We start from the raw sequence: 144179 nt of genomic DNA on the forward strand, positions 1-144179 counted from the left end.
ATCCCCAGTGATATAGTATATCAGCATACATGGCTATTGTTGAAATCAACTTAGGAATGCACAGGAGGTAAAAAGTTATCTTTGTTCTTGTTCAGATGGAAAAAAATGCTGTTGTTAAGAAAGCAGGTTGAAACGGGGTGGGAGGGGAGCACTAATGTGCGAATAGTAATCTCCTGCATTCTTTCATAGGGATATCAAAAAAGGCAGATTCAGATCTGATATTAAGTGGTTGATTAAAAATATTCTGGTTTCTTGATTGTAAAAACTTCCTGTAATTCAGTCTCTAGCTATTTGTAAATAAACATATAAATAAACACTGGTCACCATACATTCTTTTGCAGATTTATTTATTTTTTTAATTGTAGACATATTATCCTCCTTCTTTTGCATAGTGATTATCACATTTCCAGTATTGAACAGTGATATCTGTTCCAAAAATGGCTTTGAATCTCATTAATGAGAATGGTCCTTGGTACCATGTGGCAGTGCAAGTGCCGTGACAGTAGAGAACATATTATTGTTGTTTGATGCTGCCGGCAACATCATCTACTGCAGTGCAAATTGGTGTGCGTGTAAATTCCTTCAGCTGACATCCAAAAACTTTTGGAGATATTCCTGTAGGTTATTCCACTAAAGCTATCAAATTCTACCCACTCTGTTCCAAATCAATTCATGGACAGATGTACACTGAGAAATGTAGGACTGCTTTGGGTTTATTTTACTTGTTTGGAGGGTTTTTGTTTTTGCTTTTATTTGTTTGTTTTTTAGAGGTAAGGGTACCCAAGGGGAAGGGAATGTGAGTGTGGAAGAGGGTGGTTTGACATATGTCTGGCATTCTGCTTTCTGAAGTTCTTTCCAAGAACTGTACGTAAGCTTTGTATCAAATTTATTTTTAAGTTGCTCGGTGTTCAATCTTTGGTATAACATAAAATTAAATATTACTGAATATGATCTGCTTTCAAAACATGTAATCAACTACTGACACTGAGTGGTTAAAGTCAAACACTTAACACAGAAAAAAGGATAGTTGGGTGCCATTCTTAATGCATTTATTATATTATTATTTTAGCTGATCATAGCTAATGTTCTCAGTATGTTGATAACCAATGAAAAGAAAAAAAATGGCAGCTGAAGGAGATGGGTAAACCGAAAAGTCAGTCATTTATCATTAAAAAAGTTACAGTAAAGTTTCCCCTGGCCTCTGAAATACAGTAAACAATTGTTTTATTTTTCATATTTCTGTGGCCGAGTATTTAGTGTATTTTAAAAATCAGAGGAAAAAATACTGTACATAATTTCTTATTCACCATCTTATTCATACCTCTACCTGTGATTCTGATGGTTAGACATTATTATCAAAGGTTTCAGAATCACCAAGACCTTCCAAACTTCATTTTTTTAAATTAACTTTTTAATTTGTTTATTGTCTTTCCACTGTTTTCCAGATTGTAAACAGTGTTGTGGAAAAAGAGTGCTATACCACTGAAAGTAGAAAAAGGAAAATATAGTTAAGATATAGGAAATAAATAAAGATGTAGGTATTAAAAATAAGGAGATTACACTGTTTTTTAAGGATGTTCAATTAACAATCAAATGTGCTTAATCCTCTTTTACAATTCTGAACTTTAATACTAGAAACGCTTTTGAAATTTTCCATATGACTAGTTTGATAACAGTGTATTTGCATGTGGTTTACATATGAATTAAATAAATATAGGATTTACACAGAGAAACATTAAATAGGGATCAAGCTTACTGAACATTCTAGAGGCAAATTTTAGGGGCCTAAATGTTGTTACACTTTTAAAACCAGAAATGCAAACATACTAACTCAAGTCTCAATATAAATAAATGAAATGACTGTGCCAATATTGCTAAACCTGGAAAACGTCATTAGCACAAGACAAATTTCAAATGATAAACAAATATGCTTAATCAGTTGTCATGGTTTTGTAATTTTGCTATCAGTATTCCACATCATAACATCACGTAAAGCATGGATACTTCTATTGAATGTGCATCCACAGAAGAAGACTACATATCCCAGAGAACAACATGGTTAGTGATAAGTCACGGGACCAGGACGCTATATAATCTTGTTCCCAGGCTGGAGTGCCCTCCTTCTTCTCTCGAACTTCTCGGAGAGTGGGAAGCGTTCCATCCGTGTCGCCTAGAGTTCACAGTAGGCCTCTCGGTTTTCAGGGACTCTCTCTCTTTCTGTTTGTTCGATTTGTTAGCCTCAATTATATTATATTGTGTTCTCTTGTATTTCGATATCATATTTAGTAAAATAAGTTTTTCCTCCTTAGATTGCCGCTGTTTTTATCCCATTGCCCTTTTCCCCCTCCTTACCGGGCCCAAGGGGGGGTCCCTACGGGGTGGCTTCCCCTGTCACGGGCATAGGTAAATCTAAGTAACCCGTGACATCAGTCTTTGAATACTAAAATTTACGTCTTGACTAATAATTGGTAATGGCTCAGGAAGGTACTCATTTGCCTCTGCAAAAGTTACATGATACCACAAGGTCTGATTTTTATACCACTCATACTACAGTAAAATGCTTGTTCTAGTGAAATCTAAGGAACAGCATTGATACTAAGCCAGCACTGGTAATGTCTATCAGGTGTACAAGTTGAACAAAGCCTTTATTACAATTTCAGTTTAAGGAGGAATCAGAAAAGATTAATAAAGACCAGATTTATATTGTTTGAGTCTATGATTCTGTATTGAGTGGCATGGTTTAGTGGAATGGTGATGATGGCTTGATGATAGTACTAGATGATCTTAGTGGTTTTTCCTACTGTAATGATTCTATGATTCTATGTCTGTTATGTTAGATGATTAGTAATCATCTATGTTTTCTTTTGGCCAAAAGATCAGGGATCTCATTTTAACTACTGATACACTGAGGTTTTGATGAGGAACTAACATCTATGCTCAAAACAATATTAACTATTTGGAAAATATTTTTATTGTATATCTATATGTTACAATGGAAAATATCAGCAGTAAATACAATCTACAAAATAACTTTTGGATCCATCTTCATTTGATCTGTGCAGTTCCATACCATAAACCAAAATCCAGACATGGAAAAATATCTATTCCAACACTATATGGCACTGAGATATAGCTGCAATCTGGATGATATTTGAGAAGTGTTCCTTTGCTCTTTTGTCTCACTAAACACAATTGACACAAGCTGTTGATCTTACTCTCCTCATTCTAGGATATGGAAAGTAACAAAAAAATGTGGCTAGAATGAACCTACAAGTGTCATCCATCCTTGTGCTAAAGAGAAGTCATAACAATTTTTATTAATCCTGAAAGGTTTATCTGGCATGTATTTAAAAAAAAAAAAATAAAAAAATGAGAGTGTGGTCAACATTGGAACTTCTTTCCATTTCAGCATTTAATTATCTGCATCATTAGAAAGTTTTTCTTCAAGCTCTCTTTAGGTCTTTCTTGTTACTTTTCAAAGCAACTGCTTCTTTTACCATCATCCATTAGCAAAGAAAGCATACCATTTTCTTTCCTTTTTTTACAGCAGTCTTTTAGGTATTTGAAGATGGCTGTGACAGAACAGCTATCTCCTTTCTCCTCAAAACTTCCTATCCTTTGTTGGCCATATCTTTTGCAACCTTGGTCATTTGTGCTTTTCTTCTCCAGAGGTTCTTCAGTTTGTCCATCTATGTTCCTTTAAGTTAGAAACTAAAAATCAGTACTCTGGACTGAAAGATTACTTTGTAAGTACACAGACAACACTCGTTTTCATATATCCCAGAAGACAGTCTTTTTGTGAACATTAACAGTTATCTTATTAAATGTATTATCTTCTACAACATTGCGTTTTTCCTTTTTTTTTCCCCTGTCTGTAAATTATCACTGTTATTTAAAACTTTGTGTCTTCTAGAGTATTTGTAATCCCACTTGACTTTGAGTCATTTACAGAACTGATAAGTGGCTTCTGAAAATACAAAGTAAAATCAGCCTGAGTATGTGTTTCTGAGAAATTTAGTACTTTCTTCTGTAATGAGTTACTGATACCTTCTCTCTAACTTAAGATTTTCTTACTCATTTTGCCATGGTAGTTTCATCTATTTCCATTCCTCAGTGATGAAGGTATAATTTCAAATATTAAAAAATAAATTCTCACTACTGCAAAGATACTTGACAGCTACTATTTCTGTCTTAAATAGACCAGTCCTTATCCAGTCAGAAAGGAAACTTGAATATATCAGTCGCTTTCTATGTGATTGTTAAAAATCTTCTGATCACCTTTGAAGTACATATAATTACCTCATTTCCAAGAATTTTGAGAGGGGATAGAATTTTCCCGGTAACTTAAGGGCAAACTAAATATCATCCACTCCCATTTTAAAGACACAAATTATATTCTCAATTTTTCCTTTTTTCAGCTCGCTCTCATTTGTCTGGAGTGTCATGTTAATAGCTGTTCCAGACCTCTTCAATCAGTTCATTTAGTAACTTAGGATGAAGTTTTCTAGACCCAGCCAGCCTGAAAACATTTCATTTCTGTATACCTATCACCTCATATTCTATCATTTCTGGGTAAGATTTTGACTCTTTTCTGCAAGAATTCAGTGATTTTTATTTATCTATTTATTTATAGAAGAACTGATCCAAAAGGTATGAGACATTTTTAGAGCTTCCAGCATCAACTTTCTCTTATAGGTAAGCAGCAAAGCAGCTCCTTAACCCTCATCTTGGTGTTACCATAAACATTTCTTGACTTGCTTGATATCTTTTATTAATTAAATTTCAGTTTGAGCCTTCAGATTTTGTTTCTACTTTTTTTATTCTTTTATTCTTTACAGAATCACAGAATCACATAATTGTAGGGGTTGGAAGGGACCTCTAGAGATCATCGAGTCCAACCCCCCTGCCAAAGCAGGCTCCCTACACCATGTCACACAGGTAGGTGTCCAGGCGGGTCTTAAATATATCCAGAGAAGGAGACTCCACCACCTCCCTGGGCAGCCTGTTCCAGTGCTCTGTCACCCTCACTGTAAAGAAGTTCTTCCGCACATTCGTGCGGAACTTCCTATGCTGTACTTTCATCCCATTACCCCTAGTCCTATCCCCATGCACTACTGAAAAGAGACCAGCCTCACCACATGGCTCCCATACCTCAGGTACTTATAAACCTGGATCAAGTACCCTCTCAGCCTTCTTTTTTCAAGGCTAAACAGACCCAGTTCCCTAAGTCTCTCCTCATAGGGATTTTTACTTACATTCATCATTTGTCATCTGACCTGATTTCTTTTCTCTAATTGTTTCTTCCTACATCTGAACTTGTTACAGAGCTGTTCGTCTATTGAAATTAATTTCTTATTCACTTAATTCATATTCTCTCCTTACTCTGCACTAAAATAATTTGTGATTACGTTCTTGCTGTCATTTCTTTGAGGAACTCTTGGGTCTACATAATTAATCATCCCTATAATTGAGCTTGTTTTCCTTTCTTCTTTGACTTTACTCGGATTTTATAGCTTTTAATCCTTTTCATGGCTTTAAATTAAGAAGAGAGCAAAATCTATATTCATATAACACCAGAAAAAAAAAAAAAAACAAAAAAAACCCTGCTTATTCTTGTTTAAACTTAGATTCAGCTCTAAAAGCCAGTCTCCCCCATAGTTCAAACATAAGGGTCTTTCACAAAATCACATTATGAGCCCTTCAGATTCTGCAGGTTTTGGGTTTGTTTGTTTTTTTCCTCAGGATAAATGCTCTTTTGTATACCACAGTTCCTATTTCCTTCCCATTCACAGCATAAATATTATTTTCGTAGATTCAACTTAGAGAATTTCAGCATTTGATATCTTTGTTCTGAAAACCTTCATTCTATTATTATCAGCAAATCTTACAACATAGGTGAAAATGATCTTCATTCAGATCCACTTTCTTTGTGCCTAAGAAGCTAAAATAAAGTTAGACTTCTAACATTTTAAGCTAAATAAACTTAAACTGATTTGAAGGGAACTCCATTAGTTGTGACTGACAGATGAACCAATTTCTATTCACTATCACAAATTCATAATGTTTTATAATTACTTTGCAGTGGTTTTATCAGCTTGAATTTCAGATGTGCTGTATTTCCCTTAAATGCAATTTATGAAAATTTACTGGAAAGAAGTAATTAAGTTTTAGTGTTATTCAAGCACAGTAGCGAGAAAGTACAAATTTTATTATAGTTTATTTACATATTATGGAGGAAAGATTGTGGCATGCAAATTATTTATGACATTCAAGTACCATGGGCAAGACCAAATCATTGTGAAGGAGAAGGAGAGAGAAAAATAATGTACTATTTATTTATTCTTATAAGTCCAGATCCAAACAGCGCTTCTATCATGTACAGTGGGCTCCAGCATGGATGTGCTTAAATGTCGTTTCTTAAGTGGAGGCAATTTCTTCAACTGAGATAAAAGTGAATACTGAAAATCATGATGCTATGCAGTTAAATTCTTGATAAATGTTTGGTGACTTTTTTAGGGTCCCTGAGGACCAGTATGCTTTGTAGTAAGTAACACTAAAATAATAATTGTCAGAAAGCCCAAATGCTACTTAAGAAACAAGAAAACAAGTAAATAGAGAAGTTGATGAAGAAATTATTCTTCCCACAATACCAACATATCCACTTAAAGGTCATCAGTAACTCAGTAAAATAACATCTACCCACATCCATACCACTTGATTTCCTTTGTACATTATGTGGTTACTGATTTCTGTGATGACATTTATCTTCAATCCTGAGAAAAAACAAAACAGAATAACTCCTGGGTAATGTTTACACCAGTGTTATTTCTTTTTTTCTTCCGAAAAGATAAATCATGAAGATAAGATAATATTTATACCTTTGGGGCCATGGAAACATACTTTTGCCCTTTGCATTTCAGAGAGAAGCCACTTTAAAACTTTATTTTAGTGCATAAATTTTCTTTTAACTGTGGGTTGGCAGGTCTTCTTCAAAGGTAAAAGAAGAACATTGAATAACAATATACTCAGATTCTTCTTGCTGTCTAGAATCCTGCCTTTCTTTAATTCCTATACTGAAACTTGGTTCTGCTGATTAGAGAATTAGTACACATCACCTCTGAAGGACTTGGAAGCATCTTCATAGAATCAGAGTATAGTTTGGACTGAAAGAGATCTTAAAGATCTTCAAGTTCAACCCCCCTCACTGTGGACATGGACACCTCCCACTAAATCAGGTTCCTGAAAGCCTCATCCAGTCTTGCCTTGAACACTTCCAGAAATAGGGTATCCACAACTGCTCTGGGCAACAGCTTCCAGTGTCTCACCATACACATAGTAAAGAATTTCTTCCTACCATCTAACTAAAAACTACCCTCTTTTAGGTTAAAACCTGACACTACATTGTCTGATAAGAGTCCCTCCACATCATCTCTGTAGGTCTCATCTGGACCCACTTTAACAGGTCTGTGTCCCTCTTTTGCTGATGGCCCCACAGCTGAACACAATACTACAGGCAGGATCTCACAAAAGTAGAAGGAGAGCAGAGCAAAAGAAGCTGTTTCACAATTCTTTTAATATAGCTGAGGATACAGTTGGTTTTCTATTCTGCAGACACACACTGCTGGTTCATATTTAGGCTTTTCTCACCAGTACCCCCAAGTTCTTCTCCAAACAGCTGCTTTCTATCCACTCATCACAAAACCTGTAATCATGTTTGGGATCTTCCTAACTCAGCTGCAGGTCCTTGCACTTGTCATTATTGAAATTCATGGGCTCATCTTAAGCCTGTCAGAGTCTCTCTGGATGGCATTCCTTTCTCCACTGTGTCAGCTGCACACACATTTTGGTGTCAACAACAAACTTGTTGAGGGTGCATTCAATTCCACTCTCCATATCACTGACAAGAATGATAAATGGTGCCAGTCCCAGTACTGAACCTCTCATTGTGAGTTTTCACCTGGACATAGAGCTATTCTTTGAATGCTTTGTTTTACTCCATCTTCCTAAACAGTAAGACAAAAACTGAATGTTAACAGCAAACCTCCCTACTAGAGCATGTACGCTATCACATTTCATTTTGCCTTCTTAACAAAAAGCCCCATTTCTATGATTTTTGCAACATAAAAACAGAAAAAATTTGTTGTTATAGTTTCAAACATTCAAAAAATAGTCTGAAAGGTCGAGGTGAATGGTAAAATGGTCTTTTTTTTCAGTTTTCTGCAGAAGAGCCCAGCCCTATCAGACTGCTAGAAGGGATTTCCAGGCACCACTACAGTCAGGAGGCTTTGGTTTGCCTCATGCTGTGGTCATATTTTTAACTAGGACAAGATAAATGAGTCTTCTGTAGCTTTTTCCCATTGCCTGGATATTTCTGTTTGTCTGACATACTCATACCACATTATCAAATAAAAGCCATCCCTGTCATTCAGGCTGTTCTTTTAACTGACTTCTTCTGGAAAGGCATAGGTGTGTTTTCCAGTGATTACTCATTTTCAGCTTTCCCTTTTATAAACAACTGTATTTTTTTTAATTATAATCCTGAATTAGCAACGATTTTTGTACCCTTCTCCTTGAATAGTTTCATGAAGCCCTAATATGATACTGTCAGCTGGTTCTGTAGTTTGTAGACAAGAACAAAGAGAGCTAGTATCACCAGTCAGCATTTTTATAGGAAAGATTTTACTGAAATACTGACAGACAAATCATTCTGCTGTAAATAGCCCATCATCTCATCATCTTAGCTGGGATAATATGCCAGAGTTAACATACCATCATCTGTGATTTTCATTTCTAACTGTTAAAAAACCTGAACACTCTTAAATTATTGACCTTACTTCCATTTCAGCTGGTAGAACACTCCTGAAAATAAACGAAGACTGAAAAGCTGATGTATTAAAATACAAAATCAGTAAAGAACAGTGTGTGAAAGAGATCAATTCATACATTATCCGAAAGAAAGAGAGACCAGAGCGATGGTACAGTCTTGGGAACTGCTGTAGAAAGATTCAAGTTAGACAGTGCAGTCCTTTAGACTTTGTAAGGGAGAAGCTCATAGAGGAGGAAATAAAACAGTGATTTAATGATATTTCTGGCTTTCTTGTCCCATGTCTAAAAATCTTCAAGGTCAACCACCACATTATCTGATGTAGAGGATCAGTAGCCTGCTTAAGGGTTCTTTAGACACAAAGCAAAACCCCAGAGTTTCGAACATATTATTGCAATGGGGTTAAACTGTGCTATATTCTGTGAGCACTGCAGATTCACTTACATCATTGAAGTTGAATGAGGGATGAGTTATAGAGATAATTTGCAATTCAATGTACCATGTAATTCACAATTTTCAAGATGGTTTTAGTGAGTTCATGTGATCCTGTTAAGGGTTCCAATATATCTAAAATTTCTTATTATTCACTTGAATTCTAAAAATAAACCTAAATAATGTACAGATCTATCCAATTAGATATTGGGCCATTCATTTACTATGAGAGATCAATCCCAAATGCCAATTGTGCAATGATTAGTGTAACCATTAAAAAGAGTGAAGACCTGAGTGTTCTTTTTTAACATTAAAGAATAACTTCAGGAAGTCTTTCAACTCTCCAGGAACACAGAATCTTTTCATTCTTCATTTTCCATAGAAGCTATTTATTTTTGGTTTACAACAAGATTTCATAACGTGGGTAAACTGAAAGTGTAAGCATTACATAATTTTCTTAAATATTCATTTCTCTTAAATCCCTTAGAGTCCTGCACAACCTCTTTCACAAACTTTGAGTGATACTCAGAATTTTATTCTTTGAGGTCTACAGGTTCCAATCCATATGATTTCCCATAAGTGAAAGATAATTCAGAGAGGGAGAAAGGAATATAAAGGGTGTCTGCTGTGGAAATTTCACCTGCATTTTTTTTATAGCAACAGAAGTTATTTTTCTTACAAGCAAAAGTTTGCATGGTATAACTAATCTATAGTTTTCTTAGGATTTGCCAAATACAAATGAGAAATGACTGTATGTTACTCAACTGAAGTCAGTAGAGGTACACAGTATGTGCTCTGCATCAAGAACAGATTGCAATGAGGTTTTTGGGGGGTCTGAACCTGCAGTGATTCATATCTGCTTCTCAAAAATGTAGTAGGATGGCATAAACTCAGACCTTCTTAGCGCAGTATTTTGTTTCAGATCTTCTATCTGATCTAGCTTCTATGTGAGTCCCTTCATTTCTGATAAGACACTAAGAAGCCCACTCTTACAGTGTTTTCCTTCTCTTTTATGGGTTCATGTTCGGTTGCTTCATGGATTATTAAAAAAAGGGGGGTCAAACATATGTGTATATATATCTTTCCTCACAAAAAGAGATTAAAAAAAAAAATCCTTTTTTTTTCTAAAGCAAATTAGTGAAAATACAATCCATGTGCTAATTTTTCATAATCAAAACTACTCATAAGTAGTCCCACCAATAACACACAGAACTTTTATTATAATTCTGACTACAAATTGCAGATATGATTTTTAAGGATGACATGTAAAACAGATTTTCAAAGCCAATGCAATTATTTTTCTTCTAATAAAATATTTGCAAAAACATCTAAGGTTACATTAAAATTCCCAAATTCTGAAATTATCATAAACTGGGGGAAAAAATACTACCTGGGTTGGCTGGGGGAAGTGTCGTCACATAAAGCTTTATCCAGAAAGAGGCTTTTTTCTTTCTTTCTTTCTTTTTTTTTTGTAAAGTCTCAACTGGTGACAGTTAGTTTACTTAGACTGTTACCTAGTTCTATGCCAAATTAACTCAAAAGATACTCTGCAGGAACTATGAGATTCACAGTTAATTTTTTGCTTATAAATCTACTACTTGCAATTTCTATTCTTTTCTATTTCAGGATTTTTAAACAAATGATACAGTAAACAAATTTTTAGTAAATCATGTCTGGAGAAAGAGTTTCTAGCTAAGAAAGTCAAGATAACAAAATGGCATTTTGAACATTAACATTTTACTTTATCTTTGGCTAGCACTTCAGGGAAGTTTCTCTGTTGCTTCAAAACAGTTTCGTGAAGATGCTGTTATTCCTACCCTGTGACAGGACCTCAAGGCTGAATCCCTTAGAGTCACAGACGTGGTTATGCAAACAGGCATTCCCTCTAATCTTCAAACTGAATATCTTTCAAATAGAGAATTCACTTACATTCTATGAACCTGACAGCAACTTCATATAACAATTATCTGTGTCACAGATCACAAGTGAATCAAAACTATTGTCTACTGCTGTGCTTCCATTGATGGCTGAAATAAATCAGTAATTGTTTAAATTCAAAAGATGTCTATTAGCCCAAGGCTAAGGATTTCATAGTACCAGCTTTTATTTTCCCTGAATTTCTAAAATTGTTTTTACGTCTGCCATCAGAATATCTTCTGCTTTAATTTATATGGAAATCATTTGACCCTTTGTAAATACCCTGTTAGCTAGTAATTAAACGATGCAGGAAATGTTTTAGGGTCCAATGAAAAAAATGTTCTAGTTGCTCTTGATAGGCTTTTTGGGGGGGCTTTCAAAAATTGTATGGGGATGACGTCCTTTAAAATCACTTTTTAATGTGCAGTTTATTCTTACACCTTTATTCTACAATGGAGAGGGAAGCAAAAAGTCAGTTAGAGGCAGAGTGCTCCAAATGGGAAATGGAGAACCTTGGGTGCAGAGGTGGCTCAACATTCATGCAGTAGGAGTAAAATTAACAAAACAACCACAGATAAATAGAAATTAAGCTGGCAGGAGAGAGGTGAGTTTACCTTAGCCTATTGTTTCTGTCAAGAATTTGGTAACACTAAGCCACAGCAGGCTTTAATGGTGTTAATGAGTAGACTTGCGCAGAGACAGATGAGAAAAACAAAGGAAATGTGGTTGTAACTTATCTTCATTCCCATGTAAATGACAAGACAGCACTAGAGAAATTCTTTGTATTCTGGGAACCTCATCTGTGTATGGAAACATCTTTGATTTAGCCAGTATCAAAGTTTTATGCTTCTCTCCCTGCCCCAGGTCAAATTTTTACAGAATCAAAAGAAATTAGATTTGCATGTTCATTGCTTTCTAATGACCTTTTGAGATTATAATATTGCCTCCCCATTCCTGCATAATACATTTTAGGAAGAAAAATCTGATTTATTTGCTTTAAAATGTATAATCTGAGTGTCCATAAAGATAATAAAAAAACTCCACCAAAAAGAGCATATCATAAGCAGTGACTTCTAAATGGACCATTTTAATATATTTAGAGATGTTTCTTTTGAAAATATTGTCTCAAAGTTGATATTGCAGTTAAAAAAAAAAAAAATTACAATGACTTATAGTTGACCTCAAATGAGTACAGATTATTTTGTAGAATTTCAGGTGTTCAAGAGTTACAAAAGGCTGATGAAGCATGATGCAGAAAAAATGAATGTGAATACAGATTATGGAATTTCTTTTTGAGGGAAGAAATGAGTAGGAATATGGGAGGGAAAAGTGCAAAAGGGATGCTTCTGAACATAAACTTTTTAGAGATAGAATCTAGGCATGTATCATAATTAATCTGAAAATGCACTCAGGGCTAGCAGAACTGAAACACAAACTAAACAGAACCTTATATCATAGTAGATATAATTAAATTTAAAAGTGGAATTTAGCTAGAATACATATACAACATAGTAAAGAAATTGTATTTTTACAAAAGAATTAAAGATTTTATTTAATGGTACATGAAACTCGCTAGTAATCAAAAGAATGACATCAGCAAATTTTTAGTCACTTATTTCATCTGAGCATTTGCTTTTGTTGTTTCAGTTCTTTTCTGCTGCCTGAGCAGTTGACAGTTGAATTTTCTTTATTCCTGAACTGAAGGCAAACAGTCATAGAGAAAGTGATGAAAGTACTCTGTACTTTAAAAAACATATTATCATAAGTCACAATCTCTCCTTTTGCTGAGAGATACCTAAGACAGAGTAGTCATTTTAAAAATAAAGAAAAAAAATTAAGAAAAAAACACTGGTCAGAAAAAATAAAAACCACAACCTCCTAGATGTGTTATATACTCCCAAACATGCTGTGCAGCTATATTTACTATACTTAGAATATTAAGACTAAGTCATCATGGGAAATGACGAAAGAACTAGTCTGGGGACATCAATGGAAATATTCTCAGGCTGAAGGACTGTGGCATCTCTCACCATAACTTTTTTCCAGTCAGCTGCTCAACAGCTGAATCTAACAAGCAGCAGAAAGGGTGAATAGCCTGGATTATGGGAAAGAGTGAATGGATAGATAATTTTGTGCATTCACATAAAATAAAATAAAATAAAATAAAATAAAATAAAATAAAATAAAATAAAATAAAATAAAATAAAATAAAATAAAATAAAATAAATGGAACCAGTAGCATTAGGTGAAGTGAAATCAGGAATTTAATGGGATGAATTAATGTCCTGATCTAAAATTTATTATATATTTATAAGCTTTGGGTCAGAATATTTCCCAAGAAGGATAAGTCTTCAGTTGGTAAATAATGTATTTCAACAAACCAGCACTTCTCAACTACTCTTCAAAGCTTTAAACAACAGATTTTTCACTATGCTGTGTTGAGAAATCGGAAGAGAGGCTGTACAAAAAGATGAAGACTACTACTGTTTAATATTTAAAAACCAAGATAAAAATCACTTGCAGTGACCTTATGCTGGGAAAAGATGATCCATGATTTATTTGCACAAGACTGGAAGATGAAATATCATGAAAAAGAAATGAATCTATGCAAGTCTAATTCTTAAATATAATATAGATGGCAGCAATAACTCAACTCTGTTCTCTAGCAGTGGGATGATCAGATGTATATGTGACAAACTGCAAAGCATGAACAAGAACACATGTTCCATCTTAAGCGTATAACTTGTCCTTGGTCTAGAAGTGTAACATGACATTTATTCATGTTTCAAAATGATAATGGCAACTGTAGTGTATGCAATCACTTTTACAGATGACAAAATTTTTGAAAACAAAACAAGCAAATATTTTTTTGTGATAATAGGAATAGTTGTTTTCACTAAGTCTTTTCATTTTGTAGTCAAATGTCTTGAACTCTTTCAAAATTATAAATATATAAAGTCAGGTGCCCTCAAACATTTTTCAGATTTAAAAATAAATTAAGATCTGCAGATAAACTGAAAGATGCCTATTTTTGCCATCTCTTAAGTTTTCACTCTGTTCTGGCTTTAAAATAAATCTGTCTTTTGAAGGTCAGTAAACAACAGGATTTTCTTTCCCTTGACACTGACAGATAAATATTAGCTTCAGTTGTGTTTCAATGACAAGATATGACCTGAAGTACATTCTTAACAAGACTGTGATTTCCTCATGTAGGTATAACTTATAGATAGTAGTTTCAGCTATAAATTCTTCTTGTGAGAAAACATCAAGCAACAAAGTTTTATTTCAATGCTGTGTAACCACCACATAGAAAATCTCTTCTAAAAATAACTAGAACAAATAAGAATACATATATTGTTTTTATACTAGATTCAGGACAAATTGCTAATCACTTTGAAAAAAAAAAAATATTCTCTGAAAACCATTTGTCAAATGCTTTCCAACTATTGTGTAGTGCCAATAAAAAAAAGAAAACAACAGGAATTAGTCTTCTGAGAACTATGCTTTATATAAACCACAGAACAAATGTAGTTCTCCATAACCTTATACATCCGAGAGCTTACAAGTGCTGAATCCTTCTGATGTTCTCTGCGTAGGCATCTCATCAGAAAGGCTTTGCTTCTAAGAAGACTGACTGGGAGTGAGACTCACAGGAGAGGTATTATGCAGCATTTGCTTAAAAAAAAAAAAAAAAAAAAAAGTTTTAGATGCACTTGTGATCAACAAGGTCTCATTTATGCCATAAGATCAGCAAAAACTTTTCAGAGGAAAAGCTTTTCAGTATGTATTTATTGATTTCTGTGGCAAGGTCTTTTTTCTTGTTACTAGATGTCAATTTCATAAGCCAAGAATGTATCGATTGCCCAGATTTACAATATTTCCAAAAGATTTACAATGCTGACAATGTTGTAGGCCCTATGAAACATTACTGACATGTTAGAGCAACTTCAGTAAAATATATATATATTTTTTAAAAAATTTGTAGATATAGAAAGGCAGATATAAATAAGAATGTGAACATACACCTGGAATTTTATATACATTACTTCCAGAGAAAGTGTTTTCCCTAAAAAGAAAACTTTTATTTTGTTAATCTTTTCTTTCTAATTCAATACAACCCCTAACTTTACCCATAAAATCTCTATATTTTAGACTAAAAAAAAAAAAAAAAAAAAAAGAGTTGTAGGAAAAGAGGGTAGAAAAATTGCAATTATCATCAATTAAGTCAAGTAGTATTTTTCTACCCCAGCATATACAAAAGAGAAGAGAGGTGAAACAGCACAGCTGAGGAAGAGTCAAAATTATGTGTTTTTTCCTACCTCATAAAGATAATATTTTTTAATATAGCAGATAGCATTTTTTCTTGCTGTTGAAATTCATTAAAGATTCTGGCAGGTTTAAAATTCATGAAGCAGAACAAAAGCTTGGTGAGAGATGGAGAACTGTGACAAACTATGTTTATTGTGTGTTCGACTCCTACTGCTATAAGCAGTAATGAAATCAGAAGCCTTATGCAAATTTGCAACAATACGTACCCTGGAAACCTCAGAATGCAAACTGATCTTTCCTGTATCAATCTGTTACAATATTTTAAAGTTAACAAGCAAAAAAGGCTTCAAATGCAGAACTCTGTTTGCACAAATTAATTGTATTAAATAATAATAATAAAAAAAAAGTTTTCCAGCACATCCTCCACTTTCATAATTACTATCTTTCTATGCTACCCTTCAAACAAAGAAGAAATAGTGTGGAAGCCAATTGAAATCTTTGTCCTTACATAATTCAAACCCGATTTATATTTCAAGTAGTTTTCTTTCTTCTTCAGAGCCTTCCTTAAATCACACCTGCCCCTTCAATTCTGCTGTGCATTAACTGCAGAACTTCACAGTCACCCCAGTTAGCCCATATTAAGGGTACCCTACAGAGACCCTCTGATGGCAGAACATATTGAGTTCTCTATTACGTGGTCCCTAACATTTAAAAAAAAAAAAAAAAAAAAAAGAAAGAAAGAAAAAAAGAAAAAGAACAAAACAAACAAACAACAAAAACAACAACAAAAAAAACCAACAACACTCCAACAGTGTCCAGGTAACAAAAGAAGAACAGCAGAACACTATCCCTGTCTAAGTGTTGGCTCAGGAAACATTGCCCTGTGTGTAGCCACAGCCTCTTTCTTACTTGGCATTATAATCTTGCATATATATGCCCAGTATCTTAAATACACATCTGGTTCAATTTGATTGCACAGACATAGACAGTAGAATTTCCCCAATTATGAAATTCAAGTTTTGAAACCAAAGTTTTGAATAAAAATTTTATATATATGGCTTCAAGCTGCAGCAAGGGAGATTCAGGATGGATGTTAGGTAATGTTACTTCTCAGAATGCATGGTCAGGCACTGGAATGGACTGCCCAGGACGGTGGTGGAGTCAGCAGCACTGGGGGTGTTCAAGGAACGTTTGGATGTTGTGTTGAGGGACATGGTTTAGTTGGAGCTATTAGTAATAGGTGAATGGTTGGACTGGATGATCTTTTAGGTCTTTTCCAACCCTGGTCATTCTGTGATTCTGTGATATATATATATATTGTTATATAGTATATATATATGTATATATATATAGTTTCCCCATGTTACTGTCCTCTACTGAGGATAGCACGGAGTCCCTCATAATGAAATCTGTAGCCTGGTAGACTGGTAGACTGATCCTGAAAGCAACCCTGTGTATCAAACACACAGAATCAGAATACTGTTCATTATTTTATTTCCTTATACACACCTGAAACAATAGTTTAGAGATAATCCTTTCTTACAGAAAATTTAGTCAAACAGATGCTCATTAGAATAAATAAAATAAAATAAATAAAAATCTTTAGCATACATTGTCACCAAAGTAAAGAACAAGATCTCTAACAGCCCCCATCTGCTAAATCCTCCTTTGCAGTAAAGCTTACCTTGCTGAAAACCAATATCACAAAGAGAATTATTATTGAAGAGAAGATTTACTCTCAGAGAAGCAAACAATATCTAGCAAGTAACCCTGTGACATTTAGCATAATAGAATTTCTGTTACAGTGTGATATTTTAGTTCTTCTCAAATGATTGTTGATGGTATTCAGCATCTCAAATAAACCAAACTAGTTCAGAAAGATGAGAGAAGCTGGGGGTTTTTTTGTTGTTTTTTTGTTTGTTTGTTTTTGTTTTTTAATAATTCATAGACTAGAAAGAATGATCAAAATTTAGAAACTACATAAAAATCTCCACTTTAAACCTAATCAATAGAAATAATAAAAAAACAAGACTAAAAAAAAAAAGATATATGCATTGAAAAAGTCTTCCTTTTCTTTCTTTAGATTATGTATTATCTTTACAAAAAAAAAAAAAAAACCAAAAAAAAAAAAAAACAACAGCTTTTCAAAACAAGTCAGTAAGAAAAAATGTCAGATATTTCATTGGGACTACATTTGAAGTGATTTTCAATTGTTCAGGAAAAATAAATAAATAAATAAATAATAATCTCAAAATGCATCAACTGCAGTGATAAAATTTCCACCAGTTGTGGGAATAGAGGGCGAGGAATATGGTGGGGAAAAAACGATTCAGTGATAAATCACCATTTGGTACAATCAAATTCAGAATTCTTTCCCTCTATTATATTTGCTCATTAACACAACATTTCACTTTCATCCTAAATTGAACTCCATATTGTTTACATTACTCCAGTAAGCAATAAATAGGATAAGCTGAATTGATATAGAAAAGCATAACTACTTGATAAAGCATGTAAGTGTGCCAGCTTAAGCTAATTAGTACATTTTTTTTAAGTAATCTGACTTAAAATAATTATTGTTTATTTCTGAAGCTTCAAAATCAGTTGCTGTATTCAAAAGATATTCTGCCCTTAGCTAACTTACCTAATGAAGAAAGACATCCTGTCAGATACTACAGAAATTCATTGTCCATGGTTTTATTTCAACTGAAAATCTGCAGGATGAGAAAGAGAAATGGGGATTTAGTTGTGCCATTAATAAAACTGATTTCTATTGTAAAGTTTAAATGTGGAACCACCTGTCTTCAGCCAGTGTGCGCAGAGCTTTATATAAACCTTAAAATCACAGAATCATAGAATCACAAAATCACAGAATGAGCCAGGATGGAAGAGACCTCCAGGATCATGAAGCTCCAACCCCCCTGCCTGGCAGGGCCACCAAACTTCCACATTTACTAGATCAGGTTGCCCAGGGCCCTATCCAACCTGGTCTAGAACACCTCCAGGGATGGGGCATCCACAACATCCCTGGGCAGCCAGTTCCAGGACCTCACCACTCTCCTACTAAAGAACTTAGCATTCATTGCTTAAAAATAAGAAATCAAAATAAAGTTTAAGCAAGTTATCCAATTCCTGGATATATTACAGATGAACAAGACCATAGCAGTCTGTGAGTTTTAGTCTTTTGTGTTTTATAATTAAAACACTCTTTTTTCATGGCATTCCTGCAGCATGAAAGTATGTAAAAAAAAATTAAGATATCTCAAGAACTTTCTAAATCAAAAGTGACCCACAGCAACCTAATAAAAAGAGATCCTGAAAAAGACAGACTGATTTTGTGCCGGAGTATCTCTCTGTAATGTACACATCTACAGTTCCAATACTGCAATTTTAGAATATTACTCTATCTGTGCAAATTCCTTCTGACTTTTCTTGATAAATTGAAGGCATTTGGAAGTACTGCAATCAATTTATTAAGCTGTTTTTTCAAAGAAATGTCTCAGTAGGCAAGTGATTGATTAAAGAATAAACAGGTCTTAAACCACAGCACTATTTTCTGTTCCAAGCTATGGAAAGTAGGAATAGACTGATGATTCAAACATGAGCAAAGGAAGAAAAATCTTTTCTAAGACCAGTAGTAACACAAAATTTTCCTTCTTTCAGTGAAATCACATGTTCAAAATAGGATATCTTTCAGCATACCTCAACCAAGCTAACAAAAATAACTTAGTGCAGCAGGTGATCTGAAGAACTACAGTAGCCATATAGTAGAAATATTCCTACTTATCTGCCAACGTAGAGTTGTAGATCCCCACTTCTTCAAACACACAGCCTACAAAAAGTCTTATCTATCTCTAGTGGAGTTGTACTGAAGCTTTCACAAAACTTAAAAGTTGAAAACAAGCCACAAAAAACACTAGATGACAAAGGAACTGCAGAATTATTACCTAATTGATACAAGTGATTCTGCTACTCTGGCTGCCAACACTGTCCAAATTCTTAAAAATAAGCTTGCATCATTTTGCCAGAGCAAAACTATTTTTAAAGGCAGTCTTTGTGGATTAGCAGCTTGAATCAGCTCTCTTATCTATTTGACGTTTTTTATTCACAGTAGATGCCTTTGTTTTAGTTCTGGCATTTGGTCTTCACTGACCTACAGCTGATGTTTGAATGGCTGAAGTTTGCAGAAACAGACTAACTATAAAAGGACAATTTACCCAACATATAATTTACCCATATCACAACAGACGTAAATTTCAACAACTTTTTCCCATTATTTTATCTGTTTCCTATTAGAAGAGCAATAATCTTGAGAAGTGATGGACCACTGCATTTATATGGTGTATAACAGGGAAGCACACATTCTGAACTTGCCAGCAGATATACAGCTCAGTATCACCTTTCTCTAAATCTCAAGAAAAAATCCCTTGCAAAGTGGCTGAAAAACTGCATTCTTGCCTTCTCAGTCTCCACTAAGCTAATTTTCTCAGATAAGTGATCATAAAATAGGTGAACTCATCATTTCTGAGTTTATTCTACAATTATAAAATCATTGTAATGCCTAGAAGACCCACTCAGAAGATACAGATAGTAATGGTCTTTGATAGTTAAATCCACAATAGCAGCTTTGTGCAACATTAAATTAAATCTGTACCATGTAATGTGGATCTTGTGGTTGTTAAATAGGCCCTGAAACATGGAGGACATCAAAGATGAATCATGCTAGGGAGCATTTTTTTCACTTTTCTACCAGAATTTTTTCCAGTTAAATATAATAGGATTTTATTTTATTTTATTTTATTTTATTTTATTTTATTTTATTTTATTTTATTTTATTTTATTTTATTGTCTTTTAAGGAATAGTAATGATTCTTTTAATTTGAAAGTATCAAAATGAATAATTTTAAAATTTACTTTCAAAAATACTTCAGCTGCATATTCAAGTAATGGTCATATAAGATATATCTCATTACAAAATGTTTACTGAAAATAATATTATTTTAAAATGCAATTCCCTACAGGTTAATTTTTTACCCAAATGTGATTTTATAGAATAAATAGATATAGATAATAGAATTAAATACTTTTTATATCCAGATGGACAAAAAAAATAAAAGCATGCATAGCAGCATCTATGTATTGGCGTAGATGTAGATGTGCATCAAAATTAGTCACTATCTTACAAAATGGCCCGTATGCTGGAAACCACTCTCTGCTCAAACACAGATGAGCATTTATAGTTTCACTTCATTCTGTTTGAATTCTGAATGAAAAATAGAAAACTTCCTGGTTTCCATAATGGATAGAAAAAGCTGGAACTTGTTGCTACACTTGGTACACAAGAAGCATGGGACAGACACCTCTATCAAAGCAATTATTTCTTTAAAGATGTGAAAGCCCATATCAGTGATCCTCTCAGCTCATCGTGCAGATATCAGACCCTACTGCTTACTGATTATCAGACTTCATTACTGCTGAACTGGGATCTCACAAAGAGGTAGAAGGAGATAAACTTTTCCTTTAGGTTTGACCTTGTTATAGGCTCATGGAAATAGGGATTTTATTGTAATGAATGTTTCTTCCAATTTAAGTTAAACACAGAGAATAAATATCTCATAGATCACTGCTTAGTTTTTATTTAAAATGCATTCATCTTTCATAAACAACTCAAGAAGAAAGGTCTGTTTAACCTGACAATGAAGGGTGAAGAAAAAGATAAAAACAGTGAAAACTACAAATCTGCACACTTTCTTACTAAGAGTTGGGAACTGTCGATTTCAAATGTTGATATACCAAAATATTTTGCTGAACCAGTTTAACAGCAGAACTACTACATTTGCATGTATTATGTAAATTAGATTTTGAAACACTTGTTTTGTTCTTTATTTCTGTACTGAAAATTGGTGTTTTACAGACATTATGTAAATGATATGTGGTGGAAATTGTACTATTTTTTTTTTCTCCAGACAAACTTATAAAACTTTGAAAAAACTGAATAAGCTCCTGATTATATATGTTTTAGCACATTGTAGCAAGAAAATAATTAAGACACTACTCTTTTTCTTTCTGTGTTAGAAAAGAAATACTGCCATTGTTAATAAACATTCCTCACCAACATTTTTATCAAGGCCAAAGGCTGAATCCAGAGTAATAAAGAGCAATTGTGCTTATAAGGTAATTTCTTCTTGAATGAATAGTTATAAAATTCTCTTAAATGGATGCATGCCTTTAGAATCCAAACATTGTCTTACAGATTTACATAGTTTAGAATGAAGTCACAGCCACTTTAGCTTCTCTGTAATTGCTACTCATATGAACTAAAGTAAATGGGAAACGCTCACTTCTCATAATACATTAAAGATCTGTTGATATCCTGAATTATTGATATGTATGACTCCATGTACATATTTTGTTACCAACTCAAATGACTGCTTTGGCAAGCATAAGGAGTTCAGAGTCTTGATTTCAAAAAAAACTATTCCCTGGAATTACTTATATCCCTCGAATAGTGGTTAAGATGCAGCCTAGATGAATAGTATGTATTTAAAGCGTGAATGACCAAGGGTAGATAGATAAAATAAGTCTACAATCTTGACCTGTAGATACATCTTGAATTCAAGGAGAAGTTCTTTAAACAACCATTTTTGTAACAAGATGAGTGTGATAGATATATTCTGTAGTCAGCAGATAAATTGTGAATACATGAGGCTTTCAAGAGAGATGTATGTGGGAAAATTAAATGAACCAAAATTTCAGTGTCTTATCTGATTTAGTCCAGATCCTGTCTGCCTATGTCTGTAGCGATGTCTGGTATATCTATTACAAAATCTTCCATGTTTTACAGTGCATCTTTATAGCAATGATAAAGCTGTCAAATCTGCAAACGTATAACTAGGTTTGAGTGGTTAGTAGATGGTTCTTCAGATATTTTGAGACTTTGTTTAATGTATTCATTTGAAAGAGAACATAAAGACTGATGAACACTAACCTGAAATTTTAGTTGATTTTAAAACATTCTATGCGTAAGACTGTAACAATAATAGAATTTTTTTTAAATGATAACTATTTCTATAAGAAAATAGGTAAAGAGAGATCACAAAATAACCTAACAAGGTTATTATAATTATAATAAGGTCTAACTCCCTTGAATTTTCACTGCTAAAAAAGTTTAGAAGTTAATTTTTTGAGAACAACCACATAAAATATGATGGTCAGGAATAATACACTGACAGTTACCATGTAAAAACATATTTCTTGCTTTTAAGAAATTAATGCAACAAGGCAAGCCATTATAATAAAATAACTTTAATTGCAATAGTGGGTGATAATTCATAGCCTAAGTACATTTCACTATGTAATTATTGTTGTTATTAAATTTTGAAGGAAAGAGTAAATGCTGAGGTATTTTCATATACCTTTAACAGAGTTCAAGTCCCAGTATAAAATAACCAACTAATCATCCAAATGATTCACATTCACCTAAACACTCCTAGTAGAAAGTTCAGAGATTTAAACATGAGAGGAAAAGAACTATAACTTTAAACCTCACAAATTAAAATAAATACCCATTAGCAAAGCTCAAAACCTTTCCTCCAAAAGAATGGTCTGAGAAGTACTGCAGAGCCCAGTTTGTCCTACAATTTTAATATTAGACAGAGGCAGATGTTCCAATTTGTGGTTTAATCTAATATGTCCAAGGCTGAGCCAGTAAGTTAAGTGCTAAATGACAATTCATTATTTTTGTACTGTGACAGAATTTGACAGCTTCAGGCCTGAATCAAGACTGTAGTGAACTATAAAAAGCAGAAATGTCACTTGATCCAAACAATTCAATCTCATGCACTCATTCAACTTCTCATTACACATACTACCTAGGAATACTGTAACTCATTACATTAGTGGTTACATTCACTGACTGAAACTGAGAACAACTAAAGCATCCCTTAAGCTATCAGTACCTGACAGCTTTAGGAATTATTTTGATCAGTATGATTACATCTCTGATAATCCATTCTTTGTGGTTCAAACTCTTTATTATCATGACATTAGTGAGTCTTTTTCAATGTCCTTCAGGGGTTCCTCTGAACAATGAAAGTAAGGTCAGAACTTGACTTTATATTTATTATCTGAAAAATAAACCCCTCTGGAAAGAATCAATAATTTCTTCAAAACTTAAGTATATGTGATGGAAACTGAAGACACTGAAGTTCTGATGGACCATTAGTCCATCCTGAGAGAGTTCAACAGTAAAAGTTGAGAAAAAAAAGTAAAAAAATCACAAAAAAAAAAAAAAACAGTCAGGAAGTATACTTATAGCACACATTTTGCCAGTAAAATAATTACATTCCCACATTAATTCTTCTTCATATTATATTTATAGTTTTCTGTTGTTATTGTAATGAGTCTTTCTGAAAACACAGAGTTCACAGTCTTAGTTCAGACACGCAAGAAGTGAGGAAGATGAGTATCTAGATTCAATCATCCTTTGAAGAAAGCAGTTCTCTTCATCTTTCTCTCACTTCTCTGTCATAGCCTAGATATGAAGCTGACATGAGCAGGCTGTCAGGGAAGTTAGCAGCCTTTGTGTTTCAAGCTCTGTTAACAATATACCAAACACACAGCCCACACTCTTCTCTGTGGTGCACAAAAGACTGTGCTCCTCAGTATTAAAAGACACACATGGACTTCAATTTCTGTAGCAAACTTTTTTAGTGCTGAACATGCATGGCTTTCCTTATAAAAACAGATAGGATACTATGATGTTTTCCTTCACTTCTGTCTTCTCATACTCCTCATACATTTAGCTTCAATTAGTTAAAATTCATGAGCTTGCTTGCAAGTTTTAGTACATAACATTGTCTGCCTTTTAGGTTTCCTCCAGGTTAATGAATCATCTACATATATCATGGATTATTTTTTCTGCCCAAGAATCTCATAAAGCCACATTTTGAAACAGACTGAGATTTGAAATATTTAGGGTCCCTTCCTTTGAGCAATAAAGCCCCAGGTATTTTAACCTCAGATGAGGAAAGGATCTTAGCAGCATGTAAACCAAAGGAAACATCAGGGTGCTGAGATGATAAATGTGTATCAGAATGGAATTTTGAGTGTTTTGACATAGCTACTGAAAAACAGCTCTCAAATGGTATGTAAAGGTCAAAATGATCTTGTTAATTGAATCTTTAAGGATGTGTTGCCTCCTCAAACCAAAGATGTTTTTTTTCTCCCTCCCCATCCTGTGATTAAGTGTATGCATATATGGATTTTGTTATTTAGAAATGTTTGTTCAGTTCAAATGTTTCCATAAGTGCTTGGTGCAACTGTGTTTCAACCTGTTAATATCTGTTTGGTAGTGCTTAGAATAACTTCCTAGGGTGTGAACAAGACAGTCCAGACTACTATTTGCTGCTTACTCAATACTTTATCTGTTCAATTCTTCTGTTCATCTGTTCTTAACCAAATCAAACCGTTTATCGGATTCAGAGAAGTTACACTTTTTATGCTCATCTCCGCAGTCAGCTCTTGCATTCACATACATTCCTCATAATATGTTTCCTTTGTGCTGTATTTTCTCCTGAAACTCACATATGTATACTTATATTTTCACCCACAGCACTTTACCATCATGCAGCAGTTGAATATCTTAGCATTTGCTGATAATGACACGGCTTCTTCCATCTTCCTCTTATGAGACCTCCTTAACGACCACACTGAACACGTCTATCTATCTCATCTCCGCTACTATTTAATTCTTCACTGAAGGTCAGTTCCAGCACTGTATTTCCTCACTTATCCCCCTTCTCACCAGGGATATTCCCACACTTGCCTGATTCAGTTTAGCTATACCATAACATGACTGTCCAAGCAAGTCTAAGGTAAAATACAAGGCTCTACACACAATCATTTAATTCCCTCCTGAATACAGACTTCTTTCATGCTGTTTATGAATCATACTGACCTGTATAAAAACCAAGCCAAACAAACAAACAAAAAGCCTGCTTTTTTACTTCTGTCCTTAGTCAACTCCAAGGTCAGGATCTATTCCTTTACAAGTGCATACCTGCCACAGTTTGAAACCTGCTGAAAACAAACTGTCAAAAAATACAGCTCTTAAGAACTTATAAGCAGATATCCATATGTGAAATTTTGCAGATATACTATTATACAAGTACAGACAACTGACTGATGTTCAGTTACCTAATTGATTGATGTAGCAATAAGGATCATAGAATCATAGAATGCCTTGGGTTGGAAGGGAGCTGAAAGCCCACCCAGCCCCAAACCCTGCCATGGGAAGGACTGCCCCCACCAGCTCAGGCTGCCCAGGGCCTCATCTAGCCTGGCCTTGAGTGCTTCCAGGGTTGGGACCACAGCTTCTCTGCGCCAATGCCTCACTGCCCTCTGAGGAAAGAATTTCCTCTTAACATCTAACTTAAATCTCCCCGCTTCAATTTTAAAGCCTTTCTCCCTTTTCTTACTATTACACTAAAGAAAAAGTCTGTCTCCCTCTGGCTCATAAGCTCTCTTTAGCAACTGAAAGGCCACAGTGAGGTCTCCAGTGAGATCTTCCTGGAGCTTTCCTTTCTCCAAGTTGAACAAGCACAGCTCTCTTAGCCTGTCTTCATATGACAGGTACTCTAGTCCTCTGATCATCTTCACAGCCTCCTCTGGACCATCTCCACAATTCCAACAGCTCCACAACTTTCTTATGCTGGGGGCCCCAGACCTGGACTCCAGATGAGGCCTCATGAGTGCAGAATAGAGAAGGGATTCCCTCTCCCTGCTGATCGTCCTTCTTTTAATGTAGTCCCTGACTTAGTTGGCCTTCTTAGCTTATATATATATATTTTTTTTTCATTAAGTAAAACTACTGCTAGTTTAGACAAATAAAATAATATCATCTTATCTTCTATAGCTATCAAAAATCATCAATTAAGAGTAAATTAAGTGCCAGCCAGTTCACTGATCTTGGGGCTGTTCTCAACTTTATTTCATAATCTTCATCAAACAAGCAAAATTATCATTTTCCTTCTACACTGACATATAAATGTTCTGAACTGATCACATTAAGTGTTCAAGTCTTCTTGTTTCTTAATATCAAGAATAAATTAAAATAGATTATTTATATAGAGGGTTGGATTTTGAACAGACAATTCACACTGCCCTTGAACCAATATAAGGAATTGAATGGTAAACTAGATTTGAACATGAAATACTGAATATTAATTGTAACACATAAGGAAAGATATAAAAATGTATCAGAGACAGTCAGAGATAATAGACTGTAAAAAGTTTCAAAATCAGTTCGTGTATTTCTTTCCCATGTTGCAAACATAGTTATTCAACTACGTGAAATTTGTCCAGTGCAGATGTGGTCAAGTTGCTTCATTTAATCAGAGACATTTCTCTTCAAGAGGTCTTTCAAAATCATCAATAACAAAGTGTCTTTCAATAGTCCAACATCTTATATATTTAATTCACAGCTTTGCTACTATGTAAGTAAATTTTTAGGGTGCAGCTTAATGTCATACAAGTTTTCTTCCTGAAGTTGGTATTTACTCTGCAAATTTCATGTTTTATTGAAATAATGGCAAAATGCCCACTTGTTTCAGTCAGTACATGATCTTCACACTTCTGTGCATCTTTCATGCATACAGACTTGCTTATATCTTTCTGAGACAGAGACAGTCTTCGTCAATACTAATAACTTCTAGGAACAGAACGGAGACAAAAAAATACCTAAAAAGTTTAATGAGAGTTCCCTAAATCAGAAGAGCTGAAAAATATCCTAGAGTTTCATATGTTTTTACCACATACTGGCAGCATTCCTCCTGGCATCTGTAATTCTGGGGCTGGACATTTTCATTTAAGGTGTTGCCTCTTCTGGGAATTTTTCTTATTGTAGAATTTTCCTCAATTTCTGATATATTTTTCTATCTATACAGAAGTCAGTGTCCCATTTTTAGACATAAATAAGGGATGGGCTCTTAAGTACCAATCTCTATGAAATGGAGAATAGCCTTTCTACAAAGATATACTGTTCATGCAAGAATGCATAGTGCCAAGGATTTTCTCTCAGCGTCAATGTCCACCAACAGAAATTTGGACAAGACAATAAATCAATCTGATGATATCCATCCATTGAATCAGACACCTACTTAGAAAAGCTCAAAGGCTTTGCAGACTGTAAAATGCTGTTTGTCTACAAATGTTCTCTCCAGCTAATAAGTAAACAGTGACATCTTAAAAGTGGCATTAATGGCAAAATGACAAGGTGAAAAGCTAACAGGAAAAGTCATTGGGGTTTTTTTTATGGTGAAATTAGGAGGTAACAAGATGCTGCATTGAGCAAGCATTTCCATAAGTCACGGGATAATGTAAATACCTAAAACATCAAATACACAAAACATTTTGGATAGGCTTGTAGTGGGATTTACAGTGTTCTAGTTCCCCTGAGTATCCTTTTAACATGTACTGCAAAGGTTTTTTTGTCAACAGTCATTCAAGGGAGCTTCACAAATGTCAACAACAGTTAAGCATCACTGATACTTGGCAGTACAAGATAGAAAACCACTCCTGGTGTGTGAAAAGAATATAATAAAATTTCTGCCAAACTGAATATAAAAAGTATAGGAAAGATTAAGTATACCATCATTCATTTCTATTAACTAATTGTGAAACAACTCAGTTTCTTTAGCTTATAGAATTTATTTAAAAGAGTCGTTTTCCTACAGACAGGTCCTTTTTCACACCTACAGTTCCTCAGCAGTGAGCTGGTGTGAATTAAATTTTTGACAGAAAGAACAGGAAGTATTTAGAACTAATTTTTCTCTGCAGTAATGATACCTTTTAACATTTTATTCTTTTAACCTATTTCCCATTTCACTAAATTATAATTTTGTCATCATCTTGATATGTTATTATTTCCAAATAAAATATATTGCTAAAATACAAGAAGGAAGTAAATGCTTGCAAAGTGTTAATATTCCAAAGGTGTAGAACCCTGACCTTCATTTGATATTGATGTCCACATATATTTATCAGAAAATTAATTGGTGAAATGAAAACCTGCCCCACCATTTAATCTGAAGCTGTTATTTTAACCCCCCTAATTATTCTAAAATGCTTACAATATACAACAATAAAATTGGAGACAACACCATTGAGAAAAACATCCTTTTCCAGTTCAGAGATAATACAATAATAAAATAAGAAGGCAATCTGTTTTTCTCAAGCATAAAATAAGAAACAGACTGATAGAGATGACAGAAAGCAATAAAATAAATGATAGAACAGTATTGGTCATGTAGTTAGGAAGGATTTGTGAGTAACGAGTTACAGACACAAAAGACCCAAAGATTAAACTCAAAGACAACTGTAGTTGTGGTTTCACAGACCATTTTGGAAGCTCTTTTCAAACATCAGGGATAAAAGTAACAGGCAAGAGGATAATAAAGAAATGTTTGTCTGAAAATTAAAAAGGTAATGATAAGCAGTCCAGAAAATGAAGAAAGGTGAATAAATTATTACTTGAAAACAAAGTGAAGTAGTTGAGATGTGGTATTGAAAGGGGTGAAAGACAGCAAAATGTTATACAGTCAAGTCCAGCAGTGGGAAACCATCCATGCTGTGTTCTGAATGATTGGCACAGTAGTATCCTTTAACTCCCAGATACAGCCAGTGTATCAGTAAAGGAAGAAAAGTAGTTGTGGTGTCCCTGTTCATTGTAGGGCAGTTGGAATAGATGGCCTCCAGAGGTCATTTCCAACTCTATAAATTCTATGATTACTTATCTTCTACCTGACAAGAACCAGTATCAGCAGAATTACTGATAACTTATCTACTACAGAAAAAAAAAAATTCTTCCTCCCACCATTTTTTCTCAGATATTACAGCCACTCAGATTTCTTACTTGTCTATAAGCAACAATGTAGCTAAATGAATTTAATTATTGAAAGTAGGCCATAATTTCATAAAAAGAAATGAATTTGACTGAATAATCTTAACTTCCAAAATCCAAAATGCTGTTTACTGGAATTTTAAGAACATTAAAATTGAAGAGAGAGAACACCTTTCACTGTGTCAGACAAAAGGAAATGTAAGTTACTACTCTTGCTATTGGCATTAATAGGAAGAAGTCTAGGGATGCTTGTAAAAATAGCAGATGATCTAATCTTACAATGTTACAAATAAAAATTGTCCATGAGAAAAAGGGTGATGTGATGAGCCAATAGCATCACTGTTTTGTATATATTTATGCTGTTGGAAAATGATATCTGGAATGTCATGCAGTTTCTTTATTTGCAGGAAGAACAGCAGAACAGAAGAGACTGGGAACTACTGAATTGCAATGAAAACTGCTAATTATTCCAGCAGATCAGGGAATTTAGGCATCTAAATGTGACGGTCTCTCAGCTCAGACAAGGTTGCCAGATACTGCACTTCCTTTTACTGCTTTGTGTAACTCAGTGTCCTTCATAACACTGATTATGAACTTGGCAAATGGACTTCTTCTGATATCTCAGAGAAAATGACACATTCATCAAAATAAAATTACAACATTCATGAACAATCAGCCAAGCGTATCTCTTCCTTGACTGAACATGCTCTACCTGTATAGTTTTCTCACAGTAAAGCCAATTAGTTTTGCAGTGATATGTTTATAGTACTCTCGCATATTGAAGCTCAGGAATTGCCAGGCTGATACTAAGGCACTACACAGCTTTTTAGCATGGCAAAATAAAAATGCCACTGTTCTGCTTCTAGACTCATGCTTTCTTTGAGTCAGAGTCTCTTCACATGGCATTTTCTGTTCAATGGTCATCTGTGTAGCACTCTGTTAGAGCATCACCATTTGCAGAGTAAAGCCTTAGTAAAGGATAGCAGACCAAAATGCAAAACTGAGTATGAAATGAGATGGTGTTTTCTGAGAATGGGGGAATTACTATTGCAAAACATTTCCTAAATTTCTGAGATTTTGATCTTCCAAATCTCAGTAGTCGTACTTGTCAAAGTAATTACAACAGCCTGTATCCTGAAGTTTCCTGCAAGGACTAGGAAGCTGTGGTGTTTCCAACCCCTTCAGTGTTGAGAGTATAAATTCAAGAGCGATGGAATCCCTGCTGAGAAGATATAAATCTAATGCAGCCTCGGCCCTTTCTAAAATCTGAGCTGAGAGTCAAATTCTGCAATTCAGTTACTATAAAAAAAATGTTTTCATTAATTTTTCTTTCTTGCAATTCTCCACATCAGATTTGAAGCTGACCTTTCATTTTCTGGGTGCTACATAATCCTACTGATGAGAGTTTAAAAACTATTATTTGTTGAGTGCAATCATGTAAAGCAACAGGGTTTCAACCAGAGCTTTTCTCTGAGAGCTCAACAGGAAGAAAGTGTAATATATTGGAGAGTTTACACTATAAAAAGAAAAAAAATAAAAAAAAAATTAAAAAAGAAAAGAAAAGAGAGATAGAGATAAAAGACTAGGCTGGGGGAAAAAAGGAAAAATCACCACCAGAATTCCTTACAAGGAATGCAGGATTATCTTTTTTGATACAGCTATATAGCTACTTTTAATCATACTGGCATTTTTTAAGAAACACTCTTGAAGAAACATGCAACAAAAGAAAGAAGGAAGACAGAAAGTTTTGGTGAGGAAACACCACTGCCTTAATAGAAGTAGACCTCTCCCCAGCTCCTCTGTATTACTGAGACCCCATTCTCTCAATCTCTAATGAAATAAAAGGAAAAAATTTTATAAAAGGGGGGGGGGGGGGGGAATTCTCCAGTTTAGCTCTCAGTAAAAATTCTGTTACAAAAATAAAAGAATAAATAAATAAATAAATATAATCATGCTGGTTAAAATTTGGTTGTCAGAGACAAAAAGATCAATCCCCAGGACATTTAGAATTATTTCAGTTTGTCATTGTAGTACTATCAAATTCCACCTATCTCAAACTTCGTGGCATCTTATAGACTCTTGGAATTTTGTTTTGGAAGTCTATCTGCATAAGCTAATACTTTTTTGATTTAGATACCCCCAAAGTCTATCATATAATTCCAACTTTTGTAATCAAATATATATATATATATATATATATATATTATATATATATTTATAAATATGTTTAAGAATGAATAACAGATCTGACAACAGATGTGAAAAAATTTTCAGGGAAAAAATTGCCACAGAGGGCTTGGGGAAGATACATCTGACATTTCAAAACTGAATGTCAAATGACCTCACTGGGCACTTGGAAACTGACCAAACTCATTCAAAATGGGACTTCAGTGAACATTAATGTTTACAATAGTTGAAAATAAGTGCATAATCATTTATGACTACTGGCTGGCACAAAAACTGTAAAGTAACTTTTTAAAGACAGACAAAGAGACAGAAGTACAGAAGACAAGTGATGGATCTTGTATCTGTATCCATCTGAGCCCTAATCTACCATAGATTCTGTTTATTGCACAGGAATTAAATACAGGAAACTTTTTCTGGTCATACTCAGAACTATTTGAAAAATGAGAGAATAAGGCGGCCTATCTTTGGAGGCAAAATCGTTTATCCAGTGAAACATAATTTCTTTCTGTAGCTGCATTAATGTTAAAAAATTTACTTTAATTAGGATTATGACCAATACAGTTCAAATATTAGAAGACAGACTGAAGGAGCACAGAGAGGAATTTGTGTTTGATGAGTGTCTATCGTTAGTTCTAGAAAAAAAATAGTGGAAAATACTACGAACAATAATCCTCCAAGCATTTGGTCCAGCCATAAGATTGAGTTAGGTCTTCAACTTTTAGATGTATTTGAATTGCATGGAAAATATATCTGGAGCCGTTCATGTTCATTTATTTTCTGTTTGGGAAGAAAATGTCATAATTTGATATTTTAATCATCCAGCTGTACACATGCAAAAAATACCACACCATCAGGAGCTTTCCACATGTTTGAACTGGAAGGACTACCAACAACCTTTTTAACCTCTAAATAATTTTTTGTTAACAATTATATATGTATACATATATGGCACAAAACATAAGATAACCTAGTTCAGTGATGCAGTCATTAGCGCTGCATAATCTCATTCATTTGTGTTTTAATAATGCAAAACATGGCTTCTGTTTTATTGCATAGCTGTTAATTCAGAAACTATGTGCTTACAAAAAATTACTATATTACTATTTGCAAGCAGGTTTCCTTAATACATAATACTTACTACACCTTAATATAAAAATACTTAGTCAAGCTGTTTTATGCTGAATAAAGACTGCCATCTTCTGCTGTGACTGCAGTAGACAAAGATGCACAAGTTCACATCTTAAGGGTTAAGTGTGTTATACTGGACTTATCTTAGTATAAGTATTAAATAATAAGTCCTCTCCCTTCCACTAATTTATGAGGTGTCACTAGAGACATTTTTTCCAACAGCATACTTTTTAAAGCTACATATCTTTATGCTTTTGATCTCTTTGTGAAGAAAAGAGATGTACCAACTTGAAAATAAATATCTTATGGATTACAAAATATGTTGACCAGTCTAATCAAGAACTACAATGTATTACGGCAGCAACTTTACTGCAAGAAATCTCTCCTAGTCTGATATCATAGTTTGCTGACTTCCATTAAGAAAACAAAGGTTTTGTAATTTACCAGGAGATAGGTTGCATGTAGTTCAAAAACACACTGTTGAGTTTTCTTAAATTTCAGATACTCCTCCAGTACCTACGGAAGAGTAGCTTGAGCAGACTCAAAGAGAGAATTTAGAGTTCTCTTGAAAACTCTTTCTGTTTAAGCTCATAACTAATAATCATAGTTGGTTATTTCAAGAAATTTGAAACCCCAGATAATTAGCAAAAAGACCAAATAAATATTATTTACTCAAAAATAAGCAGGATTGGACTCTTAAACTTGAGAAATCATAACATTCTTTTGGCATCTGACACAACAGATTTCCACATTAATAGAAATTTCAGTGTTGATGACACAAGCTTTGAATGAATATCATACTCGAATAAAATTAGCACTGGCCATTCCAAATACTTACATATGTATACAATGCAAACAAGTCTATATTTTCTAAGAAAAAAGAAAAAAGAAAAAAAAAATCTGACAAAATATTTTCTAATGAAGTAACGACAATTGGTCAAATTATAGATTCCACATATATTTGTAAATTTGAACCACTATATTTTAGGCTCTTCAGACTTACTGTCATATTGTGAGCACACTGAATCACTGCTGAGTGGTACATTCCTACAACAAAACTGGCAAAGCAGTGCTTCTGTCTTGTGGGTTTGGGGCTATTTCTGTGAAAAGAAATGGTATCTTGGCAATCACTAGAGGAACTTAGATATTTAAGATACATTAGATTTTGGGCCTCCTGGTGGTACTGTTTGATGAACATTTGTGCCTTGTTAGTATGGGAGGTTCAGTTTTGTCAGTTGCTCAATCTAGATGAAAAAGACCTTTCTCTTATGTGTTTTTCATTTACAGTTTTCAGTTTTAAAGATAACGCACAAGAGTACCAAGCATTGCAAGATATATTCATAGAATCATCATGGAATCATAGAATGGTTTGGATTGGAAGGGACTACAGGAAGGGCCATCAACATTCATCTCTAACACTACACCAGGGACGTTAAGAACAATTTTAAAGGTTAACTTCAGTTAGAGTGTGACAGGCTGATATATGCTTTCTCATAGATTTATAATGCAAATTTAAAAGCGCAGTGAAGTTAACAGATAGTAATGTGTTTCTGATATATTAAGAATTTCAGCTGATGAACTGTGCTGATTAAGTCTTTTATTAGGAAATACTAGTTTGTTCACGTATAGAATTCTAAGGAATGTATGAACTAATTTCAGAAAGATACATTGCTCTTATTAAAACCAGATATCAGTGGTAGATTTATACAGTGATAGTCCTGGGACAAACAGGCTAGGAGAGAAAATAGGCACAGTGCATGTTGCATGGTGCAGAAATTCACAATGTGCAGCTGTAGGTAGCATTCCCTTCACACTACTGATAAGACATTAACCAAATATTTATGAGGGACACTGAGATTTTCCCCACACAAATGGGTGTGAAGAATTCCAAAATCAGATCCAAAACTTTTTTTTTCCACTTTTTTCATTCAAGAAATTATGTTTATGAAGTAGAACAGCTCTCTGTAAGATAGGAGAGCCATTCATTTTGGAATGGCTGTTTACTTAGGGCATGAATTCAGAACGTTATACTAAGTGCTTCAAATTCCCTGTTACACTTTGTGGAGAAGAAATCTGAAGCAGACTCTGGATTTGTAGGTCACACATAGGTCCCTGATGTCAGTACAGAGTGCCTTGATAACAAAGCCTACTAGATATTCTGGGAGTGGGGAAGGGTAATGAACATTGCTCTTCACCTTCTCATTTCTTTTTTTCATCATTTTAAATGGAAAGGAAGGAGAAGCATTCAGAAAACTCAAAGCTTCTACAGACAAACTTCTATGTGTAGAGATCTAACACTAGTGACCTCTGCGAGCTGTGGATCAGCAATACAAGGAGCACTAGAAGTGGCATCAGAATAACAGAGAAAGAAAAGAATAACAGTAACATGAAGAAAAATGGGCACAAAGAAGGAAAATTTCATTGACATTAGAAAGGCTGAGATGGAGCAAGACACAGGAAACAAAGGAAAAAAGTAATAAAAAAATCACCATTTCTTATCTGAAGGCAGTGAAGCTTCCACATCAAAGACATTCATAACTGCAATGAATGAATATACTTTTTTTTTTTTTCACCTTAACATGCATATAAGTACAAACTGAGGGTCAGCAGGAGGGAATGGAAGACAAATCACAAGCTACAGACTAAACAAATAGCTCGCTTTATCTTACTGAAAGATCACTGATAAGATCTAAACATTTCACCATATTGGTTTGCTAGGCTCCTTTTACTCCCCATTAAATACGATTCCTCTTCACTATAAAACCACATTCTTGCAACAAATAAATTCTTAGTAACTAGTTCAAGATGAAGGCATCTGAGTCTTAAAAAATGAGCAAAGGAAATGACTATCCAATGATCATAGCACTGTCAGATAAAACTTCAGTTTTGTTTGCTGGTTAACATGTAAGACACTTGGTAATGTCATACAGTGTTTTCACCCAGCATTCCTACTTCAATGAGGCAAGAAGCTAAAGAAGCTGGGACTTTTATTTGGGTTTCTTTTTCTTTAAATCTTACTCTTTGAAACTAATTGCATGGAAGATGATCCCTATAAATATAACCACACTAAGCATTCCTGATGCTGTGTCATGTCGATTACCTGATAGCATGAACAATTTTTACTATTTTAACTATGCTTTTTATAATCATCTTATTGTTGCCTGAGATTCCCTCTCACCCCCTTCTCCTCCTCAAAAGAAGACCAAAATCTAAAGAATCTTGTTCTAATTCTTTATAACGTTTGATATAGTAGGATTTTCAATCTTGCAGAGTACTTTTTCCCACTTTCAAACAAAATTATTCCTTCATCTCTAACAGTAAGTTTCTCTGCATATAATACAATAATATACTGTGGGACCGACTCATCTTTGCTGACATTGTCTCATTAACAAACAAGGCCTACAGAATGATATGAATAGCAGGCACAACTTCTTGAATAATAAATGATTATTGTGAGACAAAAATTAACTAAGAGTTTTAGCTGATTTCAACACTGCAAAATATGTGAAAGTATGTAATTATCAAACATACTTATATTCATCCTGAATCAATGTGAATTTCCTATGAGAAAAATTCTGTGTTTTGCTAATCTCAGCTTTAGTCTGGCTTCATATAATGAAATCAAATGAGTGCGATCTGCATATTCACTTTCTTACTCAGCTACACTATTGAATCACCCTCCCACTCAAAAAAAAAAAAAAAAAACATATATATATATATATATATATATATTAAAAAAGGGGGGGGATGGGTGTCCATATAAAGGGTTCCATATCTGGTAATCCAGCAATCTTTTGGATAAACATATCTCCTACATTTTTCAAAAAATACATAAGCACTTCATTAAGCACTCTTACTTCCTCAGGAAATAAAAATAGACAATTATCAAAAGTGCTAACTATTTTCTGTGTTTCAAGGCTAATACTCTAGAAGTTAAGCAAACTGTGTAGTTTTTATATGCAGCAGTAGTAGATCTATTTTTTTCCAGCTGTATTGACTATACTTGCTCTTAGCTTTCAATCTTGCATTGACTAAAAATCTGTTGTTGAAGTCAAATGTGATTCAGCACAGAACTGTGGTAATTCAAGATTCAGTTAATAAATATTCTAGGGAGTTTGCTTGTATGACATAATCAACACAGTTTTTTTACTAAGTAATATCAATTTTGCCTTTGGAGAACTGTGGTAAATTGTCTATAATAGTGCAAGTGTATAGGATTTAGAAACACACTGAAGTAAACAAACCAAAAACAAAAGCTGACTTTTTCATTCATACTTGGTTGAATAACAACATACTTACCATATTAATAAAGCAGTATAGAACTCTAAAGCAGAGTTCTCATGTCACAATCTGATGTTTATCACTAACTTCAGCAAGCTGAGGCCTCAATCCCAACCTTTGAATTCAATGGTAACTTTGGTGACTTACAGGCAGAAACTTCAATACAAAAGAAATTTGTCCTTCATCATTCAAAAATCATAATTGGAAAAGATTGTTTTAAAACAAGTAAATGAATATCATTATACAAGCAAATACTCCACTAAGCACATCTTATTGCTTGAGGTTTCCTTCTAAAAAATTATTACTTCAAAAAGCACCAATGATGTAAAGAACCACTGTAAAAATCAATTAGTTATTTTTAACACCTATAATGTGGCTCAGAGTTCTGTGAAAAACTGATGTAATACATTTTCCCTCTAAAAAAAAAAACCAAAATACAAAATACAAGAAGTTTGTAATATGAATTCCCTTAGTGAGGTGAAATCTCATAGAAATTCTTTTATTTTTGTAAGGAGTTATTGCATTACAAACCTTAGTATGGATTATCATCAGAAAATTTCACAGTATCACAGCATCACAGTCTCGTGAGGGTTGGAAGGGACCTTAGAGATCATCGAGTCCAAACCCCAGGATTCGAGCATCCTGTGTGGCAGAGCAGCACTTCTACCACTTGTGCCACAGAGGATTTGAACCCGGGCTCCAGTGTTGCAAAGCGGCATTCCTACCACTGCACCACCGGGGTAGTTTTTAAAGAAAACTCAGAAGAATGAAAAAAGGAATGAAATTAGACTAACGAGCCTGTGTTTATATATATATATATAAATATATATATTAAATATATATATATATTAAAAAAAATCTAAATTACAAGATAAGGCAGAGAGATCATGGAAGATTACATAACTCAAAGGGAGTGGAAAAGTCTCAATCTTCTCTCTCAAAGACATACACAAAAGAATTGCCATGTTTATAAGGGAGTTAAAAGTAAATGGAAACCTGGCCTACTTTGGCCACTGTCCACATTGTTGGCAATAAACAGATTTTCACAGAGACAAATTACTAAGGAAAAGTTTTGTCCAGCCTTTTTGTAAGACAAAACTATAACAATTTACACCATCAGATCATAAAGGGAACTTATAAATATAAAATAAATATATTATTAATATATAATAAATATATTATTATAAATATAATTCAACATTTTACAGTCTGATATTGATAAGAGAAGTAGTTTTAAACTAAAAGAGGGGAGATATAGGTTTTACGTTAAGAGGACACTGTTTCCTCAGAGGCCAGTGAGGCGCTGGCACAGCTGCCCAGTGAAGCTGTGATACCTGATCCCTGGACGCACTCAAGGCCAGGCTGGATGGGGCCCTGGGCAGCCTGAACTGGTGAGGGTAGCCCTACTGGAGGAAGCAGGTTAGGAACTAGATGATTCCTTCCAACCCAAGCTATTCTATGGTTCTAAGATTCTATTTAACTTTATGTCCAAAAAAAAAAAAAATAATAAATAAAGCAGTGATTTTTTTTGTTTTATTTATTTATTTATTTATTTATTATTAAAATTTACAAAATGACAATTTATTTGAAAAGAAAGAAACCCAGTCCATAAAGGAAATAAAAATAATTCAGCAGTGCTTTTTTTCATTTGGGTAAATATCTCCCTATGCTACTAAGAAACATTCAGGGACATTTTTAGACAATATGATACGATTCAATTATGTAGCACAGAAAATAGATGGTTGTATTATATTTTACACAAGATTATAAATATAGTTTCACAAAGCTCTCAGTTCTCATTGCCTGTAGCTTACAGTTTCCACAAAACCAGATTGGATACTTTAAAAAGAAAATAAAGTTGCAATCTCTGAGTAAGTCTGAAATTTTCTTACTACTACAAGTTACCTATGTGCTATCTCAGTAAATCCTATTCTCTCAGAATTGCGTGTTTATTTCCTCATTTGAACTCACTCTATTCTCTCACCACACAACATATATTTCTGTTTAAGTAACTGAACAACAATCACTGCTAAGAAGTTTAATAATAACACACACACACACAAGTGTTAACAAAAAGGGACTTGAGTGTTATTTCCTAGTATCACATTCTAAATGTGCCATTTGTTCTAATTTAGAACAAACACAAAACTGCTACTGAGTTCAACAGATTTACACTATACAGATGTAAGGATTTAAAATGTAGAACAGATTATTTTAGGTGAACCACATATCTTAAAATTCATGTTTCTAATTCCTTCGGAATCAAGAACATAATCTTCCCAGATCTGTAGTGTATTCATAATTCTATCTTCCCCATATTAATTGCTGCTATAAAAAAAATGTACAGGAAACTCTACTTATGAAGGGGGAAAAAATAAAAAAATAAAAAAGATATCTTCTCTATATATTAAAAGCTAACTTAACATTCTACAATGAGTTATCGGGTTGAAGCAGATGAATTGGAACTGTATTTCTTTTTAAATGTGTCATTATTTGTTAATAAACTCAGTATCATTTTTTTTTCAACAAAATTTCTAAAAAACTTTGAGTAGTTTGTGTCTTCTTGTAGAAAATGCTATTGGGAACAAACTTAACAATTTAAGTAATTGGTATTTTACTAAAATGTAGACAAAAAATTCTCCAGTTACAGATGTTTTGGTTTTTGTTTGTTTATTTGTTTTATTTTGTAATTAGGAAAAAAAAAAAAAAAAATAAGGCCAGAATTATGCCAGACAGAAAACAAACTGTATTTACAATAGCTATGGGCCATGTATAATTAAGGTTAAAGAACTTACCTGCAATATGGAGCAGTGGACAGGACATCAGTGACAGGGTCACCTCCACTGATACAGATTTTTATAAGCACAGCATGTAGGCTTTTGTTTATCACTGGTAAAAAAGCACAGCTGATGGTGGTGACTGTGGAAAAACTGAGAAGCAGTGTTATTGTGCTCTTTGCATCTGTTGTAGTTTCCATGAAAATAAATAGGAGGCATTTCTTCCAGAGGCACCTATGTAAATCAGCTTAGTTCTAATCTGAACATTTAAATAAAGATTTTGTCTCATTCCATGATGATACAAAGCATTAGCTAGTAGCTAAAGACAATTTTCAGACCTTTTTATTTCAGCGACTAACAAGATGATTCATCTGGCAAATGAAAAAGAAAAAATTTTTTTGAATGCCGCCAGATTTGCCTATAGCTTCCTATCCCTCAGCAGGAGACACTGTGCTTCCTTCCTTTGGTCAGACATTTTATAATGCATACTTACAAATACTCTTTGAAACACACTTTTAATAAAACTTCAAAGCAGCTACCCAGTGCCTAGGGATAGACAGAGAGCTGAAATAAAAACAATGTATCTCATTAAGGATATTTATTCTGTCACAATAAAGGGGGGTACCCTGAGCATTTTCCTAACTTTCTAAGTACTTACTATTCCAGTAAAACGTTCATCAGAAAAAATAAAAGACTGAATAGGACCACAGTGTTTTATTTTATGACTCCTCTTTTTCTGGAATGTCTTAAGTTTTCAGACTAAATTTCTTTGCTGAAAATAATAGTAATACTAATAATGGGGAAAATAAAGATACATTTGACATTGACTAGACTGAAAAAAAAGTCATATTTGTCATACCACAATCTTAGAATATAAATATTTCTGTGCAAAGCAGTATTCCAAAGCTTATGTATAAATTAATAAGGATAATGGACTTCAAAAAGCCACAAGCCTTAGTATATTCAGAGAAGCAGCAGGTAGCACTTCTTGAGAAGAATATCAAAAAGATGAAAAAATACAAAAGAATTGGTGGTGACTGGAAAACACGGTACTAAATGAAAAGCTACTCCAACATGGATGGAAAATATAAAACAGTAAGAGAACAGATGGACTGCACAAAAGGTGTTAAATAACCTGAAAGATCAAAGGCAGCAAAATCAGGAACAGGGACATGATTTAACATCAGATTAAAGAGATGGTGCAAACACAGGATGAAATCAGCAAGGCAAACACACAAAACCAATTACAATTGTCAAGGGATATAAAGTAGAAAGAAAACATTTGACACATGCTCAAAGAAGACAGCTGAAGAAAATAAAAGTATACTGCTTAAATATCAAGGAAAAATAAGCTGACGTGTTCTCATATCACTCTTAACAAGTGTTAGGGAACATTTTTATGCATCTAAGTAACATTCAATCTATTTCCTCCGTATTTCTAGAGAATTAATTGTGATCTTGAAGAGAATAAAGGAGAATTAAAAATATATACTTTACTTCATCTTCTGCTGTAAAGGACAAAAAAATAGTAAAAAAGAAAAAAAAAAAAAAAAAGCAAATAAAGAAATTTCAAAGAAAAACAGATGAGCTTATAAAATTGTTACATTATCTGGGTATTAAAGGTGGTTTGCAACAGATGTCCACTCTGGAATCTATTGGCTTTGAATAAGGAGATAATCATATGGGAAAACAGAAACTGCATATCACAAAATTGATACACAATAACGATGTAGATGAGACTGTAAATATTTTGATGAAAATGTTCAGAATGATCTTCACAAACTGAAAAATAAATTTGATCAAGAAACAATATGAAAATCCAAGTAGAAATCGTGGATTTCAGAGGGGAAAATAAAATAAGCAAAGAAAATTTTTGGCTAAGCAGAAGCTTGTCACTAAAAGGACCTCAGAGAATTGTGGATCACAAGTACAAGCTGCAAAATGCCAAAGCAATTGTATTATGTATTATCAAGACCAACATGTTTAAGAGGTACAAGAAAACTACTTCTGTCAATTCTGTTCTAATGAAGACTCAGAAGATGTACAGCATACTAGTTTAAATGCCAAAAAAGAGAGAAGGCATTTAGCTTCTAAGAGAACACTGAATAAGCATGCTTTGTTTTATTTAGTAAAAAGAAAGCTTATGAAGAAAGAAACAAATACAGAGTTAAGAAGGAAAAACCTACAATTTAAAAAAATTTTTAAGTCCTCTGTTTAATTATGCACAGCAAAAACATAAAAGCTTAATTTTTAGAAAAGAATATTTAAATCAGATGTAAGGGAAAATGTCTAATTTTCAAACTCATATAAAGTTTTTTTTGAGATGTCCTTTGCCATGGGTGCCCAGCACAAATAATGAAGATATTTCCAATTGCTTTTAAATGTGTTTTTTCTTAATGTCTTTATTTTAATATTGACAACATTGATCTGCTATTCATGATCATGGTTTTTTTCAGACCACGAGGCCAAAAAATAAGTTTTGCATAGAAGTGCTTATGAAGCCCTCCAATGCAATTTATAGTGTATCATCTTGTCAGAGTCTATAGATGGTATACAGTATCTGACAATCTGCTAATATTTTTCTTCAGTCTCCATCAAATCAAGCTATTTTTAAGACCAAAACATTAAAATACAGAACTTTTATGCTGAAATTGATATATTTATAACACAAGTAAGCAATTATTGGGAAAAAAATGCTTTAGACTTGCTTAAATATTATTTAGTTGATTTTGAAATTAGTATCTGTTCAGGAGGGTGGTCTATACTGTCAATAACATATAAAGTAATTGCTATGCAGTTAAGCATTTCAAGAAATCCATAATTTATTCTGCCTGGAGAGTACTGTAACTGACAGACCTGCTCAGGAAACTATTTGAAGAAGAATATGCATTGAAATTCCTTAGATTTTAGAACATTTTCTAATAATATACCTAGAAACATTCAGATAAGTTGATGTGGGGCAATTTTCAATTGCTGGAAATAATTTACATTAGAAGAGAAATATATATATATATATTTCAAAAGCTTTTTTTGTTTTCATTCAAGGGAAAGTCATTCAATTTTTTTTACTTGCAAATATCTATATATTTAATTTACTCATTTGAATGAATAAGATAGTAGTATGTCAAGCACAGAGAAAATGAAGTCCTTTCCTACTTAAATATGTATGTCAGTCTTATGGGAAATTCTCAGCCAATGCCAATTCTTCCCAACATTTAAAATTCTGTATACACCAAAAATTAAACAAACATCTAATTCATAACATCTTGAAGAGGGGGAGAAATTGATATAGCCATAAAACAAAAGAAAAGTACACCAATTTGTATATCTTCTAAGGTATGAGAGATGATCAAGTCCTTATGATTTTCTTTTAAGTATAACCTTCCCTTACCAACAGCAATATCTTTCTTCAGAGCTTACATTTTTATTGAGTGTAATGGACATGAGACTGATATCAGCCAGTAAGTAATTTGTTTTACATAAACTGTGGTTTGGTCTCTGTGGTGCAGTTACTTATCTCTCCTACCTGATGAAAGCCTGAAGAAAAAGGACGACTCAACATGAGGGAAAGAGTTAACAAAATTTCCTTATTAATAGAGAATATTCTATAATCTACCAGGTGGCGGGATATTTCTGTTGACTAATAAAAAATTTTCTTACTGAGTTCTACTAAACTCTTAATTCTGATACTCTAACTAGACATGAAAAATCCTTTTATTGACTAAACATAGATTTTGATAAAAGTAACAATAATTTTAGTTTGGGAAAATTCTGTTTTTCTCTAACAATCTACCTCCTGTAATATTTTGTGTATATAGAAGGTATCAAACCCAAGTCCTCCAGCAAGAATTACCAATTCAACATACAATTCTATCAGTCATCAGATTCTCCTCAATTCTCTGCTGGATCCCTTCCTGTGCCTGTTGCTGCTCTTCTGCTGCTGTGGCTGCCGGGGAAAGCCTGATCCCATCTTCTCTACCTTTCATTATGTAGCTGTTGATAGTAATAAGATCTCCCCTTAGCCTTCTCTCCTCATGTAGTGTAATTTAATAAAAGTTTGTATCATCTTCAGTCTTTTGTGCTCTTCTTACATCTACCTCCAGACTCTGCTACCTTTACTCATGCTGAATATTTTCACTTGTTTGGCAGTGGTGTCCTGCAGCAGTGCTAATTTAAGGGAGTGTCATGCTACTCATGTTGGTTAGACAGTAAAATGTTTATTTATTTTGAACATAAATGGTCTTATACATGTATGCAGTAAAGCGTATTCAACCTATTTCAGGTGAAATAATTAGAATATGCAGGGAACAGAATTCAGGGATCTCCTGCAGTGCTTGCTTTATGCTAAGGTGTTGCAAGAGGGCATCAAGCTCCTTTGCGGGTGTGGCAAAAGAGGTGCGGACTCCTTCGCTGGTGCAGAACAAAAGACCTTTATTGTAGGTGCTTAAAGCCTTTGATATCCGTGCAACACAACAGTTTTTCCGTCCAACCAAGACTTGTAAGGGCTGGGTACCTTGTGGGTGTTTACATCTGACTCAAGTTATTGTTGAGCTTCACCACTCATTAGTAATGCAACAACCTTCTTTACTCCACAATAAAGAACCTCTGGTCAAAGGTCGGTAATGCTGTTGAAGACAACCTCTGTTTTTACTAAAATTCCACTAAATTAAATAAGTCTCATCAGCAAACATTGTTGGACAGATTTTTTTTCAAAGAAATAAGTCTTTGATTCTACAAAACACGAGTGTTTTATCAAATGCATCAAATTAATGAGCATTCTTAAATCTATTTCTCTGGCACACTGAGAGGAGGGGGCAAATCTGCTAGGATGCCAGAAGGCAGAGAGTGAGGCAGATAGCAAGGGAAAGATGCAGGCATTGAGAGCAGTGGTCTGCCAGATGTGGCTGTCCAAGGGGAGGAACAGCTTTGCTATGCTAGAGCAGCAACAAATTTCATGGATACAGCACTCCTGCAAGTGAGTATCCATCTTTCATCCAGTTCCATCACATTTCCTCTTGCTCTCTCTGGCAGGAGAAGTTGTGTGAAAAGCAGAGATTTTGTACCCTTGGGTAAAAGAAATAGTAAATAGCAACATAAAAATATTTTTATTAAGGCTATCTTTGCTTGCATCTAGATTAAATAAAAGGTTTTATTGAAAACCACCATTAGTGTTGCTTTGTTGGTTTTTTTTTGTTGGTTTTTTTTTTGTTGGTTTTTTTTTTTTTTGGTGGACTTTTATTCATTATTGAATAAGAAAACAATACGCAGAAGCATGCAGTGATTTTCCTGCCTCTTCTTTCTCTAATCTTTTAATCTTCTCTAGGTTATTATTTCTTATAATAATTACATAATAATTAATAACTGTAAAACTATTTTTTATACTGCTTTTAGATTCCAGTTTGTGCATTGCTGGAACACTGTTTAGCACTGACAGGTAAAACAAAAGATGATTGATGTATTGTCTTCCTGAATAAAAAGGAATCTGGCTTTCCTGAGGTAGTACACTTGTAAAATAATGGCAGTGATATTTCTTTCAGCATACTTGCCTCTGAGGTGAACTAGATTATATGGACAGGCAGATTCCTAAGTAACCATTGCTCCTACCTCTTCTCTTAGCTCAAGGAGGAAGTTCTATCCTTCTAGCAACAAGTGTAAAAATTATCCACCCAACACATTCGCTAATAGACACTCCAGCTGATATGTGTTTGTTTTATCCATTTATGCAGAGTAATTAGCATTCCAAACAGCAAAGGCTGTTATCCGTGCCAGAGTATTTCCCTTCTCTAAGTGAATGAGATAGAAACATAACCTGTAATTTTAACTAATGGGAGATTTTAATGGCATGAAGGCTTGGGTGAGCTAATTTGTTTATAAAAGTAAGCTCACTTCCTCTTCAGTGCTAACATAGCAATCTGTTACTCTTTTTCCCTGGGACTGGAATGCATGCCCTATATTGCATGCATCATTATGAGTTACAGTACCTCCCGTGTAAAGGTTTAGTCTTACAGCATGTGTATCTATAAATTAACATAAATTGCCACATGGAAAGTCACTAAAGCAGTTGTTCTGCTTAGTTAAGATTGATAATTGAACTCTGAGCTATTCAAAAATTCATGGGATGAAGTATATCAAGCTACACCCCAAACACTGTCAATAGATTGAAAATCAAAATTTGACTTTTATGTGTTAACTACTTACCATATTTTTGAATTAAACTGTCATCTTATTTAAAAATGTCTATTACTGTGCTGAAGGAAGTGTTAAGCCTCATTAGCCTTTCTGGAAACCACATTTTTGCAATAGAAAAAGAGGAAAAAGAAAACAAACAACAAACTAATATACTGCTTTAGAAGTCTTTTCCAGTCTTGAAAAATAAGCACTGTTAACTTCATCAACTATATTTTTTCATTCACGGAAGGCTCATCTGTTCACATAGGAAAAATATAACACTGGCAAATGGGGAATCATATCTCCAAAAAAAAAAAAAAAATAATTGTCCATACAAAAGTATCAATGTTTTGAGACAGGAAAAGGTCTTCAAAGACCGATATCCTGTTTTTCTATAGCACTGCACTGAAGTATTCCACAGAGTTCTCTCATTGGAAAGAATATCATTTTTATTCATTCATATCACAGTCTTCTAGTCTTATCTTAAGCTCAGGATTAATCAGGATCACACAGAGAGCAAAGGTGCATAAAATGGGAATGCTGTCAATATAACATATTTCTAGGTGGTTAGTCAGGATATAATCTCCATGCCACTTGCAAAAAATTGCTGCTACATTAGCCTATCTCTGCTTCCTTAGACATTCCATGCACAAATATTTTTGAGCTCTGCTCTTCTTTCCCACTTGGGAAAAAATGTGGATCTTCTCTTTGCTCTTTGCTCATCATCAAATACATTGAGTATAAGTACATAGACACTTCTGAGTGTCACATGTCCTAGGGACCCAGAGAGTACAAACGGTTAGTTGAAGGGCACGCAGATCTGGACTGAAAAAAGTGGTGTGATAAACGAACAAAACATAATTTGCTGGATTCAAAGATGGACAAATACTATAACCAATAAGGATAATGACTACATTAAATTTTTCAAGAATCAGGAGAAACTGCAGTGTTGAACAACCATAGATAATGATCTACAAGTGGGAAGAGACAGAAGAAACTGAAGAAACTCAAACACAAAGTATTGTCAGTATTGCTTTTCTGAGACAGGAGGCATCAGGAGATAATGCACATATAAGGAAAGAGACCCAAATCTAGTTTTCTTATATTTTAATCTGATCATTTGTGAGTTTCTATCAAGAATTTTAAGCTACAAATTTTGAGATTATCAACACTGAGTGTTCAGACCTGTCTCAGATCAGCTGTCTAAGTGTGGCTTTCAGATATCTTGCTGGCATCCCCCTCATTCTCTGCAAGAGAGGAAAAAAGGCACCATCCAGAGATGTCTGGATGAGGAGTTCCGAGATATGGTTTAGTGGTTTGCTGTAGGTACCGTAATAGGAGGACGGTTGGACTAGATGATCTTGTAGGTCCCTTCCAACCTCGTGATTCTATGATTCTATGAAATCTCATTAAAAAAAAAAAAAAAAAAAAAAAGATATAGGAAGAAATGAAACCTTCACTTATCTCCCCTCTCTTATGTAGTCAGGCGTGGAAGAAGTCATGAAAATGGCATTCACCAACAACTCAGGACTTGAGGAAAGAAAACAGAACATGTACTTCTTCTTTGTTTGCTTTATTTTATCACTGTATGCCGGTTTGAGTAATAATGTGGCAGGACATTACGGTATAATGCTTAGTGCTGCTCTGCAGCTTTATGATTGCTCTGCTATCATAGGCAGAGTAGGAGGTTTTACTAGGTTTCACACTACTTGGAGGGGAAAACCAATATAAAATAGATACATAAGCAGAACTGCCAGTTAGTCAGATTGTTGTTCTCTCTCTCTTTTACTCTGTGACTTGGGAATCAGGGAGAAGTAATAAAGGAAATAAAGGAATCTATCTACTGTCTTTCATAGAAGCACAATTTTATAATTCTATAGTGCCAGAATAGTTTTTAGAGTGCAACTGTAACTCTGAGTGAGGTATTTGCTTCCAAATGTCTTTCTGGGACTTAACTGCCCTCAACCCAGGATCCTCCTCACAGTATTATTCATAAGGATGAATCTGCCTCAAAAATAGGGTTGACTACTGGGAATAGTATATTGAGAAAACAGGGCTGCTGTAGCTTTAGTCACTCAAATTTTGAAATAAAGATTTGAGTTACAATGCTGAGCCTTTTAAGATTTTTTACTTCAAAATGTGACCCTGTCTGCTCTGACAATATGCCAGATGCAGAGCTGAAATAGGTGGCAATACATTTAAAAATGAAAGGTTTAAAGATCCTCAGGGAAGTCAAGACAACCTCAGATTTCAGCAAGGAGAGAAACTATGCACAGTAGCAGTATTACAAAGTGGAAAATTCAGCCAACAAAGCAGACTAAAATTTGCAATTTTTAGAAACTGTTCATTAATTTATCCCAAAATTATAACAGTCTCTTTATAAAGAAAAAGGGACAGTAAGACCAATGTAGAGGGAGTATATACAGACAGAAGCCCCTTTATATAGCAGATGTGTATCAAAGCCACTTTTCTCAAAGGAAATAATTTAATCATATAATTCAGCTGTATCGTTTCTCATTATTGGCATGTAACGAGATGAGATCAAGAAAAATCAAATCCAATTCTTTGGGACACAGAATGACATATTCTCATGTACCAATTTTGATTCTCTTCTGTCATGTTTCAGCAAAAACCTTTAGAAATAACAGCCTCATAAATATTAACTTAGTAAGCATTCATCACCATTATTCCTAATGCTTTATGTAAAATAAACAATGCTATTACCTCTGAAACTGTGAATTTACACATTTGCAAATAAATCTGTTGAGTCATGGAATGTGCAAAGTAATTTTGTGTATGTATGAGTAATTTTTGAGTATTACTCATTTTTGAGTAAATGAGTAATACAAATACTAAAATATCACAATATTACAGTGACCTGCTCAAAGAGGAGACCAAAAGAACCTTACCTTATTTAATCTAACAAAATCTAGTTTTGGAATAGATAGCAAGATTTTCCATAATGTACGAGGGAGGAAAGATCTGGAAGTAAATTATTTAAGTTGAAGTGGAAGATCAGGAAGACATTCACTTTGATGGTAAATTATTTCAGCACTCAAACTGCATTTGGCCCACCAAGGGAACTACCTAGAACTCCCTTTTCACTAAAATTTACAGAGAGTGCATTTGATGACAGTGTTGACTACGAAAAGACAGAACTGTATGATCCAAGAGAACCTTTGCCACTTGTTTTTAAGTGCCTACTTTTGTAGTTCCAAGACACTTCCTCTTGGGAGTGTAATCCACTTATTTGCTCATTCAAAAAGATCTACTATCTCCAAAAAAAGTACATTTTAACGTGCTTACAGGCACTTGGTCTTTCTTCTTATTTGCCTAACTTATTGAAAGAGATAAAATATTGAGAAAACTTGAAGTGGAAGTGGAGAAGGAAGAGGCAGATAGACAACAATCTTTAAATACCCCAAAATAAAACTCACTTTGGATGAGGTGCAAGACAGATTTTCCACTTGTTTTCCCATAAAATTCTAACTGTTTCTTCAACTCTTTATTAATTTTTAACTCTTTATAAAAATAAAGTAAAACAATAAAATCAAAGTAATCCCTTCTCTTACTTCGTCATAACAGTGATCAAAAATTACTGTTTCTTTTTTCCCCATATGAAAAAAAAAAAGAGAGAGAGAAAAAGAAAAAGGGCCTTCGTCAACAGCTTCTGTCCCAGCAAAAAAATGTATAAATTTTGTGCTACATAATTAAAATTTCTGGCAAGGAAATTTGCCAACATGGGACCCAACATAACTATAAATAAAAATTTCAGAGAAAATAACCTTGGGCAAGCTATAGATAAGGTCTCAAGTGTTCCATAAATATGTTGTCTGATTTGTTTTTATCTTTCTTTTAATCATTGTTTGTAAAAATGTTCTGGTATTTTGTGCAGCTGATAAAAAGCTTTGGAGGCTAATGCTGCTAAGGATTTTCTCATATTCTTTTAGGATATCCATTAAAATGATCAAACCTTTTTAGAAAGGGGGATATAGGTGCCCAAAGTCTATTGATTTCTGCATTTAAGAGCCTTACATTTTCATAAAAAGTGGATAGAATACTGAATCATTAGCCAGTTGGACAGATTTGACACTGCTGGCACATTATCAGCAGCCTAGTGTGCCAAGAGTAAAGAAAAGACTAAATTACATCTATGTACCTTATGTCATTTTTCATCTAAACTGCAGAAAACTTGATATCAAGATTAGCACTACCTAAGTTCTGATATATATTCTACTAAAAAAAAAAAAAAAAAAAAAAAAAAAAGATTTTTTTTTTAATTACCAGGATCTTCAACAGTACTTTTTGTACTTGGAAACAGAAACTTACACAGAGACAAGATGGGGAAAAAAAAAAAAAACTAAAAAAAAAAAAAAAAAAAAAAGGAGAAAAAGGAAAAAAAAACCCAAATTGTTGTTCTCACAGGCGATAATTTAATTCTTTCCACAGAATATAACTTCGCATGCATATGCTAAACACTGACTGGAACTCTGAAAAATTTATATCTTCTGCAAAAATATGTATATATATGTAATTGGGATACTGGCACATGAACTTCTTACACTGCAATGAAACAGAAGAGATGTGTGAACAAGCACATAATGAGTTTTCCATACTTCTAGTTTAATTCCAACGTTATCATCTGTTCAGAAGGAGAAATGCACTGTCCTAATGAGCATTCATGCAAATGAGCGATCCTTCTCTTAGTTATATTTCTTCAGAAAGAGCTGTGGTATTTTTAGACAACATTGAACTGCATAATACAGACTTAGACATTGCCTGGTAGACAAATTTGGGAAGTTTAAGGAAATCTGAAAAGTGAAAAAACAAGCAAGCAAACTTGTCTAAGGACTTTTCAAATAAATTCATCTGGAAGAAAGAAAGTAATTTAAAAAAAAAAAAAAAAAAGAGGAAGAAAAAAAAAAGAATGAAGAATTAAAAGTAATATTCACATGCTTTTCATAATTGAATGAACAGAAATAGCTTTTCCTATCTTGCTTACTTGCTTGGTTAGTTATGTAAAAGACACTATCTTACATTCTGGAGACCACAGGAATTTAACTGACTTTCCCTAAATTATCACACAGTCTTAGAGAACAGCTTCAAAATTTGATGCAAACTGGGAATATTTGGGATCAAGTCTGAAAGAGTCATGACTGAAAACCACAGGGAGGAACTGATGAAGATATTCCTATGTTACCAAAACTTCTGCTATCTTTTTGAGAGAGACCGAACAAGAGATGAACTTATCTCCAAGCTCCAAGCACCCGGACTGTAAAAGCCCAGAAGAGAGACAGATCAAATTCTTCCTGTGCTTTTGTGCTCTTATTAATTTTTTCAACTGTTCAAAGTATCAAATGTAATAATTTATGTAACTGGCAGTTATATCACAATGACACTTCAAGCTCAGCCTCGTCAAGGACAAGCAGACCTTCCTTCACTCAAGCCCAAAGTACAGTCCAGAAACAGGGGCTTGCTGACAGCACTTGTCACAGCAAAAATCTCTTGTAGATCAAAATAATGAACACATCTTGGGAAAGAATAGTCAGCCCATTTATCCATCTATCTTTGGATAAATGACTTGAGGAAACAGCCATATAGTCAAAGCATCACCCAGTACCAGTTTGCTGACATTGAGCCAACTCTTGTTGAGCACTTTATAAACTTTTCTTCAAACACGAAGAGATTTGGATGAATTCAAGGCACCTTAGCATGGCCTTCAGTTCCTCTTCCTTTACAAGCATCTAGTTCACAGACATTTGAGCTGGTACCAATCATACAGAAGTGACATTCAGTTGAAAGAAAAAGATTCAGATCCTTCAATTTTACATTTGCCTGAAGCAGATATTACTAAATCTGAAGAAAGCAGCAAGGGAATTTTCACCAAATCACAAAAACGGGCACCCTAAGAGCAAGTAGTTTTAGAACTAATGGATTATCTAAATACAAAACTCACAGGCATATTCACACAAAATCCAAAAGAAACACTTTGGCTTTATTGTGACATTTTCTTCCCAGTGTGTAGCTGGAATGTGGAGAGAAAGAGCAATTAAAGACAAAAAATTTCACTGCATTATTGTAAAAGTTGTATCCAGAAATTTCCAGCCTTAAAACAGCAGCAGAAAAGAACATTTTAATACTATTTCAGTGGAGGAATGAGTGATAACACAGAACTTTCAACAGACAGTGGTACAAATTTGCATGCCAAATTTGCCATAACATCTCCCCATCTTGTTCCTTGTTTAATTCCATTTCTGAGTATACACTCTTAAACCCCTCTCCTCCTCCTCTGCTTTAATACTGGTACTATTTGCTTTAGTAGTAAATTATCACAGTTTGCTTTAAAAGACTGGGAATAAAGCTTTCATTTAACTTTTATTTTCATGTGTCACTCAGTGGACATACATCGGTGACATGAAACCTGTATGGCAACATGAACATTACGACACTTGTTACTATAAGACAATAAGACAATGTCTTCTCTGTTGAAACTCACTTTTCACATCACTGGTATTACCACCAGGCGTGTCCTTTTTAGATGGATGTTATTCACATTCATTTTTAACCCAAAAATGTATAAAGTCTGAGGGAAAAGCTGGAACTTGAATGTCGCACTTTTTTCATTCTTTCTTCAACTCTGAGGAAAAAAATCTAACTTTTTTGTTATTATTTGTGCATCTAGATTATTTCTTTTGTTTTTCAGTAGATCATGGCAGTAGCTGAAAATACTTCAAATATAGCTTCATTTATGGATGTCCTCATAGTATGAAAATGAAAAAGCATGTATGATCTGCATATTTGCTTTGTTTACATGCATATTCACAGGGAAATCTAGAACAGAGAAACATAGCTCTTTTACATACTTGAATTCTATATCAGCACCTGTCAAAATGTAAATTACAGTCAGCATAAACCACCTTTATTTTGCAAGGCACATTATATCCTCAGTTCAACTGTTCTTTGATGATTTTGTTCTGTTATGCTTTTGATACATAATACATCCCATTCTGGTTTCACAATAAATAGACAATATGTAACAGCTCAACTAAGTGATTAGCTCTTGTAAAAGAAATCATAAATGACACCTGTCTTCACAGATCTTATTATATTAGTAAAAATGCACATTTAAAACATTAAACCTCATACATTTCCATTGTACTGAAATAATTACATATCCTACCAGATAAATTGAGTACTCAGAGTTCTTTGTACCTAAACTGCTTCAATATTTGTATAAATATCGTGTAATTTTAGCAACATTCTGGATGTAGTCTGTTCTGCCTTCTGTGTAACTGCTAATGTAAAAAGATCAAAAATACATTTGTTACTGCTACACTGAATTAGACTTCAAGAAGCTTTAAAAATGAGTCATTAATTGAATAAGCTTCAATACTAATTTACATTTATTGAGACAGAATTGATGACTAGACATCATGCTAACTGGATTTCCAAAAACACTAGCTGTATAATCCCATCTAAATACCTGCTCAAATAATACACTGATGTACACCACAAACATTCATCGAAAAGTGATGTGAGTTGAAACCTTGGCTGCAGCTTACTCCATTTTTATTTTCTTTCCTTTGAGGTGTGTGACAGAGCCTATAAAACTAGATAAAAGCATGAAGAAGGAAGAATGGCTGAAGCAGCTGAAATATTGTTATAGAGTAAGATGTGTACACACAAAAGTCTCATAGCAAAACACATTCCCATATAGGTACCTTGAACTTACTAGCCCCTGATTATTGTTTTCCTGGGAGGAGGGGAGTGTAGGAGTGAGATTTGTGGAATGATTTCTTCCACAAAAAGATGTTGCTTGACTTGATGATATGCCACGTGCATGCAAGATCCCCATTTTAAAATCATATTGACTCTCCATCATTTGATGGAGATCGTAAACTTCCCATAGTGCTGCAGATCTATAAATACAAGGAAGAAATTTTGTACAGCTTCAGTAAGGCACCTCTTTTAAAATCCACCCATTTTATTGGGCTCCTGTTTTTCTACAGTGCAAAGACTCTCAAGCTACCTGTCCCTGTCACCTTCTCCCTCCACCACTCTAAATGCCTGTTAAGCAGTGGATTATACAGATTATTATTTTTTTTAGTTTAATCCACCTGAGGAAGTCTTAACAGAATGTTGCTTATGCTCTATACTTCTAGACTAAAATCTCCACAAGGTTAGGTAATTAGTGTGAAAACAGAAGTTATTTATCTTTTCAATGTAATTAACAAGTTTTCAAATAACTAAATGATGCAAACCACAATAACAACAATATTTTTTTAAGCACTGAATTAGCTTTCCAGTGACTGGATGTAATCTTCAGCTGGTATTTCTCCAGCTTAAAGATAATTCCATGAAAATTTCTGTGAAAGATACTGATGTGAAGAAATGAGCCATCCAAGCTACATTCAATACCTCTGTGTATAACTACTTTCCTGAAAAATTCTCCTCTACTTGTTTCATTGTCTTTGTAGACTAATTTATGAGACGACAATAAATTTGATGCAATTTTTATTCATAGTCATGTCAGTGACTCTTTCTTATCGAGGCATTAAACCATCCTCAAAATGATAAGAAGCCAAATTTTCCCTCTCTCTGTAACTGTGCATACATTGTTCTTACCATTTAATAGTGTATCCTGAAATAGGGGAAATTTATTTATTTTCAAACCAAAGAACACTACCCTGAAGAAAAGCCCCGTGAGCAACTAATATTGAATGTTCTACACACATCACAAGTGATTGTCTTGACCTTCCACAGGCAAGAGAAGCTCAAGAGTAAAAACAAGAGCGAGTCAGACTGTATTTGCTGTCCTCTGAACAACTGAACCAACTATTCTTAATAAATTGGCTAGGTTTTTAATCAAATAAAGTTCAGTAAGACAAAGTGCCAGATTCTGCACTTCTACCACAATAACCCCAGGCAGCTCTACAGGATATGGGTAGAGTGGTAGGAAAACTGTGAGGAAGAAATTGTCTTAGTGGTGTTTGTTGATGCTTGACTGAACTTGAGCCAGCAGTGTGCCCAGGTGGACAACAAGGCCAATGGCATCCTATCTTGTGCCAGAAATTCTGTGGCCACCAGGAGTAGGGAGTTCATTGTCCCCCTGTACTCAGATCTGGTAAGGCCATACATCAAGTACTGTTGTTTAGTTTTGGGCCCCTCCCTACAAGAAAGACACGAAGGCCCACGAGTGTGCTCAGAGAAGGGCAACAAAGCTGGTGAAGGATCTGGAGCACAAGTCTTATGAGGGAGCTATGGTTTTTTAGTCTGGAGAAGAGGACACTCAGGAGAGACCTTTGTTCTCTACAACTAAATGAAAGGAGGTTGTGGTGCGGTGGGTCCACTTCCTCTGCTTAACTAGCAATAGTACTAGAGGGAATGGTCTCAAGTTGTGTCAGGGGAGGTTTAAGTTGGATGTTAGGAAAAATTTCTTATCTGACAGCATGGTAAGGCATTGGAACAGTCTTTCCTGTGAGATGGGAGAATCACCATCCATGAAAGTGTTCAAGAACTGTCTAGATGTTGAACTGAGACATGATTTAGTGGGGAAATATTGGTGATAGGTGGACAGCTGGACTAGACTGTCTTGTAGGCCTTTTCCAACCTTGGTGATTCTATGATTATGTAACATTTTTACTCAGAAAAAATTTCACTGGCACTATTGTTACCTAAGCCTAAAAAAGGATTTAAGAAGCAGTATTAGACAACCAGCATTCTCAAAACAATTATAATTCATTTAAGAAAATAAGTCCATGTACTAATAATGCCATTAAGAACAATGATTTACAAATATGTATAATCTGTAAACTATTCTCTGTAAATGTCTGTGAAATTCTGATCTGAATCATCTGGCTGATAAGTACAACAGTTTACCTCTTCATGTCATCACTAGCACCTCCTGCTGTCCAAATAATAGCTCTTACACTTCATGTTTCCAAAACCACTATGGGCATTTGCACTGACCTGAGCCCTCACAGTTATCCAGATTAGCACCGTGAACAATAGAGCAGAGAGCAGATCATCAGAATATAGCTCACCTATTTTTATGAGCACTTAAGGCTACTGTTTTCTTAGATGTGCAAGAGAAAAACATTCACTGACACATCATCTACAGCTTAACTCCTCTGTAAATGACTCCTCGATTTTGAACAAGGTTGTCATTAATCTTCGACATATCAGTCTGAAAATAGAAACTCAACTGTAGTAAAACACTGACATGACAGAGTGCAAAGATAGTTACATCAGGATTTACCTAGAAAATCAATATATTATATAAACATCCCAGAATTAAAGGAAAAAAAAAAAAAAAAAAAGACTTTTTATTCTATTTATTAATGTCTTTATCTGCCATCACTGCGTATGTAAGAGGTGACTCTTGTCTGCAGAGCCCATATCCCTGATTCTCTTGAATCAAATACTTTGCAAGGTTCCCTTGTTCATCACAGGACTGCAAATAAATTCTTCAGTATTCAGACACAATCTCATGCTCTAGCAGGCAACCAAGCCATGTAACTCTGTTTAGAAATGTATCAAGCTTAAAATCAATTATGTTGCTTTCCCCAGTGCTTTAATGGAAAAGTAGTTTCAGCATATAACTTTGTATTTAAAAGCTTCAAGATGATTTGCTGCAAGAGCCTAGGAAAACACAAGGGAGTCACCCCTGTGATAGAAGTAATGATAAAAGTAAGAATACACACATATTCCTTCTTTCAAGTACTCGTCTGTACTCCTCATGCTACCTCTTGAAAAAATGGTATTCGTCAGATGATAGTAACAAAAAAATATTCTGAAGTACTGAATGGATATAAATAGTCATATGATACAGTAGGAAAAGCTAGCCAAAAATAAAAGCAACCCACATTGCAACCTGAATGTAAACTTCCTTAGTTTATGACTGACACATATCCATTGTATACAACTGGTAGGACATAACCATTCTTATAGAATCATAGAATGGTCTGGGTTGACAAGGATCACAATGACCACCTAATTTCAACCCCCTCCTGCTATGTGCAGGGTTGCCAACCACCAGACCAGGCTGCCCAAAGCTACATCCAGTCTGGCCTTGAGTGCATCCAGGGATGGGGCATCCACAGCCTCCTTGGGCAACTTGTTCCAACACGTCACCACCCTCTGTGTGAAGAACTTCCTCCTAACATCGAACCTAAACCTCCCCCGCCTCAGTTTAAAACCATTACTCCTTGTCCTATCACTGTCCACCCTCATAAACAGTCATTCTCTCTCCTGTTTATATGCTCCCATCAAGTACTGGAAGGGCATCATGAGGTCCCGCCCTGGAGCCTTCTTTTTTCCAAGTTCCTTCAATCTTATTCAAGTATAATACCTCAAAGGTCATTTATACCAGGTGCAAGTGCTTACATATCTGGTACTACTTACATTCCTTTGATAAAACAACAAAGTGTGTTTTAAGTGTGCTAGTAAACAACAGTGAAATAATAGAAGAAATTATTAATAAAATTTATTCATAAAACATATGTGAGGGAAAAATATCACAGGTTATTCTCAAAGTGGTATTCAACATCAGCATGTTACACATTTGAGGCACTACCATGCTCCACATCCATTCCTCTGACAACTTCTGTGTCACAGTACACTATCCCACTGGTGCAGAAAACTGAAGATCACTAGCAGTTTCTTTGTCAGATCAGGAACTGATCCAACTAAAAGGAAAATAAATAAATAAATAAAAATAAAAATTTAGGAAAAAGAAAGAAAAAAAAAAAAGAAGGGAAAAAAGAAAGAAAGAAAGAAAGAAAGAAAGAAAGAAAGAAAGAAAGAAAGAAAGAAAGAAAGAAAGAAAGAAANAAAGAAAGAAAGAAAGAAAGAAAGAAAGAAAGAAAGAAAGAAAGAAAGAAAGAAAGAAAGAAAGAAAGAAAGAAAAAAAAAAAGAAAGAAAGAAAGAAAGAAAGAAAGAAAAAAAAAAAGCAAAGAAAGCCACTGTTTCCTTATTTATTTCTATCAAGATCTGTCCCATAATCTGATTCACACCACATGCAATTGTATCAGCACAATGGTTCTGACAAAGGGATGCACATGCAGGAAACTGAGCTGGTGTGTCAGCCAGGTACAAGCCACAGATTAAGTGTAGAAACAGTGATCATTATATAGGTGAAGTAGTTTTCTAGACTGATGATTTCTTACCTGCTTCAAGTATCGTGTTTCTTAAAGATATTTACAGCATGCTAGCATCTGGGCCTGATCCTTACATGATATAAATCCACCAAAATCAGAAGCATGTGCCACTTCACATCATGTCATGAATACTTTCACCATACCATAGTAAAGTATTTCAGATTAGACATACATCATCAGAAACCCTTACATACTGCAATATGTCCAACGTGTTTATTTCATCACACCTAAATATATTTCAGACAGCTTCATTTTCTCCAGAGAATAGTTTTCTTCTGGGCTTGGAAGGCAAATTTAAATGTTCTAAATGCTTTGCCTTCAGCAATGATGCTTTCAGAACAGAAATAATCATCATTCAAATAAACGATAATGTTTTTTTCCATCAACCTGTTCATTTATCCACGCCACTATTTTTATTGATGCATTTTTCCTTCTAAGCAATGTTGAGTAGAAATCTACATTCTAATTAACATTTTTGATATGACTATGCTCTGATTAAAACTAAATGGCAACATGAAGAAATTTGCATTGATCATTCAAAACCTAGGAGTAATTGCTCTACAGTGACTCGGAATGGCTTTTCATCTGGGTTTCTTTGAAAATTATTACACTGACTGAATTAATGGTTACTTCATTGTGGAAAGGGGATTCCTTTTTAAATATTTTAATCTGATAAGATCTTCCAAATTGTGTGTGGTATTATGTGTCATTCACTGCACCAAAGATATTATCTGCTTTTGGTACCAGAAATATTTGCTATTTGACCTTAACTGCTATCTACATTGCACCAATAGGAATGATGGACACTTTCCACTTAACTGAATAAATGCTAGTTAACAACGTAATTCCTTATTGTCTGAAGGAATTTAACTTCAAGTAGTAAAGGCAATTCATTGAGGACATCTGTCCCACCGGATTTGAATCATAGTTGGCACTAAGGCCTAGGCTGGCAGAAGCCAGTGTAAATCCTATGAGCTCTAATTTTGTGGGTTATGCTAGAATTCCAGAACAGAGATACAACAAATCTATTTGTGTTTCATACTAACTACTGGATTGCATTCCTTTAAGAAGATTGCTGTACCTCTTAAGACCACTGTACCTCTTAAGCACTAATGTAATCTGCTAGGACATGCCAACTATTGCATATTAACATTCCAAGTACCAAATAACATTACTTGATTGGTTTTTACTTGAAATGCTGGCTTCTGAGAAATAATTCCTGAAATAGAATCAGTCTATATTACTAGCTACTGAAATGAGCAATCAAAACATCTCTCACATCTATCTTCTGTGGTGCAGGTGGTTAAAAAACTATGTTTAATTACATATTAGCACTTTTAGCACTGATCAGGAGGATACCTTTGAAAGAAACTTGTTCATTGTTCTCACAAGTGTTTTGTCCACACTACAGTCTAATTGCTAGTCACTTTAACTTGATTTCTTTCAGATGAAACTGAACCAAAACCTCATCTAGCATGCCAAAAGCACTGAAGGACATCATTTTTATGGTTTATCATTAAATCTGGTAGAACAAGAAATATTTACCCACACTGAAACATTGAAATAGCTAGACATTTATGTTAAAATTGCAATAACTACCAAAAAGTACTGCATACAACTCACCAGAACTGAAAGAGAAAGAGGTTTATTTATTCATGAAATGTTTTACTGAATTGGATCACAGTGTAATTCAGATTTGAAAAGACCACAGGTCTCTAGTTCAACCTTCAGACCAAAGTAAAGTCAGTTCTGAGCTCAGACCCAGTTTCTCAATCTTTATTTTTTCTAGTCCTGAAATCCTACAAGGATAGACACTGTCAAAGCTTTCTGGTCAATTGACTCATGGATAGGATTTTCTTGTTCCTAGTCTGAAATTGGAAATTACTGGTCTGTATAGCTGCCAGTGCACACTGAAGGCTCCTTCTAGGCATCCCAGAGCCCAATGACTTTTTGCATAAAGCTATTCCTCTAGCTAGTCAGACCACAGCATGTCTTTGTTGAATTCCATACTTGCATTAAATATTGCAAGCAGTGGAATTGGAATTGATTCTTCTGCACATACTGAAGAAATTAGGAATGGGTTCTGAAGCAGTTATTACCACAGTGCCTTTATCTCTGGGAAACTTTCCATCATTTAAAAGAAAAGGCACTAAACACATCTCTTGCATAGTCTGCAACTCAGAATGCTAGTCTGTCTGCACTAACAAGCCCAGTAATAAAGAAGATCATGCTTATATATACTTCCACAGAGATAAGAGGTAACATAAAATCCTGAAAATATATCTACATGAAAAGGTCTATGCACAGAGACTGAAACTCATCCACCCAGGGTCGTTATTGGTGTTATTTTTGTATACTTCCAGACAGTAGGTGTTTTGATTCCCCATTAACACAAATTACAATTCCAGAATGAAGATGGATCAATCAGACTTGATAGATGGGATGAATACCTAGGAAGATATATGATAAACACCTCTTGATGCAAAATGTAAAGCACTATGCAGTGTGTGAGTTAAGTTGCAATAGTTGTAGACCACTTAGTCTCAGACAATGCTTCTTCTTGAGTGCTTTCTACTTCTCTTCATCTTGGCATTATGTTGCTTCCTCTTTACCATTTGAAAGTCAAAAGAGATGGTGACCAACTTGTAATCAGTCACATATACTCTTTGACATCTTTGATGATCATTTTAGCATGTTTTCTTGTACTTTACATGAGTTTGGAAAGTATTAAAAAGCTCTGTGAACTCCACAACTCCTCTTGTCCACTCAAACTCAACATTTGATCTTAATCATTTTGAGGATAGACAGCCACAAGTTCATTGTGTAATCACAATGATCACATTTCTTTCTGAAGAGTATATAAATGCCACTTCCAAGCAGACTAACTTTATCAAGACATTGGGATGAAAAGCACAGAAGATTTCTCTAGCCTCTTCTACCCAAGATGAATTACCAAGGAACACCTCCAATGTGCAGCTGCCACAAAAGGGCATTTAGTTCTAACTCTGTGCCAAATCCTTTGCACTGAAATGGTTTTGAGTCCTGTCAACAAGCAGAAACTTTTTAACAATGATATTTAAATTCTGTTTTCATAAAAATAAGTGATCTTCCATCAAGTTTGAATGACAAAATAACATGACCTTTTGGGCACTCACAATAATAAAATGGTATATTGCAACTAACAGACTTAATACAGAATGAACTATTAGACCCTAACCAGTCTTCAAGTACTTGCACAGCAGCCTTTGATAGTTTTCAATTTAGAAAGAAAAAGCAATACTATTTTAAGTCATTACCATAATGATTTTTAAGTCCATGGACAGCCATATTTGATACCGCCATGTGAAATTAAGTAAACAAGGAAAGTTTTGAGAGGCATCCTTTTGCAATTCTAGCTATCGCAGAGAAAAAAATGAGATTCATTGATCTTTACTTTCTTATATATCCCATGGAGTGCCAGTCTCAAAATGTATAAGCAACTGGCACAGCAAATCATCTCACAGTTAAAAAGTCCAGATTTCTTAACATGAGAACAGTTATACTGAGATCAATCAAGTCAATATTTTTCATATCTAGATTTTCTAATCATAAAAAAATGCATTTTTCTGTAGATATCTGTGAGAAAAAAAATAAGAAGAAAGGTATAAATTATGTATAACTAGAGATGTGTGCATGACAATACTAGAAGAAATAGCATGAATATGAAATGACGAAATGGTAGGTGTCAATGGCCCCTTAAATCATCAGATCATCGGACATCATAGCACACATCTACATCTAACTCTAGTCAAGACACTCTAAGAAGGAAAATAATAGACAAAATACATCCCAAGACAGAAAGACTGTAAGAAAATGGACAAAATTCCATAATGATGTTTAAAGAGGAGGGTTAGAATAAGAGTAAAAATATCACAATCCCTGCCATCTATCTGAAGGTAAAAAAGACATGAAAGAAAACATAGAAAACCAAGCTAAATGAAAATGACCGAAGAAAGAGACATTGTGAGATCCTCCATAGTTGGCGACCCTTGTTCTCTGCTTTGTCCCAGTTCATCCTGCCCAGACTATCAGAAAAAGACTGTGTTCAACGTAAGCATGAAGAAATTATGTAAGTAAGTGTGCAAAAAAGTGACTGCAATTCTATGTAAGAACAGGCATGAGCAAATAAAACTAGTTCTGTAAAAAATAAACCAATTCCTGTAGATAAAGGGGAAAAAAGATCTGCTACAGTATTTGCTAAGTTTAGAAATAATTTGAAAGATTGGTTCATCACATTAAAACATACCAAATATTTTTTATTATTTCAATTCATGTTAAAGTATTGAACACACAAAATAAAGCAATACATTTGCTTTCCATTCAAACTTACGCAGGCCCAAGAGCAATGAGCTGATTGGCATTTCTGTATGAAGGCTTTGTGCTGTTTGTTATACAGAAGGGATACTGGAATACTTTTGTCAGAGAGAGAGCCATAAGCTGTCAAAGATTAGCAATCATGGCAATATATTATATTTCCCAAAAGTCATGGACATTGTGACTTCTTCGCCAAATGGGATTTGTTTCAGTTTTAAATGACACCAAAGCATTGAAAAGTTTTATGCTTTGATTGCATCTTAAGAGCAGAAAGTTCTTTTATCTTACTGAAATGAACATCAATTCATAATTCATAATTTTTAATATTTTAATAGATTTCTTGCTTTAGAGCCTACCCAAGCAAACTGGAAAACCACAGGGTATAGAAGCATGCTCACTACAACGCAAGAGTAGCAAGTAAGATTTCATAGTTCTCTGAACAATGAAGGTTTGCCTCAGTAAAATTTTATGTAACCTTTACCCTCACACTTTAGGGAATTTATATCAAGAAGATATTCTTGACGTACTCACAGACTGCACAAATTTAGCTTCATAACCTTCACTCTCTGGAATTTCTAAATGCTTAAAGCTACTGTGGAAATTTCTCAGCAAATAGCAAGGAATAAAAAGGCCGTGGTCTCAAGAAGTCTTTAGGCAGTAATGAGAAATTGAAGTTCAGTAGAGAAATCCCAGCTATTAAATAAGTAAATTTAAAAAAAAAAAAAAAAAAAAAAAAAAAAAAAAAAAAAAAAGATGGAGAGCTCTATATCTAATAACTTTGGGGAAAAAAACAAAACAAAACAAAAGAACTACTGATGTTAGAAATATACTTATTTGTTAAAACAAGCAGACTTCCAAAGGACTGTAAACTAGGCTGTTAAGGATGGGTTTCCCACCCCTGTAATAAAACAAGGTTGTCTATATGTATCCAGAAGCTGTAATATTGTCAGGAGTGTGATGAGTTTATGTTCTAGTGATGGCAGAAGTCCAAAAGTTACAGCCAGACCTACAGCATGAGCTAAGAGGCTTTTACTCCAGTGCAGATAGCTTTACATGTTCCAGCTCACTGCCCCTGTTTCAAGAGTGGTAATCACTGGCAGATTTCCTTTCAAGTGATTCCACAAGAATCCTCTACCTACCATAGAGATCCATCTTGAAAGCTCCTTATAACACTTGTTAGTGCACTGCAGAACCTCAATAAATTAGTCTACTGATAAGGACATTGTGAAGTTTCTTTTAAAGCCTTTAAAACCTCTAGAGATTTATTTTTAAATTCCTATCAGTTGATGGCAGCAACAAAAGAAACTAATTTTGAAAGACAATTTTATAAGCATGTTATATGACATAATTGGCATTATGCACTAAATGACTGTTTTCCAATTCAGAAGATCTCTTCCAGGCCTCTTTCCTAGATCTTTGACTATAATTTACTGATCAAAAGCACTTTTAACATTTTCTCTTTTCTTTGAAATCCCACAATGAGAATATGGCAGAAGGAATAGCTAAAAGCCTTTCTATAGTCTGAAGAAAGGAAAAGATGCACCAATAAGCTTGAATATAAAAAATCTACAGTTGCCCATAAAAATGCTATGCATTGGAAGAATTTACATTACTTCAATTACAGTTGTCCTGTTAATGGATAATATACTTTGCACTCATGCTATTCACAGAACTTCCCATGGGATCAGTGCAGTAGTTATATAGGAACTGTAAATGCAATTTGGATAAAAATGTTCAGAGCAAGTGAGAAAGACTAAAGGAAATGCTCAGCATTTGCACAATTACAACTGTAGTAACAAAAAAGTAGGCACGAGAGCTCAGCCCCAGCTGAATCCTTAGAAAATCTGTACCTGACTGTAGTCTCTAAAATCAGATAGGAGGTTTAAGTCTTTAAGCTTCCAAAACAGGCACACAGTATAAAGGTTTCATGAGAGTATTAAGCCAACTAATCATGGAGGGAAGCATACTGTTAAACAAGTACTTCCATAAGCAGTGCGAACAAAGAGCAGTTTTCTGTCAGATTTGTGTTCAATTTTAAAAGAATCATAGCAAGACCTTAGTGTGAACTCACCCACTAGCAAACATCAAAGAACTCACACAAGATGAGATGTTTTGAGTGCCATAAAAGCTTCAACTGATGTTTCACATACATTCATAATCTCTACTGCTCCCACATGCTAAGTTTATAGCACAGTGATTTCTTCAGTATCTAATAGTGAGTCATACCTTGTACCTCAGTTCTTATTTTGATAACATTGTAAAAATGGGTCTTGAAATTTCTGCCACTACCACTGTAGCTGAAAATATCAACAAGTTCAGAAGTTCAGTTCAAAGAGAGGGAAAGGAGAGAAAAAGAGAAAGAACCAATGAACTAGGTCTGATTATATTATTGTACATTATTTATTAAGAAAGACATTCATTGGAGACAATCTGAGCCATTTAGAGTATGTTATAAAACATAAATCGAGAATTTATTTCAAATTGCATAGCTGGCATGCTTTCTGTGCAGTCATCAATATGTATGTTGCAGCTAGAACAAGTTATAACATATTTTCAATACAACAGAGATAGAGATTTATTTTTGTGCTACCTTGGAAGATGTCCCCGTTTAAATCCTTTCTTATGATCTTCCTTAAATGTAGTCTCATTAACTAGGTAGCTTTGGGATAGAAATCCTTGCCCAGCAATATTCCAGGTTCTCAAGCATGTACTCACTGTTTAAAACAATACCCTGTAATGTAAGGATAGCTGATAAGTAACAGTTTGGAAAATGTGCAAAAGTAAAGGGCAGAATTTTTAAAATAAGCTATAAGTGAGATACTTCTTTCTCTCATTAGAATGGATCAAAATTCTTCTGGATAGCTGTCAAAATTTCAAGAAAAATTGTAAACATTTCTTCCCCAATTCATGCTCCTTCTGTCATTCCTTCTTAGTGAAAAGTGATTGCCTCCTTCAATATGTTAAGACCCAGCTAAAATAGAATTGGCTTTTAACCATCACCCTTCTACCTTAAGTACTTTATCTTCTCACTCCAGTAATACTCTTCTGTTGATGAAGACATCTGAAAGAAAAGCTTTCATGAAGCAGAAATACAGCTAAGATGCAAATTAAAGGGCCTAGATTTCCTCTTAATGCTTGCCCAAGAATTTCCTCCTATTAAGGAAGGATTATTTTTTTTTCAGCGTAACTCTCATGCACTCCATTGTCTTGTCTCATTCTGGGCATTCATCCAGGTTACAGTACAAGCCTGACTACATAACTAAGACAGAAAGTCTTTTGTACCACTTTTTGTTTTTAAGAATAATGATCCTAGAATTAAAAACACAAATACCTTTCAGATCAAAAGCAGAATAGCATGAAGTACATCTTTGACAAGTTCTGTCACATGCAACTTACTGTCAAGCTTGAAACTGAGTAATTCAGACATTCACCTTTACTAGTCTTCTTGCCCTAACACTACTGTTGATGATCTCTGCATAGACTTTATAATTTATTAAAATATAGCTTATATTAGCACCTTTTCTAAAAAGTCTTTGAATGAAATGAGAGTGCTATCATATTTTAACAAGCTCTTAGACTATCAGGAGTATCTCAGAATTTCTTAGGTTATCAGAGTCTCTTTAAAAAGCATATGTGATGAAAGTACTCAAAGGTAGAAAAGTATTCTAAATGTTCAGTATATTCCAATTGTATTGCAATTAGTCATTGTTTGCACTGTCTCATCTAGTCTCTTCATCTGAACTATTTATTGCCTTCTTACTGGGGCTATTTTGTCAGTTTTTAACAACTCTGCTTTCCCTGTAAGTCCCATACCATAGTTCTTTAAGAAAATAAACTGGAAGGAAAATCCAGGTATTTGCATGGGCTTCTGCTGTCCATAACTTAATGACTATATACTTTGGGAATGACAGTATAATTGGCTACTCATTGCTAGCCAATTGGATATCCATGTACACAAGTTTACATTAATATCAAAAAAATACAAATTGAAGTCATTTTCTTAAGAGGCACGTCTGAATGCTGTACTGGGGGAGCTAGAGGAAAAGGAAAAGGTAGCAAAGGAAGTGTAGAGGAAAATATGTCATCTCAGATGTGAAAAACAAAGTTGGAGTGGAATATCTCAAAAATCTTGAGCAGTTCTTACAACCTACTGAAGAAAAAATTACTTACTTGTTTTCCATATACGTTTGTTGTTGTTGTTTTTTCTAATGTTGGATTTTGTTTTGTTGTTTAATAAAAAGATATTGCATACTGTATGAGGCTGATGAGCCAGCAAGCTTCAAGACACTAGACACTATACATTCAGAATGAAGAGTCTCATGGGGAGGAAAAGAAGCTTTTAAAATGCAGTATAGAGAACTTTACAACTTATCAGTTATTCACTTCCCTACCATTAAATGAAGGATGTAAAATACATAATCTGTCATTTGTTGCTACTTCCATTAAAAATAATTTCTATTACTCCAAAAAAGTGCACTGTTTTCCTGTTTCTGAAGGAGGACGGGAGACTAGGGAAGCAAAAACGTTTTGAACACCAAGTCAGTGTCTCCAAATGTAAACAGAAGTGTGATTTGAAGCAAATTTCTACCTGCTGTATGTGTTAGAAGGTTTGAATCAAGGAACCGATTGTTAGCTGATGTGAACTGAAAAGAAAAAAAAGAAAAAACCACCCACCAAACAGCAGTCCCTCAAAATACACATCCAACACCTCCTCTAAACAACGCAGTGCACATAGAAATAGTTCTTGCAATTTTACATTTACAAAATACTGAAAACAATCCAAAGCACTTGGTTTGTTTCAAAAATTACCATATTTTGTTCACGTATGCAAAGACGAACTAGAAATAAATATCTAATTGAAAGTTCTTTTAGGATGGTAAACTAAACATATTCTCCTTTAAAATCTGTTGCCAGTTATAAACATTCTGAAGCAAATAAATTTTGTAACTAAGTTCAACAACTACATTACTTAAATAGATTGCCTATGTTGAGCAACATCCCCAAATTTCCTGACCAGAAAAAAAAGAGGATAAGTCTCAAATTATCCTGTAAGGACCCTGACCTTTCACAGCTAGTTAAATATACTTAGATAATTACACCTCTTTCAATCAGAGAAAGTAAATACTGGACTTTACTGTACCTTAATTAAGTTTACTTCAGTGTTTGACATCATCTCCCTCAAAGTGTCTTTTCAGGCAGATATCACATACATCAGGTAATCTTTCAGGTCAGCATGTAGGAGTGCAGCTTTCAATAGCAAAAATTGGATTTGTTTGTGTAAATATACAAACAATTATAAGAGTTCATATTCTACAAAAGCTTCACACTTTTTAAGAGGAGTACTCTAACTAAATAGAGAGCTTCCCTAGTGAGCTGACGGCAAGATCACTGCAGTTATTTCCATCCACTCCCCCCCTTCGGTACTCACTACATTAATCAATCTGTGTTACTTCAGGAAAGTCAATGTAAGTTAATTAGTAATAAGATCAGCAGTGGTGATCCTTAGTGATCTCACAGTCATGATCATTTAGGCTTAGCTGACTGAAGAAGCCATAACATGAATAAGATGGTAGATGCCTTTCAGGATGGTTGGGGGGCAAAAAAGCATTAAAAGTAGCATAAACTAATTTTTAATTAGTTCTAAACAGGCAACAGAAGTCACACACATAATAATGCAGTAAACTGGATTCTGTAACATAACATCTGAGCAAGTCTCAGGTTGAGCCACCTATTAATTTTTTAAAGCATGCAGATTAATATAAGTCACTTAGAGAAGCAGCAACTGCTATTGCACACGTTTGTGCTATAAGAAGTGTGAAGGAGTTTACTTTTTAAAGAGAATGTAGTGTGCCACCCCACATCTAGACACATTCGTAATTACAGAAGAAACGATAGTGACAGCTGGATTTAAAATTTTTATTTGGATTTTTTAAAAGGATGTTGACTTCAGGGTAAGTATCATAAATAACCCACAGATACAAGGAAGTGCTTAGGAATGGCAACACTCAGAATCAATGGTACAAACACTCACTGCAAAGGAGGATGTCTTCATTGTTAAGCTGTTCAGCAATAACTGTATTGGACACCTTCCACCCAATGAGTTAGACATAACGCAATCATGGAGAAGGAAACGCTACAATCACATGACCAGAAATGTTGTGATTCTTAACACTGGTTAGTAAGGCATTCCTATTAAGGGAAGAATAATCTCTGGTCCTGAAACTATTTACAAGCTTTCAGTGCAGCCATTGGATAAAATTCTATCTTGAGAGGATGCCTAAATCTTTCATGAAATTTGAACTTAAATAATATGCTGAAATTTCACAGAAAGTCCATACAGGTATTTGTTATTGTGCTAATATTTTTCATTCTAAATTTGTGTGATCTCTGCAGTGCATGATTGAATTAAAAGCTGAATACTCAGTCTTTGGTGCACATATGTGGTTTTGGCTTTGACATTTACTGCTCCAAAACATCAGCAAAACTGTCCAATCTAGCACTCGCAAATCGTAGAGGGTATACTATCTATGATGTTTTACCTACCTCCTCTGGAAGTTAAAAATTGAAAACTCATTTTAAATTTGAAACTGAAATCTTGTTTTCCTATATATCAGTACAGGCAATTATTCTCTTCCTTTAAGAAGCAAGCAAAAGTACTGGTAGCAGCAAAGAAGTGAAGTCTCAGATTACCAGCCCATTATGCTTTTTATGCTAATTATGCTTTGTGGCTCTGAATTCTTAGGATGCCATGAGAATTTTAACCCTCTATAGTTCTCTCACCTCTGTTTGCAGATGGGTCAGATTAGGCTAGATGATGAACAGCTGCTAATTGCAAGGACCATAAACATGCAAATTAATCTCTCCCTCACTACAGTTTTAATTTATTTATTATTATTTTTTTTGAATAATACATCATGCATCTGTGAGCTGCAGAAAGGGTATGTGCATAAAAGAAAAAAAAAAACAACAAAAAAAAACAGCTCAGGAAAATGTTGAAACTTTGTGATATCACAGATTCATTTTTCTGTCAAATTCAATTGATGCTCCTTGTGCTGTGGGGTGTAAATCCAAGGTCGTAAATCTAGGAGCTAAGGAAAGACCTACAGTTTTTTCAGAAACTTTAATTATCCACGTAGGTAGCTTTAATGGGCCTCCAGTTTAGCAATAGGTAGCTATTTGTAACAAGGAACAAAGTATTTTTGCTTTGAATATTTACTGCTCTTTATCAAAGGCTGTTTTGCTCACAGACAAGTGTACTATTTACAATAAACAATAGCTTTTCAGAATGTTCAGTTCTAAGATCATAATACATTCTTGCATGTGTGAGATTGTTTTCTCATTTATTTGTTGTAAGCAGGCATGTGTTCTCATTAAAGTCTCTTGAACAGTGGACTCATTCCTTTCAAACATCAAGTTGTCAGAGAGAGAGAAAAAAAATGTTTATTTCCTTATCCGGATTATACTTATGCATATCTGTACGGGCCACTGTGAAAGATACTGCAGGAAATTAGGTGATAGGCCAAGGACTGTTCTTAACTATCTCTTTCCCTCACATGTTTCAAGTAGCCAATCATGGCCGAAGGTCAAGCCAAAGCTCATGCCACAGTACTCTAAGTTCTCTATTCTTTATGTGAGCTCACCTTTATGTTTCTAATTTTACTTTCCAAGTCACAGAACCTGATCACACGGGGTAGAACTTCACTGAGTTGTGAGCTTCATCCACAAGCCTAAGACATTCAGCTCACAAAACAATTTGGCTCCTAGGCATTTACTTGATATATGCACAGACAGGAGTCATTATTCTGTTTTACTGAGCCTTTGGTTTATGTTATAGCTACAAGACAATCTCTAAAAGTATTATGTTCCATTTGTCTCTGGTTCTATGCAAATATTATCATTATTATTACTATTATTTTCATCTGTGGGTAACGTGAATAATGCACAGTACACAGAAAGTTTACACAGGTTACTTTGCCTACAGTTCCCTACTCAAGGCCACTCTTGGGCATCTGATAAATATGTGAGCCCACTGCCTCCTCCTCAACAGTTTGAATATTCTGAGATCCTAAACCTAGAACTGAACAGACTAGTATGTAGGATCAAAGGAGAAAGCATGTGCAAGTTCAGACAATGGTGAGAAGATCTGTTCACCACATGTAATTTACAAACCTATTCGTGTCTGTTAATATCAAAACACCCAGCTGTCATACTTTCTGATGGACAGCACAAGTTCACTGGAAATGGGGTTATATTACTGTAAATAAATAAAACTATTTTATTAATTCTTATGAAAAGTTTGTTATATAAAATTTTCAATAGTAAATTGAGCATACTGCTTGCTACAAAATAACTTTATTTATTTATTTTTAACAATTTTTGTATCATCTTTATCTTACAAACTGCCCAAAACAATCTCAAAAATAACTCATTGTTTCATGTGACTTTATATCTTCAGCATAAGCTACAGATGTCAGTAATTCCCCTGATTACATTTTCTTGTTTTCCTTTACAATCACTAAACACTTACAGTATCTAGGTCCTTCAGAGGAAGCAGACAGCATGGTTCTTGGTATTTACAAATAGGAAACAAAATGGCTACACTTAAACCATAAAAAGTGTTGTTCAGTTTAGGCACAACAACATGTCAGGAGTCTTCCTCAACTGCTATTTTTTCCAACAATTATTTTAATTTGAGAATACTGACCTACTCAATTGGGGGTCCCAAAAAGGACCACATCAAGGCTTTCCACAGAAAGTACATTAGATAAACCAACTGATATTCCCTCAGTATCTGAAATCCTCTGCACCAAGAATCACAGATTTTTGTGGGGTTTTTTTGTTTGTTTGTTTCTTGTTTTTTGTTTTTAAGGGGTACAAATTAAAATTCCAAGAAAACACAGCTCTAAAAAGATTTAAATTCACTGGTTTTGAGTTTGGAAGCATAGGCTAATTAACAAACAACATGAACAGAACTCCACGGGTGGACTGGTAAATGCTGTAATGTATGGCAGAAGAAAAGCTGTGTTTGTTTTGAACTGCTTTTGCATTTCATTATTTTCTGCTACACTCATCCTGTAAGTAGATAGTAAGCACTGGCAAAGCTTCTTAGAACATAACCTCAGACACAGAGAGCAGTTAACAAAAAATTCAATTTATCATAAGAATAACACAGGGTAGTAACAGATAGCTTTTACATGGTGAGATAAATTAGTTTTTTCCCTTTTTGTTTTTTTTTTTACTTTAGAAGTTTAGATCTGAGTATTAAAATAAATCACATTTTCTATTAGATAAAAAAGCTCACATAACGCTTTTACTCAAATTAGGCTGTCAGAACTGAGGCTTGGATCTGACTCAATTATTAATTTTACCTGTTTGATTGTTATTCAGAAGTCACTGGCTTTTGTTGAGCTAAAAGAAACAGCTAAGTTGATTGCTGGGTTAGTCTCTAGCTTTCTTATCCAAATTTGCAATTAAATGATGGCTTTTAAGGTGCTTTTTGAGTTAGATTTCACATTCAACTTGGACTTTAATCTGCATCTCAACTCAAATATTGGATTTTTCCATTAAAATGAAATGAGATTTTTCTGAAGAGGACTTCACTATGATATCTCCAAGGACCAACCTATCAAAATTATTGCTCTGACAATCAAAATCATTGGCTTCATTAATATTCTGAATATGATTAAAGAGACTCATGACGCCAGGTGGTAATTAACTTAATCTTCTCTACCCTTTCATAAATAACTAGTTTATATAAACTTACAGGTCTGAGGGATTGTCTGCTGCCTAGCATCATGAAGGCCTTTATTTATAGTTTCTGCTTAGAATGAAATTAAAAAGTCTTAGAATGGTAAGAGCATGCTTAGCTACTTTCCTTTCAATTTAATTTTAGGCAGATGTTAGCAAGATTTCTTGGTCAAGGATGCCACTGGTTTCAGCAAGGAGGTGACTCAGGAAAGGACAGAGCTACCACAGATCTCATTGCTGTGATGTGGTCTCTAAGAGAAGTGCAAAATGATGCAGCAAGATATGGATAGAAAAGAATGAATAAACTCTATTTTATTGAAACTGATCTTGTTAGAGCAGGAAATATAATGTTCTTTTGTGCTAATATTTTAAATACTAACATATTTTTCAGCAGCTCATACAAAGTAACAGACATGCCCTATGGCACAAATAAACCCTACAGCTCTACATCAAGGTGTTTAATACCACCAAGAGAGATACCATTTGAAGGGAGTGACTACTTTTCAGCTTTAAATATTTTCAAGTCCTAAAGTGTTTGGAATGGTTCAATTATCTTTCCATAGATTAGTCTGTTGTTGCTGCTGTTGCTGTTTACAGGGTTTGATTTTAGCTAGATACATTTCCCCTTCTCCTGCAATACAAAATGACAGGAAATCACATCTGGCTGGATATAGTTGCTGTTAAATTCCATATGCAGTATTGACTAAATACTGAATTCATAAATGGCTGCATCTTCAGTGTCAATCCTAGTGTCATTTTTTATAAGATCTAATTCATACACTGCATTCTTCTCAATTCATAGGTTAAGAATATCAGAAAATAAAAATACATGTAAATGCTTACTCTATAGAGTGAGTTGGAGATTAAAAATGACCTACTCAAGATCATATGCTGAGAATGCAAACTTTGTTTCTTAATTCCCATTACTTCCAAAAAAAAAAAAAAAAAAATCTACATTAAAAAGAAATGAGAACTTAGCAGATTGCTTCATTTCCTGGTGGCTCTCTGAGTGAAAATGATACCATGTACTATGCTTTTAATGTAGTCTAGAGACAACTCAGTGTAATCTCAGGTTTGCTTAGTCTACTTTGAAATGGATTATTACTTCAACAGTATTCATCTAGACAATGGATATTTACTCATTAGCAGGAAGAAATCTTTATCAAACACTGCTGAATGTATGTATTAATCAGTATCAACAGCTGAAATGTGAACTTCTCCATGCCACATTAAGACAAAAATCCAGAGGTGTGATCACATGTAACACGCAGTGAGGAAACAACAGGAATGCTCATGTCAGGTTGGGAGGACTTTGCATAAACTGATGTCCCCTTTAATACGTGGTAGGCCATAGTGTGCCCCGGTGACGCAGTGGTAGGAATGCCGCTTTGCAACACTGGGGCCCAGGTTCAAATCCCCCTGTGGTGCAAGTGGTAGGAGTGCCGCTCTGCTACACAGAGGCTCGAATCCTGGGGCTTGGACTCGATGATCTCTAAGGTCCCTTCCAACCCGCACGATACTATGATACTATGATGATGATGCTATGATAGTTCCTTCTGCATAATTAAAAAACACCCTGCTCCTTATTTGTTGTAGAAACTTAAAAATATGTTCTCCGCCAAGTGCCAGAAATTTAGAGATAATACTATCAAACACTAAGATTAGTTTAGTAGGCAATGACCAAATTTGCGTAGCAAACAGTCACAGCACAGCTGAACTTACTAAAGCTTTGGGAGGTATTCTCTGTGGGCTACTCAGTTTAATCACCTGCTCAAAGTGGGGCAAACTTCAAAGTTTGACCATGAGTCTCAGATCTGAGTTCAGAAAAGTTCTGAGTTTTGTCAAGAATAGAGATTCTTCCCCCCTGCACAAGTAGTACCAGTGTTCAGATGTTTTTATTGTGAAGATTTTCTACTGTTTCCACTCGGAACTTCCCCTGTTGCAACCTTTGACCACTGCCTTCTGTCATCTTACATTTTACTTCTAAGAGTCTGATGCTATCTATCTCCTCTATAGCCCCTTTAAACTGTTAACAATAGCAATTAGATTTTTCCTTCTCCTTTGCAGGCTAAGCAAATCAAGTTCTCTCAGCCTCTCCCCATGAAAGTAACCTCCTGCTGATTTAATAACCCTTCCCTGGGCTCTCTGCAGTTTGTCACTACCTTTCTTGTACTGTGGAGACCACGGCGGAACCCATTCAGATACAGCTTCACAGTGTTTGACTGAAGGGGAGCAATTACATTCCTTGATCTGCTGCCTGCACTTGTCTAATACAAGTTAGTATGCTGCAGGTCTTTCTCACCAGAAGAGCTCTCTACAGTTCACAATTTGCCATCCACCAGGATCCCAGGGTAATTTCCATGTGGAGGTACTACTTGTCTGAACAATACCAATGCAAAACAACTCTGAATCAGTAGTGACAACAGCATAAGAAAGGTGAAAAGACAGACTGAGGGCCACAATACAAATCCAGTTATCCATTCTGTTCAGTCCCACATAAACTCCACTGACATGTGTAATGTTTGTTTCCTTCCTTTGTGATCTTCAGACAAATAAACAGGGCTACAACTTGTGTATAAAAGAAAAAGGAAAAAAAAAAAAAAAAAAGAAAGAAAGAAAAAAAAAAAAGATTTCCTAGTGAATATTCATCATCATTTTTGCTTTAAACACCATATTGTGCTCAAAGGTCGTAACAGTTCTCTAATAATGTAATAAACTTTTGATATTTAGTTCATTAACTACTGTGAAGGAAAAATATTCATGATACTAATTATGATTTATAGCACAGCTGTGGGCAGACCAGACATTCCCACAGAAAGAGAGATGAGTAATGACACCAAATTGTGCTGAAACTAGTAGCACCCTCTTTCTGCTCTAGGACTGTTCAAAGGACTTTTGCTGCCACTTTGATTATCTTTTGTCATGAGCTGGGAAGTCATGCTCAGTCAAGGTCTTCCCCCTTTATAGAGAGCCCAGGTCATGGATTTTGCTGTTGATCATCACTTAGTCTCTCCCTTGTCTCCTTTTACCTGTAGTATTAATTATTTTCAACAGAATGTACAAAGATGCTGTGAGTCTCTGGGCTGGAGGCTGTCTTAAAACTTATCTGTAGATGGATTCTCAAAGAGCAAATTTTAGAGGAATTTTCTTCCACCTCATGGCATGAAGACACCCCTGCTCCTTGATACAGGCCCACAAGGAAAATGAAAACTCAAAATCTTGGGAGAACTCTACTCAATTAGATGGTTAAAGAGCCAGTCAACTCTAGCAAATCAACAAATTGCTACAGGGTCAGTGCCACTGCCAGGGGTTCAGCTACTTAGGCCATGGAACTCACTTGGCCTGATGGGGTCCTTCTGTTGGATAAGGAGAAGAGCATCTTACTAAGCTGGTGAACAGGTTTTCAAACTAAAGTTGCCAGGGGAGGGGAACCTCAATTTCCATTCCTATTAATATGATGACAGTATCAGCAATAGACTCTCGGTGTCTAGAGAAATATTACAGGTCAGCAGGAAAGCACCTGAAGAGCAATGTTAAGGATTTCTACCCACTTCAACTAGTAAGCCAGAGTAAAGTTTTTATGGTTTTCCACCAGTATTCCACATCATATAATGCAGTACACTGGGAGTTAAAGAGTTAATGCTGCAGTTCCATGGATTGTCAGTATTTCTGGTCTCTTGGTCTCAGAAGAGAAGAATGAACTACAGCTCCCAGAATACTTCATTTTTCTGCTTTCGTTTTCCATTCAGTGAGGAAGACAAAATGGACTAGAAGCCATGAGCCTTTTTGTTCCTTGGCTGTTTCACCTGCAGGGTTAGAATAATGATTTCAGTTTTGGAAACTCTCATTTCATCTGCTTTATTAGATTCAGATCTAATCATATTGTATTGTGTTATCACACATTCCACTACTATATTTAGTAGATCACGTTTTTTCTTCATCTTGTTGCTGCTGTTATCTGCCATCCTGGCTCACATCTCCACCCTTCTCCTTTCCCCCCTTTTTCCAGGGTGTGGTCCCAAGGATCCCTTCATTTCTTGGCATGGAACTAGGCCAAACCAGGCCAAACTATGACAGTCATCTCCATCAGAGGTACAACTTAAGTGCCTCTACGCAAACACAAGTAGTCTGGGAAATAAACAAGGAGTTAGACATGCACATTCCAGTAGGGCTTTGATAATATTAGCCTCACAGAGACATGGTAGGACAGCTGCCTTGACTAGAATATTAGAAGGAAAGGATACAGGCTTTCTAAGAACAGGCAGGGGAGGAAAGGAAGGAGTACCACTTTCTATGTTGATCAAGTGGAGTGCATGGAGCTCTGCCTGGAAAGGCATAAGGAGGTGATTGAATGCTTATCGGTCAGGACTAAAGGGAAGGCAGGAGCAGGTGACTTTCCAGTCGGGCATCTGCTACAGGCCACCCAACTAGGATGACAGAGCAGATGTCTCTATAGACATACAGGAACAGCCTCATGTTCATAAATCTTGATCCTTATTGGTGACTTTAGCCACCCTGATATATGTTGGACAGACAAGTCAGCTGGACATAAGCAATACAGAAAGTTCCTGGAATATGCTGATGATGACAGCTTCCTTCTCCAGTTGACAGAAGAGCCAGTGAAGAGAGGTGTTTTGCTGGACCTTGTTTTCACCAACAAGAAGGTACTGTACAGGAATGTGAAGCTCAAGGGCAGCCTTGACTGCAGCAACTATGAAATGATGGAGTTCAAGATCCTGAGGGCAGCAAAGGATAACACACAGCAAGCTCACAAATCTGGGTTTCAGGAAACAGTGTTTAGCTTCTTCAAGGGTCTGCTTGGCTGAATACCATGGGATAAAGCTCTGAAGGGAAAAAGGGCCAGGGACATCAAGGTCAACAAGAACAGTTTCTGTAGGCATGTCAGTGATGAAACTAAAACTAGTGGAAATATAGGTCATCTTCAAAAGGAAACAGGAGACCTAGAATATGGTAAAGGTGAAGGTACTCAATGACTTTTTTCTTCATTCTTCAGTAGCAAGTGCTCTAGCCACACTGCCCAAGCCACAGAAAGCAAAGATATGGACTGGGAGAATGAAGGATCACCCACTGTAGGAGATAAAGTTCAAGGCCATTTAAAGTTCACAAATTCTTAACATCTGATGAGATGAAGCCATAGGACCAGAGGGAACTGGTGGATGAAGTTACTAAGCCGTTATCTATAATATTTGAGTGGCTGGGACAGTCCAGTAAAGTTCTCACTGTCTGGAAAAAGAGAAAATATAACATCCATTTTTAAAAACAGAGAAATGGAAGGTCCGGGGAACTACAGGCCAGATAGTGTCACTTTTGTGACCAGCAAGATCGTAGAGTAGATCCTCCTGTAAGCTTTGCTAGATCACATGGAAAATAAGGAAGTGATTGGTGACAGTGAACATGGCTTCACCAAGGACAAACTGTGTCTAAAAAATTTTGTAGCCTTCTATGACACAGTAACAGCATTGGTGGATAATGGAAGAACAACTGAAATCATCTACCTGAATTTGCACAAATCATTTGGCATCCTGGTTTCTACATTGGAGAGACATGAAGCAGTCACAGGATAAGGAACCGGCTGGATGGTTGCACTCAAAGTGTTTTCATCAACGGTTCTACTGCACTCTCCTGAGAACCCAGCTGGCATAGTATATTCAACCCTGGGATCCTCAATATCAGAAGGACTTCTTGGAGAGAGTTGAGAGGAAGGACAGTAGGGATGATCAGAGGGCTGTAGCACCTCTCCTACAAAGAAAGGCTGAGACAGTTGGGGTTGTTCAGTGTGGAGAAGAGAAGACTCTGGGGAGAACTCACTATGGCCTTTCAGTAAATAAAGGGACCTTATAAAAAGGATGGAAACTGAATTTTATGGAGGCAGAATGAAAGGACAAGGGAAACAGCTATAAACCAAAATACGGTATTTAGACTAGATAGCAGGAAGAAATCACTCACTCAGAAGATGGTGAGACACTGCCACAGGCTGCCCAAAGACCTTGTGGATGGTCCCATCCCTGGAGGTGTACAAAGTCAGGCTGGATGGGGCTTCCAGCAATCTAGACCAGTGGGAAGCATCCCTGCACATGGCAGAGGGGTTGAAACTAGGTGATCTTTAAGGTCCTTTCCAACCCAAACCTTTCTTTGATTTTATTTTATAAACATGAATATTTTTCAACATTTTAACACAGCATCTGCTTTTCATTTACATTTAGAAAGAGATAAAAATAAAAATAAGAATAAAAATAAGAATAAAAATAAGAATAAAAATAAAAATAAAAATAATAAAAATAAAAATAAAAATAAAAATAAAAATAAAAATAAAATAAAAATAAAAATAAAAATAAAAATAAAAATAAAAATAAAAATAAAATAAAANAAAAATAAAAATAAAAATAAAAATAAATAAAAATAAAAATAAAAATAAAAATAAAAATAAAAATAAAAATAAAATAAAAATAAAAATAAAAATAGCATTGCACCGCAGAAAGAAATCCATGAGATAATCATTAGATAAAAACTTTGATAAAAATACTGAATGAATTCCACGTAGCTACATAGTAAATTTGGATTTACTTCAGTGAAGGAAACCCTAAATGGCATTATTTTTCACTAAAAATTGCACACAGACCTGACCCTGGAATAAAAGGGCATTCCTTCCAATTTATTTATTTAGTAAATATACTGCTTGGATAGCTGGCGGTCAACATTATTTTGTGCTAGTTCAAAGGTTAAGTAGTCCATTCACTGCAGCTCTCAGCCCCTCTGGCAGAAACTCATGCAGGATTCAGACTCATGGTGGCTTAAAGGAAGCTCAGGGCCAAGATTTCCTTTGTCACTGGGAAATTAATTTTGTTGTGTGTCAGAGTAGAAAAGTGCAGTAAAAACAAACATTGCAATTACGTAGGGCAAATGATAACACTGGAAGGTTTTGAAGCTCATTCTGGATGCAACAAGATTATTGCCATGATTTTAGTTAGTTAGTTTTAAATAAACTGTATCCTTAGACTTCATTTAGGCATTTTTCTTCCTCTTAAAAATATGAACAAATAAATCCAAGTGGCCTGAATACACAATGCTAGAGTTTTACACAGTTTGGATAGGGAAAATCCTAGATGCCACAGTTCCTCTAAGTCCCAGGTGAACTAGCAGTAGTGAGGAGCTAAAAGCTGGTTCTAAAAGCTAATAAAATCCCTACAGGTACTGCTGGAAAGTTTGCTGTTTTGCTCTGTTTTTTTGTTTTGGTTTGGTTTCGTTTTGGGTTTTTTTCCATATTTCAGAGTCCTTCTGGAAAGACAAAGACATTAAAAAGCTTATGGAGAAAATTGGAAAGATAAATTCTGCCACATTAACTGTATTATAGGAGTCCATTTTGACCATGCCCTTCCCCATGCAAAGGGAAAATAAGCACGTATCTCTAAAAGAAACATTATCATTAGGACCTGCACATGGCCTCATTCTGTAACTCAAGAGTTTGCAGCTAGGTAATACCAAGTCACTTCTCAGCCCACTCGTGCAAATGTAAATGTAACTATAACCATGCATGTCTTGCAAGGATAAATGTGGTCCGAATCTGAAAATGATAGGATCCTAGAACTGTTTAGAAAAATAAATAAATAAATAACTCTAACAAATCCATTGTGTATTCAAGACAAAACATGTTCTGGAAGTTCCTATGTCAATACATTAGGTAATAGGCAGAATGTATTAACAGTGACACACTGGCAAATGGATGAACTTCTCTGACGTTTTCTGTAAAGCAAAGGTGTTGGTGTGCAGTGTGCTGGCTGGACTGACTTGAGCAATTTCATTTAGACTATTAGCCTTTTGTTACAAGGAGAATATTATAATACATTCTGAAATTAGACAGGAAATCCATAAAATACATTGATTCACATATGTATTCCTTTCCCAAAGAGCATATCTCACAAGTACACAATAGACTGTACCAGAGTTCTGTGCCAAGCAATCAGCTCCATTAAAATAGGTCATAACATTCAAAGTTCAATTTTCTAATGATTACAAAGGAGAAAACGGAAGGCAATTCACTTATTCCAACAGAATATGACATAAATTAGGAAAGGTAGAACATTACCCTTGGGAGATGGTGTCTGGGATCGAGAATTTCTAAAGAAACTTAGGTTTGTGTGTCAAATGTTCCTTCAGAATCCTCCTCTTGAACTATTGATTTCAAATTAAAAAATACAGCATCTATTTAATATTGTATAATGTGGTCTTCTTACCTAAGATTTAACCAACTATCTCCTTGAAAGCTCAGTAATAAAAGCAAAGCTGGCTTGCCTCTAAAAACTTGGAAACCTAAAATACAGATCTAAGGTTATAATTAAACATAAAACAGGAAGACTTTCAAGGATAAACATTAATTTCTTATAAGGTTAAAGTCCTTTTCTGCTATAGAAACTTATGGGAAGTATTCCTAGCATGAGTTTCTTTCTCAGCTTGCACTTACAAAAAGAGTTTTTCCTTGTTTGGTTTCTCATAAGTTTCCTTTGCATAACACCTTAATACAAATAACACTGTTGTCATGGATAAGTCCTACTAAGAAGAAATGAACTGTAAAAGGGCAAGTGAACATAGTTTACAATATCATTTGGAGTTCCTTGAGACACTCAATACACCAAAGACCATACTTCAATTGTGAAAACACACTTGCTCCATGAAATCCAATCGTTCTTTCAGTGGTAACCAAAAAAGAGGAAACTATGCTCAGCTTCAATCAGCTCTTCACTATAATAGTGTATTTCAGATTTATCTCAGTCTGAAAAGGGACTGAATTATAAGCATTTTCATAGACTATCACAAACTCTCTGTGCTGCTCTTTTAATGAACAATTGAAAACCCTCCAAAGAAAAGGAGGATATCTTATTCAGTACCAGAAGCAATTACCAAAATATCACAAACCCCATTTATTTTGGCAAACATTTAATAGCTTTTCTTTTCTAGAACTGTGCTGGCTATGTTTGCTTGAAAATAAAAATAGTTCCTAGTCCTCTCCAAATTAAAATCCTGCTTGCTGGTATTATTCACATCCTGTAGATTATTTTCATGCTAGGCCAAATCCTGCTTTACTTTTTTCAGATCAATAGCTGTAGTCACAGAAGAGAAGCTATTTGATAAGCGAAACAACTGAGCAGAAAATCACAGCAATATTCAAAAGAGCCAGTCCTCAAGAGTTAGGATTTATGTCAAGAAACATAAAAAAGCAAAGAAAAAATAGCAATAAAACTTCCCAAATGGCAAGTAAAATTTCTGCTTTCCCACAGACAGTCTTTTTACCTTTGCCATCATCTATCTAGAAAGGGAGTACTGGATCTAATGGGAAGGGATAATACCTTTTGCACCTACCTTTGCATTAGTTGGAACCTCTTGGAGAGATTCAGTTTATCTCCAGCTACAGCTGATAATTTAAATGTGAGAGTGTAGGCTTACCTATAAATTATCTACTGCTTTCTCAAAATAAACTTTGAAATTAGGTAACAGTAATTTTCATTAACTGAAATAAAGTGGTAATATATTAACACGTTTGCAGGGTACTATTAATACAGTCTCCGTTTTAATAAGTTCTTTTTATTCTTTTCCAAGAATCAGATGATTTGCAGATCAAGACTCTGATTTTGCAAAAGTGACTTTCTGGGCTTTTTAAGTTCTCTCATAAACTGAAGGAACATGTATGTACATGTTCATAAGATCAGGAGCTCAGGAGCCCCTTTGTTAATTCCAAGGCTTCACTTGGTGAAAACACGGTCATGCATCATCCACAGAAAACTCCCTATGTTGGATGATACCTGTATTAACAAGCCAATTATAAAATGCATTATTTATATAATTATGTTCTCATAGCATTATTTTTCAGTACACAGAAAACATCTTTAATACATGCCCACACCGCCTCTGGTGTTTGATTTCCATATGTTGTGTTTCAGGCCCCCCATTTCACAGAGGCTTTGAACTTCATACAGCTGTCACACCGAAAGGTAGCTCCTCTCTGAGCCTTGACAACACTGCAGCTTTTACAAACATATGTCCTAACTCAGCAGAAAGTATCTGTTTCTCCAAAAGCATGGTCACCTCCATTTTCTTTTCTGCTTTGCTTGTATACTAGCATTTATTTTTCCTTGAAAGAACAGAAAATATATTTTCATTTTCAGAACAATGAATAAACAGTGCCATCTTCTGTTTATGTCACGGCAGGAAAACAGGGCTGCAGAGACTAAAATTACAAGAACCTCTGAGGTTCAGGTTACAGTGTTAGGTGTCAAATCACTCTGAATGTTTTGCAGACACATCATAACATGCTATGTTCTTGGGATACTTAGAGGTATTGAAAGCTTTTTCAAACAGTCGTATATTTAAGGCACTGCCTTGGAATTAGTTGCCTGGGAGATGTAGTCATCTCTTGCTTTCAGAGGAATAAGCATACAATTATTGTCAACTACTGAAGACTGCATTAAATACTACAAATGACCTTCTAAGGGTTACATATTTTTAATTCATTTTAATGGCTTTGGTTTTTTTTCCTTTGTAGAAACAGCCAATAGATTAGTCACAATTTGTTAGTAAACCTTAATCAAAATTCATATGTTTTAACTTCTGTGTCATGAACAAAGAAGCAGAAACACCTAAAATATTTCTGAGATTGAGTCCTTGCTTTTACAAATTAATCTATTCTTTTTAGTGAAGCTAGAAAGTTGTGATCATTCAAAATGATAATGGAGAAAGCATGGTGCTCTGCTAGTTTCAGGCATCAAAGCAGCATCTGCACACATTCATTTGTTTTCAGAAAGTAGAAGGAAAACATTTTTACAATGTAAAAAATAATCAGCTCATCACCAGTGAGTTAATGGAATCTCATAAAAATCTGCATTAAAATTACCAGCAGTTTTGTAAAGACTCCATCAGCTACAGAGCACTATATATTTATGAAATACTTTTCGATCAGGCTAATGAAATAAGTGCCTGCTGCTCTCAGTAGGTCATACATTCATTCTTATGGCTAGTAGCCATTCTAGCAGTAGAAGTTTTCTTCAAGCTTTTGAGTTCTAGTATGCTACATAGTTATTGGCCTTTCTCAGAAATTCCCCAGAGTGGTTGTGAACTGAAGTGAAGAAATTAAATATTTCCAAACACCATGGGTTCACCAAACATTAAGGCTCACTTTCCACTGTCTCAAGAGGAATAATTGTCAATAATAGAATTTGCTGATTGAATAAAATAGCCATAGAAGCAGGACTTATTTCTGACTTCAGAGAAAAAGACAAATTGGCATAGCAACTAGCAACTAGAATTCTACCAAAGATATCCTGTGTGATCATGAGCAAAAATAAATAAATAAATAAATCAGCCCATTAGACATCTGGAACAGAATATAGTCAGTAAACATTCATGTCACTTTCAGCATGGCACAGAGTCATAGAGCTCACTGTACTTTTTCCTTGAGAAGGGGATGGGGACACCAAGGAGAGAAAACTGGGCACAACTACATTCAATATTTTCAAACACAAAGTTTTAAAAGAAATTACTCCAAAAGCTTATGTTAAAAGAAGTTATTAATGATGAAAATAAGGCTGTTACAGCAATATTCAATAGCAATATGATATGCATTTTACAGTTTACTTTCAGGATGATATACCATTGCCTTTTCCTTAGTAGTTTACTCTAGAAATTAAGCCTTTGTTATAGCCACAGTAAATTCCCCATTTCCCCTTTAAGTCTGTAAAAAATTAAGCTGCTTTATCTTAGCTGCTGAAAACCATCACAACATCCAGACTGCTCAGTACAAGGTTCTTTATTATGGGCCTGGGCTTCCAAATAAGCTCTGAGAGTGCAACTTCTCCACACAAAAAATTTCTGATCTGCTTTTGGCCTTGTCTATGCTAGTTCTATTCGCCCTGCCAGTCCTACCAATACATATGGTTATATATCAATATATGTTGTGGTAGCAATGGTAACGGGAAGACAGTTGGAATAGATGATCTTGTAGGTCCTTTCCAACCTTGTGATTCTATGATCAAGCCACTTTCTCCTAGTTCTAATCATTTTCTCATATTTCTCAGAGAAATATGCAGAATTTATACTTGGTTCTCTAGATTTGTTTATATTCCCGAAATCCTCCAGTGACCTGGATTCCCACCACCTCCTCCCAGCAAGTCTCCTCTGCTCTCCATCTACTCTTTATACCTCCCCTACCCCAATATCCCTCTCTCTCTACCTTCTTCCCTTGTCTTTCTAACTCATTATTTTTTCTTCTGCAAAGCAATTTTCCGAATGTCAGGCAGTGGCTGCTATAAAGCACACAAAAAATAACAAGTTATTGTTTGGACACTAATCCCACTTTAACATCAGTCAGCTGAGGGCAATAATTACAGGAGAATTTTGACTTCATTTTCTTACTCTTTAAAACAACATAATAAGAAATTTGCATGTAAATTGCCCTGAGGTGTTCACAAAGAAAGAATGAAAGAAGCACATGCAATATTCCCGCAACTGAGATGTGACTTGCAGATTTGTGTGCTTGATGTGCTTTTTTTTCTTTTAAAAAGTTGTAGTATTTTTGTGATGTGATGTTCAAATTATTAGTGAGACACATTCATAGGACCAACAGATTGTTTAGTCAAAAATAAACAAAAAAATGTTTTTCCCTAGAAACTTCAATCAATTTCCATTTTCGATAGCAAAAATTTATGCACTCCCTTCCAACAAAGCCTAAAGCATTTGTCTAATTTCATAAATATGGATAAATCCATAGATTCACAAAAATAACTGTGTGCATGAACTGAGAATTAAATATTAAGAGCTATGAAACCTGTATGATTTCCTCTGATCCCCATAGCATGGCAAGATTGGAGGGCGAAGGATGCACTCTTTGACTCTAAAAGTAAAATAAACTGTGCATTGAATTACTTCCAAACTTAATAGAACAAAATATATAGTGCACTATTAAAAAAAATGAACATCATTTTATTCTAATCATCAATTTACAGTGTTTCTTATTAGAAATATTTAAGAATATTAGATATTAGCTATATTTAAGTAAAAAGGAGAAAAATATTGGTTCTTAAACCTGCTACTTTTGAATTCTTGTTAGAAAACAATCTTCTGCTCTAAATACAGATTTATGTTTCATATCATAAAGTGGCCCAGTTACAGGTGTCTCATTAAGATAAATTAAAGATATAATTCAATTATGTCTTTAGTCTTTGACCATCTCAGAAGCTTTTGATGTAACAAAAAGTATGTACTACAAGATGTATTACAACAACAAAGCTGTGCTATGTTCCTTTGAATTTCTTTTTTTCTAAAGCCGGCTGTTGAAAAGTAACTAATATTTGCATCTTGAAGAGCTTCTATACGCACTAATAATAGCCTACATAAGAAGAATAACTCTCTTTTAATATTCAGTACAGTCAACATTTCATTATTTCAGTGTGCCAGCTGGTCATTATGGGATATTATAGGAAATTATTACATGATTTGAAGAATTCTAAAATGATGGCTCCCACTTGAAACATGAGAGAAAATTGACAGAAATAAATATAAATACCTAAGTAAATTTAAGTATTTAAGAAAAGGTGCATAGACAGAAGGTCAACAACCTGATCTGTTGGATGGAATTAATGAAAAACTGCAAAGAAAGACTGATGGAGGATGTTTCCTCAATCTTGCTTTATATCATGGAGTCCAGACCTTCCATATATGACAAATGATTAAAATTTTATGGAAGTACTATATCGAAGAAGTTACTGACAAAGCAATGAACAGAGCATATTTCCATGGCAAACAAGAGACTGTGCCAAGAATCATGGATGATACACCTATTCTCCATGAAAAGGACACTTACCCAGTGTGATGGAACTGTATACTTAAGAAAACAGTGAGAACAAACAAATTTAAGACACGTTATGTGTGAAAGGGATGGACAACAGAAACAGATTGTGCATCAAGAATTTAAAGGCTTGGAGGAAAAACAGAGCTCAGTGCAAATCTGACAGACAATAAATAACAGATCCTAAAAGATCCTGTAGTAAAAAGAAGAAATCCTGTTATATTATAATGATTCACTTCTTTATACAGTCTTATTCATTCTTTCCTTAGAACAGCATTAATATACATGATTTCATTGCCTTGAGCTTCAATGAACCTAAAATGCTTTCTAACATGACTTGTGGTTTTTTTTTCTGCAGAAAAGATGCCAGCTTTATTTCCGTGTTTATTTTAATGCTTAATGTGAAATACACACATTTTACTTAACAAAGAATTTGGTTCCACTTTGCATGCTTAATTGTGCGCACTAAGATCTTGAAACTCTTGAAAAATAACAGATGTTCTTTCCCATTAAAAAAAAAATAAAAATAGAACAACAACAGAACAGAAAGATTTGTAGAAACCTTACAAACTTCAAGCTGCCTTAAGGGAAACAACCAAAACTTTTATTTCTAAGGAGCAGGGTTTTTTTCGGAGGCATGTATAGCTCCTAACAAGACTGCCAGATTCCTTCACAGTGTTAATAAATCCGTAACAGAGACCAAAGCATTTATGGCTTGTCACTATGGTTTCTAACTAGAAAAGTGAAGAATACTAAAGATATTTCTCCTAAACTGTTTACCAGTGACATCTGGAAGAAAATTTCACATTAAATACTATATCAGAAAAAGTGAAAAAATAATAATACAAATCTGTATTTAAAAATAATTACAACAAGCATTTGGACACTGCCTTATTTGCTAAAATAAGACAAAATGAAATAAATGAGGTAAAATAAAAGCTCTTGTCAATTCAATGTTTATAACTAATGGAGAAGGAAAGCAAAGGCAGTAACTTTTTCCTACAAAACCTACATCAGAATTGGGTTTTATTTTCAGGGTGAGTAAATTTTGCATTAGATAACAGTTTAAAGAGTAAAAACTGGATCCCATATTGGTCCTATATAAGATAAAGAACCTATCTTTCTGGACAAAGAAGCCTGAGAACAAGCCCAATACATCAAAAAAAAAAAAAAAATTGAGTAAAGTAAGGAAGTGAAGGTAAGTTTTTAACAGCTTCTTTTTTAGAATAACGTGTATTCTGAAAACACTTACTTGGGAATTAAGCAATATTTTTACAGGTGTGTTACAAAAAGGATTAAATGAGTCAAGCATTAGCACTAGTGATACGGTGTTATTTGAGGGCAAATTAAAAACTGTAATTATTCCAGCGTTCACTTTTGACAAAGGATTGTCTCAGATTAACAGCATGGTAGAAAGAAGAAAAACTGCTAATATCATTTTGTCAGCAGCAGTAATCTTTGGGGAATTTAAGAGAGTGCTTTTGTGGATCTAGCAACAAAGATGGCTGGAAAATTACATTTCCACTCATGGAATTCTGGGATTTTGATATTTGTTTTCCCTTTAGGCCACAGGCATTAAAATCAGAGGGGATTAGGCCAGGCATCTTCAGCCCGTGGTCTGCATGCGGCCTGATGCAGTTGGCAATGCAGTCTGGCCACTGCTATTCACCATCTGCCCCCCACTGCATCTCTGCCCAGCCACAGAGCACACCCACCACTCAGAAACAACCAAACACTGTCTGAACTGCAACCAAAACATGAGGACAGCACAGTGCAGTGCTAAGGGTTGTAGCAAATAATTGCATGCATTTTGACTCTTCAGTTAAAACAGTCCGGTGAACTGCAAAAAATGTGCAGCTGTGCTTTTCCTTTTGATAAAGGAATTTGAGAACAGGTTTCAAGATCGCCAAAACAATCATCATTATTTGGTGTATTTGCAACTAAAAAACCTGACCATGTCGCTTTACTTTTATTAGCCTTAGCTTATCAGAGAAAAACATTCCTCACCTCTTAATCACACCTCATTCACATCATTGCTTTTTGACAACATGCACATTTGTGAGCAACTATTTCAAGGATAGGAAGGAGAAGTAAAATTTCACTAAAAATCTTTACCTTGAGAGCTCACAAAGAATTGCAGCCACTACCATCAAGCCAGCCTGAGGCATTCATCCCACAAAAACAAAGTCAAATATCCCACTAGTTTTATGTTTTTGTTGCTCTCATTTTTTACACTTTTTATTTAATAAAAAGTTTAAATATTAAAATAAATTTTGTTAGTTATATACATGAAACATATGTTTTATGAGGAGTGCTTCAAAAGTAATGCCTCCTATTTTGTTCTGTTGACAAGTGACATCAAGACAAGTGGTGGATATTGGCGGTATGGCAGTAGAGATTGAACCTTCCCATCAATATACTGTTAAATTTTGTCACTGTGTAACAGATGATGCAGAATAGTAATCTGGCTTGAACAGAATGGCATCTGGCTTGGAAGTGAGTATGAAGCAAAGGTGTGCAATTGTATTCTTCCATGCAGAAAAAAATGGCATCCATTAACATTCACTGATGCTTGCTGATAGTTTCTGGAGACCAAACAGTGGATTGGAGAACACTAAGTGGTGACAGTGATTTTGGGTCACCTCCACTGTTGCAGATTTAGTCAAGCAAGGTATGCAGTCTCTTGTTCTGCACTGGCAAAAATCATAGCTAATGGTGGTAACTATGTCAAAAAACATTTTTTTTTGTAGCTGTGAGTTTGCTATATCAAACAGCATTATTGTTCTCTTTGTTCTGATTTCCATGGAAATAAGTAGGAGGCATTACTTTCAGGGCAACCTTTGTGTACATGGCCTAAGTCAATTCCTGTTCACTCAGTGTGGCCCAGGGAAGCTAAAGGTTTGGACACCCAGAAATTACACCAACGGTGAGCATCTCTTCTATTTATTTAAGCATTCAGAATCTTAATCTTCTCCTTCTGAAAAATATATATTAAAAAAATAAAAATCAAATTGCATTCTATAAATGTGTTGTTCCAAATTAGAAAATAACTTAATATTTTAAACCTAAACTAAAATTAAATCACAATGTTTTGCTATGAAGAAAAAAGAAAAAAAACAACAACAACAACAACAACAAAAAAGAAAGTTGAAATTATTTACTAACTACATCAAAACTGTTCATTAAGATCTGCTTGTAACAGAAGTGGCATTAAACTCATTATCTTCTGTGAAATGAACTATTTTAAGAAAACTGAATTTTCCAGTGAAAAGCTGTTAGGCCAAAACTTTCCAGTCATCCCTCATATCATAATTAATTTTTCTTAGTTAAGCATTTAAATGCTTCATGTGTGAGCGTATTTAGTTTTCAGCTTTCAAAAACAGCAGTTTCAGTAATCATTTGAGACTGAAGAGGAAGATCTTTTAACTAAGGTGGCCCTGTACCTTGTACTTTTTCTTAAAAATCCAAATATGTAAAGCTTGACTCCAACCTCCTCTATAAAGAATGTGGAGTATTCTAAAGTTTGAAATGTTTTTATTTCATTGAATGTCAATTTTCCTTATGAGTATTAATTTTGTTAATTAATTATTATTATTCAGTATGTAAAAATTAGACACAACAGAAAATGAATGCAATTTATTGTCAGACTACTCAGGAAGAAAATTTACTCTTGATTTAATCTCTAATTCCTGCTTAATACTATTGACATAATTAAACAGTGGGAATAACTGCAAGCATACTGTGTGCGTAAAATTTAAATAGTAATTTTATTTCTTGTTCAGAAAAGATACTATGAAATAAGCATATTCTTTTAAAAGTAATGATGATACAGTGAGAGCTGAAGCTAAATTTTTATGAGTTTGTGCCATGGACTGACATACACATGGAAACTCCTTTCAAAATGGTCACTACTTTTCCAGAAGATCTACCAGTATGATATCAGTGTAGGGTTTTTGAGTCAGCCAGCAACAAAGGATTAATTTGTTTCTCTGAACTGTAGGGCAGAATGGGAGAGGCAGTTTAAAAGAACAGAAAAATGCTGCAGCCAGCTTTGAAGACACAAAGATCTAAATGCTTGAGAGGCTTGAAAGGAGCCACAGGAGACAGCATCAGCACAAAGCCAGCTACACAAAAACAAGCTATATTGGCTCATATGATAGTTCCAGTGTGTTGCCTCCAAAGATATTGGTATCAGTCACTTAGGAAAAGAATATAAGAAACAAGGCATGCACAGAGTTATCCTTCCACTTTTTTACTATCTTAGTGTCCAATACCCTGTAGCCAAGGCATTCCTAAGGGGGAAAAAAGCTTATCTTTAGCCATACCGTCAGTAGCTGCAGTGAATGGTAAACCTGCATTTTTCTGACATTTCACATACAGGAAAGCATCTGCTGACACCAGAACCAGTGCAAGTAATGCGTAGAACAGAGAGAAAAAAGTCTTGAAGGACCTGCTAGGGATTAATTAATTATTCAGAAAGATAGAAGAACAAGAAGCATAATCTGTAGTTTCCACATGGCAGGTAAAAGATTTCCCACTGAGTGTTACCAATTACCATATACTACATTATGGAAAAATGCTGGTAGAAGATCACTCTTTCCATGTTAGATCATTTACTGCAAAGAGGAGTGAGCACTGTACTCCATAATAGGAATGCATAACACTATTCAATGCACACAGACTTACTAAGGAATGAAAAGGTGGTATCCTATGGGCAAACCCATAGCTTCCAAGAAGATGGCTATGGTGATGACAAAAGACCCTGATTCTCTTCTTTTTGTGACACTACTGAAATGAATGTATTAGTTTCTTTTTCTAAATTTGCACATGAAGAAATCTCAATACTATATCTGTTACAATGTCTTTCCCCTTTAGACATTTGCATTCCTCTATATAGGTTTGTCTACATTTTCTCTCTTGATACAGTTTGTTAAGTCCAACATATTTGACTCAAACAGTTATTATTGATACTTTCTGTCATGCTGGTGCCTTGAAAAGAAATTCTGGGTCAAAATAGAAAGATGGTTCCTGCTCATGTATGATGCATCAAGGTATTAATTGTCATTAGAACAGAAAGGCATTCAACATAGCTCCAGTTATTTTCATATCATCATCTCCCATAGAATAAAATATGTAAGCATATGTTTAATTTATGTAAGTGTTCAAACCATTAGTCACTGGGCCTGAAGCATATTCTTAAAAAGAAACCATCATGACATTGCCCAGGGCAAAAGAAATTTGTGTTGCTGTTTATTTCTTGCAGTTTCCTATCTTCATGGGAAAAAAAGGGGAAAAAAAAAAAAAAAAGGAAAGGAAAAAGAAAAAGAAAAAGAAAAAGAAAAAGAAAAAGAAAAAGAAAAAGAAAAAGAAAAAGAAAAAGAAAAAGAAAAAGAAAAAGAAAAAGANAAAAAGAAAAAGAAAAAGAAAAAGAAAAAGAAAAAGAAAAAGAAAAAGAAAAAGAAAAAGAAAAAGAAAAAGAAAAAGAAAAAGAAAGAAAAAGAAAAAGAGAAAGAAAAACAAAAACAAAAACAAAAACAAAAAAACATTAATTCCCTGGAGTAATGCCTGCTTTCTGTCTAAAAACTGATTTTGAAAGGTTGCACTGGTTTCATGGCTTAACAACAGAAATAAGAAACATGAAATGAGACCTCTGAGCAAAGCTCAGTAAACTTAACAGTTCCATAACGTATTTTACTGAGTATTCTTTCATTATTGTGCTTTATTTTAAACCAACTGAGCTGGATTCTGTACCGATTGATGGATGTTTTACACTCTCAGGACCTCATTGCTTTGTACACTCAAGAAATCAGGTTGACTGACCTTTTATAAGCTACTTAGTTTCTCTGACATTGTCATCTATAGAAAAACTTGCAGTCTTTGCTTGGGATCTTTCTCAATTCATTTTGCTGCTGTTGAATACTTGAAATTGAGATTTATGGAGTGCATATAAAAGAAAGTCAGTAATAGACAGGTTTTAGCCAGTGATGCTGACTGTGTAATGTCATGAGAGACTACTTTTTATAATTGTCACATGCCAATCAAGTTATCAATGTGATACTAATTGTTAGACTTCCAAACTATAAACCAAGCTGTTGTTTGGGAGGAAAAAAAGGAAAGAAAATGAAACAGCAGAGATAAGACTTCTGTGAAATATTCAGAAGAGCTAAGATAACAGTGGCTATCCATTCGCAAAGAGCTTGCTGCCTATCAGGAGGCATAATGATGAATGATGTATCCTTCTGAGAAAGAAACATGGGCTTAAATAGGACTGAAACTTATCTTTTTTTTAAATAATTTGTGTTTTGGCCAAAAAAAAAAAAAAAAAAAAAGTAAAAGGGGAAGGGGGGGGGTTAAACACACTTGCTTTATCATTTTTCTTATTTATCTTTTGACCCTGTCTTCATGGCACATATAAACTCATTCTTTCAGGCTAAGAAATAACACCTTGAGTTAATCTTAGCTTTAAAATCCAGAAGTCTGTGCAATTCAGTAGTCTAAAATAACAGAATTCTAACTGGTGCTTTTCAGAAAGCTGACAGAGGTGTAAAAACACATTTTGACCTGAATGTTACCTCTATAGTGTGAGCTGGAATGTGCTTGAGACCATTTCCCGGCTCTAAGGCTGTCTGGCACAAAGGCCTACTTTCATACTGTTAAATTCATAAAATGAGAGTGGAATAAGCAGTAGTCCTGGGCTAAAAACCATGCCAGGAACTGCTCTGAACTACACCAGTGACAAGGTCTGAGTGCCATTTAGTTCAAGAGTTCCTGGCTCCTGTTTTGATGCACTGTATGATACAGTCAGAGAGAGTCAGGGACCGGAGCAAGAAAAAGAGCTCTTCTACTATAGATAGCAATGTAAGAAAGGCATGGGCAGAAAGACTGTTTCAGGTAGAGAACGGTTTCAGTTTTGTGAGAATGGGGAATGGGAAGGAATATATCGGGGAAGTTGAAGTCTCCCAAGAGAACAAGTGCTGGCAAATGTGCAACTTCCGCAAGCTGCTTTTAGGATGCTGCATCCATCTCTTTATCCTGATTGGGTGGTCTATAACAGACCCTCACCAAGATGTCACCCCTACAGGCCTTCCCCCTGACCCTTACCCACAGACACTCAACTTTATCATTCCCAACCCCAAGCTCTTCAATATCAAAACAGTCTTTAACATAAAGGGCCACATCACCACCCTTCCTTCCTCGTCTATACCTCCTGAAGAGTTTGTAACCATCCATCACAGCACTCCAGTCATGGGAGCGGCCCCACCACGTTTCAGTAAAGCAACTAGATCACAGTTCACCTGACACATAATGGCTTCCAGTTCCTCCTGCTTGTTGCCCATGCTGCATGAGTTGGTGTACATGCACTTCAGCCAAGTCATCTGCCTCACCTGCAGCTCAAGCATTGTTCCCCTAGGCTAATCTCCTGTAAGCCCTATTTCATCCTCTTTCCCCATTGCAGCTAGTTTAAATGAGGCTTGTGGGCTCCTGCTTTAAATCATCTACATAACATGATTATCATTTAATGCCCCATTGAAACAGACAGTGAACAGAAGCAACAGCACTAGTAATTACTTCTTTATCATTCAGTAGGAAGAGGCTCATGCTTCCACCAAATGGTCACCCTTGAAGCTTCACAGAGGAAACTATACATAGGTGTGTCATGAAGCACATGCTGCTGTAGCCTTTTTCATTTCAATGTAAGGGACGCTCACACTGTGCCTGAAGTGGGAGGAAAAGCTCTGAGCATATTAAAGAACATTTGAAAGATAAATTGACTTGTACATTACTAAGGGGTAGTAATGGAAAAACAGTCAGGGCAGCTTTACAAACATAAATGTCTCAAAGCAACCAATACTGCTATAGCTCATCTTTGAACCCATTAGCTCTAAAAAGTTATTAGTTATGTTTAAAAATATTTGCTTTCCCCTATAACATGATTTGTAAGTCAATAATACAGTGAGAAAACTGAAACATACATTCCTCATAAACAATAATTTTCTGGTTTTCTACATTTTAAGGATATGACTCTTGGCCAGAGACATATCTTCAGAGTTACTTACCCATCCTTTTTCCAGAAAGGATATAAATAAGCTAAGAGTAGAACTAATCGGTCTTCTACCCTCCCAAACATTTTTACAAGCTGGCAAATGTTTTACAAATTATCTTTATGACCTTCTGGATGATTTCAGAAATAACTGCAGAGAACAAATATATCAAGCTGATTTTACGTTTCTATAATTACACCTAAATGACCCTTCACACAGCATGTATTAAAAAATACTCATCAAACAGGGTGAAATTCAGAACTGTTCAGACAGATTCACATAAACCATATCTGCAGTGACACTCAAACCAGTCCTCTTAAAAGATCTAAGGGCATGCTCAAGATTGATAGATGTCCATCATCAGTATGTACGGGCCTCTGGCTGGGCTGTAGGAAGCTGGAGCCTGGCCCTGCTGTGACCTCACTGGGGCTGGGACTGACAGGCTGACAGCTCAGGAGCTAATGTATGGGCCTGGGCCTGGGCAGCCTGGGAGATCTGTGAGGGTGGGAATGGACGCTCAGGGTTGATAGTATCCTCAGGGCCCAGAGAACATGTTGTGAGCTCACCCTGTGGCAGCACCTGAATATAAGTGTAATTTAAATGGGCTAGACCAAATTGGGTACTGGTCTTTTTCGTACTGTATTTTATCTTCTGCATGAGGAAATGCATCCTGTGGTGTTGCATTTCTGTTTTGTTTTTAACATCTCAGAAAATAAATTTTCAAATGACATCTGCTTTTCCTTAGGTTTCCACCTGGGAATTTAAAAACAGTCCTGCTAGCAAGAGCAAATGATTTAGCTCAGCATACTCCCAATAGCAATGAGGAAGTATCAGCCTTCAGAGTTGGAGGAGTTTGCTTTGGAATGTAAATAGACTTTTTTGCCTTAGGTTGCAAATATACAAAGTATCTTAAATGCACTTTTTTTAGAGAAGGGACCCAGCTGGCAGCTCACAGCACACATCCAACTTACAGGACAATTTCTTTATCCATTTTTGCCCAGAGAAGACACTCTCATTTTTGAACTGATACTCCTTGCCACAGGGTTTCATAGAAAACTGGGTCTATTGATACTTATGAGCTACTCCAGGAGCAGTTTTTGTAACTCTTGCCTCTCCAGTGACCAAAGATGAGCATTACTACAAAAGCCTCTCTCTTAGAGAGTCCCAAAACTATCACAAAGAAAATCTTTACATTTGCATTAGGTTGTAAACAGTCATTATGCAATACGTGTGAATTTTAGTCTGCAGTTTTTAACTCATGTCATTTTGTTTAGACTTTTAGCAGCATCTGACTCAATTTTGTTAACAAAGTTCTCCTCCCGAGTCACTGGCCATACTACAGGCAATAACAGAACTATCAGATCACAACAGTACCATTACCAAGCTAAAGGCAATAGCCTGCCAACATGCATAGTAGTAGTTGTAAACTGTTCGCAATTTTTCCTAATGAATACTCTTCCGTCACTAAAACACGACTTGAGCCATGATCTGAATTTCTTGCCTGAAATTTAAAGAGCAGTGTACCAGAAATTGACTACATGTTTTTTCTTTTGAAAATGCTAATAAAATTAACAAAATGAAATGCTCACCATTACTGACATAAGAAGTCAACAATGCCAACTGTTCCAACATCACAGAAAAATACTTCTCTTTTTATGCTAAAGAAATGTAATTCAATAGAAACTGAAGGAGACAGCAAACATGAAAATACTTTTTAGCCATTTTCCTCCTTCGTAGTTACAATTTGTGTCTATACTTCAGAGGAAAATGTAAGAAGACTGAAAAATCCAGGTAGTTAAATAAGATTAACAAAGACAGTCTGAGTATCATAGAAACAGAGAATGATTTGTGTATTGCTTTCATTATTTTGTTTCCATTGCATTTACCAGTCATATAATCACTTAGCTCTATTTATTACAAATGTTGAAAAATACAGCATGATTGTTTCTTGTTGCTTTGTATGGTAATGTTGCTTTTAGGATCAAAGTAATTAAAACACAACAAATGGAAGAGGAATGAGAGGAACGAGGAATGACAACACAAAGGATTATTAAATGCCTAAAAAAAAAAAAATTAAGCCTTGTTTTCCTTATGTTCTAGCCCACAGGTAGAAATCTGCTATTAAGAACACGATGCTTTTAACAATATTGTTCTTCTACTTGTCTCTGATGCTGTAGATGTACAAATATGAGGCAATTTCTGTCACCAGATTTTGGCAGAACTAAGAAAAGGGGCCCATTCAGCTATGGGGAATCATCATTAGAGAATGAGCAGTCAGTAAAGATTTTAAAGTTCTTCATGTATGAGCTCTGCTTTATTTTATGGACTGTATTGTGCAGGGCTGCCAAATCCAAAAAGATAATTAAATGTACCAAAATCATTAAAAAAAAAAAAAGTCAAAGAAAATAGTATTTAGTCCTGAATATTCATTTTCATAATCAACTTCAATTCTTTGATAAAACTTTAACTCTGAATAGGAAGAAAGATCTTGTAATCATTCTTCATGACAATCATATCAGCCCAAAAAGACTTGCAACTCCATTACAAAAACTGAAACTATTCTTAGATGCAGAAAAACAATTATTCTTTTAAGACAATCTTTTCAAAGAGGTTACTGTAGGGAGAAGAGAGATCCTATAGACAGAAAGAAACAGAAGTCAGTGGCTTGCTCTGCACAGAAGCATGGAACTGAGGAAGGAAATATCTTGGAAGGAGAGAGATCAGGATTCAGGCTGAGCTGCATGAGATGATTTGATATCTCTCAGGGGAGTAGTGAAGCCAGCATGGCAGTGTACCACCATCTGCGTATCTGAACAACTAGGATATTCTCGTGGGAAGTGAGAAAGATGGTTTGCCCAAGGGCAAGCAGAGCTTGCCAAAGTATGTGATTTTTCTGAGAGGTAGCAGCAATGGTTCGTGTCTCAAACAGAAAAGGAGGAACATAAAAGTTTTTTCAAGTCACGTATTTAAAAGATGATCATCTTCTCTTCAGTCAGTTCTCTCTTAGAAACATAACTCAAAGATATTCTTTATGTAAAAACCCTTGATGATTTGGAAATATGAGGTGTTTTATATTACCCCTACACAAATGTTATCCCATAACAATTTAATTTGCCTAGAGCTAAACTTTATCAATCTATATTATACTGAAAGCAACTATATCAGTTCTATGTCTCTCTGACTTCTAGTAGCCTGAATATGGTCAACCATGAAGGTGTTCTCAAACTTGTAGCCACTACATCACAGGAATACGTCTGCACCTGTACACAGAACATTTGTACTTACAGCAGCATGTAGCCTACATCCCAAAGCCATGTTCTTCCATAACTGTAGAGCAGCTGAAGAAATAAAGGCCCATGCCAAAGAAGAGCAAGAGAGTGGGTAAACAGGTTCTTATCTTCAAACTTAGTGGTCATATTTGGAATTGACCAAACACAGAATACAACAGAAGCTTAAAAATACAAAAAACAAACAAAACAAAACAAAAAAAAAATACCAGTAAGCATGCAAGATGTCTGACATCATACATTTACCCATAGATATTTAGTGACATTCAACAACAAATGAAAACATGAGAGGAAATTTAGAATAAATGTGTTTAGCAAAACTAGTTGTTCTAAATTACATGCCTAGGTCACTGACATTTTCTTACAGATGTATGGAAGGCAGTTGCAAAGGAATTTGGAATGAAAAGGTGCGACATAACTCCTGTCCTTTTTTTCCTTATCTTTAGTTTTTAGAAGTGGTTGGCTTGTATTTGTACTTTTTCAATATGTCAGTCAGAGTAGCTGTCTTTTTAGTACAAAAAAAGAAAGGGATATTATCTTCTTAAGTATAGTAAGAAGAAATGAATGGTATGAGGTTTCGGTAAAATACTTTCAGTTCCTGACATTTAATTCATTTCTTTTACTTCTGTTTATTCTATAAACAGAGATTGCTCTCTAACAGGAAGAGCTTCTGAACTGATCACCTGATGTGGACCCATAATACTAAATGGAATTTATATTCATTACTTATCTCTAATTTAAGAGAAAGTACATAATTCAGATGGAATTTTAAAATGCTGATTTACTGATATCTCAAAGTGATGTACTGAATGACTTTTGATAATTTTAAGTTCCTCGTAAAACAAAATAATAACAATGTACTACAACATTTTGAAATCTGAAAAAAAAAAAACAGTGCATACGACTCATCAGTAAATTACCTCCAAGATGTAGTGAAATACTATAAATAACTAGTGGAGAATATTGTGTGAGCAATGCCTCAGTTGATGTGATTTGTGACTATAATTTATCCACATATGACTTCAAAAGAAAATACCAAGCCACAAATAATCCAAAGATTAGTTCTCTCCTAGCTGTTTTAATTTGGCAGGCTTGTAGATGTTGAAAGAAATGCTAAAACTGAAGAATGATCCACCATTAAATCAAATTTAGGAACAAGTGCCTGATATTATTTATCAACTTGAATGAATGTATTTTCACACTCATACCATTTCTTTTTAACATACATGCTGCATATATGTGAATTTCAGTTATACAGTTAATCTGAGCCATATTTAATTTTATTAAAAAGTATAAGATTCACACAGTTCATATTTATTTCACCTACCATCACTCAAATGACCCGTCTGCCATCTATGTCTATGGTATGACTATTATTTTTTACTCAACTAGAGAGTCTGTGGAGTGGATCAGTACCTAATCAGTGAGACAAGGTCATGTCTGATGACTTAATATTTCCAAATTCGATTGGTCCCATTGGAGACTGACAAGGAGACCGTCAATAGAAAGAAGTTGAATTAGGAGCATTTTAAGCTAGAATATTTCCTACTGCCCTATTGTATGTACAGTCCACTCGAGATTCATGCTCTTTTGCATAAAAATCACAAGAAATCATCGAGTATCCAGTCCTATCAACTTCCAGTTTTATATTGAACAGTTTTAACCAATAATTTCCATTTCTGTCAATGTTATTTTCACCTAGAGAAGCCATTTGCAAAGTCATAACCTCAATCATATTGTGTTTTATCACATTACAAAGCCTTCTGGGGATCCTGGAATATAGTTTGAATATTTTTTATGTGGTATGAGTCCTGCTTCCTTTAATAGTGTCCATAAGATTAACAGCCTTGAGAAACAAAACTAAATCAATGTTAATATTAAGAAAGGATTATGCTAACAAGACAGCTTCATCACTTTTAGAGGATGCCTATCCTTTATTATAAAATAAAATTTAAATGAAGGTGGGTAAATTCTTTATCTGTGCTATTCTTTCCCAGTATTTAGTTTTGAAAATGTATTTGTTTTCTTTCAATTTCAGAGTTTGCTTCAGTTAGCACTTGGTCTACACTGACAGAGTAATAGCAGTTGGCCATACATCTCTGGTTACACTGCTCATCTCTTTTCAGTACTATTACTTTTTAAATATTGAGGCACTTGATGAAATCACTCCAGCCCTGTTTCTTCAGCTGTGTTTTTCATGACAGAGATAAGCACAAATGGAGTTAGAAGTTCTCAAAGAATTCTTACAACTGTCACACCACTTTCCAATAAAGTTACTGAATAACCATTCCCATTTGATAATAAACATGACCCATACAAGCCAGCTAACATTCTCATAAAATTCACAGTTGAACACACTGTGAATAGATGTCAAATAACAGCCTGCTCCTTGGCCTGGATATGGATAATCTTTTCAAAGAGATCAGTGGTTTCAATACAAAATGCTCAAAAATGTAATACGTTTTATAGGAGAAGAACCTATAAGACATAGCATCATCTCTAAAAACTATATTTAAAAAAGCCAGGAAGTTATTTTCATTGCTTTAAGAGGTATATATGTATCCTTTATTGTTTTGTACAGTATAAACAATGTAAATATTTGGAATGCATTTATATTTATCAAAATTAAATAGAGCAAATGCTGTCAAAACTATAAGTCATCTCTTTTTGGCACTGACAAAAATAACTCATCAGAAAAAGAACACAATCTGACTACCACAGGAAGGGCTTCAGACAGTACTTGAGGAGTGATAGAGTGAAGAGATTCAGTCTCTATTCCCAGCTCTGGCACCAGCCAGCTGGCTAAGCTTGACAGTGTTACTCCCCTCTCTGAGCTTTATTTTCCTCTGTGAAATAGGGATAAATTGCACGAGTACATTGAATTTGACTGACTTCTCACTGCCTGTTCCCAGTATGGCAAATGGAGAAGTAATCATGGTGCTTTTATCTCTAAAATTTATCAGACTGGAAAAATGCATGTTTTTCCCCACACCAGCAGTCAGAATAATGCCTGTGTTCTGGGCACCAGGAGTAAACTGAAAATCTTCACCACCACCAGTCTTCTCTGCTTCTTTTTGGACTCCCTTTAAGTACATGCTGGGAAGTTGCTTATCTACTTTTGAAAACGCTATTGAAAAGGATATTTTTCACTTCATAAAGCTTTGATTGAACATGTCTGTACATTTATTCAGTCAGTCATTTGCACTAAATTCCTCTTATTTCTCCGCACCACAGACTACAGTTTCACAAAAGAAAGTGAATTTCACAGTCAAATTCCCACTGAAAATCTGAATAAGGACTCTAAGAGCAATTTCAAAACAACAGAAGTAAGTTCAGAAAATTTCTCCACATGCAGTAATTCAGCTTCCTGACATGTGACTTAAAGGAAATAATACTTAAAACTAGGGAACAAATAGGTGGCCATCAGTGTGACCAAAGTTTAAAAATTAAGTTCCATATTTGTATTCTCCCACCTGTGATGCATTAAGGTTATTAGCTTTTATCACTTTAAATGTAGTGAGAAAAAAACAGTTATACATAGGGATTTCCTAGATAAATAATGTCATCAAGGAGACACACCCATAGAATATGAAAAACATTTCTTAATTCTTAAGAAACTGAGATTTCTGTTTTAAATAGTATTATCAGAAAATGGTTGTAGCATTGCAACTATGATAGCTGCATCAGTTCCCATTGCTCTTCTCCTCTCCCTCCAGAAACCTTAACAATTCACTTCTGTGAGTGAAAGCATCTTGTCAGATGAAGTATTTTGAACACTATTCTTTAAATGTACATGAATTGTACAATTGATACTTCTATTATTTTTACTGTTCAATCTCTCAATGCTAACTGTCTGATGAAATAACAATACCTATATAATTTTTGAAAGCTTGGAAGTGAACTTATTTTGGACATCCATAAACTTCTTTTACTAAAATAACTGAAAACACAGCTATTATTTCTCACACTAGGGTTATCAAGTTCAGATAAGTACTTATTTGTGTATAGGCAGATCAGCAACATAGACCATCCTGTTTGCCACCCATATACACATGGTCATGTAGGATGGATGTAAGACAAAGTAGCCAAGCTTAGCAACTTCAGTTGAACACAATATATTTTGATGCTCAAACTTCTCTTTTCAATACTGTATAACCTCATTTACACACTCAGGTTCGAAGGGGATTACTAGGCAAATGGCTGGACACCATTAGAAGAGCAGTGGTCAGCAGGGACAGGGAGGTGATTGTGCCTCTCTACTCTGCTCTACTCCTTGTGAGGCCTCACCTGGAATACTGTGTCCAGGTCTGGAGCCCCCAGTACAAGAAAGACAGGGAGCTGTTGGAGAGAGTCCAGAGAAGAGCCACAAAGATGATCGAAGGGCTGGAGTACCTCCCCTACAAAGACAGGCTGAGGGAGCTGGGCTTATCCAGCCTGAAGAAAAGAGAGCTGCAGGGTGACCTAGCTGCAGCGTTTCAGTACCTGAAGGGAGACTCTAAACAGGAAGGGTATCAACTCTTTGAAAGGGTAGATAACGGCAGGATAAGGGGAAATGGTTTTAAGTTGGAGGAGGGAAGACTGCAGTTGGTGTCAGGGGGAAGTTCTTTACTATTAGAGTGGTGAGGTGCTGGCACAGGCTACCCAGAGAGATGGTGGATGCTCTGCCCCTGGAGATGTTCAAGGCCAGGTTGGATGGGGCCCTGGGCATCCTGGTCTAGTATTAAATGGGGAGGTTGGTGGCCCTGCCTGTGGAGGAGGAGTTGGAAATTCGTGATCCCTAAGGTCCCTTCCAACCTGGGCAATTATGTGATTCTGTGACATTGAGGTGAAGATTTTTGAGCAGCTGCCCAACAGCATAGAAAGAATCACACAGAAGCAGATTTTCACTGGTTATAAACCATTGTATTTGTAGATATTGACAGAATCGAGTCACCAGCTCAGATTCACTCCAGTGATCTCTTTAGTTTCAAAGGATACAGCCTCAGCAATAGAAACACATAAGATATCTACATTATCTTTAGACGTCAGTACTTTGTAAAACCTGAAATAAATCTGTTATGGTTTCCGATGGTAAAATGGGTCAAATTGTTCATGCTACAGTCCATTAGATGACAAAAAGTACTTCTGTAATCAATCACAACCAAAACAATTGCCTGCAGGATCAACAGTGCAAGCAAAAAGTTGTAAATTTTTTAAACCTGGGAAATTTGCAGATCAATTTATATCCTTTCTGGTTCTGTGAACTATCTTGGAGTCAGGCATAAGATGTAGAATCTTTGTCCAAGCCACCTGGCAAATATAACAGACAAGGAATTTTTAAATCGCTTAACAGCAAGAAGTCCTTCAAGGGGTAAAAGAAATAAAAAATAAAAAATTTACAAAATTAAAAAAAAAAATAAAAGCATTAAAGATGGAAGAAATATTGAAAGATGGAAATATAAATAAAAATATTTTACAGGCATTTCCCAGATCAGAGAAGTAGTTGAGGTTGAGCAGATTGAATTCTTCCTAAACAGAGGAAAACATAGTTATGTGAAATTATGACCAACTCAATTTACAAAATGTGTTAAGGCCCAGATACAACAATCAGATTGAAATCATTGTTTTGAAGTTATTTGTATTGGAAGAAAATGTTGATGGGAAAAACTGCTTCAATTTCTGTCACATTAAAAGGCAGCCTCATAAAGCAAGGCTTCTGAATTTCTGTAGTTAACAATAACTTTCACAAACCTCTCTGACAATCATGAAATTCATTAACATTTAGAAAGTCAAATGCCACATCATGGCAAATATATTACAACATGCAGCAATTGCAAAAAGGTATCTTTGAAGCTGACCATTAAAATGTCTTATTCTTTTCACTGAAATTTTAATTAAGGAGGTTTAAATCAAAGGTTTCATAAAAGTTCTTCTGTCTTATTATGTAGCGAGATGAAACATGACAGTAATTCTTAAAGTAGCTTTAATTGTTCCCCTTATGTTTGTATCCTTTCATTTCCTGTATTTGTTGTATTGATGTATACATCTGCAGCAAATAAGTTAACATGTGGTGACATATGGTGCTGGCTTTTTGCTGTTGTTGTTTTGGAGGTTGTTTTTTTGTTTGTTTGTTTGTTTTTTGTTTCTTTGTGTTTTTTAATCTTTTAAATACAAATATAATGCTCATCACCAGTAAGTTTTTAAACACTAATCTTGTAGAAACAATTCCAAGCTCAGAAGAGGCAGCAAGGGCAATCCTACATGAAGTGAAAATAAAATAAAAACTTGGTCATTAAGTGATAAACAGTGGACTTGCAATCAACTTTCAGTTGATTTTAGCAGCTGTTTTTAAAACATTATCAGAACCAGACTACAGTCTACAGTAACAAATCAGTTGTATTTCCCTGATTAATCTCACCTATATCAGAGCTAATGCCTAAACAAATATGCTGACAGGATATAAAAGTGAGTCCCAGGGAAGTATCATCACATTACTCTAGCATGAAGATCACACTAACATAAAAACACTCAAAAGCTAAAATTGCTGTCAGACACTCAGAAATAGGGAAATCCAGAAGCTGTCTGATTAACTATGGACTACATTTGAGCATAACTGTTGTGGAAGCACTGATTGAGCCGATTAAAGGGACATGACAGAAAATCCATCAATCAATCAATCTTGCATATGGTTTAAAAAGATATCATTCCAACTCCAAAAGTAAAATTAATTTATTTAAATAGTGTTTCTTGCAATTTGAGTGCCATCTAAAGTACTGTTTCTTAAAATGTACAGAATTACATTGGACTGACATTCATGAATTGTCCCTAAACATTTTTTAAAGGAGAGTATTTAGAAAGCAAATACTCTAATATCTAGTCATAAGTTTGCTTGCTGTAGGAAAAGGCATTTCAGCATGAAAAGCACAAGCTTAAGGAGGAAATACCTACAGGTGGTATTAAGTAGATTTCTTAATATGCAAATACAGAAATAATGGGAAAAAAGGTTAAAAAAAAAAAAAAAAAAGCAAATCCATTGAAATCCATTATTTCTACAGAAAGGAGGCTTGTTTTACCATCTTAATAATTTTAAAGAGTAAAAACATTGTCTATAAGTCCCAACTGGCATCAGAAGACCTGTGTTTTATGGTTTATCCTTTTGGTGCTATCACATAACATCACACTAAGTAAAAAATTGATTCAGTACAAGAAAGGTAACTTTGATGAGTATGATGTAAAGCTAATGCACTGAAAAAGTGGTACGAGAACAAAGTGAACTTAAGGACGAAGTCTTCCATGCACTAGGAGACAGATAATAAAACCTCCTGGCAATAAAAGAAAGGGAAATGTTATTATAGTAAACTTGTCAGTATGTCTTAGAAGAGACAGCAGCAAGCAATGTCCACCCCAAGGCAGAGGAAGGGGAATGAATGCAGAAGGATCAGTACAGCTAAATGCTCATCTCTCTATCGACCTCAATCACAGAAAAACAAGAAAAACAAGGTTAGACTAGTATGGGTGGATCAAAAAAGCAACACTATGGATGAAATCAACTAAGGCCAAAGCAATGGTTAAATGGAGTTAAATATGGAGCAAGTCCCTCTTGCGGAACATTTCCAGGTGACAGCACTTATAATCATGCCTGACCAGGCTGACTGTGCAGGCCTTATCTTGCCAGGATGCTCTGACAACAAAGAGCCAACAGTACTAATCTAGGTCTGCATTTTTATTTTTCAGCATCTCACTAACAAAATAGCAGTTCTTGTTCCCATTCAAGTTCTTTACAACCATCAAGTCTAAGTGAGCTTTGAGTTCCCTAGCACTGTCTCTGCACATCATGAACTGTTTCTAAACTCATACTTTAAGGCTGTATACTACCTTCTTATACTGGAGTTCAGTCATAAGCTCCCTATTTAACTAAATAGATCTGTAAAATCTGCCAGATTTCCTAAGCATCAAGATGCAGCTTTCTTGTAGTTACAAGAGGTTGTTCTTAAAAACCTGTAAGCTTTCTTGAGCCTTTTTGCCCTTCAGAGCTGCCTCCTTCCATAGGATTCCTTCCCACCAACTTTCTGAACACAGCCTACTCTCCAGAATCCTGTGCTCAGTACTGTTCTACTTCACTAACCTCAGTGTCTCCAGCTCCACTTTATATATATATATATATAAATATATATATATATAAAGCTTATTGTATTCTCCTATTAAAAAAGAGCAATATTTGAAGCCTAGCATACTGCAATTGTAGTACATTTTTACATATGATTCTATCATGCCATATGATTACACTGATTTCCAAATTCATTAAATTCTTATCAGATAATTGTTGCTCTACACCTTCAGTTCTATAACAAATTTATTCCTACTTACAAAAAGAAAATAAAATAGAATAGAATAGAATAAAAAATCTATAATTCTTATCACTCAGAAACTTAGCTTTTTAATGATAAAGCATTGTAATGATTCTGTTTTATTGATCAGGTCTCAGTCTCCCATTAGTAAATTACTAGAAACAATTTGAAGCATCCTATCTGAAAATAGTTACACTGTTTAACAGGGACATTATTAAAAGGTTTTTTTTACAAGACTAATATAACTGCTAATAGAGAAATATGGCCAAATGCATTTGCCACATGTCAAAAAAATCCAGAGGTTTAAGCCTGCATCCTTGGATGCCTATAGATCTAGTAATACTATTTACATTTTGGGATTAAAGTATAGTAACAGAAACAAACTAAACATTTCTATTCAAATTTTCTTGTTTATCAAAATAATTGTGTTTCACAGACATCACTGGGGTTTGGAAAACTTCAGAATACTTATACTATTAAATACTTCAGAAGGACAGGCATACTTAGGCAAGTGTTTTGAATTTTATCAGTTTTCCCACCCAGTCTCCTGCTGAACCACTAAGTAGAAAAACTTTCCAGTCTTTATCTGTTCTATACAGCCTAGTTCATGACTTCCAAGGCCATAAGGTCTATTTCCTTTCACCAAGAATATCTAATCTTCAGGATATTCTAAAACACAATCCTACAAAATTTCAATAAACAATTGAACTTGTAACAGTATTGTAGACAATGAAATGTTTGACATGGATCTCTCTAGACATTCTCTTAACATGACTACTCAAAAGAGCACAAGTTCTTTATCTAAAAGGACAGGTTAGGTATATGCAATATTTTTGAGTCTTCTTGAAGAATTCAGGGACATGTATGTCCTGTAAAGCAAAAATATGTCTCAGAAAACTGCATCTATTGAGGCACCAAACCTTTCAAACAAGTCCATCTTTACAGCAACAAACTACAAAAACAAACAAACAAAAAATCAAAAACAAGCAAACAAACGAACAACAAAAAAAAAACTGCAGTGAAAGCCCTGTAGTCCCTGCAGTCCCTATTATTCCTAACCCTACCATTACTTGCATGTGGGAAATAGCTGCCAAAATTCAGCGTGCCAAATGGGATTCTACCTACTACAGCTTTTAGCCTCTTAAGAGTTTTAAAAATAACTGCAGATATTCAGGCTTTCTGATTTCCATTTCTCCTTACCCGAACCAAGCCACAACCTGATTTGTAACCCTTCACTTTGGAGTACGTAGTACAGCAGTCTCACAAATGATGTCATAGTTCTGATGTTTAGTCAATAATTCAGCTCTCCATAAAATGAATCAATAATCCAACAGTAAAAATTACCAGCCTCTCATTTAGATTTTCAAAACCTGTAAAATGAGACTTTTTACTCTCTTCCTTAACATTCAATAAAAATTAAAAACACAAGCCTCTTTCAGAGGACACATCTTTCCAGACTGTGAGACTTCCCTGCCAGTTTCAGGGCAATATATCAGCTACAATATTCTCAGGTGTTCTCTGTCTATTCTGTGGCTTTTTCAGCTACTTCTGGCACAAACAGTGGAGAAGCCAACTTCAAACTTGATGTGAGAAGGTTCCCACCTCTAGCAGCTGTGTTAAGATATTTGTCAACAGTATTGCTGGCAGATGTTCAGCAGATCCACCTCTGGCATCCACCCACTGTATCAAACATGACTTGGTCTGAGAGAGGATTTCAGGAAAAATGCCAGTAGGCAGTTTCATCAACCCCTTCTTTTGTGCCACAATCCTGCAAGCTCCCATTTTGGACCTCTGAAGATGGCAGCCCATGAAGCAGCATTTGCCTACCCTGCAGCCTACTCAGCTCTCCCCAGTGCAAGCTGCAGTTATGCCAGCAGCTTAAAAATCTGCACCATCCACCTGCACAACTGATTTAAGATGAAAGGCTGGAAGCATCTTCAGAAAATTGATGTTAACCTAGAAATGTTTTGCCTACAAGGCAAGCCCCTCCAATCACAGTGCCAGGCCCAGGCAGGAGGGACTCAAGCCACAATACCTGAAAACCTTCTGCCTTCCACTCCAGGGCCCTTTTCAGAAAGTGCTGCTGCCTTCATATGCAGTGCCAGCCCACCTGGCAGCTTGCTCAGGTTCCCAAGCTTGAGGAGCTGCTTTGGCAGCAGCTAACTCCCTGAGGTCCTTCCTAGCATGCACTACTTCACTTGCACAGGGAAATACTATTCAGTAAGCAAGGAAACCAATCCAAACACTGTACTGTGCTTGACCAACGGTAGAGCACAAGTCTGAGTGAAAAGGTGAAAAGGCCATGTGCTCTGCAGGAAAAAATAATAATAATAATAATTTTTTTAGTGTTATTTTGATATAGGAGAAAATAGGCATCCACCAACCTACTTGGCTAGGTAGATGGCAGGAACTGAATTTTCCCAGGAATCATTCTCACTTAGCCTTAAGAAGTTCCAGTTTGAAATGCTTTTATTTGGCATAGTAAGATCTTCTCATTCCTTCTCCAGGGAAGGTTTCAAGCTAGCACAAGGAAAAAGAACAACCAGAAAGCATCACCAGTGTCTAACAAACAGAAAGGTGGAGTTTCCAGCTGATGCTAGCAGATCCCAGCATCTTATTATCTTTTAGGCAGTGTTTGGGGCCAGCTTAGGGGTTACATACAATAGGGAAGGCAAAGCCTCAGTATTGCACAAAGCCCAGGGGGTAAAGTGCAGGGATGGCATTATCAACTCACATTTCCTCTTTGGGGAGCAGAAGAAGCCTAGAAATTAACAGCTCCTAGTCTTACTGCAAGTTAAAAGTCACTTGTGTGTTAGTAACACAATCTTACAGCTATGCCTTGGGGAAAGGAAGAGGCTAAAGTGTCCTAATTCTCACAGTGTTCTGCAAGCTGCAGTAATGAAAATGCAAGACTGGTATCAACAATAATCACACATGTCTCTTGTGTCTATGAAGCATCTGGTGACAACAGGATATTTTTCTTCAGATAAGCTGCAGCTTAAAAAAAGGACATCCTGCAGATCCTGAAACACCATGCTATCCTTTCTCCTTGTTTTTGCAAGACAGTGAACAAGAGCAGCTACTCACACTCTCATGTGTTCTGTATGAATAAAATACCAATACTCAGAAAAAACAAGTTTCTAAACTTAGGTTAATTTTGTCCCTACTGCACCCAAAAAACAATGGCTTGCACACATGCTCTTCTGTATATAACCCTAGGACCTGAGCAAGACCTTTGACATGGTCCCCCACCACATCCCCATCTCCAAATTGGAGGGAGGTGGATTTGATGGGTGGACAACTAGATGGATAAGCAATTGGTTGAAAGGCCACAGACAGAGGGTGGTGGTCAATGGCTCTATGTCCAGGTGGAGGCCGGTAACGAGCGGTGTCCCCCAAGGGTCTGTCTTGGGACCGGTGCTCTTTAACATCTTTATTAATGACATTGATTTCACCCCTAGGAATTGAGTGCACCCTCAGCAAGTGTGCTGACGACACCAAGCTGAGTGGTGCGATCAATACAGTGGAAGGAAGGGATACCATTCAGAGGGACCTCGACAGGCTGGAAAGCTGGGCTTGGGTGAACCTTCATAGTTTCATAGTTTCATAGTTTCATAGTTTCGTGCGGGTTGGAAGGGACCTTAGAGATCATCGAGTCCAGCCCCCGGGATTCGAGCCTCTGTGTAGCAGAGCGGCACTTCTACCACTTGCGCCACAGGGGGGATTCGAACACCGGGCCCCAGTGTTGCAAGGCGGCGTCTTTAACCACTGCGCCACCGGGGCACACTAATGAGGTTCAACACGGCAAAGTGCAAGGTTTTGCACTTGGGCCGGAAGAACCCCAGGCACCTGTACAGGCTGGGAGGAGTTGTCCTTGAGAGCAGCTCGGCAGAAAAAGACCTGGGGGTCCTGATGGACAAGAGACTTAACATGAGCCAACAGTGCACTCTGGCAGCTCGGAAAGCAAATGGGATCCTGGGCTCCATCAGGAGAGGGGTGGTCAGCAGGGATAGGGAGGTGATCGTCCCTCTCTTCTCGGCTCTTGTGAGGCCCCATCTGGAGTACTGTGTTCAAATGTGGAGCCCTCAGTACAAGAAAGACATAGAGATTTTGGAAAGGGTCCAGAAGAGGGCCACGAAGATGATCAGGGGGCTGGAGCACCTCCCCTATGAGGACAGGCTGAGGGAGTTGGGCTTGTTCAGCCTGGAGAAGAGAAGGCTGCGGGGTGACCTCATTGCAGCCTTTCAATACCTGAAGGGAACTTACTCCCAGGAGGGGAGTAAACTCTTCGAAAGGGTGACAATAGCAGGACTAGGGGAAATGGATCCAAGTTGAAGGAGGGAAGATTTAGGTTGGATGTTAGGAAGATGTTCTTTACAGTGGTTAGAGAGTGGTTAGGCCCTGGAACAGGCTGCCCAGTGAGGTTGTGGATGCCCCGTCCTTGGAGGTGTTCAAGACCAGGTTGGACGGGGCCCTGGGCAACCTGATCTAGTAAATGTGTATGTTTGGTGGCCCTGCTAGGCAGGGGGGTTGGAACTACATGATCCTTGAGGTCTCTTCCAACCCGGGTCTGTGATTCTGTGATTTTTGTGAACAGCAAGGGTTATTCTACAATTTTAGTTATGTTCATCTAAACGAAGGTTTATGCCTGGGTGCAGTACCTGAACTATCCCACACTCTCTCCCCAGAGCCTGACTTAGGGGCTTCCTTTTCTTTCATTGCAGTAGAAAGATCACTGTTCTGAAAGCAGAAGTTTCAGATAAAAAGAAAAGCACTGCTTATCTGTTCATTTTTTTCAGGCATTATGATAAGCTGCCTTTAGGTGCACTTCATATCTCTTAAGTACTTAATGTATAAAGTATATATCTTATCATTCCAAGTAGTAGTTACAAAGAAAAGATCACAATCTTATGGCAAATAACAATTGTATATGCCAACCTTCTAAGGATTAAGGGAATGACAAAACTGTAAGCTGTTTATAAACTACTCAGTTGATCTAACTGTTGGTTAATGCACTTGTAGCAATGAGTGATTATAGCCATGGGAGACTGAAAACTGATACAAGTTATAGGGAGAAGTAGTATTTTATTTTATGAATATATTACTACGTGGCTGGGGGAAAAAAAACAAAAACAAGCAGTTCCTAGGGAAGGAAAGCCCTTTTTTAGCTGTATTATATTCCTGCAAGATTCAAAGCATATGAGAAAAATAGGAAAGATGAACAAAAGAAATAATATATGAGCGGATAATAAGTTAACAGGCATATATATAAATAGAGAGAGGTAATGCATTACGATATCCTGGGTAAAAATATAAAAGGAGCAGGATTGATAACATGAAACCCTTAGTAAGGTCATTAACAGCTTTGATACCTGAGAATTTATACAGCAGAGACAACAGGTATACACATACCTAAAAACTGAATCTATATAAGTAAGAGACTGCTAACATGAAAGCTGAACCAACAAGATCCATACTCCAGAATTAAATTTTAAAAAAACCAAAAAACAAAAAACAAAACAAAAACAAAACAAAACAAAACAAAAAAAGAAAACCAAAACAAAAAAACAAAACAGAACAAAAAAAAAATCTTTAAAAGAAGTAATGAGTTGTCTTCACTGTACTAATACCAAAACCAGCTTAAATCATAGAATCACAAGGTTGAAAAGGACCTTCAGAATCATCTAATTCAACCATCCTCTCATTGCAATTTCTACCTCAAGCTACTAAACCATATCTCTTAGCTCCTCATCCAGTCGCTTCTTAAGCACTGCTAGGGAGGGCAACTCACTTACTTGTAACAGCCTGGCCATACACAGCAACAGAATTAATGGAGCTGGTGCAATAATTACGACAGAAGTCTAGAGAAAGTGTACTAACTTGCCTATTATGATTATGGGACTCAGGGGCAGAAAATATTATAGTTAGTGGGCCAGAAATATCTAAATTGGCTACTATAACTGTGCACCCTGCCCTTAGGCAGAGATTATACAATGGATGTCCAATATGCCAATGAAAGCCATTCTATAATGGTTTGGCTCATGGCAGCATGCCTTATGGTATGGCCAAATAAATAAGACATACCATTACATACAGACTTGTGGTCCTCTATGGAGGACCTTCAAAATTACATCCATGAATTGGGCATAAGAGAGGCAATCTATGAAGATACATCTGACAACCCTGCATGGTTAGATTTTCAGTAGACATGAGATATTTGATCTTGCAGCAAGCCCCTTCCCATATATATAAGACTTTAGTTTCTATACTTAACCCTCTGGTGGACTCAGAATTGGTAGTTCAACAGGAAGTGGCCTATCTGGGGGAGGCACGGTGCCTATGGACCAGATGAAATGTTTGAACAAGTGTTACGTTCTTACCATAGTGGAGGCCACCACTGGGTGGCTTGAAACATGTGCAGTACCCCATGTTAATGCCCAAAACACCATATTGGGTATCAATAACAAGTCCTGTGGCAACATGGCACTCCAGAAAGTATTGAATCAGATAATGGGACTCATTTCAAAAATTCTGTTGTAAGTACTTGGGCCAAAGATCATGGAATTGAGTGGATTTATAATATCCCCTATCATGCACCAGCTTCTGGTAAAACTGAATGATAGAATGGGTTGTTGAAAGCAATGGGTGGTGGAACATTTAAGCACTGGGAGAAGCATTTGGCAGAAGCCACCTGGTTGGTCAGTACTAGAGGATCTGTCAATTGTGATGGTCCTACCCAATCCAGCCCCCTACATACTGTAGAGAGAGATAAGATCCCTGTAGTACATGTAAAGAACATGTTGGGAAAAGCGGTTTGGGTCCTTCCAGCCTCCAGAAAGGGCAAACCCCTCCATGGAACTGTTTTTGCCTAGGGACTTGGGTGCACTCGGTGGGTGATGCAGAAAGATGGGGATGTTCAATGTGTACCACAAGGCTGATAAAAGAACATGAACTTTAATTGAGCATCACTCATTTTAAATTGTGTCAGCATGTATTGTGACAGGAAATTGTATAAGCATTACGATGTGTTGGATCTCTGTATTAGGGAAGACTCACCCTTTAGTTAACTCAATCATTCTTTCATGCTGTGAAGGGATGGAGTGTATGGGAACTGTTGAATCACAGCCTAAACCTCTGATTGACCACCTGAAGCAAGCACGGAGTCAACTGTGAGAGCACAGGTGAAGGCAAGTCAGCTGTGTTGACTGGAAGGGGTGGAGCCTGGCTTTACCTCTCCTGGACCCCATCTAAGGGCTTACTGCCTCTGGGGAAGGATTTCTTTCAGGAGATTGCTCCTGCTGGAGTTTTTCCTGCAAGCCTATGACATGGGTGAGCATTTTTCATCTATTTCCAATTATCCCTTTCTAACCTGATAATCTTTCTAGCTGTATGACCTGTGGATACCAGTCTAACCACAGCACTCTATTTTTGTTGATTATAGAGCAAGCCATTCCAGTGCTTGACCATGCTCTGAGAGAAAAAGATTTTCCTTATGTTTAATCTAAAGCTTTTCTGGTACAACCTGTGGCTCCATAAATTTCCCTGGTACTGAGGTCAGGCTAATAGGCCTGTAGTTCCCCAGATCCTCGTTACAGCCCTACTTGTAGATGGAAGTCACATCGACAAGATTCCACATTCAAATCAGAGATCTCATTTATTTATTTAAATTCTTAAAAATGACACATGCTTTTCTCTTTAAGTGTGAGGTTATATCAAAACAATTAAACACATGACTGATACCGATGAAAAAAATGGTCTTCAGAAAAAACTTTGCATTAACTTTATAATTTTAGCATTTACCAGCTTCCAGTCGCATAGCTTCCCCCGGTAGATCTGGTTATAGAGATTATATAGGTGTCCTTTATCCTAAAGAACTATAAGATCCTTATTTGAAATAAGATTGTTTTTTATTTCAACAACAAAAGTTCCTATCCTTTAATGAAGTATGCAGATCTATTCCAAATTCATTTCCTTTTTGTATTTGACAGTTTTACTAGTGCATACAAGCACCCTTCTTTGTTTGTTTTTCTGAGCTGTTGCAGTGGAAGCACTGTTTTCAGCTCTGAAAACACACACTGAAATCCTATTTTGGGCTCAAGCACAAGAGCACTTTATAATTGTATCCCGAGTCTGGCTTGTTCTCACAACAAAAAGCCCTCCACCATTCAGCTTGACTGGCAGGCTCTGCTTGTCACAACATCAGTAGCAGAAGCTGCAGCTGAGTCACTGCATCATCTCCTCAGTGCTGTCAAAGGAAGGCAGTGCTTTTCACATGCAAAGGCGGTAACACCCGCAACACTAAAAACTGCTCCTGCGGTGTCCATAGTACACCAGTTTCCACATCACCAGAGCCAGCCCTCAGCAGAGGGCAGCTGCAACCGTACCATGGCCCACAGGGACTGCCGTGTGCATCACCTCTGCTCCTCTGAGACTCTCAAAACAATGATATGATTTTGTCCAGGTCCAACTAATCTGTAGCAGCCTCCATCCCTCACTCAACTGTGATGTGAATGCTGCTTCTTTACAATGAGGCAGCACAAGCACCAACAGGCTTCCCTGCCACATTTCTCTTGCTTTTAAGCCTTGAGAAGGAGCAGAAGGAAAGCTGAGAGAACAGAATGTCAGAGTGGGTACAGACAGAAGCACTCTCAACATCAGTTTGGGTCATTTCCACTCTTTTGGTATGAAAATTGTCTTTAAGTATTAATAAAGGGACCATCTCAGTACTCACTGAGGTATTCAGGAAAATAAAAAACAGCATCAACTGTGACAAAACACTGAATGGCACTTTGCTTCCTGACATTAGAAAAATCTGTCACACTTACTTTGCAGACATTGTTAAAAAGATGAGAAAGATTGTGTCATTTAAATCTAATTAAGCTTTTAATAAATTCAATATTTCCTTGTTAACCATGACACATTCTTTTTATTGCCCAGTCTCTTTGCCTACCCCCAATAAAGAAAAATGTTTGGAGACAGAAAATTGAGGCCATGACACCGTATAAATTTGGTATGTCAGATGCAAGAGGAAATGCTATAAAGACAGTACGTGCCTAGAATGTTTTTCACTCAACCTAATAAAATGCTTATGTAAAAATGTTTCCAACTAATATTATTTTTCCTGTGTAGACATTATAGTGTTTGTAGACAACATCATTTTGTTCTAATTGAAGACAACAGTGAGAAATAGAAAAGTCTGTCATCAAAAATAACTACAAATTATTTCTCATTATTCATGATGAAATTTTTATAGTATTTAATATGATGATTATTGTCATAAATTATCTGTGGTGTAACCAAAGCTCATTGCTAAAGGTTGGAATGATACAGCTATGATCAAAATACTCAGACTTATGATAAAGACCTTCTGGACGCTTTCATGTGCAGCCTATTGTAGAGAGCCTGCTTTAGCAAAGTGTTGGACTCAATGATCTCTAGATGTTCCTTCCAACCCCTACAGATCTATGATGCTGTGAAGGCCACAGAGAAACCAGCTCTTATCCCCACCCCTATGTGATGCTTTGGAGTGTCACTGTCTCCTTCCATGCAGCAGTCAAAAAGATAGCAGCTCAGGAGCTGGAGTGCTGTGTTGTCAGCCCCACTTGGTCAGCAAGGTTCACCAAGTCATGTTTCTGAACAGTGCAGATAGACAGAAAACTAAGCATTCAAGTCAGGCAGTCAGGAGTGTGATCTGTTCCCAGCTTCTCCCATCCAATGACCTGCAGCACCTCAGCTAGAAACCAATGGCAGTAGGTCCCTTTCTTGGGCAGCAGAAAGCATTAAGCATCATCTGCAGTGCCCCAGTTTGGGGGAAAACAACTGTGCCACAGATTGAGCAAGCTATGACCCATGACAATCTAAGAAAAGACACATTTACAAAGAATAAAGAGAAAATAACACTATTTCTCAGAGTGAAATAATTTTGTGTATGCTTGAAACTTCCCAACGTAGCTTTTAGAAATATTTATACAACTTAAAATAAATATTACTTCTCAGAAAGGGTGGTCAGGCACTGGAATGGACTCCCCAGGGAGGTGGTGAAGTCACCGACACTGGGGGTGTTCAACGAACAATTGGATGTTGTGTTGAAGGGCATGGTTTAGTGGGAGCTGTTGATAATTGGTGAACAGTTGAACTGGATGATCTTTTAGGTCTTTTCCAACCTTGGTGATTCTATGATTCTATAAACTTAAAAAAATTCTCCAATAATCCAATGATTCAAAATCTTTGATTGATTTTAGTTCACATGTAACATCTCTATAGTAACACTTCATTCTTGGCAGGACAAATTCCTCACAAATTCCACAGAGATGCTGTTAACTAGGTAGAAACAAGATACTTTCTAACTGAAATTATTCATTTATATAGCACCTGAATTCCTCCTTAGGTCTTGCAGCATTTCCTAATATTTCGTTATCCCAACTTCACCTGTTTAAGAACCAGAATTCTCACAATGTAAAGCAACACGCCCAAGGCCTAAAAGACTATAGTCAAGATGCAAACAGATACTAGATTATTTTAGTACCATGCCTAATCAAGGTAAGTTTATTCCCCTAGAAGTGTTTAATGCTATTCAGATGATTGTCTGATGTAAGTTATGAGATATCAGTAACACCTTTACCATGCAATTTATCATGTAAGATGAAGCACAGCAGGAAACATGAAGGGCCTCCTTCTCATTGTCACCTTTAATTTGATTGGAAATCTAACACTGCAAACAAAAGGTAGGCTTTAATTTACGGGCTCAATACACTTTGTTGGAAAATTAAGTCATCTGGGAGTCTACACCAGCAAAACAAAATTTATTAACTGTAATTAACTAACCTTCACAAAAGCCCTCTTTAAATTTCCTTGTGTCTAGATTTCTGGAAGATAAAACCATGACAAGTGTTTTCAGAGAAGCTACTATGTCAGAGTAAGAGCTCTTATAAACTTTAGGTGGGTAATGCAGCTAAGCCATCAATTGATGAATTTGGTCATTATATGTTCTCTATTCAGATGCAGAGAGATAAAATCATTGTTGCATAATTGCATCCAATAATTAATGGTCCAAGTTATGACTATTCTGTACCAAGAGTGCACTGTACATTGTTTTTGATCTTTTTATGAAAAAAAAAACAAAAAAAACAAAAAAAAACTCAAATTACTCCCAAGTTTAAAAAAAGCTTGTCTAATTTTATATTCCTCAAATCTTCTGATAGAAGTAACCAGGGATTTTTGAAGAACTCTGACTGTGAAACCTCTTCTGTCAATCTCCAGCCCTCATTTTTCTATTTACAGTAAAGTGAGATCACTGCACAAGATTTTCAGAAGTGCAACCGCTTCTCTTTCAATTGGGTAGAACACAGGGTGAAATCACTGTTCTTGTTTGCTGTAAAAAAAAAAATAAAAAAATTTTAAAAAAATAAATGTTTAGCTCTTGTGTCAGGAAGAGGCAACAGTGTCACTGTGTTACTTCTCAGAGATAAAATCCTAACAAGACGGACTAGCCAGTTTCAGTAGCTTAAATAGGGATTTACACTACAGATCAACTACCTCCTGTCTCAAAAGCTGTCTTTTAAACTACTTTTGAACAAATACTTCTTTTATCTAGAACAGCTGTGTACCATATTAAAAAGACTAAAGATATTCCATACTTACATATGCCTCAAAGGTAGACATATTCAGTATGTAGGTTCAGTCTACCTTCTGTCTTGAAAAAAGAGGGACCTCCCAAGAATGTTCCTATCATTGTCAAGACAGGCTATGACTCTCCTTTAAAGAAAACTTGGGACAGTTTATAATAAAATCGTTGATCTGGGTATTCACACAGACCATAAAATATACAGAGAAAACTATTGTGTCTTGTCTCTTGTTGCTGTAACACCTCTGAAAGTGCTATGGGTGCAACATAAGTCAGGAAGAATCAATGAGATGTCCAATAAAGGCAGTATTTTGAATAAACTGAATGGATTTTTAGGCAGCCCAGATTTTAATGAGGACAGTGGAAAGATAGTCAAGACTACCAAGCACTAAGGAGTCTGCTTGCTTTCATACACAATGAAAGGAAAAGAGAGCACAGATTCAAAGTCTCAGACCACAGGATTTACATACACTAGCCTCCCTCCCTCTCCCTCTATTTTTTCCAGTTGTTAAATATTATCGTGTTTATCATATGTTATCATATGTTTATGCACATTTATGCTTAGGAAAACAACTTTTTTTTTTTTACTTAAAGAGAAAAACCCTCCAGGGTTTGGGAATTTCTATACTATACAGAGTACAAGGATGTCATGTCAAGTAACAACAAAACATAGTAAAATGTATACGTGTATGTATATGTATATATTTTACTCGAATTTAAAATATCCTACTAGATATATCCTTGTGAGTAGTTATGTATTTGAATTGCACACTTGAATTTCTGCTTCTTTTTTAATGCTGTTTTCCATCTTTGTACTTCTCCTTAAATAAAGACAATAAAGACTCAATTTTTTCTAATTCTGACACAAGAAAGTACCCATTTTGTTATTTATTTTAGCTTCCCACTGAATTGTTTCCCATTTAATTGTTGCTGTGATTTGTCACTCTTACATCTCCCACTGATAGTTCACGTGATCATCCTATATGCTAACTCCCCTACTTTTAACAAAATTAACATATGGTTTATTATTAGTTAAATACAACAGCTGCTGAATCAGTTTAACTCATACTGCAGTTCAGAACAATTCCAGTACACAAGATAATTAAAGATGTTTAATGATCATTAACAGAGCAGGAACAATTTCTTTATAGGACAATATTGGTAAAATCTTTTGGTATATGTTCATTTCTCATAAACTTGTTACAGTTCTAGAAGATTTGTACAGGCATGAAAAATTTGCAAATGCAAGTTGTATGCAAAGTTTAAAAAACAGTGGGGTAACAGGAAATCAGCAGGGATGAGAATTTTATAGTATTTCATTCTTTGATTGGGCTCATGGTTTAAGGAATTCAAATATTTGATATACTCAAATATATTTCCCTTGAAGCCTTTGGACCTCCAACTCCCAAATCCATAACCAGTGACTACTGACTTGTGAATCTGTGGTACTTCTGCATTAGCTTTCTGAAAATAAAAAGCCTTCAAAAGTTACTGTCATATACTTGCTAACTAGTGACCTCTGAAAAATATTTGAGGCTTTATTTTTTAAGAAATGTCTTCATCACTTTCTTACAGTCAACAATATACTCAAAACCTAAATGATGAACTATTACTATCTACTCAGTATCAGTATCTGCAGCTAAGTGGGGGAAAAAAGGTTTATTTTTTGAACCAGCGATCCTATTTACTTTTGTGACTGGTAACTTCATTAACAGCAGGCTTAGCATTTAGCAGCACCTTGATGACCTTTAATTTTGGCTTTACACTCTCTCTGACCTATGAGAAAAATTCCCTGATGGAATCTGAAATTTCAGCTTCAGTGCAATTCCCCCTTCCAAATCTTGAGCTTTCTTTGTTATGAACTCCAGTTTCCATCAAGTGAAACAGGTTAAAATAGAAATCCTGCTTTAGAATTCTATTATAAAAAGGATTTGCTTATAAAAAATAACATTCTGCCACAATCAAATTATTTTATCCAGCAACTTTCTATAGAAACATCAGAAGAAATGAAGGCAACAATACACGATCTGTCTGCAGAGACTGCCATAAGACAGTTCTATATGAACCTTAATGGCTGACACCTGCATCAGAATTGGTTCTTCCTCAGCTCATTATGCAAAACAAGGTAAGTAATAGCTTCCCAAGTGCAACACTGTTACAGACCCCAAAAGTTTTTAACATAGACAAATGAAGTAGAGTAAAAACACTGTGTTTTTCAATCCCACAAATAAGGAGTTTTCACAGATTTTAAGATAGACTCAACAGGAAAAACTAAGAGGATGTTAAATTGTAATAATGGTAGAATGTATATGTTCCATGCATACACTTACACAAGTCATAACAAGCTTAATGATGGTCTAATAGTGACAAATATTGTATCACTGACTTGAATTTAAAAAAGAAAAAATAATAATAGTGAGGAAGAAAAATCCAGAGCATTTATTTAATCTCATTAATTCTCCTCTAAAACTGAAACATAGAAAATAATCACAAGAGTGCCCAGTGAAGACAATTATTTTCAATAAGCTTTGGGGCTTTTTTGATAGGATCTCTTTACTACAAACCTGGAAAGGCACATTCTCATATTAGGGCAAGATTTTCAAACTGGTCATATCTGCAGACCAAGGTGGTGCTCAGGGATGCTGTCTTTAAATTTTTATGGAGGATTATGTTAAGATCAGGACCTTCTCTTCTAGGATTTTGAAAAGTTACCTAACCATACCTAACCATTACCAAACCAGATCCACCTTCTCCTTTACTTAGAATTTTTCCCCTTTTTGAAGCTAACATGAGTTGAAGTCTCCACGGACTGAATCAGCTACTGACACACGCTGTGTAGCGCACCCCAGAACCACAGACCGTCTCTCAGAAAAAAATGCCCACAAGAGAGAGTGAGCTATTCTCACCCATCAGGAAAGTCTGTATTAGAAGTTAATAACCAGTGCTAAACAGTTATACATCCTAGTCACGTAAATATCCCAACAGTTCAATCCTATCAAGACTCTGGTGTTGCAATTTCATTGCTACATATGACTTTCATTGTCACACTATGTTATGAACATAAAAATACTTTCATTAAGAGTAAATTTTTATGAAAGAGCTTAAACTGCATATTTAATGCACAATTTGTCAGGCTCATTTACAACCCTGCTTTCAGTAATTCAATCATCACCATGTGTACATATAATGCATAATTTAATTTAATTTATTTTGATTGCTTAATGAAAAATCCAATGGACATTTTGAATGTCAACAATATAATGAAAATTATTTGTTCAGTTTTTATTAACCTTCATAGCTAAAGATGACCAAGTTTGTATTGTACAGGGGAAAAAAAAAAAAAAAAAAAAAATCGCTCTAATATTAATTTCTACTTCAGGCAAGAGAAAGTGTAGGTATTTTTATACAGCTAACTGCAGAGCATTTCTCATGGAAGACAGAAGCTGAAAGTTTCAACTGCTCCCTGATAGATCACTTCTCATATGGACAGTTTTGGCTAATGAACTCTGCCACGTTTTGTTTTTGTTTTTGTTTTTAATACATATTTATAGAATTTTAAGCTTGATACAGGCAATTTAATTATGGTTGCCTGCAAATGGCAGTTCATTACCTTTTCTAACTGAAACAGATAAGCTGTGATTGTCAAGCAATGTCCAAGACTACTGTTTCTAGTCTGAAAGTCAGACGGTCTTTACTGGAAGATTCCAAGAGGTTCACACTCTCTACATCAAGAATAAATAACAGAAGTCAGACCTACATTCTAAACCAGTCACATGGTTTCAACAGAAAAGCTTTGGTAACCTTTTTAACCTTTTTTTTTTTTCTTTCTTTAATTCTTCATTTACATTTGAATAAGACTAAAATCCTTCTCTGAAAAATAAAATAATAATAATAAAAAAAAATACCTTTGTTTATAACCAGTAAGCTCAGTTATTTTGGTAAGATGTGATTATAAAGCAATTAAAACATTGAATAATTGGAATTTATGCAGATAGTATTAACAAGGTTTTTGTTTATTTAAAGTATCTACAGACTTTAAAAAGTGAGTACTTTTTCAAGTCAACATCGCTGGCATTACACTGTGAAATCATTCTCTTTTTTTCCCCACTAACACCAAAGTGTATTTGGATAATGAAAACAGCCTTGAGCTTCAGAGAAACCATTTCAAAGGGAAACATAATTTGTTATCAAGCAACAGGAACTTACTTGCTGACAGCTGGATTATGTTTGACATTTTAGTGTGGTTTACAAGAACTGACAGTGTCAGGAGAGCTCCTACAGGAACATAAAATGCACATTAAGTTTTTCTGCCTAAGAGTAAACTAGTCTTCTGATCCACAAGGTAACCTGGACCTAGTTAGTAGCAGACAAAGTTTGAGAAATTCCCATACAATCACATTGCTGAGGAACAACATGGTTACCACCTATACTTAGAGGGTACTTTAAGGGCTTATGCAATTAAAGATGGCAATGATGCAATAAAGAGGCATGATGCAATATTCTTAAATTCATTCTGTTTTCTCACTGCGTATATTCATTTACTTTCTGGAGACTGTAGACAACCTCAGTAAGATATTGACTCTCCTTCATTCACTGGAGTGTACAGTTTCCTTGCCCCACCTTCAGCTGTCCTTAAGGACAGAAAACACACTACAGTGTGTGTGATTGTGCAGGAAAAAAAAAAACTGTATAGTTGGAGTTAAAGCTAAGAGGACTCTTTTCTCATGTTGACTAGCAATAAAACTAGCTGCTGTGTTGAGAGCAACTACCAATCCTGCCTCAACCCTGGCAGAGGGGCCACAAGTTGGCAGCAATAGCTGTATCTATAGAAAGCCTAAAACAGAAAAGTCTTAATAAAGAACAGAAGAAATATTTTGCCTTTTAAAAGCACATGTTTACATCTGTAGCCACATCACTAAAGTGAATTTGATTTGAGAACAAAAAGTAAATCCTAGAAAATCCTACCCAAAAACTAAAGAAAACTAAAATATTTGTGCATCTGTGAAAGAAATGGAAAAATGCCAAGCAGCGTATTCCACATAAAACCAGCCTATACACACTTAACATTAGTTGCTGCAAAGCAATGTCTAAGAATAATTAAAAGGCCAAAAGTGAAAAGGGTTCTAAACAACTATGTGTAGGCAGGAAGTCATTGATCAGTTCCTTGAACTGTGAAGGAGGAGAATCCCTATGCCATGTTCCTTAAATATGACTTATTTATAACTTCCTCACAGTTTGATGGAGCCTTGCCAAGTTTATTAAGATGAAAATAATTGAAAAACTAATTTGAACGCTCTGTCTGCTGCCGTTTACATCTTCAGCATATCTCATAGTAATGTAAATATGTTCTATGTATTGACATTACACACTAGTCTAAGAGGGATAAACTAAAAACAAACAAACAGAAAAAATTGTATTTTCCATCTACCATTATTTTCCAAGCTAGATGACTAGATCTCTCTCAGAAAATGAGAATATCATCAAGCTATTAGCTGGGAATTTGATTTTTTAATTAGAAATAACTATTAATATACAAAACACACATGGAACGATCAAAAAGGATCGCCTTTCCTAGTATTAAAATCCATACACACTATTATAACTTTTCCTGAATGTAGAACTTAACTTGTGTTGTATCCTTGGAAGGCTGAATTACATTTCACTTATTCTCATATGACTGAATTTACTTATGGGGTTTTTCTTGTCATCAAAGATAAACCTCTACCAAAGGAGTAAGGGTACTGAGAATAAAACCCTATAACCAATGACCAGCTAAAGATGTTTAATAATAAAACTACCATCCTTAGAAGTCCAAGTTACTCACTATTACTCTCACTTTAAAATTATTATATCCCACAGAGAGATATGGACAATTTCTTGTTTCCAAAGGGATTTTGTGAAGTCTGATATTCACCAGTGTTAGCTGCTGTGATATAGATATGATTTTCTCTTTTCCCCTTGCATTACTTTGATTTAGTAGCAGAAAATAATTAAGTCAATACTCTCTAAATAAGGGAAGCCCTACAACATCAGTGGTGGTATCAAGTCTGTGTGCTCTGTTATCAAAGTACTCCTGCACTTTGCTGTTCAACACAGCCAATCCTACATATACAAAGCCATTTATGAACTGAGTGGATTGCCTATCATCAACATTCCCTGACTGCTCTACTAGACTACCAGCATGTCTGTTAATTGGAGTCCGAGGTCATTTTAGAAGCACAACATTCTGTCCACTAAGAACAATCTTCAGCTCCCATGTTGCTCACATACCAGCCACCGGCTGCCAATTCCTCCTGTTTACAGCATGTTACTCCTCTGCATTTGCAACTCCAAGCTCCTGTTCTTTGAATGGGAAATTTGAATTTCCTCAGACATTTTACTTTTTTAATTTTTTTTCCTATTTATTTGACAGGAGTGGAAATGAGAAAATCATTCTACAGAGCAGCTCATGAGATGAAGAATGAACAGCTCAGGAGATGATCATGACAAAAAAATTTCAGACATTTGCAGGTAGAATAATGTAATGCCAAAAATAAAATTACTAATATCTGCTGCCTGTATATGGATAAGAGCTTATGAGTGTTTGGCACACAGCAGCATGATCAGTTCCCACTATCTGTCTCCTTGAAGCAGTTGCTACCAGGAACCTCAAATTTAAGATTCCATTACGAGAACTATTAACAGATAAATCTCAAGTGGGTTAAGCTCTACTACACTTACCTTCCCTTGGGATACTTTTGCTACCTAAACGACACAAAGAATCTAAAACAAAAGAAGGCAATTACTTTTCTTCCCTTCCTTTTTTCTGATGTGCTGATGGGGGATTAGCAGGTAATAGCAAGAAATCTGTGACTAGATCTTCCTATTGACTGGATATTTAAATGGAAAGATTTCAATAAATGGCATAGCTTGAAATAAAAGCATGAAATATTCATAACGGAAAATCCATAGATCTAGGCATAATCCATGCAAAGGCCATTTTGATGTTTATATTAGCACGGACCTAGGAAGGCATAAAGTATTTCCGTATTTCCCATATCTTCAATGCAGAAAAAAGCATTTGGAAAGATGTCACTAGCTTTTCCATGGAATTACACTGCTATCTCACTGTCCCAGCCTGCAAATCTATGCAAGCTTTAGACACAGTCACTCATCATATTAAGCAAAATTCCAATTCCTTCAAGTACAGAGAAATCCTGGGAAGTAACTTGCCATTTCTGACTCAAGATCTACTTTCTTGTTTGTACTGACCCAACAGCAGTGTACTGCCTCAAAGTAGTAAATCTACAGAGTTTTAACAGTTTCAAATATTTTAATCAATATTTTGCTAATTTCTGTTCATATTGAACTAAGTCTTTGGTCTGTAGCTTAGGATGTGCTTTCTTCCAATACATTCAGGTCTAGTAAATGTAGGTACTACAGCATAGCAACTTCCTTCCTCCTGCCTTTATAGCTGCTTTATATGTGAGACTAATGCCAGCAGGATCTCAAATGGATGATTTCATGTCAAGCTGACAATGAAACAGTATATTGGAAAGGTTCCAGAGTTTATCAGAAATTGAGAGTTTTGGTTTTGGTTGTTTGCTTGTGTTTTTGTGTGCTTTTATTAACTAGCTTAACTTCTACTCAGTACCAATATATAGAACAACTCATGTGGAATATGTCCAGATTGTAAATGCTTAACTCATTGGAAATAGAGCTCAACATAGTTTGTAAATAAAGAATAAAAAGACAAAGCAAGGGACAAAGGCAGTAGAATGTAGGAAAAGAAGATTAAACCTCATTAAAATATAATTCCTTGGCATTAGTAATAGCTCTATAATTAATAACAAAACAGTTGACTGCACTAAGCAGTATAACAGAAATTAGATTTCTATCTCTGTATATGATTAATTAAGTTATATTAAAAGTCTGAGGGATTGATTGATTAATTAATTAATTTTTTAATTTTTGTTTATCCTGTACTGAAGATTACTTATTTTTTGTAAATTCATGTTCAGAATTACAAATACATTTGACTTCGTGGAATAATTCAGTAGGTAACACCACTCTAGCCAAGACTGAAATTACAGTATAAAATGGATGTGGTTCCTGTTTTGACATCATATTCAGAGCTCTTGAGTCATTTAATGTCTAAGTAAGCACCAAGGAAAATAAAAGCTTCAGTTTTCAGAGATAAAGTGTGGTGTAAACTGCCACAATAATTACACTTTCCATTTTTAATATTTAGCATTTTTTTTCCTAGCCATAAAACTTCTCTATGTGGTGTTGAGAGTAGAAGCAGCACCCTGAAAGGGCTATTCTGCTTTACTGAGTGCAGACATTTAAGACCAAAGCAAAGTAGTGAAAGTAAAAGGAGTACTTAAATGAACCTCCAATCTCTGAGCCGCAGGCTAACATTTCACGGCTTCTTTCTGTTAGGTTGTCACAGTAACACTATTTTAAGAGTATGAAATTTCTAAAGCTCATAGGCTATGCTGAACATTTACTTTGATTCCCTTACGACATGCATAGGCCTATACATCAGACAGATGTTTCACAAGAAATAATAACATTCTCTGAGTGTTATGTTATTTACAGATATGTTCACGTCTCATATGAAAATTATTTCTAAAGTGTTTGATTAATAGGTAAGTCGAAAAGGATATTAATAAGTGCAATAAATACCCGGTACAATGAATAACTTCACTTACATATGCTTCTTTTCAGAATTAATCAAATTCTGTAAGGACTTTTTTCTTGTTGTGGAAGGATTTTCAAAGAACAGCAAGTTATTTCAGCTGTCACCGAAATGGTGCCTTTTTCCAGATCTCAGTTCTATTCCAACTCCTCTTGATCTACTGCCTAATATGGACAAGGTTTTTCTCCATTTCACATCCCAGTTCTGCCCCTATGGGAGAAAGTGCTTAGTATTTACTTGCCTTTGATATGTATGGAGTGGTAACTATTAGTCTTATATAAACAAAAGCAGTAAGCAAGAAAATATTCCTCACTTCCATAAAAGAAAAGTCTGCCTTCACAGGATAGATAGCCATAATTTGGTAGAACTTTATCATATCAATTAATATCAATTACCTCTGCATTTGTGAGTAGAGTTATCCCGACAGATCACTCAGTAGAAAAAGGACGCTGTTTTAACTGGGCTTTAAGAGCTGTATTTCTAGTGAACTCAGCTGGTAGCTAGGAACCAATAGAGTGAGAACCATGGCACTTACACATAGTTGATGGCAAGGAAAAGGGAAGATGGCTTTTTTGATGACGAAGAGGGTAGTTTTCTTGTAGTTATATTTCCTAAGAGATTTGACTTTGATTTTAAGAGCTGTAAATCACATCAGTTTAAGAAAGTATCGTGAGTTGCCATGTGTTCTCATCACTAAAATAGTCTTCAGTACTAGCAGATGGTTTACTGAAGCACTCAGGGTCCTGGCATTTAATAGTACTAATTGATTCTTCAGAAGCTCCTGAGAAGCTGGAAAAGGAGATATTTGTTTCCGTGTTTTCAAGGGAGGAGCACTTTATCATTGTTAGAAATATCAAAAGGTATAGAGGCGAAAACAAAAATCTGCCTATTTATTAGCTTACTCCATCTGGGCACTTCAGATGGATTCACAGCCCTTCAGGGAGAAGGCCTGAATTTCTCTCCATTTAATTTTCACCATCAGTAAAAATCACAATCTGTTAACCACTGAAAATGCTATTTGCTTGGGACTTTTAAATTTCTTTGTATGCTTTGGTGATGGACAGACTGATTAAACTCTTCTCAAGAGGACACCAAGTGTAGTCTCTCAGTAACAAAAACAGTTTTGTTCATTGACCAACTGGCATTACAGTTTTCTTCAGACACTAATGCCCAAAGCCCATGCAACAGAAAAGAAAGCCCAGATTATTTTTAAATCTTTGTAAGAAATTTGTCTATCATGCCTATCTATATGAACATTAGCACGAGTATTTCCCATTTTATTTGCAAATTTGTTTTCTCTATTTTTTGTACACTGAAACTTTTGAGCATAAGTACGCATTCATCTTCCACTGCTGCTTGTATCAGTATGACACACTGTTAAGGACACGCTTCATCCATACAATCAAGGCTTAATGCTTCAAAATCATCATTTTTGCATGGCAACAAGAATATATCAAAGACTGTACCTCTTTACAAAATGCTACTTATTTTTTACTGATTCAATTATTCTTGGTTTTTTTTCAGTACTTGCACACTTTATCTTTTCAGTTTAATACCAAATAAAGAAAATAAATATTATTCTACTGATGTGTAGCCTGACTTTTTTGAATTTTTGTTCTTTCAAAACACACAAAAACATATTATGTTTTATTCATCCATTCCTTCATTCATTGCACTTTACAACTTCCTGAAGGGAGGTTGTGATGAGGAGGCACTTGGCCTCATCTGTCAGGCAACAAACAGGACGCAAGAAAATGGCCACAAGTTGTATCAGATGAGGTTTAGATTGGACATAAGAAGGAACGTTATCTCTCAGAGAGTGGTCAGGTACTGGAATAGCCTGCCCAGGGAGGTGGTGGAGTCACCATCCCTGGCAGTGTTCAAGAATCGCCTGGTTAGGGAGCTAAGAGATATGGTTTAGGGGTTTTCTGTAGGTATGGTAAAGGGACGATGGTTGGACTAGATGATCTTGTAGGTTCTTTCCAACCCTGCAATTCTATGATTCTATGATTCAAAAAGGTCAGTGAGAAAAACTAGTTTTTACCCATTGGGAGGAAAGTATTTCAGAAAACTTGATTACTTAATTGAAATCCATCTGGTACTTTAAAGAAACCCAGATCATCTCTGAAGATTTGAGACCTTTTACACCTGAAGATTTTATCTTTCATTTCTCATGTCTCATTTCAACCCTTCTGACTCATATTTTTAACACTTCTTCCTTCATAAAGAAAACCTCTATAATACCATTGTGACAGTTCTTCCTTGGTCTAGAAAACATTTACCCTTCCAGGACTAGATGTTTTTCCATAAAAATGCGAAGAGAAGTTGACAGGTTTATGCTGTTATTATATTTCAAAATCAGAGTTACATTTTAAAACACATCAAGTGGTATTCAGAAATTTGAATCTTCAGTTTTGCAGGTGTGGGTATAGAGTGGATGAGAGGCAGCAGGAGGGAAAGCAATTATTTATAATCTTACATACTGGCCAGTTATTTTCTCTTGCACTCAAAGTGATATACTCACTTTCTATTGATCTTGTGGAACATACCGTATTGAAGATATTTATATATTTCTCATTTCTCTAATCTTTTACAACTTTTCAACCATAACTGTAAACTAGACTAAAATTAACCATCTTCCAATTTGTCCTACCATGTAAATGCTTGTTAGTTTTATTGATTGTATAACATAGAGCTTATATTGCCTTGGAAAATGGTATACAGGGACTATAAAACAAGCCCTAAAATAGGCCATGAAAATATGCCTGCAAGTCAAGCTTCATTGCCTGCTAGAAAATGCACTTGTAATGTATATTACATATATCCAGAAGAAAAGGGCACAATTTCTACAAGCCTTCATAGTCTTTAGTGGAAAAATAACAAGTCCTTGCTTGGGAGAGAGATCTGAAAATAAGATTATGACCAGCTCAGATTCATTCCTTAGAAAGTACATATTCCTATCTTTTTTAAGACTCCATTATATGAAAACTATTTTTTGCTTATTTATTTCCTGCTGTAACTTCTTATTTATTTCAACTTGTCATTTTGTTTTTGCTTTGATGGGAAATGCTGGCTGGATGAAAAGAAAAGCAAAGTTGGATGAATAGGAGTCAGCCATTCCAAATCTTGATGATCTTCTTTACCTTTCTTCAAAAAAAAACATTGCACTTACTCTGCTTTTCAGGATTTATGGATATTTACACTCTAATTAAGAATTAAAGTACAAGTGATTTCTTTATGATATTCTCCCAACACAGTTTTCTCTCTGTTTACATTGTGTGCATAAGTAGTATTAATTACCCATCTCTCTCCTAAAACCTGACCTGAGTAGTTCAAGAATGTTTGTTGTATAGGAAGACAAGCAGTCTTCTCTCAAGTCAAAAAATGCCATGAGATTATCATGTTCAGTTTTCACTTTCTCCAGATCTTTTTCAAACTTGTGATCTGATGTTGCCATCAGCATCTCTATTTTCATTACCTCACTCTATGTCATATTTCATATCAAGTTTCATTTGGTTGATTTACTGCTTCTAATTTTTTCTATTCTGTCCCATCTTACACTCCATCTCACAGTGACTTGATGTCACTATGCTAGAGTCAGGGTCCACAATGCAGATATGTGGGCTGAATAATAGATGGTGGATAAATTTCTTGTGTGCTTACCACTCTGTGAAGTCTTAGATATGATTAACAATAAAGATAAAAGATCAAATAATACAAAACAGCCTGAAGATGGAGGTGAGAAGGTATGTACAGTTAACACAGGTGTTCTATACTTCTCCAGCTGACTTATTTCCTATGTACAACTGAAAAAGTGCATATTCTTTGGGACTTAGGTCAGCTTTAACGATATAGATATAAAGAAAGATATACTTTCTCCTATCTATAAAGTGCTGACACAGGTATTCAGGGCCAGCAGTATTGTAATTAATGGAAGAGCTGTAGAGGATGTGGCAAAGGAAAATGAATTCAAGAGGAAGACAGATTAAATTGAATTAAATTTGGCTGCAATAATTGTGCAGTTCAGTGGCTCTGTTCTGCCTTACTTTTCAACAGCCTAATTCTTACTTTTCAGATGATTTTGCCCCCTGTTTTGATAACTGCCTTTCAAGGGCATGATTTTCTGTCATTTGTTCCGGACAATGGTAGCCAGTTTTTTGCTTCCGTCTGTAATCAACTGTGCTGACTATCATTGTGCTAGAAAAGCACCTTTCTACATGTCATTGCAAACCACTGCTGTGAAGAAAAAAACACTTCAAATCACACAGTGATGCTTAGACAGCAGTTTTTTTAAGATCGTTTGTTTATTTTTACTGTTAACCAGATAATGTACTGGCAAAGTGCTGCAATATTGAAATGTCATCACTCATTTATGAGCCATAGCAACGTGCCCTAAATGAACCAAAGCAATATGAAGCTATTTGTATGCCTAATCAGATCCGTAAATTCAAAGAACATGTAATCAATTAGCTATATCTGATTTAACACAGTTAAAAAGTTTCCTAAATGATCTCAAAAGCAAAATAAGCAACTGATAGTAAATTACATTTTTTTAAAAATTAAGCAGCTACGATCATAGTAATTTGTATCTCAAATAACGAATGAGAAATTCATTGCAAGGAAAGAGTTTCTAAAACTATGCCTTACATATCCCAGAATTTCTTTCCCAAAGTGGGATATATGATAGAAGTAAAATGCTTCTCTGTATAGATAGCATTTTCAGGATTTAATATACCTTTTTTCGGATTAAAAAAGGAGAAATACACTATTCAAACCCCTTTAATATTAATAGAGTTCCCCAATGAATATATTTTAGCATTGAAATAAAACTGTGTAAGCTTTTTTATTAAAAGAAAAAAATAATTAAATATCAAATTGCTACAGATTGTTCGTATCAGTTTGTTTCAGCAGTTTTCACTCTCTAGTTACCAGCAGCATTAAACAAATATTATTTTAGCATTTTCTTTTGTCCTTTATTTATTTATTTATTTTTAAGGAAAAGATCCACATCTCTGTAGCCTTTATGCTACTTTTGAAGATGGGAAAGTGGAGCAATAGTGCAGAAGAAACTCTTGAATTTGACAAATAAATTTTATTAAATATTCAGAATTAGAAGTCAGTTAGTCACATGCTTCATCTAGTCCATGTCACAAAGACATAATCAAATCCATGCCAACGAATCCAGGCATTTTTCTAGTCGGCTGTTAATCACTACCAATACATAATACACTATTTACTCCACAGACTACCTATTCTTGTCTAATAGTAGAAAGAACATTTCTATTCTCAGTCTTCTTGGCTGCAGCTGAAACCTGCTGTTACATACATAAATATATTTTTCTTCCTTGTTTGCAATGAGTTTACATATTGTACGTTTGTTGTAAAAGATTGTAAATATATATATATGTAAATATATATATATGTATGCTTGTCTTTTCTGAAAAAAAAAAAAAAAAAAAAGTCTCATTTTGTACAGAGTTATTCACAGGTCATGCTCTGTAGACATCTCTTTCCTCCTGTTCTTACATGCATTCTAACAGACCCACCTAACAGCTGAATCTGGACAAAATATTCCATCTGAGTTTCAGTGAAGCAGAAAGATTATTTTAATCTTCCATTTTGTGCTCTTTTTTTTTTAATCTATTTTTGAGTTGTCTGCCTGAAGTAGTTTATAGAGCTGATGAGTTGTATCTCAAATATTGTTTTCTACAATGCATAATATTTTACTTTTTTAGAACCAGCTCCTCAGTCCTTTTGGAACAGTCTTCCCTGAATAGGGATAATGTGCATTTGTTCCTTTAGAAAGCATCGCATTCTTTCAGACTTCATCTTGATGTAGATTTTATTGAATTTTCATCCTGATATAATGTATTTACATTTTTTGCTGCCATTGCTGCATTTGACAAATATTGTCTCTTCTTCATGAAAACAGCAAATGTTACCTGTCCCAGGACTGTTCATATTTCCCTCCTTTTGATGGCAAGCCATTGTTCATTGACTTCCGGGTGTGATTTTCCTACTGGTTTTGATATAGCATATTCAGAAGTGCCCTGCTTCCCTAAATTGCTTTTAAACTTGTCAAAGCTCAAGACATTTCAGAGCTGAATATCTCTACAACATTTCTTCCATCCTCAATCTGTTACAAAGAAGACTTAGTTTTTTTATGGGATTTGGTGTTCAAAGATTGCACTGTTATTTGTATCGTTGACATTCTCAGCAACTATCATATAAAAATACCAGATTTTCCTGGGAACCTGAGTTAAGCTAAGTCTATAAGTCCATATATTTATCCGCTGCTTTTTTTAAGTCACCTATCTACACAAGTTTTGAAAGAAAACAAATATGTCTGCAATTCAATCAGTCAGAACAGATGGTGTTCAATGAGAGCATCACCATAGCTAAATATACAGAAAACTGTTTTGCATTATTCAGGGGCTGAAGTCTTGCTGTTTCATCATTGCTTTTACCTGCGAAAGTCAATCAGCTACAGCTGATCTTCTCCAGGAACAGTACAGTAAATGGGTAGATAATGTAATTTGTTACAACACAAGTAAAAGGAGGAGAGAGAATGAACATGTGAACACAGGAAAACTGCAAATGAAAACTAAATTAGCATATGTCAAAAGCCTGTCATGTGGAACTCATCGATAAATTGCTAAGCCAAAGAACAATAAATACTTCTGCAATTCCATTTATATAAAGGAATATTAGAATGAACCAAATAATAGATTTGACATTTAAAAGAATAAAAATAAAAAAAGATTTGGTTACTGTTAAGTAAATTATTAAACTTCTCTCAGAGAACATTTTGACTTATAACCACTCAAACTGGAAATATATGAGTAACATTTAGGTTTGGAGATATATCTGAAGCACATAAACCCTAAGCAGAATTCTTTAAGAATAAATACTTAGAGTCTCATAAAATAAAAAATAAAATAATAACTTCAAGACCAACAGAAATATTTGGAATATGGACAGACAATGAAAATTTGCAATCAGGAGACTGGAAGTCTCAGAAAAAGATTAATTATAAGACCAGGCTCAGAACAAAAGCTACATACAAAACCATCATGTCCAAAAATCATCTTACAGTGGGAGCCAAACAAGACCTTCATCCTCATTAAAAGAAACTCCAGAGCTGCCTCTCAAATACAACAAAGCATCATTTGGAAACATGCACTTCTCCTTTCCTCCAGAGAAATGCTCACAAGTGAGTCCTTATGACCACCTGAGCAGCAGCCATAAGGATGTAATTTAAATAGAGCAGAGAGTCATGACAACACTTTCAAATTAGTACAGTCCTAGTCAGTACATGTCAATCTTCCTTGTTTTGCTGAAGTGAAAGGTAAAATTCATACTAGCCACAGTGGAGATAAGATCTCATCGTATATATTAATACTGAACAATAGCAGATGCAAAAAGTTCTTTAATCTGTTGAACAACACTGTAATAGATTCCAGCTATCAAAATTCACTGTGGAAATGGACTGATTTTATTTTATTTTATTTTATTTTCTGTTATTATTAAAACTACAACCTACTCAGGGACATAGTGAATTCTCTTTCATTTTAAGTATTTCTTGTCTGTCAGGCTAGATTTGATATTTTTATGTAAGAATCACTGAGTACAGATACAGGTTAAGATCAAACAGAATCATTTTAGCATTCTTTTCTTTCCTTCAAACCCAACACCTTGTGAAAGAAAGATTATATGCAATATTTTGAATGTTTTAATTACTTTTATTGGGAAGTAGGATGTGAACTAGAACAATGAATTGCCTTTTAACTTTCCAGATTATGACAGTGAGGTACACAACTGGTGATTCTTCGTCTACACCTATGATCCAGACATTTGCTTAACACATATGTGCAAATTAACTGCAGTTGTACCTTGTCACCCAAAGTATAGCACAGCCACTTTGTAAGAATGTTGGCAACCTCTTTGTTTCTAGTTTTGTTTCCAACATACCCGTACTATGCAATGCAAAGCAGTACAGACAATTTGCCACACTGGTATCGAGAAAGTTTCAGAGCAAATAGAATTTCTTTGTCAATATCAGTTAAGTTTTTAACATGCCCTATTACTTTCAGGTAAGTATCTGCCTGCAGAACTCTAGTGTGTTTTGCTGACATCCAAGATTGTAAAAGATAGTTCAAGGGGTTTTGAACTGATACTAAACATTACCACTTAAACATATGGAGAAGTTTTATCAGTATGCAGTTAGTACTTTCTGCATTCCTGTCTCCTAAGTATTAAGTTACAAGGTCAAAAGTATTTTAAGAAATGTCAAACCTTTAATAAAATGTAACTGTTATTTTTATTTTAGTGTTTTCTTACATTCTTCCTTTGATCAGCTAGTTTTTGAACCTTTTGCCTAATTTCTTTAATTGTTTTTGCCTATCATTAGTCTAGATTTATTTTTTTTCTTTCTGAAGATGTTGCATTTTATCACATTTAATAGTATCAAGACTTACCACAGTAGGATTTACATTTGGATTTTGCACAAAATAGACAATTCTTAGGGCAACCCATAATTCCAATCCATTAGGCTAATGTATTGCAGCTGCTGTGAACAGTGAGCATGTCATCTTTTGTATAATGATGCCTGGTACAGAACAGAATATAAAATAAAACAAACTGAAAAAATTACTTTATGTTCAAACAGCATAAGATGTTATTTTCACCCAGCTCCTTCATCCCATTTTCAACAGAAGACTGCTGAATAAGTGAGTAACTGCATGTAGCTTACCAGTAACATATATATAAGTAATCAGTACTCATCAGTGGTTTTCAATTAAGACTTCTTTTAGAAACAGATAGTATTTTACATCAAACTCATTTACTAATTCCACATAATTTAACTAATTTCTACTTAAAAAAAAAAAAAAAAAAAAAAAAAAGTGGTGCAACTATCATAGCAAAAGCCAGAACAATTATTTGTAGTTGAAGGTGGGCTTTTAGTAAATCACTTATGAATTCACATATGGATTCATTTTCGCTTCTCTCTTCTTCCTGAAAGGATATATCCATATATCCACATTTCCCACCCTCTCAGAGTGCCACTGCCACAGTATCAGTCACTGTGATGTGACTCCAAGCTCTCTTGTTGATGCTTATGTTTCATGGTATATTAGTCTGAGAGAAAAACAGAAAAAAATAGCAAATAATCCCTTCCTAACCTGGTAGCTGAGTTACCTCCACAGAGCAGAACCCTGTCCCTACACTGTCATAGAACAGAAGGCACTAAGTCACGCACACTACATCATGCTCTAGATTAGTGATCACGACAGTTCCTAACAAGTGAAGCATAAAAAAAATTCTAAATGTGGAATATCAGCTGCTGTAATACTATGAAAAATTTGCTTCAGAGCCACTATGATAATTTATGCCAGTATCTGAATGCAATGGCAGATCTGGATGAACTCATTCCATAAAGCAGTTCAGAGGGCCATTATAGAGCTCCCTAACTAAGCCCTCCTGCATGGCTAGGATATCTTATCTTGCTTCATGACCCTGTACTCTGAAAAGTGAACAGTAGTAGCAGACTGACAAAAGATTCTTCTATTTCAATAAATCTTTTACTGTAAAACATTTGTATTCGAATATGCAGTGGAAAGGGCTTCAAAAGAATATTTTAGCACTAGAAAAAAAATAAAGTAAAAGAAGAAATTTGGTAATGAAGTAAAAGAATGGCAGAAATAAAAATAAGAATTTGGGACACAGGATTTAAGCATTAACCACTTTAGCTGCATGAGAGCTTTCCAAAGAATCTAGGATCACCACTAGCCTATAATTGGCTTGTCCGTGTAGGTCCATGCTTTATTTATTTTTTTCTAACATTTCCCAGAAATGCAGATTCTGTACTGTGTAATCATTCTAAATAATTCTACTCTAATATTACTAGTCTGCACTTTAATATTGCCTCCTCCATCTTTTTCAAAAAATTTATGAAGTTTTACAAAACAAACTTATTGCACAGTTATTTTAAACAAACTAATTCAAATGACCCACAGTGAAACTATCGAAGAAGTAGTTAACTTGTGGGCAATGATGTTACAAGAAGTTAGTTTTTTAGAAAAGAGTCTTCGGAGATGTATTTAATCAAATTGTAATATAACAACATGTATTGCATCCCTAATTACATTGTATCATTTAGTTAATTTGGTTACTTCAATTATTAAAATTCATGATTTATCCTTATGAAATTCAAATGATCAAACATACTTGATAAAGCCACTTTTAGAAATAGATTAAGTCATTTTCTTCCATCATGTAATTATGCTACCACTGGGGTTCATTTTAATTATGACTGAGTGCTACAGAAAGTTAAAACACTGCATCAAATACAAGAATCAAACACAAGAACTAAAACAATCACAACAATTTCTTATTAATAATAAAAAGTAAACCAAAAATAAGATGTGATGCAGAAACTATTCTACTACACATAATTTCAAGATAAACCTGTCGGCTTTTTTTTTTTTTTTTTTTTTTCCTGTTAAGAGCAAAAGAAAGTTTTAATATCTTTTAAAAATATGCTTTTTTTAATCAAAGAAATTTATCATCATTTTTTAAACACATATACATGCAGTAAAATATGCTCCTTTCAAGCACACTTCTTTGAAAGGAAATTCTGAAAAATGAGATTGATTGCTCATTTTCCTAATTGATACCACTACAGTTAGAAAGAGGTTATAGTCATCAAAAGATAAATGGTATTAGTGGCACTGGCAATGAAGTTTACATCTTTCTGAATTTTAGGAAATATGAAACTTAGGTACTTTGCAGGCATTTCCAGGAGACATTCACAGGAGTACTCCTAACTTTTTTTGGTAATTTAGAACCATCAGAATTTAGAAAAGAATCATATCCCTACTGATGTTACATTCATTTCATATTTGTTCTTTAAATAAACTTGTCTTTACTTGTATGAAGCAAAGATTTTGCAGAAGTATCTGCCCAGCCACAGTGTTCTCTGCGTTCTTGATTAGTCAGAATACAAGGCCAGCCACACTGCTAGTCACTGCAGTAATACCTGACAAGAAAGGAGAAAACAAAACAGTCTTTTGTTTCACAAGAGCAAACCACTTCAAGCACCTCCAGCTGTCTACACATTCACATTACCCAATAACACACTCACAAAATGAAAGCAATCTTGGGCAATAATCAAGTTATTAGCTAGCAAGTTAATGGGACTATGCAATTAAATAGAACACTGGGTTCCCCAGAGCACAGGCAAGCATGCCAAGGTTCATACAAAAAGTTGTTCTTGAAATTTATGGGGAAAAAAACAGATAGAATCATGGAAAAAATTAATGTTGGAAGGGACTTGAAGAGATAATTTAATACAACCTCTGGTTAAAACAGAGTTAACTTTCATTAGATCTGGCTGCCCAAGGCTTTGTCCTAAGAGGCTGTTTATAGGAGTCCTCTTATATTGATTTGCCATTCTCATAATGAATGTATTTAATTTTTTTCAGGTCTCTTTCCTTGTAGCAACCTATGATTTTCTCTTCTCATCCTTTCAACACGCAACTCTGAGAAACAGACAGACACCATCTTCTTTTTAACCTTCAGTGGGCAATAAAAGACTATTAGATTTCCTTATTGCATTCTTTAATCTGGGCTAAGCAGATCCAGTTCCCTCAGCCTTTCCTCATTTGATGTATGTCTCCACCATACATCTAAATATCATGGTCATCCTCCCATGTGCTCCATTCCCTTCATCCTCCTCTTTGTACTGGGCAGACACAAAAAACAAAGAGTTTTAACTGCTTACTCATAACAGATCTTTTGACAGAGAATTAATATGTAGTTTTAACTTGCAATCATTTCCCACCATTATGTCTGGAACTCTAGAAAAGATCTATTGACAGATACACAAACCTAAACAGGAATTTTTTTCCCTGATGTGTTTTTCTGTAATACTCTTTAGAAACTGCATTACGCATGAAATGCTCACTTTGTTCCTAAAAGGAAATACCCTTTCTACTAAGTAGCCAAGAACCACAGAACTATCAGAGAAGGGTCCTGTTCCATCATATTTCAATTTAGGGATCAAAGAGGCACACAAGCTAAAAGTTTCTCTAACATCTGACTATGGTCAGTAAAAAAGTAACCTCTAGAGGGGATCCATCCACTAACATCTGGCTCACACCAGAAACTCCTGTCTTTAAATCAGAAGGGAAATATAGTGAGAATGTCTGAAGTTATACACTTTTTCAGAAGATGAGAGCTACCTAATAAAGTAATATTTTTTAAAAAAATAACTTCTGTTGCTTCTTATTCATGATTTATTTATCAACTGGGCCTTTAGAGCCATACAAAGTAAGCCACTTGCCTGTATTCTGCATTGTTAGAACATGATACCTGCATAGAACTACACTAAAATCAAAGTTAATGTAAGCAGGTACAATGGGCTCATGAGAGACAAAGATCAGAAGGAAAAAAAAAAAATACACAGAAATGTGCCACAAAATTCCCTAAAGAGATTCTGAATTGGAGAGGAGAAAGGAAGGAAACACAAAGAGATACACTGAGGACTGGAATTTGAAGAAAAAAAAGATCTGTCATATTAAAAGTCACTTTCCTTAAGCAGGATCCCTTATGATCCCTTAGAAGTGCCTGAGTCATAAACAAATCATGATGACTTTTAAAAGATATGAAGAGGAAGCCACAGGTATCAAGTGCTCCCTATAAGTATGGTTGAATTACACTGAGTATTTTAATTACAGTGTACAAATTACAGAGACCTTCATCTTGTATTATTACACATATATTAAGATGTGTTAACCTGTGCCAATAGCTGCAAAAGTGACAGTATGACCACAGTCGACAAAATGATTCTTTTATTACTGAAAGCTCACTGCTTTTTGGTCAGAAACCAAAATGTCATTGAAGCATGTAATATCGTACAGGAATTTGCTTTGTTTGATTGCTGATCATTGCCAGATCATTGACTTGAAATTACAGACCCTGGCTACTCAGGCACAAATATATTCCTCTGCTCACATCCACTTGAGTTTGGCTGTTAACTTACAACCCCACAGAATAACTCATGGAGATAATATAACTTTACAGTTACTGCAACTAGAATATCATCTTGACCTCAGGAGTCATGTAACAAAAGAAAGACAATTCTAGAAAATACACGTTTCTTCCTAAAGCATATTTTTCTTTCTTGTACTAACAGCATTATTTTAGGATGCATTTGCATGGATTTAGAGGTCACCGGTGAATGCTATTGCATATACAAACAGTAAAGGTTGCCCTTTTTTATTAAGCTTTATGGCTAAAAAGTGTCATATTTTCTAAAGTGTTCAGCAGAATATACCTCCCTTATATTATCACCTAGGTACAATTATATGTAACTGAAATCAAAATGCAAAAAAGAACATTTCTTGGCACTCATTCCCTCAGTCATTATTACAGAGATAGCAGAATTATTCTGACCATGGTAGCAGGTGATTTATTATTTTGTTGCTGCAGAAACAGACAGCTGAAAGGGGGTTTTGAAATGGAAATTGCGACATTTACTGAGTAATAATCTTATACCGCCATTTACAGGAAGCAGGTGGTAGCTGTTTACCATTGCAGACAGATGGAAGTCCTGCAGTGGAGTTATTTTTTTTCTGCTAGATAAATTAGCTTAAATAATTCAAGCATTTTTTCCCTTGCCTGATTAGCGTTTTGTGCAAATTTAAGTATTTAAAGACTGTTTGACTATCAAGCAAAATGTGGCACAGCTCATATTGTTTTTCTTTCTGAGCTCCTCTGCACTAGATTTAGTCTTCTATAAAGCATATAATAACTATTTAGCATCCCCAAAGGAGAAGCTGCTTCAGGGCAAGTAGCACCATGAAGAATTCTGCTCATGTTAATCTGAAAAACAAAACTGACTTCCAAGTGAGCACAATTCTGTAGAACTTCACCCTGAATGCTACATTCTCTACGTGATATTCAGGAGGATGTGCTAGTGATACAAATCACAGATACTCTTTGTTTTCTCAGCACTATGCTTAGCATTTTCATTGATAAATAATTTTAATCTCTCTTGTTTAAACAAGCATTTTTCAAAACACAATACAGTATCTTGAAAGTTTGTAGCACAATGAACTCATATGCCCAACTCTATATCTCCAGTGGTTATATATCATGGCAAAGAATGATTTGCAATAAATCTCAGATCAGAGTAGGATTCTGCTTTGTGGGTTTTTGTTTGTTTGTTTGTTTTTTGTCTTAGTCCCTGATGGTATTCTTTTCTTTTAGAAAGGATGGGAAGAAAATGGGGACAAACTGAGAAAGTAGATACTAATTACACTAAGAAAAATGAAAAGCTTTTGTTTCATAATTTAATAATTTTTAACTCACTTATAGTTCAGAATTGGTGCAGCTAATAAACTTCAATATCTATTAGTAAGTCAGATTTCAACAAAATCTTATTACAGTAATATATACTACATTTCAATTTAAAATGCTGGACTAATTGAAAGTCCTCAGTGTTGAAGTTTTGTGTAGCTTTCCAGGAGCACTTAAATACTTCGAGGGAATTGTAAAAGAAGACTGTATCAGATACTGTAACTGTCTTCAGGTAATTGACTGATAAAAAAATTACCAAAACCTTCTCAGGTATTCTGCATACATTATTGATATTGGGGATCACTTGACAACTATAACAGCCATAAATATTGATCTTGAAAACAATGTTGTCATGAATAGGTAGGTGAATTCTGTCAATTACATTGATATCAGCTGTGGATCCTACTGGACACAGCAGCAAAACTTCTCCTACTTAAGTGGGAGCAAATTTCATCCCATGATCTTAAAAAGATCATTTTGCAAACTTCACTAACTTAATCCTTTTTTAGAAGTTTGTAACAGTAATAACCCTAATGAGTAGAAGATATGAGCTTAGACTGATATTAAAAAGAAAAAAAAAAAGAAAAAAAGAAAGAAAAAAAATCAGTGTGTGGGTATAACCTAATGATTAGTATAACTGTATATTTAATATCTTTCAAATGTGAGAAGCTGTAGAGTTCTGATTCACTGTTTCACTGTTTCACGTGTACTACCTAAAACTCATGGTCTAGAGAATCCAAAGTATTCATCTCTGTGATTTTTACGAAAATTGTACAGCTTAATGCAGGCAGTATTTTCTGTTTAACAGAAAATGTGCCGTATTTCAGCTTGCTTTTTCTTTTCCCTTTTTGCAGGATTTTTATCAAGATTCTTTACTGTTGGATTTGATGGGTTTCTGTGGATACGCAAGTATAGGTCTTTCAATACATTTTTGAAAGGCAAAGAAAAGTAACTGACTACATTTCCAGATGTAATTTGCCAAGACAGGAATTTATGTCCTTCGAATATTTCTTTCTCCTTGATATGCTGCCTACAACAATTTTGTACTTATGCAAAATATTCAATGTGTTTCAAATATCCAAGCTGAATTTATCTATCCTAGTAAACTTGGAGAAACTTACTCTTACACCTCACATTCTTAAAAAGTTCTACTTCAGTTTAGCCCTTGGCTGAACATAATGTAGCTTAAAATAATGTGTTCTGAGGGCAGAAGGATAGAATATAATTAAGAGGCACTCTTGAACAGCTAAATTCTTTGTGGCTTTCAGGCTATATGAACAAGATTTTAAAAGATTAAAGTATTAAATTTCAGTTATTCTTTTTTACCAGCATGACTATACCAAGTTGATTTACCAGTTTTACAGAATTTTAGAGAAAAATCCATAATAATAAATACAGAAATATTTTACTTTATGTCTATGTAATGTATTTGGATGTCCACATAATGAAACTCCCTTCATGCTATTTTACCTCTTCCTTGTTCTAGGAATTAGAACAACTACACTCTGTTTTCCTCAAGATGATATATTTTCCCCTGCATTCATGGATGAACTTTATAACTGTTGATAATATTGACAGGTTGTTTATATAGGCAGTTTAACAGGCATTCCAATACACAATGAAAAGCCATAAATTTCTTTTGGGGATCTTTATTTGTCTCTCTCTGCCACACTGCCATTCTTACCTGCATTCTAGCACTGGTGGTTTTGATTATATGAGTACGGAAAATGTCAGAATACAAAAGCAAATACATGAACTGTCCATGTTAAATAAAAGATTAAAAGTATATGAAGGCTTCGAGCTATTATTATCATAAGTCTCTGGAACAAAAAATTTTATTCTGGTAAGTGTAGCAGGAAAACTATCTAATGAGAATTTCCGATGAAACTTGATACAGTTCTGAATCATAATGTGATTGTCATAGAAGAAAATTTGACTCAGTTTTTGAAAAATTCAGTCTTACAGCCCCACTCATTTTTGCTACAGAAAAAAAGAGTGATTAATTTGTTTTCCTAGCTATCCATGGGTTTATTTTGCACAGAAATCTGACAATTCTGCATCCTCAGATGTACTCTCTATTGCATGCATCATGACTCACATGGAAAATTCTGTCTGGTCCTAATCTTGTGCATTTTATGAGCAAATAGAATAGCAGAAGTGGACACTGTGCAATGGATGATTTCAATTATGCAAGAGAGTAGTAGCATTTTGATAATTTAGCACTTTTACTCTAACATATTTAATAGATTTTAAAGTAATTTATTTGATCTATGTAAAACATTCTATTTTATATAATTCTCAAGAAGTATTAAATATTACTTCCTCTGTTAAAAAATACAATTTCAGTTAGATTACAAGGGTGATTTCAATTAGATAAAAAAGGTGATCTCATGTGTAAATCCCGATTCCACAAAAACTTCCACTAAATCTTTTCAATATATACTACTCAGCATAGCAGAGTGTAGCATTATAATATCATTGTATTATATAATATCGTGATAAAATACTTTATTCAAATTTAAAATCATTTCATGAGAAAAACTCTGATGAGCAGTGCAGAACAAATAGAAAATGACTCTTAGTAACCATTTTTAAAAACATGCCTTGGTTTTTATCAGGGCAGGTACAGCTTTACAATCAGCCCTACTCATATAGACATCGCTCTTCCTTGCAAATTTGATCCACTTTGAATGGTGTAAAGTTATGGTCTCTCAGAGCTTCACTGATTGCCATTAGTGGAAGCATTAATGTTCATTCTTGTTAACAATATCAGCTAAAAGCAGGAAGTGAATCAGGAATGAAGATTAATATGAGGGAAGTCAGCAGCTGATGGTTTGCAGAGCTGTACAGTTCCTAGCCACCAAGGTACTTATGGACTAAGTACGCAGCATGCCTAAACTTAATGACTTGATTAAATACTTACTGAACTGTGAAATTCAAATTTATCATAATAATTTTTTTTCATTTAGTTATTTTTTTGAAGACTGGGAAACTTACTTTAACTACATCTCAGAGTTTCACATCTGTTATTGTTCCAGTACTAGCTGTATCATTTAAAATCACTTTCATATGCAGTAAGATCTGTCATTATAAACTAAGTTGCATGAGAACATGAGACTGAACATTTAGGATTATATATAATAAAGTAAATATGTAAGGAACTATGCATAAAAAAGACTCGCAAAGTATCCTATCAAAATAAAATTTGGTGTTGTCTTGTAAATTTTTCTTGAAAAAGGTATATTTCATAATCACAGGACATTAATATATATTTTTGTTTCATTTCAGGGATGTGAATCATAGAGATTGACTCAATAATTATTAGTCGTTTTCCTAAGCCTTATTTATGTACAATCACCTCTTCATTACAGATGCTCTACAATTACAGAATAAAAAAAAAATATTCAGGGGCAGTCACAATCTAAATTATTAATTTCAGGAGGTTGGAAGGATAATTAGGTTATGCTACTCTTTAATATTGCTTGTTAGTCTAGATTCTTCTGTAGTTTCCACCACTACAAAATTATGTTGAGTCTACCTCTTTCACAGTTAATGTGCAATAATATAAGGAAAAGAAGAATCTGTATGACTATATTGTATGTTTATGTAGTTGCAGTACTAAATTTTGCTTCTCCTAACAACTTTGTCCCAATTTGTTTCATTATTATTTCTTGTTATAAACTTTCATTGCATTTTCACAAATGATTCATTTTAGCCAGTATCTACAAAGCAGAAGTTCATTGGAAAGCAAAAAATAAATATTTTCAAAGAACCACAGAATTATAGAACTGTAGGAGTTGGGAGGGACGTCAAGAGATCATCCAGTCCAACCCCATTGCTAAAGCCAGTTCCCTACATCAGGTTG

This window comes from Coturnix japonica, chromosome 1 (genome assembly GCF_001577835.2).
Source record: "Coturnix japonica isolate 7356 chromosome 1, Coturnix japonica 2.1, whole genome shotgun sequence".
In the NCBI taxonomy this organism is placed as follows: Eukaryota; Metazoa; Chordata; class Aves; order Galliformes; family Phasianidae; genus Coturnix; species Coturnix japonica.